Source organism: Staurois parvus, unplaced genomic scaffold (assembly GCF_062004578.1).
Source record: "Staurois parvus isolate SC_StPar_1 unplaced genomic scaffold, SC_StPar_1.0 ptg000283l, whole genome shotgun sequence".
NCBI classification, from domain to species: domain Eukaryota; kingdom Metazoa; phylum Chordata; class Amphibia; order Anura; family Ranidae; genus Staurois; species Staurois parvus.
The window spans coordinates 7,996,792-8,140,970 of NW_028318079.1; the positions used below are offsets into that span (position 1 = coordinate 7,996,792).

The window sequence follows — 144,179 nt, forward strand, 5'->3', positions numbered from 1 at the left end:
GTATTTACACCTGTGATGACTTTGATTAGTTCACAGTGATCACAAGGTACTGAGCCACTCTGATTGGCTCTGTACATTGTGCATGTGATCTGAGCTGTTCAATGGCAGCCATTTATGGAAGCGCTGGCCACCCATGTGTGTTTTTTGAAGAGCCATTTTTTCCGGCCCATTAGAAAATAGCGTCCATCTCCCCACCATTTTTTTTTTTTACAATACGGCAGGGTATTGAGCCGATTAAAGTGACCTGTCACCACAGGTTAGCTTGCAAAAAATTTAACAGCACTGTAATAGGACAGGCACTATACTTACCTTTGCAGTGTCCTGTATATTGAAACGCACTTCTGGGTGTTTGCCAAAATACAGACCACAGTGTTTCTGTAAACATTTACACAGGAAACGTGACCTCCACTTCCTTGAGTTGTGTCTATTGGTTGTTTTTTATATTAAGCACTTTTCCGCCACCCTATAGTAGAAATACAGCTACAGGGCGGCAGGGCTGTGCAAACTCACGTATATATACATGATTTTGCACTTCCGGGTAGGGGGCACACGTGCATTGACAGCTGTTGATCATCGGGTCCCAGCCAGTGATTCCCTGGCGGGACCCAGCGATCGCTGAGGAACACTGACTGGGGAGAGACCTGTATGTAAACGCTAGAACTTTCACATAAACCAATTAATTTACACGTAATGGGATTTTTTTTCCAGCAAAGATATGGAGCAGAATACATTTTGGCCTAAATTTATGACAAAATTTGATTTTTAAATTTGTTTTTCTAGATATGTTTAACCGCCTCCCGCCTGCCATATAGTACAATGACGGGCGCAAGGCGGTTCTCTCGTTCTGGGAGGACGTCATATGACGTCCTCCCATTCTAACCGTGCATGTGCGGCTCTGGGAGCGCGCACCGCGGCGATCGGTGGTGCGCTGTGTCCCTCGGACACAGCGGATCACCGATCAATGGAAAGAGCCGAATATGTCGGCTTGGTCATGTGATCAGCTGTGTCCAATCACAGCTGATCGCATGTAAATAGGGAAATGCCGGTTATCGGCATTCCTCACGACCTGTCATGCTGACAGCTCCAGAGGAGAGCAGAGCCGGTAATCGGCATTCCTCGGAGGGGAGATGTGCACTGATCATCAAGGCACTGATGAGCAGTGTGCTCTGATGATCTGTGTAGCCCCAGCAGTGCCACCTGTCAGTGTCCATCAATGTCAGCTGTCAGTGCTCATCCATGCCACCTGCCAGTGCCCGTCAGTGCCACATCAATGCCACATATCAGTGCCCATCTGAGCTGCTTTTCAGTGTCACCCATCAGTGCGTCAGTGCCACTTATCAGTGCCAATCAGTGCCACTTATCAGTGCCAGTCAGTGCCACCTAACAGTGCCAGTCAGTGCCGCCTATCAGTGCCAGTCAGTGCCGCCTATCAGTGCCATATATGAGTGCTGTCTTTCAGTGCCCATCAGTGATGCCTGTCAATGCCAATCAGTGCCACCTACCAGTGCCTCCTCATCAGTGCCCATCAGTGCCACCTATCAGTGCCCATCACTGCAGCCTCATTAGCGCACATTAGTAAAGGAGAAAAATCACTTATTTACAACATTTTATTACAAAAAATAAGAAAAAACTTTTTTTTTTTTAATTTTCAGTGGTTTTTGGTTTAAGAAAAAATAAAAACCCCAGAGGTGATTAAATGCCACCAAAATAAAGCTCTCTCTGTCACAAAAAAATGATAAAAATTTCATATGGGTACAGTGTTGCATGACCGCGCAATTGACATTCAAAGTGTGACAGCGCTGAAAGCTGAAAATTGGCCTGGGCAGGAAGGGGGTGTTAGTGCTAGTGGTTAATAACAAAAGTTAAAAATATTGCTTTTTTCTCAAAATTCTCAGTCTTTCTTTGTTTATAGCGCAAAAAAATAAAAAACACCGAGGAGATCAAATACCACCGAAAGAAAGCTCTATTTGTGGGAAAAAAAGGACGTAAATTTAGTTTGGGTACAGCGTTGCATGACCGCGCAATTGTCAGTTAAAGCAATGCAGCGCCGTAGCGCCGTATCGCAATAAATGGCCTGGTCAGGAAAGGGGGCAAATCATCTGGAGGGCAAGTGGGTAAAGTTCATTAAATAAAGAATAAAGGTGGAGTCCACTAAAAAGTTGGAGTGGAGGTCACGTTTCCTGTCCAGAGTGGAACTCCAGTCTGCAGCTACGCCCCTTTGAAAAATATACACAGGCAATATGTGACAGGAAACACGTGACCTCCACTTCCTTGCCTTGTGTCTATGAGTTGTTTGTTACATTAAAGTTCAATTAATTCAAAAAAAGTTGTAGCGGAGGACACGGGTTCTGTCGAGTGGAGCTCCACTCTGTAGACTTTGCCAGTGTTTTACATTAAAGTTCATTTAAAAAAAAAAAAGTGGAGGTCACGTGTTTCCTGTAGAAAACAGAGTTCCGTTCTGCAGCCATCCACCTCGGCATGGGTAGGGCTGTGCTGACATCTGATGGGTAGAGGGAGGTGATGGCTCTGCCCTGGAAGAGGACCTGTCTGCCTGTGTGTGGGCTGATCCGTCACATTACTGGCCTCCACATCCCCTCTGCAAGGAGGAGGCACTCAGTGCCCTGGTGAGTCCTTTATGTAGATAATTATGGGGACATGAGAGGACAGATGGAGTGCACCGCCTGTAACTCCTGCATGGATAGCAGGTGAAGCATGTGTCCTTCCACCCTAAACTGAGAGTTCAGAGTTTGGTAGACATTAGTGAGATCTCTACGTTGAGTTCCTGGGTCTGTACACTCGCTGTGCCCATTATGAGGGGTTCCCACCATCCCTGTGCTGAGTTCCTGGGTCTGTACACTCGCTGTGCCCATTATGAGGGGTTCCCACCATCCCTGTGCTGAGTTCCCAGGTCTGTACACCTGCTGTGCCCATTATGAGGGGTTCCCACCGTCTCTGTGCTGAGTTCTCGGGTCTGTACACCTGCTGTGCCCATTATGAGGGGTTCCAGGTTGGCGGGGACAAAGCTAGGCACTCTTAACAGGGAGATCTCAATGCAGGAGGTAAAAGGCTAGCCATGCACTGTGCAATCTGATTGTATGACCTCATTTAGGGCCATCATACAGGTTACAATGTGACTATACAGTCATTAGACTTCCCAACACCATGAATAATGTGCACTCACTGAATGAAACCAATCGCTTTGTATCCAGGCAGGCCATTGCACTACATAAGTGATGGCAGATGTAAAGGAGATTGTACAATTAGATTGTGCAGTGTATGGTCAGCTTCAGGAAAAAATTGGATGACTCTGAGCGCCAGGCTCCACCTACAACTGGAAAATCACATTAACGTGAACTGACCCTATTGGAAACTGGAAGTGTACAAGAAACTATAAATGGATGATTGTTCTGGAATCCCTGTCATGCCCTGGGGGTCTCATCGGGCCCTCCGACTCCATCACTCCATAGGACGTCTATAGGTCAGGTAGGTTCTATTGACACACCGATACACTTTTTTTTTTTTTTTATTGGTAGATACCGATACTTTGTGCTGCGATTTGCATCATAAATATAAATGGGCGCAAATCACACTGCAAAGAACCGCATGTGATTTGAACAGGAATGTGGTGCGATTCCTTGTCCAAACTGCATGCGGTTTCCCACACAGCCAGGCTTGTCATAGTTACTTTGAGGCTGAGTTCACATAGGAGGGGTGGGGGAAACCTCCCTGCACCGATCCCCGCTATCACTCAACGAAAAGCTGCTTCACAGGTCTGGGGATTTGCAATCCTTGGGGGTTTCTCTCCTCCCTTTGCAGGGATAACAGTACAGGCTAGACAGCTACTGATTGGTCAGCACTGTCCATGTGACAGTGCTGACCAATCAGTAGCCACCTAGCCCATACAGTCATCCCTGCAAGGAGAGGCGAGAAAGCCGCAGGGATTGCAAATCCCCAGACCTGTGAAGCGGCTTTTCGTTGCGTGACAACGGGGATGGGTGCAGGGAGGTTTCCCGCACCGCTCCTGACAGCAGGGATCGGCAATCTGGTACAGCGGGACCAGGGGGGGATGAGGCAGAGGTCCATTGGATGGCTGGAACTGTTGGAGGCTGGGGAGAGAGAGCCATGGGAGAGGCAGGAGAAGCCAAAGCCGCAGCCACTGATGTCAACAGTCAGATCAGGAGCTGGTGGAACCCGCCATGCAGGGAGGTTTCCCCCACCCCTCCTATGTGAACTCAGGCTCAAAGTTACGATAACAAGCTTGGCTTCACACAGGAGCAGTGGGGAAACCGCATGTGATTTGGACAGGAATCGCATTGCATTCCTGTTCAAATCACATATGGTTCTTTGCAGTGGGATTTGCGCTCAGTAATTTTGCGCCACAAAGTATTGGTGTCTGGTATTGGGAGCATTTTCACAAGTATAAGTTCTCTCCATTGGCACTGACACCTGTATCGGCACTGGTGCATCCCTGTTGGGTTCCAGGGTTACGTTGGGAAATATGTATCACGGTGTTGTTTCCCTTGCGGTAGGTACCAGGAGATTCTGAAAACACAGGATAAAACAAAGAAGGTTAAGAAGGAAGACCGAGACCGGCAAAGCATCCTGAGGAACCCGGGGGTCGTCACCGTCAGTAGACTCAGCAAGGAGGAGCTGTGCCAGCATCTGGCTCAGAATGTTGTCTACAAGGAAGGTAAACCAAACCACAAAGAACGGCGCTCTACCGGACCTGGGAGCACCCACTGACATCCATGTGCAGGCTGCTGGATTCCTTCGAAGTCTTCAGTGCAGGGCTGCCCTGTCCTCTTCCTGCTGCTGAACTTCCAGCACTGTGGGAGGATAACCGCTTTAAAGCGGAGCTCCACCCAAAAGGGGAAGTTCCGCTTTAAGGACTGCTCCCCCGCTCCCCATTAAGGATTGGCACCTTTGGGGGGCAGGGGGGGAGCGGGTACCCGAATTTGACAGGTACCTGCTCCCATTTCCGGTCCAATCACCAGTTTTTGTAGCTGCAACCACACAATCTTTTTCCAGAGCAGCCTGTTTTTCTTTTGAGGTTTCCTGTGGGTTTTTCTTTGTATCCCGAAGAATTCTTCTGGCAGTTATGGCTGCAATCTTTCTTGGTCTACCTGACCTTGGCTTGGTATCAAGAGATTCTCGAACTTTCCCCTTCTTAATAGGTGATTTAACAGTACTGATTGGCATAGTCAAGGCTTTGGACATCTTTATATGTCTTTTTCCATCTTTATAAAGTTCCATTACCTTGTTACGCAGGACTTTTTACAGTTCTTTTCTGATCCTCATGGATCAGCCTAGTCAGTGCTTCCACATAAGAGCTAACAAACTCATTGACTATTTATACACTGACACTAATTGCAATTTGAAAAGCCACAAATGTGGGACATTAACTTCTAATAGGCATTTTAGCCCGTGTGTGTCACCTTGTGTGTCTGTACCAAGGCCAAACATTCCAGGGGAGGGAAACTTCTGATCCATTTGGGTGATTTCTGTTATCATTATGATTTAAAAAGGAGCCAAACAACTATGTGATAATAAATGGCGTCATATGATCATCATCCTTCAGTAAAAGGGCATTTTTGGCATGATCAGTCATATTTTCAATGTCAATGCCAAAATTTCACAATTTCTGCCAGGGTATGCAAACTTTTGAGCACAACTGTGTGTGTGTGTGTGTGTGTGTGTGTGTGTGTATGTATGTATGTATATGTATGTATATATATATATATATATATATATATATATATATATATATAATTTATTATAAATTTTTTTTTTTTTTTTTAAATGTCTGTCTTTTTTCGTTTATATAATCAAAAATCCCAGTGATGATCAAATACCACCAAAAGAAAGCCCTATTTGTGTGAACAAAAATGATATAAATTTTATCTGTGTACAGTGTTGCATGATGACACAATTGCCAGTTTAAATTAGCACAGTGCTGAATAGCAAAAAAAAAAAAAAAAATGACCCGGTCATGAAAGGGGTAAAATCTTCCGGTGCTCAAATGATTAACTAAACTTCGACTTTAGGACCGGTTCCCATGGTTCTGCATGTTTCCATGCAAAAAAAAAAAGTATGGCAGGTGCGACTTTTAACCCATTCACGCCGGCCGCACACAAATGTGCGGCCTCCCGGCGTCTGGGCCGAGACGCTGAGCGGCCGCACATTTGCGTTCATGTAAGAAAAATCATATGTGCTGAGAGCACGCGCCCTGCTCGCTCTCAGCACCCATGTCTGGTACTCACGGAAAGGTCCCGGTCTGCTCTTTCGATCAGAACCTTTCCTACTCATGTGACCACCGTGCCGACGCGTCACGGCAGTCACATGATCCCTAAAACACGCCCTGCCTCCCGGCGTCTGAAACTCTTAAAGGGCCAGGAGGCTCCGGCGGGAAGGGGTTAAGATCGCTTCGCACCAAATCACTGTGGTACCATGTGTTTTGGTGGCTGTGAATACACCCACGTTTCCAAGATGCACGGGGGCACCATTAAGAATTAGTGGCACCCGCAAATCTGTAGCCAGCAGCACGCCCCTGTGCAGTGTGGGAAAACACGCACTTCCACGTATGTTCCCACGCCGTGATTGGTGTGATCCAGCAGCCCTTAATGTTCTCCTATTTAGATCTAGAATAAAGATGTAGAATGATTAGGAGAGTATTAATAAAGAGTAATCGGGGAGGTAACCCTCCGACCCCCCCTGCTATTTTTACAATTGGCATCTTGTGTGTTACTCCTTGGGGCACCTTCTTGAAAGTCCAGGTGTTGAGTTTCTCTCTTTTGAATGTTTTAGATCTAGAATACCTTTTTTATTTTACTGACTACAGCATTGTTCTGTTTTTTTTTAGGTCCGATCCTTGCCATTAACAAACCACAAGGACTGTCGATCACAGGTACACACCCATTGTATACAACAGTAATGACAGCCTGTCCCCACTCCACATTGATGTAAGCCAGAGATCGGATCATGAACCTTGAAAGCTGAACTCCAGGATTAGCAAATATGGTCTAAATACATTCACCCTGTGCATTCTTCCTGGAATCTTGCTGTGCTTTGTTGTATTTTTTTTCACATCTCTGCAGTATTCCAGAGTGAAACTTTGGCTTCCTGTAATAAAGACCAGTCACTGCTGCTCTCTCTCCTTGTGCAGGGTGACTGGTCTCGTCTCTGCCCCCAACTGTTTTCTGCAGGCAGCCTGTAGTGGGTGGGGCTTGTTGGGTCCCTCCCACAGCTCTGCTCTCTGCACAGCACACTGATGATGTCACCACTACGTTTCCACAGTAATATCCCGGTTTTTAAAGGCGTTTGGTGCACACAAATGGATTTTTATTCAATTTGGCTATTGAGGAATATATTAAATTTTTTTATTTTTTTTTTGCTGCCAACTTTAAGGCTTCGTTCACGCCTGGGAGTTTTTGCAATTTCAAAGCGCCCTGCTAAAATGACAGATCGCACAACACAAATTTCAGATGCCATTCATTTTAAAGGCACCTAAAAACGCAGTGGGGTTCTGCGACGATTGTCATGCAATAAATCGTGCTGCAATTGCATCACGTGAAGCTCGTTGCCCAAAAAGGAGCTTCTTTTGGGCGACAAGCTTCGCACGATGCGGTTTGCTGTGATTGTAGCGCAAATTTTTGCTCTACGTTTATGGCAGAACCGCACCACGCTTTAGGGTGCCATTAAAATGAATGGCATCTAAAAGATCGCATCACAAAGAAAGATCGCATCACAAAGTGAAGTGCAACGTTTCGGAGCCTCACAGGACCCCTTCATCAGGCATTTGAAGGGGTGACGAAGGGGTCCTGAACGACTCCGAAATGCTGCACTTTTCTTTGCGATGTGATCTTTTTGGAATGAAAACCTTTTTGGACCATATCGAGATCCGTGCTGTGCTGACGAATATGTACGTTTAACACAACAAACACTTTACTCCTGCGCTAGGAAAGGACTCAGTAGACCCAATAGGAATGTTCTGGAATTTTCTGGAATATGCACTGCTTGCTGCCCTCAACAGACCGGGGTGGTCCGAATACACTGGATACAAATGGAGAAACAGAAAAAGAACGCACCGACCTAGTGCATTATCGTTTAAAATAATTTATTGAAGAAACAAAATAGGTATCATACTCACAATAGACATAATAACACAGGCATGTCAAACTGAACAAGATGTATGATCCAAACAACATCTGAGTCCATACGATGGAACCCTGGATGACCAACTGGCTAACGCGTTTCGAGGACGCAACCTCTTCCTCAGAGCCAACCTTTGTGAGTATGATACCTATTTTTGTTTCTTTAATAAATTATTTTAAACAATAATGCACTGAATATGTACGTTTTTCCTATGGTGTTTCCAGTCCCAGCTGGCAGTCAGTACAGCGCCCTCTATTGATGAGCCGTACTGCCAGGAATGTGTGCGAAGGGAATATAGTTATTGTCAGTATAGCAGAGCGCTATGAAAATCATGGGCAGAATCACGCTGATTCTGCCCGCGACTCAAAACTCCCAGTGTGAACGGAGCTTAAAGTGTAAGTTCAACCTTTAAGAGACAATGAAAAGGTGAACTTACACCGTACAGCCTCCCCACCTTCCCCCTGGTCCCCTCTGTACTTACCTCTTTGTGTGATGAGCCGTCAGTGCCCAGGCAGCCAGTATAGCAGTCTGGTGATTTGAAATCTCTGCTCTTCTCTGTGCATCACTTCCAGGATGGATCAGAATGGTTCTGATTGGTCAGCACCAGCACAAATCATCCATCCCGGAAGCCCTGCAGAGAGAAGAGGGAGAATCTCTGGAACACTACACCGCCTGTGTGTGTACTGACAGCTCATCAGTACAACGGGGAACGGGAGGTAGGCAGGGTGTTCGGTCACCTTTTTTTTCTTTTTTTTTTTTTTTCTTTCTGAGAAGTTGAACTAAACCTTTAAAGTATCTAAAGCCAATTGTTTGTTTTTTTTTCTTTTTTTTTTTTCTTTTTTTTAGATGGAGTGCAGAATACTGGGGAGATTCACCCTCTCTATTTGTCCTGATGACCATCCACACTTGGACAGAAAGTAATGGGAAATTTTTACAGCTGTCACCAAAACAGGAATAGTGAAGACCTCTTCCAATGGGGACACCAGGTGATTTCCTCTTACTTCCTTTGTCTCCTCGGGACAGGAAGTGAAGAGAAATCTCCCCAAAGGGACATGTGTGTGATGTCAGCTGTCATCCAGCATGTAGCAATATATTAGATTGGGGTTAGAGCAGTGTCTGTATTAGCCAATCAGATCCTTCCCTGTATGGCGGTGGTGTCATCTATTCTCATTTCCTGTTAACAATGTTTCCTTTTATCTGTAGGAACTTCAGAGGAGATCTCTCTGGTGTCTCTACTACCGGATCTACAGCAGTTGTTGGAGGTCGAACCTGAACTGCATGTTGTGAAAGCAGCACCTAAGTACATATGTGATATTATTATTATTTATTTTCTGTGTATGGTAGTCACATTCTTACAGCCTCCAGCCAGAACTCCGGCTTTCCATTCAGTCTTGCACAGTTGTATACAGGGCCGGGACAAGGGGTGGGCAGGAGGGGCAGCTGCCCTGGGCGCTGTGGTCATGCATAGCTAGTAAGCATGCAAATTAGTGCTCAGTTTTTGTTTTTGTTTTTTTGTTTGTTTTTTTACTTTTTTTTGGGGGGGGGGGATTTTTGCTGACACATAATGGTTATACATCTTGGGGGGCGGGGGGACAGTTTGGCATGTTTCTCCTAGGCCACGGGTGTCAAACTGGTGGCCCTCCAGCTGTTGCCAAACTACAAGTCCCAGGAGGCATTGCAATATTGACAATTACAAGAATAACTCCCAAAGGCAGAGGCATGGTGGGACTTGTAGTTTCTCAACAGCTGGAGGGCTGCCAGTTTGACACCCCTGCCCTAGGCTCCAGATTACGTCCTCGCCTGGACTGAAATTGCTTCCTCTGATTTCACTGCACACTGTGAGCTTCTCACGATGTGCATTAGAAGCTGCAGCAGTTCAAATAGAGCCTGCCTCATTTTCTGAGTGGAGGACATCCAGCATCATCTAGCACTTTTCTCCCTGGCCCACCTTTTCAATCTCTGGAATTCAGTTTTTACAATCATGGAGCCTCAGCATTACATGTAGGCATTACCTAGGACGATCTGCATGCAAACACAGCCCACCTAGCAACACCCATCAAGGTATTTTGATATTTGCATAACTCCTCCCAAGAGCTTCCTTCAAATTTTCTCATCAGTAATGTCACAAACGAACATCGACTTGACTCCACTAACCATTAGAAAATGAAACAAATGTGCCAAAGAAATAACATTTTCAAAAGGCATTCTAGTGATGTATGGCCATCTTTATGTCCCACCCCACCAGACATGTAACCCATATGAGTGCACTTCTGTAGGATGGCTGTCATCTGTTCTCCTTGTCTCTCCTGTAGGGAGAGCTCCGGGCTCGTCCTCCTCTCCACCTGCCATGTGACAACCAAGCACTTTGAAGATTTTTATTCTCGGTGTCGGAAAGCAAAGAAACCGTTTACAACGTTCTGGTGAGTTTGTGTCTTCAAGTCCTGTAAGTTATACCCAAGATGTGTGAGCATTATGTACGATGCCAAAAGAATCCAAGTGAGCCTGTATAGGGCAAAGCAACAACTGAACTCGGGCATAAGTAAATATTGCCTAAATACATTCGTCATGTTTATTTTTTCTTGTATTTTGGTGCGCTTTGTGCATTTCTTCAAGATCTGTGCAGTATTCCAGTGTGAAATGTTGGCTTCCTGTAATAAAGACCGGTCACTGCTGCTCTCTCCTTGTGCAGGGTGACTGGTCTTGTCTCCGCCTCCTCCTGTAGTTTATTGCAGGCAGCCTGTAATGGGTGGAGCTTGCTGGACCTTTCCCACATCTCTGCTCTATGCATAGGATTTGTACAGCACAGTGATGTCACTGCTGCTTTTACAAAGTAATATCTGGCATTTAGTACACATAGTGGTTTTATATAGTCGATTGCTACTGAGGAATATATTTGAATGAAGGTTTTTGTGCCAGTCTACTCAGCATCTTGTACTGCCGTTCTGTGAAGAAACATAAATAACACATACGTCTTAGATAGTAGAGTACTAGGCAGGGGCGGACTGACAACTCATGGGGCCCCTGTGTCCTTGCCCAAACTGAAAAAAGACTATGACAAAGGTACCAGGGGCATCTCATGGGGCCCCCTACTGACCCTGGGCCCTTGGGCAGTGCCCGAGGTTCAAATGGTCAGTCCGCCCCTGCTCCCAGGATCAGGCCCTCCTAACCCTCTTGTATTGAACTGTATTGTCTCCCGTTATATTGTAAAGCGCTGAGCAAACTGATGGCGCTATATAAATCCTGTATTATAATAATAAAACTTCCAAATACAGGGAGCATGTGACCTGCAGCAATGGTGATTGGTCGCACAGCCACCAATGATGTCACATGGAGGCAGACAGAGTCCTAAGCCCTGTGTAAGCTCTAGACTCAAACACAGGGCTTCATTTCTTTGTTTCTGGCAGCCAAATAGAACAGTTGAGGGGGCAGGTAGACGAAGCTGTTGCTTTGCTTTGCAAGGGATCTCTTTAAGGTTTTAGATTTTTTTTTATTTTTTTTTGGTTCCTCAAAGTTAGCAGACGCATTGTCAGCATGCTGTGTACTCTTGTTAGCCCGGATTCTGTTGAAGACAGCAATACACGTGTGCTGAAAGTTGACCGGTTCCTGCTGAACTGGCCAACTTTTGGTACATGTGTACTGGGCTTTAGTTGGCCATTAGGCTGCTTATCTGATAGAACTGTTAGACAACCCAATGACCATCTGAAGGAGTGAACACAGCAGGCTGACAACGCTGCTGTTAATGGCAAGGGTGAGCCTTAAGGTGGGAATACACGATTAGAAAATCAACTGATCGGTCATCCGACGACCAAGAGGCGTTCGTTCGCTGGTCGAAATCGTGGGCCACATTAACCAATCTAAAAAAAATTGTTGGGCAATACGTAGTGTTGACGTCTTCCGTACAAGTGAAAGTGATGCGGTGTGCGTGTGACCTCGTAGCCACGCCCTTCCGGACAGAACGAGCGATATACACGATTACCAGCAATGAGTATAATATCGTTTATTACATGACTTATATACATAAATAGTGATACATAAAATATAATCTGCAGAATTCTGGTTTCATCATCTCATTAGCACAATCTACTTTTAACATTTGGATTTTTCCTTCATGTTTACGAAGATTCCTTGGATATAAACATCCGGGTTATCTTCTGTTTCCGCTCATGCGTGATAGCGCTTGATTGATTTTTTTTGTACGACTGTCATACCACCGCATAGAAAATCGATCGTTCGTATGCAAAACGACAATTTTTCGTTCACAATATCGTTATCGTTTAACACATCCTACTCATTATATATTTCAGGTACTTATAGAGCGCCATCAATTTATGCAGCAATATATATATATATATGTATATATATTTTTGTACATTCACATCAGTCCCTAACCCTCAAGGGGTGTACAATCTAAGGTTCCTAACTTACATTCATACATACACATACTAGGGCCAATTTAGACAGGAGCCAATTAACCTACCAGCATGTCTTTGGAGTTTGGGAGGAAACCAGAGTACCTGGAGGAAACCCACGCAGGCACAGGGAGAACATGCATACTCCATGTAATTAGTGTCGTGGCTGGGATTTGAATAAAGACTTCTTATAAATAATGGCCACTTATTTTTCAGTGTTATCACTTTAGGAGTGCCAGACCCAGCGGAAGGGGATGTAAAAGTATCTCTGAAGGAGGAAAGTATTAAAGATCTAAGGCTGGTAAGTTGATTTGATGTCTCATTGGATTTGAGCAGCTTGTGGCCCTTCGGGGATTGAAGCTGAACTCCAGCCTTCCCTTCAGTCTTGTTGTTGTACAGCTCCTCTCCTGTACTGTAATTGCTTACTCTGATTTCACTGCACACTGTGAGCTTCTCCCAGTGGCGTCCCGAGGCAGGTGCGGGGGGTGCGGTTCGCACCGGGTGACACCGACCGCAAGGGGTGACACTGGACCCGCTCCACAAAAAGGTAAGTTGTAAAGCAAGCCAACGATTGTCAGCTTTCTTTACAACTTACCTTTTCTTGGAGCGGGTCCGGTCTCGCCCCGTATAGGTTGCATGCGGACGATCCTGCGGGGTGACACCAGTGTATCGGCAAGATGTGTCTCCCATGTAGATATGTCCCCCTAAAGCAACTGCACATGTCCTGGTTTCAGGCACGATCATTCGATCTATTGATCGTGCCTGAAACCAGGACATGCGCAGTTGTCCCGGACCCGCTCCAAGAAAAGATAAGTTGTAAAGAAAGCTGACGATCCCCGCAGGATGGATTGGATCTGCGGATTGAGCATAATGGATTGTAGTCTGATCCATTATGCTCAATCTGCAGATCCGATCTATTCTGCGGGGATCGTCGGAGGGGGTGTCACCAAGTGTGATCGCACCTAGGGACGCCTCTGGCTTCTCCCATTGTTCGTTAGAAGCAGGTCACATGGGGCCTGTCTCGTTTTCTGGCTGGAGGACATTCAGCACCCTTTAGGCCTTTCCTCCCCAGCCTGAATGTCCCTGGCCCAACCCTTTCATTCATTGGATTTCAGTTTTTTCCAATCATGCAGGCTCAGGAACACTTGGGGGTGTTACCTAGGGGGGGGGGGTCTGCATACAAATAAAGCCTGACTCAGAATGCCCACTGCTCCCAATAATTAAGACGCTTTAATATTTGCATAACTCCTCCCAAGAACCAGCTCATTGTTTTCTTAGGGACTGAGGGCTCTTGAGAGGAGTACTGAAGCAGGGGGCTGTGGTGTATTCAGGGAACTACTGTATGTACAGCACCTTGTTGGCCCCTCACAATAGCTATGACCTGCCTGCACTGCATAGAGAAGCACAGACACCCAGTGATAATGTCACTGGGTCTAAAATAAGGTATGCAATGAAAAGATTTTATTTACAAATGTCATTAACATGTTGCTCGGGGAAGGAGGTATGAAATAAGCAGATGTGTTGAAATATTTTTCTGTGTAGATGCAGTTTATGATTTTTGTACAGGTCATTCCAGTGACTGATCCATCCAGAGGGAGCCTGGAGAGGAGAGAGTTGAAGGAGACCTGTACATTCTATAAGGTTCTGGACTCTGTGGATGGTTGTTCTTTGTTACAGCTGCAGCCCATGAAAGGTACATCAGAAATGCTCTGTAGGCTCAATGATAGTCAGTGGTGAGACGTTTGCATGTCCTAGAACCCCTGTACTGCTCTATGTAACAAGGCCAGAGGGCAAAGGCAGCGCACCTGTGGTTGAAGGCCATGTACAGTATATTTTCAATGAGTGCGTAGTGCTCTAACCTCTTGGTGCTGGCGCCTCCCGGCCCTTTATAAGGGTTTCAGAAGCTGGGAGGGGTTTTAGGATCATGTGACTGCCGTGACACGCAGTCACATGATCGGGAAAGGTCTCGATCAAAAGTGGAGATCGGGACCTTTCCGTGAGTACCAGACATGTGTCCTGGGAGCGCGCAGGGCGTGCACTCTCAGCACATATGTTCTTTTTTAATAGAACGCAAATGTGCAGCCGCTCAGCGTCTAGGCCCAGACGCCGGGAGGCCGCACTTTTGCGTTCGGCCGGCGTGAAGAGGTTAAATGTCAATCCAATTGCTAAAATCACATACAAGCTTTTCATATCTGCAACTTTCATTCTAATCATTCCTGCTGATCCTGCCATGAATGTACAGTACTTGTGCAGGCACTTCCTGTTAGAGGGCGACAACGCTCTGTCTTTGTCTACCAGTTGTGCTCCTGTGTTGTCACACTGTAACACGACCTCTTACAGAGATTACAAGTGGCTGTTTGAACCCACATCACACAGGCATGGTCTACTGCTGTCATCGGGAAACCCACCCTGAGAAATGTCATGCAGCCATCACTGGAGTGCATGTAGACAGGAAGAAGCTGCAGGAGATCAGAAGTAACAAAGGATACATAAAGATTGTTTTATCCAGTTTACTACCGTTTACAAAAAAATAATAAATGCACATTATTTAGCAGGTAAAAGATGTGCATTTCATTTTTCTTTTTTTGTTTATCCCCCCCCCCCCCCTCCAATGTGTTGAACATTATCTACAGCAGCGGTGTCCAATATTTCTAAATAAAGGGCAAGATTACTGTCCTTCAGACTTTAGGGGGGCTAGACTGTAGCCGGTAATAGTGGTCCTTCATTGGTGTCAGTTGAAGCAATAGTGCCTCATTATTCGTGAGAGAAATAGTGCCCCATCGGAGGTATCAGTGAGAGGAATGGTGCCCCATCATTATTATTGGGGGAGGAATAGTGCTCCATCGTTATTACTGGGGGAGGAATAGTGCCCCATCATTGGTGTCAATGGGAGGAATAGTGTCCATCTTTGGTGTCGGCAGGAGGAGCAGTGCCCCATCATTGGTATCAGTGGGAGGAATAGTGCCCCATCATTGGTGTCAGCGGGAGGAATAGTGCCCCATCATTGGTGTCAATGGGAGGAATAGTGTCCATCTTTGGTGTCGGCAGGAGGAGCAGTGCCCCGTCATTGGTGTCAGCGGGAGGAGCAGTGCCCCGTCATTGGTGTCAGCGGGAGGAGCAGTGCCCCGTCATTGGTGTCAGCGGGAGGAGCAGTGCCCCGTCATTGGTGTCAGCGGGAGGAGCAGTGCCCCGTCATTGGTGTCAGCGGGAGGAGCAGTGCCCCGTCATTGGTGTCAGCGGGAGGAGCAGTGCCCCGTCCTTGTTAGTGAGAGGAATAGTGTCCCATCATTGGTGTCAGTGGGGAGAATGTGGGTGTCCCGTTGTCTGTCAGGAATTACAGTATCCCCCACTGTTCCTGACAGTGGGGGAAATAGTGTCCCAAGGGCTGGATAAAGCCAAGAAAAAGGCCACATCTGGCCCCCGGGCCGCAGTTGGGAGACCACTGTCTTACAGTCACGTAAAAATGGAATAGCTCCTTTTGGGGAGGATTATTTGCATTTATCATTATTTTATATTTTTTTACTACTTTTTATTTTCAGTCTTTAAAGACCAGCTGCTGGTTCAATGCACCCTGAAGTTTTGTCCAGTACTTGGCGATCACACGTACAGCATGCGGGTAGCAAAGATTTTGGGAAAGGACATCTACATCCCCTTTGATGTGGCTCTTCCACAAACTCAGGTAGATGCTTGGCTGATTTTCTTAAAGAGTACCTGTCACATTTCCAGTATAAATAATGTTCTAGAGCCAGTATACAAAATGTTACAATGTGAAGCGTTGCTGCTCTTTGCCGAAATGTGAACTCCATGCAGATATAAGACACAATTGAATGCAGCTCTGTTATCATTCCGTGTATTTTGTAACCCCTTCCAGCCCAGCCCAGGGTCTCTGTATCAGGGTCTTTATGCCTGGTGGGTGGGAAAGACCAGCCGATCGTGTGACCATTGCAATTGCCTATCAGTGGTTGTGTGATTGTGAGCCAGTCCTGCCAGCTTCCAATCATTAAGGGCTCATGTACACTGCAGCTGATAAACTGACTCAGGAGCCATTCAGCATTTTTTTCAGCAGCCCATGAACTCTCCTTCATGTTTTCCTATGTGTCCATGTACACAGAGTCGTTTACAGGCAGTTGAGTTTCCAGTTGTTTTTTTGAACGCGGCAAACTGGAGTAGATTTTACCAGCGTTTCAAACGCTTGTAAACGCGGTTAACTGCGTTTATAAGCATTTGCGTTTAGAAGCATTTTTTTTAACTGTTCCATGTCCAGATGCTGTCCAGAGCCTTTTTTCATCATCAGAAATGCATGCAAAGCGTTTTCCATGTATTCAAATGGACCCGGCACACCAGCGCAGTCAGTTCCAGGTTTCGCGTGAAGGAAACAATGGTAGAACGCACCTCATTATGCTCATGATGGGATCCATAGTGAATACAACCAGAAAAGACAGGTCATCTCAACAAATACTGCTCTCTCTGCTTCTGCTCTCTATTCTTCTCAAAATGTCTGAAATAGTTAATTTTTTACTATTTTTCAGTGCATTCTGGGCGTTTGGGAAGGTCTCCTGAGGTTATCTTTTAAAAATGCTTCTAAACACAAACGTGCATAAATGCGGTATGCAAATGCAGCTAAACTGACGTTTTTTTAACCTACGTTTTCCAGCAGTCAGTTTCCATCGTTCAGAAGAGTTTTCCAAACACCCTGTGTACATGAGCCCTTATAGAGACCAAAGGCTATCTTTGATAGCTTGGTCACTGTGCTGGGTATACGAAGTGAGCACGCCTTCAATTCATAAAGCTCTGCCTCCCACGGACGCATATATGAGATGCGTGGGTTCTAAAGCCCACTCATTTTGCATTACGTGAACGGTAAGAGGTTAATGTAAGCCGTGTAAGTGCCTGAATGTGACTCAGTGTTCCCCGAACAGCAGAGCTCAGACTGGGAGTAAGAGAAACAGCATAAAGATGGCAGTAATGTTTGCTGCATTTCCTTTTGCTGTGGCGTATCCCGATAGGAGGAGAGAGTGAAGTGCCAGAGTTCAGCCTATCAAACCTACTGCTTTTCTATTCACTTTTCAGTCACAGGGGGTGTAGGGGAATAAGGTCTGTAAGTGTTAACTACTGCAATAAAAAAAACAAAAAACAAGGGCAAACGTGAAATTCTGTTTGAAACTGGACAAATCTGCTACAGAGACATTTGACATGATTCAGAAAGTTTATGGCGATGCTGCAATGAGTTGTTTGAAGTGTTTCGAGTAGCACACGAGAGCAGAGCAGAAGAACATCACTGGAAGACGAGGAGAGATCAGGAAGACCTTCAACAAGCTCAACCCTCGAAAATGTCGAAACCAATCGGCAATTTGTGCATGATGATCATTGGAGAACAATCCACAACATTGCTGCCATTGTCGGTATATCCTACGGCAGTGTTTCTCAACCTTTTTTTCAGTTTAGGCACCCTTAAAAATGACGGACAGTCCCGCGGCACCCTTAAAAATGACGGACAGTCCCGCGGCACCCTTAAAAATGACGGACAGTCCCGCGGCACCCTTAAAAATGACGGACAGTCCCGCGGCACCCTTAAAAATGACGGACAGTCCCGCGGCACCCTTAAAAATGACGGACAGTCCCGCGGCACCCTTAAAAATGGACAGTTCCGAGGCACCCTTTTAAAATGATGGACAGTCTTGAGGCACCCCATTCTAAAAGTGAAAAGTTTTATATAACGCAGCAACATCCACACATGTAGGACACCCAACATTAGAGGGGATTCATTCTTCCAAAGCAAATACACTTTTGCACACTGGTACTGACTAGTATTCCCATGTTTCTCCTCTCCCTCAGTTTTTCTCCATCACTGAGCTAATATGACCCCAGCACTGATGGAGGTGGGCAGGGAAGGGTCAAACTAGGATGCTGTGCAGGCAGCTGACATCCTGCTTTTCAACTGATGGTTGTCAGGACGCCGGCACCTAAGAAGGTCATAATGTTGCACAATGAAAACCCTGTGGCTTTGTGTAACTAAAAGGCAAGCTTGTGTACAGGTTTTGGGCAATTTTTAGGCATTTGGCCAAGGCACCCCTGAAGAAACATCAAGGCAGTCCAGGCTATTCTTGTGTAATTTGAACATGTGGCATGTTGCTGCCAAGTTCGACCCCAGGCTGCAATGATCTCACTTCTGCACTCACCAGATCTGGCTCCTGCAGACTTCACCCTCTTCGTAAAGAAGAGATCCAAGAATAGCAGAAGGTGCTTGATGCGCTTTGAAAAGACCTCCAGGACACATTCCAGAAGTGACCGGAACGCTGGGAGCGCTGTATTGCTTTGCAAGGGGACTATGTTGAAGGTGGAAGTGTGTGAACGTAGACAAAGTACTTTCTTGTAAACAGTGGTAGTCCCCAAACCTTTTGATACCATCTCCTCTGTATTGTAGTTGTAGGTATATGCCTAGAGTTCTGTTTTGTTTAAAATGATGTTTATGACGAGACCTATAATAAAAAATAAACACAAGAAAATATATTTTTATTTAATAACATACTACGGCATTGAAGAGGAAAAAGTGATGATAATCATTTGGGCCCCGTTGGCATTCCAGACTCATTGGGAGACATAATTTCACTTCAGACAGCCAAAATGAAAGCTCAACTCTAGGCAAATGGTCACCCAGTCAGGGCAAAAGTAAACAAAACAACTCGGGCTGCAGGGGTGAGCCTGGGCTTTAAACTCAACCAAAATGTTTCTCTAGCTTTAGATGGCTTGAGGAAGAATTACATTTCTGTCAGGCTTTTATTGCTGCCTGTGAATCTGTTTGATAGACTTCCCCCTTAATTCCTGTTCTCCAAATAAAAGGGATTATCACCGTGACAGAAAGGCGCAGATAGTAAACCATTTCAGATGTTCTAACCCCTCTTCACTGCTTAAATTGTATTGTTGTTTGTGTCCCTAGTGGAGACATTTCCCATCTTAATAAATCATCTCAATAGGAAAACCTATCCATTGTATTTATCCAACACCAGAGAAGTTTACTGAACATTGTGGTAACAAATGGATTCATTTTTGTCTTGGTTTTCTCCAGCGGGTAGAAGAGAGGATTCTTCGTAAGATGCATTTTTCAAGCCAGCTGATGCATCGGATGCCTCTTCACCTCCACCTTCACCAACTGTTAATGCCAAAGGATCCTCGAGGGAGGTATCCTGCACATATCCAGGCTCCACCCCTGCCCTTCTTCCAGCGGACAATGGAACTCTTGGGACTTAGGATGCAAAATTAACCTGCTTGCATCAAGCATGGTTTCATCTGCACATGGATTTCAGGATTGTCTAAGCCATTTCCAACTGTATCATGATTTCACTGTGGACTTTTAACTGTAGCTCCCTGCAGAATATATTTTTTGGGACAATTTGAGTGATCCCAAAACACATACAATCAGTAGCCTCGTTTCTGGATTTACAAAATATGTTTTTTTTTTGTTTTGTTTTTTTTAACTGTAATGCAACTTAAAATGACAGTGTCACTTCATGCTCTTAATTATTATGACTTTGTATTTTTAACACATAAACACATTTGATGTTTTATCATTACCTTTTCTAATGTTGGCCTCCAAGCATAGGTTGATGTGACTGTGGGCAAAATAAAATAAAAAGATGTGCAATACCATATAGAAAAAGTAATAGAAGTACCACTCCTCCACTAAAAGTTCAGAATGGGATTTTATTTAAAAATCTTCATAGGAAAGTCAAAGTGTTTCAGGTGCTGTAGGAGTCCCCCTTTGTCAGGGCTGAGAAGGACCTAAAATCTGAACCGTGGACCATGCAATAACAGAGGCATGGACAATATCCATCCCCTGTCTACATGTGTGATTTCACTGCAGAATGAACAGTGTTGTCACCTTTTTAACCACTTCTCGTCCAGCACATGTCCGTAAACGGCCGGGCGGGAGCAGTGCAGGAGCGGGTTGCCGTTCATAAATGGCGCCTGCATTTTGAGCCTGTGTGTGCTCCATGGGAGTGCGCAGTACCGCGATCCGGTGTCTGCTTTGTCCTCCGGACACAGCGGAACACCGATCGCTGTACGGGACCTCAGTGATCACATGAATAGTAGTAAGCAAGATGTCACTTCCTGACATCATTGCTTACTACTAGTGAAATCTGTGAATGATCACAGAGATCACACGCTACAAGGCTATTCACAACAGCCTTGTACCATGTGACAAGCTGTGACCAACTGCAGCTCTCGTAGTAGGAGAAATGATTGCTTTTACAGCCTTTATGGTGTATTAAAAAAAAATCTTCAGGCAGTATATTTAAAAAAAAAACTAATAATATTAAAAAATAAATTATACATAATTAAAATAAATGATAATTTTTGGTTATACAGTGAAGGAAATAGATATTTGATCCCCTGCTGATTTTGAATGTTTGTCCACTCACAAAGAAATGATCAGTCTAAAAATCAAATGGTGTATTGTAACACTGAGAGAGAGAATAGCAACAACAAATTCAGCAGAAATGCATGTCTAACAAATGATGCACTGATTTGCATGTTCACAAGGGAAATAAGTATTTGATCCCCTTCACAAAACATGACTTAGTACTTGGTGGCAAATACTTTGTTGGCAATTACAGAGGTCAGATGTTTCCTGTAGTTGGCCACCAGGTTTGCACACATCTCAGGAGGGATTTTGGCCCACTCCTCCTGGCAGATCCTCTCCAAGTCCTTAAGGTTTGGTGGCTGACTTTTGGCAACTCAAACTTTCAGCTCCCTCTACAGATTTTCAATCGGATTAAGGGGTGGAGAATGGCTAAACCACTCTTCTTGAGCCACTCCTTTGTTGCCTTGGCTGTGTGTTTTGGGTCATTGTCATGCTGGAACACCAATCCAAGACCCATTTTCAATGCCCTGGCTGAGGGAAGAAGGTTCTCACCCAAGATTTGATGGTACATTGCCCCGTCCATCGTCCCTTTGATGCAGTGCAGTTATCCTGTCCCCTTAGCAAAAAAACACCCCCAAAGCAGAATGTTTCCACCACCATGTTTGACAGTTGGGATGGTGTTCTTGGGGTCATAGGCAGCATTCCTCTTCCTCCAAACTTGTTGAGTTGATGCCAAAGAGCTCGATTTTGGTCTCATCTGACCACAAAAATTTCAACCAGTCCTCCTCTGCATCATTCAGATGTTTAGTGGCAAACTTCAGACATTTGCTTTCTTGAGCAGAGGGACCTTGTGGGCACTTCAGGATTTCAATCCTTGTCGGCATAGTGTGTTACCAATTGTTTTCTTGGTGGCTGAAGATCATTGACAAGATCCTCACATGTAGTTCTGGGATGATTCCTCACTGTTCTCATGATCATTGACACTCCACGAGGTGAGATCTTGCATGGTGCACCAGGCCTAGGGAGACTGACAGTTGTTTTGCGGTTTTTCTATTTCACGAATGATTACACCAACTGCTTGGCCATAGTTTGGTAGCCCAGTCCAGCCTTGTGTAGGTCTACAATCTTGTCCCTGACATCCTTTGACAGCTCTTTGATCTTTGCCATGGTGGAGAGTTTGGAATCTGATTGTTTGATTGCTCCTGTGGACAGGTGTCTTTTATACAGGTAATTAAATGAGATTAGCAGCACTCCCTTTAAGAGACTGCTTCTAATTTCAATTTGTTACCTGTATAAAAGACATCTGGTAGCCAGAAATCCTGCTGAACACATTTCCTTCACTGTATCTGGTTTATCCACTTGCCTACTGGGCACTTTTACCCCCTTCCTGTCCAGACCAATTTTCAGCTTTCAGTAGTCTTATACTTTGAATGACAATTGTGCGGTCATGCAACATTGTACCCAAACTAAACTTTTATCTTTTTTTTTAGATAAATAGAGCTTTCTTTTGGTGGTATTTAATCACCAGTGGGGTTTTTATTTTTTGCTAAACAAACCAAAAAAGACCAAACTTTTTTTAGTTTTTAGCTTTTTTAGTTCTGTTATAAAGTTTTTAAAAAAGTAATTTGTCTCCTTCACTGATTGGCACAGATAGGCTGCACTGATGAGGAGTCACTGATATGTGACACTGATGAGGCTGCACTGTTAGGTGGCACTGATTCAACTGATGGGCAAAATGAACAGCCTCTTTACCTTTAGTAAATCAACCCCATGATGTTTCCTGATCTGACTGTAACCAGCTGGATCAAGAATCCCGATCCAGGACTCTAAGGCCTGGTTCAAACAAGTGCAATGCGTTTTTGAGGAGATTGTGGCTAAATTGTTAGCACTTCCACCTGGCAGTACTAGGGTCATTGGTTCATATGCCAACCTCGGCACCACCTGCCTGGGGTTTGCATGTTCTCCTTGTGCCTGCGTGGATTTCTCCGGGTACTCCGGTTTCCTCCCACACTCCAAAGACATGCTGATAGGTTAATTGGCTCCTGTCTAAATTGTCGCTAGTATGTGTATGTATGAATGTGAGTTAGGGACCTTAGATTGTACACCCCTTGAGGGTTAGGGACTGATGTGAATGTACAATATATATGTAAAGCGCTGCGTAAGTTGACAGTGTACCTGTAATAAATAAATTTGAAGTGCGACTTGTGAGTGATTTTGACATGATTTCATGCAGTTTCATCCCTAGTAGTCAAGGTGTTGCTGCTTTACCTGGATAAAGAGTTGAAGGTTAAAAAACATGAAATCACTTTCCAGATCGCATCAGAATCGAATATACGTGCAATTTCTGTGTGATTCCTTTGAACTCTATGGGGCCAAAATTGTTCTGGAATAGCATCAAAGTTCCAAAATTGCTCCATACTGAGTTGCATTCATGTGAATGGACATCATTGAGAACAATGTGATTTCCATCATCATGCAATTCTGTGCGACTCAAGTCTGAACCAGGACAGAGGCCTTACAGGGAATATGAATGAAATGGCCAGAAGAAAACACATGATAAGCAGTTATAAAACTTTATTTGCACAGAGCTGGGACAACCAGCACCATCACATTTCTCCAGGGAGGTAAAGGTAGATAGTGAGAGAAGAGTGCATTTTTCTGCAGTGATTGTTCATTTTCCAAACCGTTTTACATCAATCAGTACAGAAAAAGTATATATCACAGTCTCATGTATGCAATAGTAAAGCACAGTGTATGCACCATTTTTAGCCTGTAGGGGGCCTCACAAACAGCACGGGTCATATAGTCTCTGAGGGCGTATGTCTGGTCAAAGTTACAAAAAAAAAAAAAGTATTAAGTACATCTCTTCAATATGTGCACAGTTCCCTATATTTTATTTCTCATTAAAAAAGTACCAAAAAATACCTGTTGACCGTGTCCGAAATCCAGTGTGCTCATGACCTCTTTTAGTGAACTGACACCACTGCCTCTGCTGCACTGAAATCCCAAGGAAAGAGAAAATAGGTCCAATCTAAGTGCAGCATTAGAAGGAATTTATTGCAAGGTTAAAAATATTAGCAACTCACTAGACATAAGTTGATAAAAGACATGTCACCCTCGTACGGGGTCCTGAAGGATCCAGGAGCCGATATGCGGCACAGCGAGTCTGGGCATCCCGTTGATAGCTGAGAGCAGGTTCCCTGAGGCTGAGGAAGCGGCCGGCCGCGATGAAAGAACCAGCCTGGAGCACAAATGGCGCTGGAGCGGACGTGACGTCAGACGTCGGTGCGAGATGGCGTGAAACGGGTGGTAACGCGTTTCCAAGCACAGCTTATTCTTCAGGCCTTTAGGAGGTCTGAAGAAGAAGCTACGCTTCGAAACGCATTACCGCCCCCTGTTTCACGCCATCACGCTCTGACATCATGTCTACTCCAGCGCCATCTCCGCTCCAGGCTGGTTCCTTCATCGTGGCCGGATGCTTCCTGTGCCTCAGAGAACCTGCTCTCAACTACCAATGGGACGCCCAGACTCGCTGTGCCGGATTCTCGATCCTTCAGGACCCCGTACGAAGGTGACATGCCTTTTATCAACTTATGTCTAGTGAGTTGCTAATATTTTTAACCTTGCAATAAATGACTTTTAATGCTGCACTTAGATTGGCGCCCCTATTTTCTCTTTCCCTGTTTACAGAGTTCAGCTTTACTCTAAGGGAGCTGCCGCTGATGCTACCATTTATTGCCCACTGCCCCCCTTGAGTAACCACAGCCTGTCCAACAATCCCTCTCCCTTTAATTCCCCTGGCTATAAGTTGGACTTTATTTACGGACTTGTTATTGAACTTTTCACTGGATTTTTATTGGAATTTTAAGTTACTTTGGCTATACCCCTCCAACACCAAAATACCGATATATTTTACTGAAATCCCAGGCAGTGTTGTCAGTCCTGTCTGAGTTCTCTACTTGACTACAGTACACTTTTCCCTTGGGTTATGGAGAGGGGAAGGTGTTCTGTAATCCAGCAGAGAAGAGCTTGGAAGGGCTGACAACACTGTTTGGGAGTTCAGTGCAGCAGAAGCAGCGTTGTCACCTCACTACAGGAAGTTGGGAGCTCATTGGATTTCTGGCAGATTTGATTGGTCTTTTTCTGTACTTGCAGCATTTTTAAAGGGATAAAACAGTAAAATTTGCATTTATGGCAGAAATATGTTGAATATGTTTTTAAAGAGGGAAACTCGGAGAAGGTAGCACCAGTGAAGACTGTGGAATGGCCCACGCACCCAGGGTCCTGGGCTTCTTAGAGGCTGATTGTAAAGACAGCAACAGCAGCAGTATTAGAAGACATTGGATGACAGTTTAAAGTGCTAATTTTTTTTGGTGCAGAGAAGCTACTAGTTCAATACTTTGAGTCACCCCTTGGATCAAGAATGTAGAGAAAGTCACAGAAGAGTCAAATCCTGAGTGCTTTTTCCAGGTCACAAGTTATTGAAGCAAGAAACAGCCAGGCAGCCAACATTTACAGATAGACCCGTCAACAATGGCAGCCTCCATGTTTCTCTAAAACAAACCTGCCACTCCCCCAACTGATATGGCTAAGTTTACCAATGAAGATAAGACAGCACCGGGTTCTGATTGGTTACATGAGTCTTCCACTGCAGGGCCCCCGAGGAGCCTCCACAACTCTGTGGCCTACAATATTCAAACGTTCTGTCTTTGGAGATGTCGAGGCTGAAAATGTTCCCAATCATCCCACAATGCAATGTGTATATAGGGAGGTGCAGGAAGCGATTCCAGCTGCTGACTTTTGAAAAAGTCAGTGTTTGCATATTGCAGGTTTTACAGTATCATGCCGCAGCAACAGATTCTAATGCAAGAGATACCTTTCAATACTGTCTAGTCTGCATTGGTAAGGTCTCTGAGTTGGTGATAGGTTGACTTTAGAGAGACTCTGTCACCTTGAAAAAAATAAAAATATAGGCACTGTATACCTGCAGCGTTCATGTTTTTAAGGTGACAGAGTCTCTTTAAAACCAAAGGTCAATGCATGGACTGACAGATGAGATTCACAGCAGCAAGGATGTGATGATGGCGGTTCCTCGTGCCGAGAGCTGTTGTGCTCCTCCGTGGAACCTGCTGAGATGCGTCCCTTTGGATAGCTGGAAGCGGATTGGTTTAGGGGGGAGTTTGGTGCTTTTACAACAGCTGCATGTGGCTTGCAGAGACGAGATTCCCTTACAGAACAGGCAGGGCATCCGATGGGAGTCAAGTCCTGCATGATAAAGAAGGTTAGTTTAGTAACAAGGTCTATTTTACACATAGGGGATACCAGCATCATTTTCTATATGTTCTATTAGGGACACGTCTCTAAATTCCATGTTATGGCTATACTACCACCTACAGGAGGATCTGGACACTAACATTCAAGATGTCAGTACATTATAGGTAGATCAGGGGTGTCAAACTGGCGGCCCTCCAGCTGTTGCGAAACTACAAGTCCCATCATGCCTCTGCCTTTGGGAGTCATGCTTGTAACTGTCAATCTTGCAATGCCTCATGGGACTTGTAGTTTGGCAACAGCTGGACGGCCACCAGTTTGACACCCGTGAGGTAGATAATCAACCTCACCTAGCATGCTCAGTTTAGTGTAGAGTACTCAGAAGAAAGGAATTTTTTCTTTTATTTTGTTTCATGTTGGATTCATTCATTATATACCGTATTTTTAGCTAAAAAAGAAAAAGGAGGGAAATGTCTGTGCAGAGCCACACTTGAAAGCACCCACACAGCACATAATGTGAAACAACACACAGTTAACCCTTTGATCGCCCCATATATTGACCCCTTCCTGCCCAGTGCCTTTAGTGCAGTATCAGTGCTTTTTTTTTATTAGCACTGACCACTGTATTAGTGTCACTGGGGATATCAGTGGCAGTTAGTCAGTTCACCCCCAGAAAGCTCGCTGCAGTCCCGCTATAAGTCGCTGATCACCACCCAGACATGGAGCAGAATACATTTTGGCTTAAATTTATGACAAAATTTGATTTTTTAAATTTTTTTACTGGACATGTTTAATAGCAAAAAGTCAAAAATATTGTTTTTTTTTCTCAAAATTGTTGGTCTTTTTTTTGTTTATAGCACAAAAAATTAAAACCGCACAGGTGATCAAATACCACTGGAAAAAAGCTCTAATTGTGGGAAAAAAGGACAAAAATTTCATTTGGGTGCAGCGTTGAATGACCGCGCAATTGTCAGTTAAAGTAATGCAGCGCCGTATCGCAAAAAATGGCCTGGTCAGGAAGGGGGGGGGGGGTAAATCCTCTGGAGGGCAAGTGGTTAAACAAATGAATACGAAAGCATTCGTTGTTTTCATTATAATTCTTTCACATTTGTTGAAATTTGTTATTGTGATTCAGAAATTCTGATACATCCGAATCTCTGAATAACAAATTTTGTCCAAATTTCAATTTGTAATGAAACGATTCATACATGTCTAGTTGGAGATATTGGCTTTACCACAGCCCTTGGGTAGCCCTTATACGTCAAATGGAAAAGCGATCGCCATTAAAAGTGTACTATGCAGTTAAAGCTCACCCTGTCAAAAAATAAAAGTCAGCAGCTACGAAAACTGTACCTCCTGACTTTTAATAAAAAACAGCCACTTACCTGTTCCTCGGTCCCGTGGTGTGTCCCCCGTTTCACCGGCTGTCCTGTATTCCAGGAGGCCGGCATCTTCAGTGTGGGCACCCGGCTGTGACAGCTTGCGGCTTCACAGCCGGGTACCCACTGCGCATGCGCGAGTAGCGCTGTGCTTCCTGAATGGTCCTGTAGTCTTCTGGGACCTGTCACGTGTCCCAAAAGACTACAGGGAGGGAGGGAGGACACCTTCCGTTTCTGATCGCCTAGGCAGTCGGACCGGAAATGGGAGCGGGTACCTGTCAAATTCGGGTACCCGCTCCCCCCCACCCCCCAAAGGTACTAATCCTTAATAGGGAGCGAGGAAGCAGTCCTTAAAGCGGAACTTACCTTTTGGGTGGAGCTCCGCTTTAAAAACTAGAAGCAATCAACCAATTAAACTCCTTCTTGGACAAATTATGAGTGTATGCTTTATAAATGACAGATGTCTTTACCTGCCCTCGTCACCCTCTTAAGAAGCTGCATTTCTCCTGAGTCAAGGCTTGTAATCTTCAGATCCAGACGTGATGCATCTTTCTGCCCAATCAGGTGTTTTGTTAAAGAAGGCTTTTCCGAAAGACACAGCTTAGGAGTGGCAAGCAAACGTTGGTGAAGCTGTATGACTTTTGCCGTGCTTACTCCATGCATGAGCGATTTTGTGTTCTTATGATCAACACCAAACTTCTCAGAAAGCCTGACCAACTCTACGCTCTCTGATCCGCACCGAACTTCGGACGTTGCTTTGTTTTCTTTATCTAGGACTGTGGTTTTTGCCCTGTTCAAGGTGTGCAGTGTTTTGGTACGATGATTTGCTTTGAATGTTGAATATGGGATGGCAGGTGGGTGTCTGGTGGTATCATGAGGCCCAGCAAAGCTTGTTGCTGTTGACACCTTGGCTTGCACCATGGAGAGAGATCTTTGGTGGTTGATCAGGTGAGTCATGCCTGGGTTGACAAGGTTAGTGGGTTGTCTTGGAAGAGGGACACGTGGCTTTTTCACCATGGCTCCTTCAACCAGCAAATTTATTCCAATGTATTGAGGGATGTCTACTGCAGCCTGTAACACAATCAAGATGTTACCACAGTTCTCCATTGCTGGTCTTTTATAGTGCAAGAAGTGAAAAGTAACTGATGTTATTGACAGCTTTCAGAAGCAGTGGTCCACTTATACACAGTGCCTTGAAAAAGTATTCATACCTCTCGAAATTTTCCACATTTTGTCATGTTCTAACCAAAAATGTAAATGTGTCTTATTGGTATTTTATGTGATAGACCAACACAAAGTGGCACATAATTGTGAAGTGGAAGGAAAATGAGAAATGGTTTTCCAAATTTTTTACAAATAAATATGTGAAAAGTGCAGCATGCATTTGTATTCAGCCCCTCAGAGTCAATACTTTGTAGGACCACCTATCACTGCAATTACAGCTGCAAGTCTTTTTGGGGATGTCTCTACCAGCTTTGCACATTCAGAGAGGAACATTTTTGCCCGTTCTTCTTTGCAAAATAGCTCAAGCTCTGTCAGATTGGATGGAGAGTGTCTGTGAACAGCAATTTTCAAGTCTTGCCACAGATTCTCCATTGAATTTAGGTCTAGACTTTGACTGGGCCATTCTAACACATCTGTTTCCCTCTTGTACAAAATTGTATTGTAACTATAATGTCTACCTTCATTTTGTAAAGCACTGTGCAAACTATTGGCACTATAGAAATCATGTATTATAATAATAATAAATATGCTTTGATCGGAACAATTCCATTGTAGCTCTGGCTGGTTGTTTCGGGTCGTTGTCCTGCTGGAAGGTGAACCTCCGCCCCAGTCACAAGTCTTTTGCAGACTCTAACAGGTTTTCTTCCAAGATTGCTCTGCATTTAGCTTCATCCATCTTCCCATCAACTCTGACCAGCTTCCCTGTCCCTGATGAAGAAAAGCATCCTCACAACAAAAATACATTACCATTTTTGGTTGTAACATGACAAAATGTGGAAAATTTCAAGGGGTATGAATACTTTTTCAAGGCACTGTAGGTGGGAGGTTTCTCTTGGAACTAGATCAGGTAACTACTAGTCAACTCCACTGGGGATGACATCCTGAGGAAGACCAAAAACTCACGTATGTGACTGAATCTCCTAGATGGCCTGAAAACTTTCTGGAATTTAGCAGGGTGGGAGTGGTGCCATCTCATTATGTATATCTAAAATTACACGTCAAGGCCTCATGCACACAGTACGTTTTAAAAAAGCTCCTCCTCTTGGCAGCTGCGTTTTGGCAGAAATAACGCCTGAGTCTTATCAAAGCGTCTAACAGTTTTACAAGCATTTAGGCGCGTTTACAGGTGTCAAGTGCTTTGGCGATAATCCATTTAATTGGCGAGAATAATAAGCGCCTATCATTAATACGCGTTTAGACACATCAAGCATTTTTCTGACAAAACGCTGCTGCTCCTGGATGCACTGGCCATGGGTTTTTTCTTCCTGCTGGTAAACACTACTGCTACTAAAAGCTCCTAATGTTTGTGTGCATGGATACATAGGATAACATGGAGGGCTGAAAACGCCCCTAAAAGTAGCTGCAAAAAGCCCCTGTGTGCATGAGGCCTAATTATATAATAATGGTCTAAAAAAAAAGAGTGACTTTGAGTTGATGGTTTATTGATCTACGAAAGCTTTTTCATATGAATGGGTTATTTTGGATATACACCCCAAGAAAATAAAATTGTTAGGCTATTTTCTGTCTAGTTATCATGATAATGAAAGAGTCTCCATAGTTTCCAAAATTATAATTCAAAAACAATAATGAAGCTCACTTTACCTGAATAAAAATTTCCTTTTTTCAGATGCCTCTGTTATAAACTGGAGGATTTTGGCCTACCCAAATGAACGCTATCCCCACTCCAGTCGATCCTACACTCAGCGGCTAGACTCATCCACCTCACCAACCGCTCCACATCTGGCTCCCCCCTCTGCCAATCCCTTCATTGGCTCCTGGTTGCCCAACGCATCAAATTCAAACTGCTAACCCTGACCTACGAAGCCATTCACAATGCCGCCCCAAACTACATAACTGACCTGATACCCAAATACCTCCCTACCCGTGCCCTCCGCTCCTCACAGGACCTCCTACTCTCTAGCTCCCTGGTCTCCTCCTCCCACGCCCGATTGCAGCACTTCTCCAGGACTTCCCCCATCCTCTGGAACTCCCTACCCCAATCCATCAGACTGTCACCTACCCTCCTCACCTTCAGGCGCACCCTGAAAACCCTCCTCTTCAGGGAAGCCTACCCCAACCTCACCTAACGCCTGACCTCACCTAGCAACTAACCTCCTCCACTCCTCCCACCACTCCATCCCCCACAGCCATCTCCTCCTGTACTACCTTCCCCTCCCTCCTAGATTGTAAGCTCGAAAGAGCAGGGCCCTCGAACCCCTCGTGTATTGTATTGTTACTGTCTCGTCTCATGTTCTGTCCCCCTTGATACCGTACAGCGCTGAGCATACCCTTTGGCGCTACATAAATACTGTATAATAATAATAATAGTTTTGCATAATGCTATGAATACAGATCCCTTCCTTATGTTAGCAACTGATGGATTCTGGCCATTTGGTTTTATTGAGGTAGAGTAACCTTCATTATTTTTAATGCATTATCATTTTGGAAACTATGGAGACTCTTTCACTGCCATTGTCCCTCCTCTGGACCCTGTTCCATGGCTGCTTTTTCTTTCTCTGTCATAGCATGCGGTGGGTTCCTGGCCCTTAGGTCAAGATGGTATTTCATAATTATGACACATATATGTATACTCCTTTTTTCTTCAGATCAATTTTGATACAATACTAGACTGACGGCTCCTGAAGAAGTAGAGTATTCCATGAAACGTGTCGGCCCACATAAGCCCAGCATATCTGTATACCAATTTTATAAAATGTTTTGGTGAAACCGATGAATAAGATTGTATTATGGATTGATTTTACAAAACATTGTATATTATATTAGCAGGTTTTATATTTAATTGAATAAATAAAGTATATTTTTTAATAGTTCTGCCTAAAAAATCCCATGTTTCACAATACGCTGCTAGAAATTTGCAAAATGACGTCTTGTTGCTATTTTCAAAGGCTTGACTACAGCAATAGAGACAGCTTTCTGAAGCAAGTGGCCTTCCTGTATACGTCACCAAGCTAGAACATTTCCAGGAAACTGTAATCTTTTATATTGCTTTGGCCCCCTGAACAGTGGAATCTCAACATTTAGTTTTAAGGGTTTCTCGTGTTCATGGATTATCTGTACCTGTTTATAGATGAGTTCAAAACTGCCAACATCACAGTTGCGATCGTGCTTCCTATCTATGATGATGCGTATGGTGTCCTCCTGAACGCTGGCACACATTCTGGTGGTCACTGCCGTTGAAGGGGCCATGGTTGGACTGGCATTGATCTCAATCAGCCAGGGTTTGAAGTCCTCTCCGAACATGAAGTCGGCCCCATATAATTCAAAGCTGCTTTTTCTGAACTCCACAACATCCTGAGCACTCTGCATGGCATGTATGATGGCAGCTTTCATCCCTGGGACAATGATGTCAGTCCAGGCATGTCTTTCTCCTAGCCTCTGAAGATGGGCCTGGAACTGGTCACTGGACCACATATTGTCCAATGGCACCTGAGGGTGGCGATGGCGGGAGTTCTCAAAATTCTTCTGGATGGAGTTGTTGCATAAATGAATAGAGCTAAGGGAATAAAGTTTGACTGTGTTATGTTATGTTCTTAATACAATTCAAACAGAACTTCCTTTTTCTGAGATTCCCAGGCAAGGTCATCAAAACAAATACTGTACAGGAATGTCAGAAAGTCTTAAATCATTAAATGTAGTCTTGTTTTGCAGACTTCCTACTTGCATTTTGTTCGGTACTGCAGTATCTGTCACATGATTCTGCTTATCATCCACATTATTATCCAGTGTACATTAAAACCTACACTGGGGAGGGGGAGGGAAGTACTGGAAACATGGAACACATTGACCAGGCCCAGACTTACAATTATTCCTAAGATGAACTAACAGGAATACATATTTAGCAAGGGGAAAGTCAACTACACAAGATAAATATCAGAACCATTGAGCTGCTAAGTCGAGTTGGTTGGAAAGAAAAATCTCTATGTTTTACTGGAGACTTGGCTTGTGGGTAAACGTAGCTTGTTTTCTCCATTTGTTGTTATAGTTGGGATTACACAGCTGGCTACGGCTCTTTTCTGCCTGGCAGGCCCTCTCCTAATGCCACCTGGGGGAGGGTTTTTTCCAGATGGGCCTGGAATTGGTCACTGGACCACATATTTTCCAATGGCACCTGAGGGTGGCGATGGCGGGAGATCTCAAAATTCTTCTGGATGGAGTTGTGGCATAAATGGATAGAGCTAAGGGAATACAATTCGACTGAGTTCTGTTCTGTTCTGTACAGTATTACACCTTAATACTATTCAAACAGCACTTCCTTTTTCTGAAATTCCCAATGATCAGGCAAGGTCATCAAAACAAATACTACAGGAATGTCAGAAAGTCTTAAATCATCAAATGTAGTCTGGTTTTGCAGACTTCTTACTTGCGTTTTGTTAGGTACTGCAGTATCTGTCACATGATTCTGCTCATCCTCCACCTTATTATCCAGTGTATGTTAAAAGCTACATTGGGGAGGGAAGTACTGGAAACATGGAACACTTTGACCAGCCCCAGACTTACAATTATTCTTAAGCGGAACCAACAGGAATAAGTATTTAGCAAGGGGAAAGTCAACTACACAAGATAAATATCAGAACGATTGAGCTGCTAAGTCGTGTTCTCTGAGTTGGTTGGAAAGAAAAATCTCCCATGTTTCACTGGAGCCTTGGCTTGTGGGTATACATAGTTTGTTTTCTCCATTTTTTTTTTTGTAATAGTTGGGATTACACAGCTGGCTACGGCTCTATTCTGCCTCCCCTTTATCTATCCCAGTGTCCTGCAGGCACTCCCCTATTGCCACCTGGGGTAGGATTTCTTAAACCACGTATATATAGCACCCTCTCAGAATTAGCGGCAGTTAGGTTATTAACTGACGCTGTGGAAAGCTGTAAATAAAATTTTTGTTGATATATGAAATGTTGTTAATGGAAATGTTATTGGTACTATGAAATAATGCTTTAAATCTTTAAATAGTCCCATGATGTCCTTGATGAAGTAGCTGTAAACTGAGAAATGTGTTGGCATAAAACGGGACACAATACCAGCCATGACTTTGTATGGTTTATGAAGGTTGATGTGTATATAAAATGTATGAATTTTACATGGTGGTTATGTAATATTCCACTATTTTTATATTTATGTTAATTAATAAATATATATTTTAACCAAATTATGCTATGCATTAGTATGGTGCCTTTATTGTCCCCTTCATTCTGAGAGAATCTCCCTCTTCTTCTCTTTTTGGTCTCAACATTTTGGATGTGGCACCATACACCCATTCCCTGTGATGTGGTAATTTTGATTGTTATGCTGAACCAACAGGAATACATATTTAGCAAGGGGAAAGTCAACTACACAAGATAAATATCAGGACCATTGAGCTGCAAAGTTGTGTGCTATTGGTTGGTTAAAAAGAAAAATCTCCATGTTTCACTGGAGTCTATCTATCGACGTATACCTGTAAAATATATTGGGTAAAGTTTGGGTCAACTGTACAATGTGAGTGCAGAACTGTGGCTGCATATATAGGGTGGGCCCAAAGTAGGTATGTTACCTCTACATTATACATTGATGTACAATATACATGATAATGCGGCCCCTCATCATTTTGCTTTGTCAGTATGGAGTTATCTTGACAACACTTTCCACAGCGGGTGACATGGCAGCACGTATATGGTCCTAGCCGGTTGGTATCTGTGAAACTGTGCAAACCAAACCTTGTAGCCTAGCCTGCATGTTTAACATATAAAAGTGTTTTTTAAACAGCTAGTTTCTGTACAGTCCCAACCTAACCTACGTGTCTAGATTTTCCAGGGAGAACGGCTGGGTTGAAAAGCGGACGTAACATTCTCGGTAAAACCAAATCGTCAGCGGATTCCAGTCCGTAACAAGGAACCACTGGCGGACATCAAACTTTGTGCCATGGATGAGCAGTGGTCTCTCAATGTATTTCTGCACCACCCATTTGCCATCCTTAACGATCATGGGATCGCAATCCACCAACTTCAGAATTTCCTCCAAACGATCCATACAGATTATTCCTGGAAAAAAGGAATTTCAACCATGTTAGAGATTCCGCCAACCACATCCATCTGCCTGTAACTTGGATGATCTCAACACATATGGAACAACTAGAACTATTTTGTTGTACAGTATTGCAATGCTGGGGTCTTGGGTGCAGTTCTTATCAGGTCCCAATCATCTGCATGGAGTCTGTATCTGCTCTCTTTGTTTGCACAGTTTTCTTCCATGTGCTCCTGTGTCCTTTATACACTCACCAGCCTCTTTATTAGGAACACCCGTTCAATTGTGTGGTAACACAAACTACTATTCAGCCAATCACATGGCAGTAACTCAATGCATTTAGGCATCTAGATGTGGTGAAGACGATTTGCTGAAGTTCAAACCGAGCATCAGAATAGGGAAGAAAGGGGATTTAAGTGACTCTGGATGTGGCCTGGTTGTTGGTGTCAGACAAGCTGGTCTGAGAATTTCATAACTGCTGATCTACTGGGATTATCACGCACAACCATCTCTAGGGTTTACAGAGAATGGTCCGAAAAAGAGAAAATATCCAGTGAGCAGATGTGTGGACGAAAATGCCTTGTTGATGTTAGAGGTCTGAGGAGAATGGGTAGACTGGGGTTTGAGATCATAGAAAGGCAACAGTAACTAAGATAACCACTCGTTACAACCAAAGTATGCAGAAGACCATCTCTGAATGCACAATACGTTGAACCTTAAAACGGATGCGCTACAGCAGCAGGCGACCACACCGGGTGCCACTCCTGTCAACTAAGAACAGGAAACGGAGGTTACAATTCGCACAGGCTCACCAAAATTGGACAAACGAAGATTGGAAAAATGTTGTCTGTTCTGATGAGTCTTGATTTCAGTTGCGACATTCAGATGGTAGGGTCAGAATTTGGTGTACATAACATGAAAGTATGGATCCATCCTGCCTTGTATCAACAGTTCAGGCTGTTGGTGGTGGTGTAATGGTGTGAGGGATATATTCTTTGCACACTTTGGGCCCCTTAGTACCAACTGTGCATCGTTTAAAAGCCGTGGCCTACCCGAGTATTGCTGCTGACCATGTCCACCCTTTATGACTACAGTGTCCCCATCTTCTGATGGCTATCTCTAGCAGGACAATGCACCGTGTCACAAAGCTCAATTCATCTCAAACTGGTTTCTTGAACATGAAAATGAGTTCACTGTACTCCAATGGCCTCCACAATCACCAGATCTCAATCCAATAGAGCACCTTTGGGGATGTGGTGGACCGGGAGATTCGCATCATGGAAGGGCAGCCGCCAAATCTGCAGCAACTGCGTAATGCTATCATGTCAATATGGGCCAAAATCTCTGAGGAATGTTTCCAACATCTTGTTGAATCTATGCCACAAAGAATGGAGGTAGTTCTGAAGGCAAAAGGGAGTCCAACCTGGTTCTAGCAAGGTGTACGTAATAAAGTAGCTGGTGAGTGTATCTCCAAAGTAGATTCATAGGCGTTTGACACATGGGGGTTTATTTACTAAAGCTGGAGAGTCCAAAATCAGACTCACTTCTGCATAGAAACCAATCAGCTTCAAGGTTTCATTGCCAAAGCTTCATTGAACAAGCTGAGGTTAGAAGCTGATTGGTTTCTATGCAGAAGGGAGTCTGATTTTGCACTCTCCAGCTTTAGTAAATAAACCCCATGTTGACTACTAGCTCTTCAGGGTCTGTGAGGTGCTAGATAATAATTGGCTGCATATAATACTCCAACATCAACCACTCTCCATTCCTAACCGATAAATTAGTCTTAGGTGGGCTGACTCTTTTGATGTAATGAATTATGGCAGAGAAAACAAAACTTCCAGACAAAATGGATTGGGTACGCCAGTATGGCAAGGTATGGTAGGACATAAGGCCATGTGATTCTTGTTCTCTCACCTCTACCTCTGGATTTGGCACCCGGTTTAACAATCCAGATGTTTCTGTCACCTTCAATGTCCAGCTGTGGGTTCACGTCTGCCAATTGTCTTAAAACATGATCACACTGGTCCACATAGGAGGACGATTGGTCTATCACAGCTCCATCACTAAAATAAGATAGGAAGTGATTATTTAACAGCCAGAACATACTGTACTATTATAATGTTACGGTAGGTATTTCTGGTTCCATGAGTCTATTCACCCATCCCCCCAAGCTACACATTCCAGTCATGACCCAACATTGGGGCTTGTTACCTCGTTCTGCTAGCATATTCTACGAGGCAAGACAACATACTGCAAACCTTCATCTCCTAAACAACTTTATTTAGTCAAGAAACACTTTAACCTGCTCTTCCCCTCTGATGCATTTTTATTATCTGTCTGTCCAGTCCAAAGATTGACACAGCCCCATCATACATCACACCCAAGTGAATATGCCACTTACAGTTCAGAAATACAGTGATGTCCTCTTTCTACTCCTATCCCACTGATTGGATAAAGATAGCAGCAGACTGTTGAGATCATCCTTCTGCTCGCTCTTCCTCTCATCTTGTTCCCTTTTAGTATATTTACATGCAGCACACCTGAAGTGTTCCTACGGCTACTCCTACCTCTAGGTTTGAACAAGGACCGCAAGACGCCGCTACCAATTCATATTCAGGTTGTTACACTAGTTGCATTTTAAAAAATGTATTAAATTATTAATGAATACCTCCCAGAATTAAACAATGTTTTTTTTATAAAAATCAAGTGATATGTTTTTTTTGGTGAAGTTACTCAGCTCCATTTCAGTACTACAGAAGTCATGCTATGGTGGCACCTTACACTTAGCTCCAGTGATCAGAATATTCTGGAGGGGATATAGAGACAAATAGAGCCCTGGAGGTGCGAGTGAGGAATCCTTCCATATCCATCTTATTAAGCAGCATTGTGGAGAGACACCAGGTGGATCATTAGCATACAACAACGTGCAACCAGCTGAGGTGTCCGTTTATGAACCAGCGGTAATAGATCGCTGTTCAGTTCTCCGGCATTCTCGGAGAACACAGTTCTCCTGTGAATGCAGTTTATGAAGCAGTTCTCCGAACGAAGGGAGAACGGTCTCCAAACGCTGGAAAACGGCTCATTTTACTATAATCTCGCGAGATTACAGTAAAAGATCAGTTTACTAAACAGAGGTAAATTATCTCTGCTTAGTTTTCGGTCCCTCTGATTCTCCAGCTCTGGGCTGGAGAATCTGGAGGGAGAACACAGATCTCCAGTGAAGGGCTGACATGATCTCCTGAGTGTCATAAACTGTGAATGACCAGAGAATAGCTGAGATCTGTTGAATCGCAGCTATTCTCTGTGTCATAAACGGACACCTATGTGAGAGATCTGGAGCAGGAGTAGTTTTCATCTGTCCTGTCAGGACAAAAAGTGTTTTTTTGCCTATTTATATATTAGGCAAAAATTGGAGGTGAGCGCAATATATATTAATATTCATCGGTGTTTTTCCCCATTTGGTGACACGAGTTTTTGGATTTATCAAGAGGACTGTTCATTTAACACACAAATTGTTTGCATCAAGGCTATTATATTATATTGTTTTTGTTATTTTAATATGTTTTTGAGTATATAATTTGATTATGAACTGATAATCACTGTTGAAAGTTTTTTTATATAATTAATTTAGCACGGGAGCGCAGCACTAAATATTATTATTCATTAATAATATAATTTTTATTTTGAATGTTTTTTTTATATCTGCCTGGAATTTTGAGTTCACGGCAGATGTCCGATAATATAAAAATGACATCATGTTTGGATGTAAAAAAAAAAATTACATCATAAATGATTCCTTGGGTGTTCACTTACTGGATGACCTGATAATAATGACGCAGAAATTCTTCCCACGCTGCATCTGTCATGATGGAAGCTGAGCATGTTTCCATATCAATGTCATCGTGTTCCAGGCTATTCAGGTAGGCCTCACAGGCCTGGATGGCGGTACTGATCACCTGAGCTGACACACGTCCTCCATGTTTATTTGTTCTTTTGGCATCTGCAGACAAAAAGAAAACAAGAAAAATACAAGTAGAGCTTGGCCAGTGGTGTGAATGATAATAACCAATCAAGTTCCTTCTTTCATTTTCTAGAGGGTATCTTTCAGCAATCTCCCTAATAGCATGAATCTCAATGGACCTAGCTTACCTAAAGCACGTCAATGGGGTCCACAGAAACTGCAGAAAGATACTGCGGAGTTACATAGGTTCCTTATAGTGGGCCCAGTGGCCTAATAGAGCCTCCAGAGCTCATGCTTTCTCCATTAGAGAAAAATACAAGTAGAGCTTGGGCAGTGGTGTGAACGATAATAACCAATCAAGTTCCCCTTTTCATTTTCTTATCTACGATAAAAGACATGAAACCTCTCTGGCTGCTATGGGCGAAAGAACATTTTTTTTCCATTTGATCCAATTTTTTTAGAGGGTATCTTTCAGCAATCTCCCTAATAGTAAGAATCTCAATGGACCTAGCTTACCTATAGCACGTCAAGGGGTCCACAGAAACTGCAGAAAGATACTGCGGAGTTACATAGGTTCCTTATAGTGGGCCCAGTGGCCTAATGGAGAAGGCAGTGGTGTATGTAGGTTTTGTACTGCCCTAGGCAACACAAAAATCGCCCCCCCCCCCCGTATAGAGAGCCTGACACCAACCAACCTGCCCCCCCCCCACCTGAAAGAGCCTTCTACTACCATTGCCCCCCATACACCGCCTTCCCCACCCGGCAAGAGAGAGAAAGACGCTCGCCTTCACAGCTCTGGACATCCTTGAGAATGAGAGTTGGGCTTTGCATATACTGTCAACCAGCCCGCAGCCTCTCTCAGATCCCACCTGATCCCCATGCCGCATGTGTCCCTTCCTCAGTCCCTTCTTCCAGGGGACAGTGCTGCCCCCCTGAAAAATGCTGCCCCAGGCAAATGCCTTGTTTGCCTTGTGGTATATACGCCCCTGGGAGAAGGCATCAGCCTCCAGAGCTGGAGATTGTGGGTTCAAGTCCCACTTGGGTCATCACATGGTTTATAGTACAATTCAATTACCTTATTCAGAATGGCAACATAATAGAAATATGCAGTGTTTAGGTCAATTGTGAGTTTGAACTGCAAGTGAATCTAAAGTGACCTTGTTAGGAGAAAAGTATGGGGGCTCCCTTTGTTGACTATCTCCTTGAGAATAGTTGTTTTGTTGATACTTTATCTTTAAAGTGGTTGTAAACCAGTGGTTCTCAACCTTTCTAATGCCGCGACCCCTTAATACAGTTCCTCATGTTGTGGTGACCCCCAACCATAAAATTATTTTCGTTGCTACTTCATAACTGTAATTTTGCAGTGGGAGGACTAGCGCCCCATCACTGATGTCAGTCGGATGAATAGTGTCCCATCAATGGTATCAGTGGGATGAATAGTGCCCCATCGTTGGTGTCAGTGGGAGGAATAGTGTCCCATCGTTGGTATAAGTGGGTGGAATAGTGCCCCATCATTGGTATCAGTGGGTGGAATAGTGCCCCATCATTGGTATCAGTGGGAGGAATAGTGCCCCATCATTGGTATCAGTGGGAGGAATAGTGCCCCATCATTGGTGTCAGTGGAAGGAATAGTGCCCCATCATTGGTGTCAGTGGGAGGAATAGTGCCCCATCATTGGTGTCAGTGGGAGGAATAGTGCTCCATCATTGGTGTCAGTGGGGGGAATAGTGCCCCATCATTGGTGTCAGTGGGGGGAATAGTGCCCCATCATTGGTGTCAGTGGGAGGAATAGTGCCCCACCATTGGTGTCAGTGGGAGGAATAGTGCCCCATCATTGATGTCAGTGGAAGGAATAGTGCCCCATCATCGGTATCAGTGGAAGGAATAGTGCCCCATCATCGGTGTCAGTGGGAGGAATAGTGCCCTATCATTGGTGTCAGTGGGAGGAATAGTGCTCCATCATTGGTGTCAGTGGGAGGAATAGTGCCCCATCATTGGTGTCAGTGGGGGGAATAGTGCCCCATCATTGGTGTCAGTGGGAGGAATAGTGCCCCATCATTGGTGTCAGTGGGAGGAATAGTGCCCCATCATTGGTGTCAGTGGGAGGAATAGTGCCCCAACATTGGTGTCAGTGGGAGGAATAGTGCCCCATCATTGGTGTCAGTGGGGGGAATAGTGCCCCATCATTGGTGTCAGTGGGAGGAATAGTGCCCCACCATTGGTGTCAGTGGGAGGAATAGTGCCCCATCATTGATGTCAGTGGAAGGAATAGTGCCCCATCATCGGTATCAGTGGAAGGAATAGTGCCCCATCATCGGTGTCAGTGGGAGGAATAGTGCCCTATCATTGGTGTCAGTGGGAGGAATAGTGCTCCATCATTGGTGTCAGTGGGAGGAATAGTGCCCCATCATTGGTGTCAGTGGGGGGAATAGTGCCCCATCATTGGTGTCAGTGGGAGGAATAGTGCCCCATCATTGGTGTCAGTGGGAGGAATAGTGCCCCATCATTGGTGTCAGTGGGAGGAATAGTGCCCCAACATTGGTGTCAGTGGGAGGAATAGTGCCCCATCATTGGTGTCAGTGGGAGGAATAGTGCCCCATCATTGGTGTCAGTGGGAGGAATAGTGCCCCATCATTGGCATCAGTGGGAGGAATAGTGCACAATCATTGGCGTCAGTGGGAGGAATAGTGCCCAATCATTGGCGTCAGTGGGAGGAATAGTGCCCCATCATTGGCGTCAGTGGGAGGAATAGTGCCCCATCATTGGCGTCAGTGGGAGGAATAGTGTACAATCATTGGCATCAGTGGGAGGAATAGTGTACAATCATTGGCATCAGTGGGAGGAATAGTGCCCAATCATTGGCGTCAGTGGGAGGAATAGTGCCCAATCATTGGTGTCAGTGGGAGGAATAGTGCCCCATCGTGGGTGTCAGTGGGAGGAATAGTGCCCCATTGTGGGTGTCAGTGGGAGAAATAGTGCCCCATTGTGGGTGTCAGTGGGAGGAATAGTGCCCCATTGTGGGTGTCATTGGGAGGAATAGTGCCTCATCATTGGTTTCAGTGGGAGGAATAGTGCCCCATCATTGGTGTCAGTGGGAGGAATAGTGCCCCATCATTGGTATCAGTGGGAGGAATAGTGCCCCATCATTGGTGTCAGTGGGAGGAATAGTGCCCCATCATTGGTGTCAGTGGGAGGAATAGTGCCCATTCATTGGTGTCAGTGGGAGGAATAGTGCCCCATTGTGGGTGTCAGTGGCAGGAATAGTGCCCCATTGTGGGTGTCAATGGGAGGAATAGTGCCCCATTGTGGGTGTCATTGGGAGGAATAGTGCCTCATCATTGGTGTCAGTGGGAGGAATAGTGCCCCATCATTGGTGTCAGTGGGAGGAATAGTGCCCCATCATTGGTATCAGTGGGAGGAATTGTGCCCCATCGTTGGTGTCAGTGGGAGGAATAGTGCCCCATCGTTGGTGTCAGTGGGAGGAATAGTGCCCCATCGTTGGTGTCAGTGGGGGAGGAATAGTGCCCCATCGTTGGTGTCAGTGGGGGGAGGAATAGTGCCCCATCGTTGGTATTAGTGACACAAATGATGGGGCACTATCCCTCCCACTGACACCAATGATACTTACCTTGCTGACTCCTGCTCCAGCCTGGGCTCGCTCTCTCCCTCTCCCATCTACAGCCTGCATACCTGGCTGCAGCAGCAAAATTTGCACTTACCTGTCAGCTGTCTTCCTTCTCTGGCCTCTCTCTTCACTCGCTCCTGCAGCTCCCTTGATCTTCTTCGATCTCCGCGCGCTGCCGCTCGGCTCCTCCTCTCCAAGCTCCACCTCCTCGCCGGCGATTGGCCGCCTGTGTGCCTCTCCTGAGCTACAGTTCCGGTGGCCAATCAGCGGCGAGGAGGCGGAGCTGTTGAGTGATCCCGGAGGTGTGGCCAGGTTACAGGGGCAGCATATCATCCCGCCCACAGATCGCCTGAGACAGGAGCGGTGTCTAGGTTCCTAAGACCATCGGAAATATGTGTTTTCCGATGGTCTTAGGCAACCCCTGTGAAATGGTCGCTCGACCCCCAAAGGGGTCGCGACCCCCCGGTTGAGAACCGCTGTTGTAAACCCTTCCATGTACCCAATGAAGTGACTGGCCTCAGGTGATACACAGAGATGAAACAAATCCTACTACATACGTTGTATCTGGTTATCTGCAGTCTTCTCTTCTCTGTTTCAGTTCAAAGTCCAGTTTTTTTTAAAGCCTGAGTAAAAAAAAATAAAAAAGGGGGTGGAGAGCTGAAGTTACACTCTGCAGAGCTCAGTGAGGAGAGCTCTGAGAGCTGATTGGTACGGAAAAGTCACAACCCTCCAGACAACTCAAAGGAACAGAGCTGAGGCTGTCAACTGAAGGTCCCTCCCCTGTCACCATTTTTCTCTTGGTGTCAGGAAAACTTGTCAGAAGTGATTCAGGCTAATAGCAGAAAAACAAAGCAGCAGACAGAAATGACACTTAGTGCTCTGGCTTGAGACAAGTACACACTATAGAGGGATATGCTTTGTTCATAGTTCATGTCTGAGGTTTACAACCATTTTAATACTTTCTGAATCACTGATCTGTAACAAGTGTAGAGATAAGGAATTCCAACATTATACAGCAGGTCAGTGACTCAACGGTATTAGAGCCAGGTACAGCCAGGGAACTACAACTAGTAGCAGTAAGTCATATTCAGCTGAACTTCAATGTTCAAGACATTTCGTAGCGTCTACAAGCCACTTCTTCAGCTCCAATGGTTATCAGGAAGATACCCCAACATTTAAACCTACATCAGTAGCACAGACACCTTAATCCAATTACCAAGAAATGTGTAGATGTTGATTGTCCAAGAACTGGATCGGAGATGGGAAAGTGGTACCACCAAGTTCTAGTTAAGTATCACATCTTTTCTCACCTCCCATCCTGTTCTTGGACAATCAACATCTACACATTTCATGGTAACTGGCTCTGATGAGGGGAGTTCATCTCCTGAAATGCGTTAGCTTACCTCACTAAGGATCTATCGTCACTTTGGACTGTTATTATGGACACTTCTTGTCTGTTTTTATCCCCCATTGGTTTGTGAGTATGCATTTTTATGCTTTATATTAAATTCGTGGTCTACTACGTCAATGGATGAAGAGAGTGCGTCCTGTTTTGATTTTGTTAAGTGGATTAATATGTCTGGGCATATGGATGCTGGGTTATCTTCCTAACATCCGGTAGAACTGAAGAAGTGGCTTGTAGAAGCTACAAATGTCTTCAACATTACAGAACAATTCAGGTGCAATGTGACTACTACTAGTTATACCATGGCCTGGATAAATGAGACCCTTCAATGACACCAGGAACCAATATTTTCAAAACAGGCCCAGCAGTTCCCATACTCGAGATAAACACGTCTATTCTCAGGCAATGTACGGAAAAACACTTGTTTTTGGCCACCATCCTCTTTATTTTTATATGTTCTTCTGTTTTTATTTATCTGGTGACAGGTACGTTTTACATCAGTCAAATGCCAACATGTCGGGATCTGTTTTTACCTTGTTCATTCTTTGGATTAGTTGCATTCTCCGGGGTCAATGCGATGAACTCTGTATCTGTAGCCGAAATGCTTCTTCTTCCCGACACTCTCTTGAGAATACTCCGAGCAGCCGTCAGCCAGAAATCTTCTAAAGGTTAAAATTCCCACGGAAATGGATATATTTATTGTGCAAAGTGAAATTTTATAAAGAATGTGTTGTGATTTTATAATCATTTTATTTGTAATTTGGTAGTTATAAAATCTTACACATAAATATTTCCCATATACTGTAGTATTGTGCTGTAGAACAGACCATTACGTCTACAGATCCTGACTTTGGACCAAACAGAGTGACAGCTGAAGAAGAAAGAAGGACTATACATAAGGGGCCTTGATGGTCACCCATTTAGGGTTTGTCTCAGAGTTTACTGACTGATGGTGTCCATCCCAGAGGACAATGGATATCACAGCAGCTAGACCTTATGCTGGACTCAAGAACCCCTCAACACTTGTGTGGCTTGAGGAAATATTCCACCTGGCTTTCTATCACTCTCTTAAAGTGTTACTAAACCCAGGACCTGCATTCACTTTATCTGGTCTCCCCGGACCCTGCATTCACTATATCTGGTCTCCCTGGAACCTGCATTCACTATATCTGGTCTCCCCGGACCCTGCATTCACTATATCTGGTCTCCCAGGACCCTGCATTCACTATATCCGGTCTCCCCAGACCCTGCATTCACTATATCTGATCTCCCCGGACCCTGCATTCACTATATCTGGTCTCCCCGGACCCCGCATTCACTAGATCCGCTCTCCCCGGACCCTGCATTTACTAGATCCGCTCCCCGGACCCTGCATTTACTATATCTGGTCTCCCCGGACCCTGCATTCACTATATCTGGTCTCCCAGGACCCTACATTCACTATATCTGGTCTCCCCGGAACCTGCATTCACTATATCTGGTTTCCCCAGACCCTGCATTCACTATATCTGTTGTCCCCGGACCCTGCATTCACTATATCTGGTCTCCCAGGACCCTACATTCACTATATCTGGTCTCCCCGGACCCTGCATTCACTATATCTGGTCTCCCCAGTGCCTGCATTCACTATATCTGGTCTCCCTGGACCCTGTATTCACTATATCTGGTCTCCCAGGACCCTACATTCACTATATCTGGTCTCCCCGGACCCTGCATTCACTATATCTGGTCTCCCACAGTACACACAACATAGAAATGCAATTATTTTAATAAATATAAACTGCTAAATACCTTTTCTCATCAGTAGTTAGAGCAGTCTTGTGACTTCTATCAGTGTCCTGCTGAGCACTGGTTAAAGCTTGTAGGAAGAGTTTTAATTCTCCCCTGATTGTCCTATGAGGCTGCCTGACCCCTATCCCTCTGTCTGGACAGTGCTGACTGGCCCTGTGCTAATCACATGCACTCTCCCAGAGAAAATAAAACTCACCAAACTGAGCATGTGCAGCTTGCCCCCAAGGCTCTGTACTATCAGCAGATGGATTGGGGACAGTAGAAGAAGGGGAGGATCAGAGAACACAGGAGCAAACATCCTTTGTAATCATTGCGGAGGATTAACCCCTTAGGCTCCACAGTGAGTATAACAATCATGCTTTACTGCATATACAGACTGATTTTACTGTTGTGGGTTTAGTAACACTTTAATAGGGTAGACATGATATTTAAGGGACTTCTCTCTCTGTCCACATATTACAGGTAACATTGAAGACAGCAAAATGTAACACTCTACTAAGAATTGCTGAGATCCATCCTTTCGACATGGAGAAGTGGAAGGGGCGCTCAAAGGGCATAGAGAATGGAATTTGGGCACCCCTTTTATTGATAAATAGCAATAGGTCCAGCGCTATGGTGTACAAACTCCTAACATGTGGCTGCCAGCACCTCAATCATATCCAAAAAGAGATACAACCAATCAAAGTTATGTACACATGGATGTGCTACAAAACACCTCCCCCATATGTGATATATGATGGGTATGCAAAAATTCTAAGCTATAAAATAAGCCCCCAAAAACAGATCAACATAACAAACGTGTCACTAGCAAGCACTTTATTGGACTTTTAATTAAAACCATATAAGACTTTTATAATGTCATATATTGTAATGGGGGAGGTGTGTCGTAGTACCACACAAAATTGTGTTTATTAACTGTTTGTTGTCGCATGACTAATGATATTTGGTTGGATTTACACTGAATAGATATGTTCTGAGGATGGTGAAACATTGGTAGCAGGAGGGAGGATTTAATAGTACATATATTTTGGTAATTTTAACACCATGTGGATTTTTATCTTTATTTGTTTTGTTTTTGTGGGTTAATTTTAAAGTTTATAATTGTTTTGCATACCCATCACATATCACATATGGGAGAGGTGTTTTGTAGCACTGCATCCACATGTATATAACCTCCTTGTTTTTCCCGTGTAAACAAAGTCTTACAGGTGATAAAAGGCCTTACCAATGAAAGTCCTCTTCTCATCTTCAGCCCCCAGTCTGTAGCAACGAGGAAAAAAGGAATCAGGGTCGGCTTCATCAAACCAGTGCAAGTTTCTAAGATTGACACACAGCCCCACCTGCGAATAAAACATTTGATCTTAGTTAAAGTGTTACTAAACCCCGGACCCTGCATTCACTATATCTGGCCTCCCCGGACCCTGCATTCACTATATCCAGTCTCCCCGGACCCTGCATTCACTATATCCGGTCTCCCCAGACCCTGCATTCACTATATCTGGTCTCCCCGGACCCCGCATTTACTATATCCGATCTCCACGGACCCCGCATTCACTATGTCCGGTCTCCCTGGACCCTGCATTCACTATATCTGGTCTCCCTGGACCCTGCATTCACTATATCCGGTCTCCCAGGACCCTGCATTCACTATATCCGGTCTCCCAGGACCCTGCATTTACTATATCCGATCTCCACGGACCCTGCATTTACTATGTCCGGTCTCCCTGGACCCTGCATTCACTATATCTGGTCTCCCCGGACCCTGCATTCACTATATCTGGTCTCCCCAGACCCTGCATTCACTATATCCGGTCTCCCCGGACCCTGCATTCACTATATCCGGTGTCCCCGGACCCTGCATTCACTATCTGATCTCCCTGGACCCTGCATTCACTATATCCGGTCTCCCCGGACCCTGCATTCACTATCTGATCTCCCTGGACCCTGCATTCACTATATCCGGTCTCCCAGGACCCTGCATTCACTATCTGATCTCCCTGGACCCTGCATTCACTATATCCGGTCTCCCGGACCCTGCATTCACTATCTGATTTCCCTGGACCCTGCATTCACTATATCCGGTCTCCCAGGACCCTGCATTCACTATCTGATCTCCCTGGACCCTGCATTCACTATATCCGGTCTCCCAGGACCCTGCATTTACTATATCCGATCTCCACGGACCCTGCATTCACTATGTCCGGTCTCCCTGGACCCTGCATTCACTATATCTGGTCTCCCCGGACCCTGCATTCACTATATCTGGTCTCCCCAGACCCTGCATTCACTATATCCGGTCTCCCCGGACCCTGCATTCACTATCTGATCTCCCTGGACCCTGCATTCACTATATCCGGTCTCCCCGGACCCTGCATTCACTATCTGATCTCCCTGGACCCTGCATTCACTATGTCCGGTCTCCCTGGACCCTGCATTCACTATATCTGGTCTCCCCGGACCCTGCATTCACTATATCTGGTCTCCCCAGACCCTGCATTCACTATATCCGGTCTCCCCGGACCCTGCATTCACTATCTGATCTCCCTGGACCCTGCATTCACTATATCCGGTCTCCCCGGACCCTGCATTCACTATCTGATCTCCCTGGACCCTGCATTCACTATATCCGGTCTCCCAGGACCCTGCATTCACTATCTGATCTCCCTGGACCCCGCATTCACTATATCTGATCTCCCCGGACCCCGCATTCCCTATATCCGGTCTCCCCGGACCCCGCATTCACTATATCTGGTCTCCCCGGACCCTGAATTCACTATATCTGGTCTCCCCAGATCCCGCATTCACTATATCTGTTCTCCCCGGACCCTGCATTCACTATATCTGGTCTCCCCGGACCCGGTATTCACTATATCTGGTCTCCCCGGACCCGGCATTCACTATATCTGGTCTCCCCGGACCTTGCATTCACTATATCTGGTCTGCCCGGACCCTGCATTCACTATATCTGGTCTCCCAGGACCCTGCATTCACTATATCCGCTCTCCCCGAACCCTGTATTCACTATATCTGGTCTCCCCGGACCCTGCAGTCACTATATCTGGTCCCCCGGACCCTGCATTCACTATATCTGGTCTCCCACAGTACACACAACATGGAAATGCAATTATGTTAGGAAATATAAACTGCTAAATCCCTTTTCTCATCAGCAGTTAGAGCAGTCTTATGACTTCTATCAGTGTCCAGCAGAGCACTTGTTAAAGCTTGTAGGAGGAGTTTATTTCTGCTCTAGGAGGATGCAGGACCCCTGACCTCTGTCTGGACAGTGCTGATTGGCTCTGTGCTGATCACATGCACTCTCCCAAACTGAGCATGTGCAGAGTGTCTCCGTATGTCTTATCAGGAGATAAGATGGGGGCACTGGAAGAAGGCGGCACAGTGGCTAAGTGGTTAGCACGTCTGCCTGGCAGTACTAGGGTCGCCGTTTCAAATCCCAACCATGGCACTATCTGCCTGGAGTTTGCATGTTCTCCCTGTGCCTGCGTGGGTTTCCTCTGGGTACTCCGGTTTCCTCCCACACTCCAAAGACATGCTTGTAGGTTAATTAGATCCTGTTAAATTGTCCCTAGTATGTGTATGTATGAATGTGAGTTAGGGACTTTAGATTGTACCCCCCTTGAGGGTTAGGGACTGATGTGAATGTACAATATATATGTAAAAGCGCTGCGTAAATTGACAGCGATATACAAGTACCTGAAATAAATAAATAAGAAGGGGAGGATCAGATAAGTCAGGATCAAACAGCATTTTTACACATGATTAACCCCTTAGGTTCCACAGTGAGTATAACAAGCATGCTTCGCTGCATATACAGACTGATTGTACTGTTGTGGGTTTAGTAACACCTTAATAAGTGAATGCAGTGTGCAATGATGGTGCCACCCTTGGAGGTACATCCTCTGTTTTGGAACCAAATTAATCTGTCTTTCATTCTCTTTGTAGTCTGATATACAGACCTCTATCATTTAAAATACATTTAAGTGTAAATCAAATCACCGAGCTTTTAACATGTTAAAGAGACCCTGTCATCAGACCTCGCTTTTTGTGTGTACCCCAGCTTTTGCACCTAGTTCACATCCACTTTATCTAACAAAAAGGTCACACTATACGAAACTTTTTGCCTGCTGAAGCGAAGGAAAGTAGTTGTTAAAAAGGTAGCATTGCGCTTAAAGGATAAGTTCACCTTTGGGAACATATTACTTGTTACATGTTCCACCTGTTTTTAGGGTGAAACATGTAACATGTTCCTATGGCTGTAGCTGCGCCCGCTGCCCCTCCATCTCTCTGACAGATAATATGGGGAGAAGTCCCCCCTGTACTATCTGTCAGATTTTAAAACCTCTGCACACTGTATTACTTCCTATTGACCTCTGCACACTGCATTACTTCCTATTGACCTCTGCACACTGCATTACTTCCTATTGACCGCTGCACTTTGTATTACTTCCTACTGAGCTCTGCACACTGCATTACTTCCTACTGACCTCTGCACTTTGTATTACTTCCTACTGACCTCTGCACACTGCATTACTTCCTACTGACCTCTGCACTTTGTATTACTTCCTACTGACCTATGCACACTGCATTACTTCCTACTGACCTCTGCACTTTGTATTACTTCCTACTGACCTCTGCACTTTGTATTACTTCCTACTGACCTCTGCGCACTGCATTATTTCCTACTGACCTCTGCACTTTGTATTACTTCCTACTGACCTCTGCACTTTGTATTACTTCCTACTGACCTCTGCGCACTGCATTATTTCCTACTGACCTCTGCACTTTGTATTATATCCTACTGACCTCTGCACACTGCATTGCTTCCTATTGACCCCTGCACACTGCATTACTTCCTACTGACCTCTGCACACTGCATTACTTCCTATTGACCTCTGCACACTGCATTACTTCCTACTGACCTCTGCACACTGCATTACTTCCTATTGACCTCTGCACACTGCATTACTTCCTATTGACCGCTGCACTTTGTATTACTTCCTACTGAGCTCTGCACACTGCATTACTTCCTACTGACCTCTGCACTTTGTATTACTTCCTACTGACCTCTGCACACTGCATTACTTCCTACTGACCTCTGCACTTTGTATTACTTCCTACTGACCTCTGCACACTGCATTACTTCCTACTGACCTCTGCACTTTGTATTACTTCCTACAGACCTCTGCACACTGCATTACTTCCTACTGAGCTCTGCACTTTGTATTACTTCCTACTGACCTCTTCACACTGCATTACTTCCTACTGACCTCTGCACTCTGCATTACGTGTTACATAACTCTGCACCAGGGGCGGACTGACCATTCAAGCACTTGGGCACTGCCCAAGAAATTCCCCTGGTACCTTTTATAGGCTTTTTTTGAGTGTGGGCAAGGACACAGGGGCCCCATGATCCCCTATTGCCCGGGGGCCCCGTGAGTTGTCAGTCCGCCCCTGCTCTGCACTCTGCATTACTTACTCCTGACCGCTGTGCTATCCTAACTAAATTACATATTGCTCTGATGGGCCGATCCTAGCCAACCAGAGCAAATCTCAGCCCAACCAGTCAGGCCAGAACTCAAGGCAGCCAGGACAGAGCCAAATGTACCTAGCTTATAAGCAAGGACCGGATTCGCCACCAGCAACAATCATGTTGGCTCAGGGCACCTCTCATCATACTCCTGCAACATGAACGAAATGGGGTATCGTTCACCTGTACAACAAATGTGTTCAGCCATTTTGATTAACTACATGCTCCCAGCCAAAATACCCTCCTCCAGGAATAGAAGAATGTCCACACAATCAGCCTTTTGAATGCTTTACTATGCTCAGTTCTTCCCCATACACACGTACATCTCTTCCTCTATTCATCAGACATTAGCATTACTGTTCAGTTCAAACTCAAAGTTAACAATGCTTCCATTTATCTCATCCTTAGGTTTCCTGAGATGGGTTCTCATTGGGGCCTATATTAGGCCTACCCTGAGGGGCATGCTCCACTCAGACTGTGTACCTACATGGTGTTGTTTTGCAGACTTCCAGTCAACCCACTATGGTTCTTCCGGGACCCTGCTTATAAAGAGATAAGCTGGCCCAATCCACAGTACCCACCCAGGGGTGGTGTCTCGCTAAAAGAGGTACTAATCCTTGCTTACAAGCCAAGCCAAAATTCAACGTAGCCCGCCAGACCGGAACTCAACTCAGACAGCCAGGCCAGAACTCAATGTAGCCCACCAGACCGGAACTCAACTCGGACAGCCAGGCCAAAACTCAACATAGCCCGCCAGACAGGAACTCAACTCAGACAGCCAGGCCAGAACTCAATGTAGCCCACCAGACCGGAACTCAACACGGACAGCCAGGCCAAAACTCAACGTAGCCCGCCAGACAGGAACTCAACTCAGACAGCCAGGCCAGAACTCAACAAAGTCGGCTGGCCCAAGCTCAAATGGAAGGATTAGTTTATTCTTACAGAGACATTTGTATTACTATATCTTCTTCAAGCATTCTTTTTAATGGGGCCTTGCTGTGTAAAGTCCTTATAAAAAAGGGCTCCACAACCCTGGTAATCTTCGATCTCTTCCATGTTGTTCAGGTAGACCTCCACTTCTCCAAGGATGCCCACCTCTGATTTTATCTATACTCTGAAAGTTAGTCCCAGTTCTTGTTCTTGTTATGATACATTCAGATGCCTGCACACGTATTATGGCTGTCTGAACTTGTTTATAAAGCACTCTATAACACTTTGTTTCCCAGTTAATAAAATAACCCAGTTAATGCTCTAAATTCTCCAGCCATGGGTGTCTCAGGTGCCGGTCAAGCTGCTTTTGCACACCCTAGCTTCAAACATGGAGCTGTGAAAATGTGGAATAGACTCCCTCAAGAGTTGGCTCTGGCCAGCTCAATAGATTGCTTTAAAAAAAGTCCTGGGTTCTTTATTGGATACAAAGAATATTACTGGATACTAACATTTATAGGTAAGGTTGATCCAGGGAATATCCGATTACCTCTCTGGAGATCAGGAAGGAATATTTTCTGCTGCAGGAGCAAATTTGGATCATGCTTTGCTGGGTTTTTTTGCCTTCCCCTGGATCAACTATGGGTGTAGGATTATAACTGTTTTTTTTTTATTTTTTTTATGGTTTAGCTGGATGGACTTTTGTCTTTTTTCAGCCAGACTAAGTTACTATGTAGCTCAAGTGAATTAACAGCCAGGCATCAAAGTTGTCACTTCTTTATAAAAACTTTATTGAACTAGTCAAGAACACACTGACACCTCCACTGAAAGACCGCTCATCTCTGACACCAGCAGAGGCTCAGTCTTCAGCTCCTTCTTGGCTGATTCAATAAAGTTTTTATAAAGAAAAATGGTGACACCAGTGTGCGGCCATTTGTTTCCTTGTACTCTGCCACCCAGATTAAAGGACAAAAGATTTGTGGTCCACTCAGCTGGGGACATGGCAGGGGTGTGTCCTGTGCCAACATTATAAAAGGTGTCCCTCTTTTCCATTTCTGAAAGAAATGTATTTAACAAAAGAGCAAAGTGCAGCCGATCAGATTTCAGGACATTGCTGTCAGATGATGAGAAGGATAAAGACTTACATGTGCACACAATCATCACACTTTGCTCTTGTTTATAACATAAGGCCAGTCTTCATTGGTCTTCATCGGGATAATGTAGGCATTAAGATACAAAGTGGAGGGACCCACCTTGGTGGTGAAGGAACCAGCTCTGGCGTAGTGATTCATCATTTGGTCTTTTTTCAGGAAGCGACAGTCCACGGCATCACGTCTGGTCGTCCAGATAAAATAGGGGATCTCATTGCGAACTAGCCTGGACTGAGCAGGACATACAATGGACACTAGAAGTTATTTTTTTTTTAAGCATAATTTAAAATAAACTTAAAATGAAAGCAGACATGGGAAGTGATATTCAAACATACGGATGTCAACCAACGCTTCCATTTACCTCAGCCTTAGCTTTCCTGAGATGGGTTCTCATTGGGGCCTATATTAGGCCTACCCTGAGGGGCATGCTCCACTCAGACTGTGTACCTACATGGTGTTGTTTTACAGACTTCAAGTCAACCCACTATGGTTCTTCCGGGACCCTGCTTATAAAGAAATAAGCTGACCCAATCCACAGTACCCACCCAGGGGTGGTGTCTCGCTAAAAGAGCTACTAATCCTTGCTTACAAGCTAGGCCAAAATTCAACGTAGCCCGCCAGACCGGAACTCAACTCAGACAGCCAGGCCAGAACTCAACGTAGCTTGCCAGACAGGAACTCAACTCAGACAGCCAGGCCAGAACTCAATGTAGCCCACCAGACCGGAACTCAACTCAGACAGCCAGGCCAGAACTCAATGTAGCCCACCAGACCGGAACTCAACTCAGACAGCCAGGCCAGAACTCAATGTAGCCCACCAGACCGGAACTCAACTCGGACAGCCAGGCCAAAACTCAACGTAGCTCGCCAGACAGGAACTCAACTCAGACAGCCAGGCCAGAACTCAATGTAGCCCACCAGACCGGAACTCAACTCAGACAGCCAGGCCAGAACTCCACTCAGACAGCCAGGCCAGAACTCAACAAAGTCGGCTGGGCAAAGCTGAAATGGAAGGATTAGTTTATACTCTTACAGTGACATTTGTATTACTATATCTTCTTCAAGAATTCCTTTTAATGGGGCCTTGCTGTGTAAAGTCCTTATAAAAAAAGGGATCCACAACCCTTGTAATCAAAAATAAACTAAAAATTAAAGCAGACTACGTGGGAAGTGTTATTCAAACTAACGTAAATGTGTTTCCATAGATTAGGGATAGAAGATCCTGTGTAATGCCTTCAAAACATCATCTGTGTTACAGATTTGTCCTGTGTCCTGTAAAGTTGGCCATACACTTAACAAACTTCAACGAAGAAATCAAAGGAGCACTGCCGAGTCTTCTTCATCTTGGGCATACACTCCATGGCCCCATTCGTTTCTTTGGATATCTGTATTCATTGTGGCCTCCAGCAGTCCTATGGAGTACTTCTTTCCCTATAGGAACTAATGGAACCATGGCATGTATGCGCAGGATGAAGAGGACCCAGAGGGACAGTTTTGGAAGAAAGCCTGTACCGGTGTGAACAGGGCCATACAGTAAAAATTGCTGGAAGCAGGATGAAGGCAAGTATTGGACTGGGTCAGCTCAGAGGAATGGGGGCCACTTGTTCCAAAGCTATACATATAAAAAAGTGCAGCGCTTATATATTAAAACATGCAAAATATCAAAGTGCAAGAGTATATAACTGCAAAACGCAGGCAGGGTGTAATTTTTATACTGCCCCTTATAGTCTCAATTGACACACAAATCTATAGTTCACAATCTCCCAGTGAGTAGGGTGAGGTGAAGGATCAAATGGATCCCTGTTGACACACGGTGATAGCCAAACAGGAGAAGTCAGCAGAGGTCCGGATCAGGCAGGGTCAGCAACGAATCAGACAGAGACAGGAACAGGGATGCAGGAACAAGATACAGGGCCCAGGAAAACCACACACCAAGGCTGCTTGTTCCAAAGCTATACTTGGCCTTCAAAGTCCAGCTACCCTTCTGGTTTCCAATATACCCAACTGTTGAAAAATATGCACATGCAAGAAATGAAGTGATCAGCTGAGAGCCAAGAGAAGTGCGTTTGCATAGTCGTGTTCCCTATCCACCTCATGAACAATGACTTAGTGTTTGCTGAAGGTCTTCAGATAAAGGTCCATCACCAACGTAACACTGGAACAGTCTTTATACCACAGTTGGGGGGCAGTAACAGTGAGAGGCAGTGATTAAATGATGGTGGAGAAGGCTCAGAGATGTAGAAATCTCAAGGCTAGGTTCACATTTGAGCTTCTTTAGACATTTTTGGAATGTTTTTTATGTGCGGTTGCACATGCATTTTTCATGCGTTTTTATTTTAGCCAATGAAAAAACAGTTACCAGGAGAAGGAGAGGCAAATAGATGTGTGCGATTCATTTGATTACGAATTGTAATTCGGACAAAATTTTCTTTATTTGGTGACTCAGATGTATCTGAAATTCTGAATCACAATAGTAACGAATTTCAACAAATCCGAAATCAATTGTAACAAACAAATTATCCAAATTAAAATTTGTAACAGTACTAATTCAAATCTATCCAAATTCCGTACTATCCAAATTCAAATTAGAAAATGAATTTGAATTTGGAAATGAATTTGAATTTACATTTGAAAATGAATTTGAATTTGTAATGGAAACATATTGCAATAAATACAGTAAAGTCTAAAAGTGAAATAAGATGATGAATCCTACTTAGGTTGCTTTATAGAGTAGAATAGAATAAAACAAAACAGAATAGAATAGAAAATAATATAATATAATATAATAGATCAAAACAGAAAAGAATATAATATAGAATAAAAAATTAGAATAGAAAAAAAAGAATAAAATAGAATAAAAAAATAATAGAATAGGATATAAAGGAATATAATAGAATGGAATACAACAGAATAGTAAATAAAAGAATACAATAAAATAGAAGAATAGAAGAGATATAGAAAAGAATATAATAGAATTAACAAAATATGATAGAAAATAAAAACTAGAATATAATAGCATAGAATGAAATAGAATTAATATAGCTATCTTCTGAAATTCACATTTCGAATAGATTTGAAAATAATGAAAATATGAAACGAATCCAAATATACGAATTCCGAAAGCAAATCATTCTAACATAACCTATCTTAACGAATTAATACAAAACGAATGGAATAGAATAGAATAAAACAGAATAGAACAGAATATAGAATAAAAGAAAACAGAATAGAATGTAAAGGAATAAAATAGAATAGAAAAAACAGAATGGAATATAAAAGAAATTGTGCGACTTCTCAGTTAGTTGCATGATTTCAAAGTCGGGCTTGATGTGACCGGGGTGTCAATGAATGAATCCGAAACTAAACAGATTTTTCCATTATGCACATTTCTAGAGGCAAGAAAGTGCACATTTTTAGGCCTTTTTTTTCAGGCACTCCCATTAACGCCTATAGGGGAAAAAAATATGCACCTCTTGCCCAAAGAAGCTCATGTTTTTTTTTTCAAGCTTTGGAGGACAAGCTTCAAGCAAAACACTGCTCAGATGTTAAAGGGTACTGTAGGATACTATACATGGGGAATCCTCATGCAAAGCATTGATGTGCTTCAAATTGCTCAGGTGTGAACTGCAGATAAAGCAAACACAGTCCTTGTTGGACAAACGAAACTAATCCAAATATACGAATTCCGAAAGCGAATCATTCTAACATAACCTAACAAATGAATACAAAATGAATAGAATAGAACAGAACAGAATAAAATATAGAATAAAAGAATAAAATAAAACAGAATGGAATGTAAAGGAATGGGTTATTGACTGATTAGATACTTGCCATAAGGTCATAGGTGCCATCAGGATCATCATCTTTTTCGTCCTCCTCTTCACCATCATCATCTGATCAGGAAATAAAACATGATTTCACCATTACATTTACCAGCCATTCAGCATTGCTCATCTGGGAGTTTTGTGGAAATGACATTAACTTTCATAACTTTTTTACCATTTTTTCCAAATGACTTTATTGTAAGTTCCTGGCCATTCCCAAAGATCTCCTACCTTCACCTTCATGGTGTGTGGTGGTGTGTCGCAGGCTTCCACCCAGGGGCGGACTGACAACTCATGGGGCCCCCAGGCAATAGGGGATTATGGGGCTCCTGTGTCCTTGCCCACACCCAAAAAAGCCTATGAAAAAGCCAAAGAAAGGTACCAGGGGTATCTCATTGGGCCCCCTACTGACCCCGGACCCTCAGGCAGTGCCGAGTGCTCGAATGGTCAGTCCGCCCCTACTTCCACCTTAGCAGATGTATGCCTGCTCACTGAATGGTAATAGAAGAAGAACCAACTAAAGTGTGTCTGTGGGTAACACTGGATTTTCCCGGGAAATGACCCTCTGTCTCCATGCCTGACTTTGATACTGGTGTCCGACTATTGCTAACCCAAAGTGGTTGTAAACCTCAGACATGAAATATGAACAAAGCAAATCCCTCTATAGTGTGTACGTGTCTCAATCCAGAGCACTAAGTGTCATTTCTGTCTGCTGCCTCATTCCTCTGCTGTCAGCATGAATCACTTCTGACAATTTTTCCTGACACCAAGAGAAAAATGGTGATGGGGGAGGGACCTCCAGCTGATTGACAGCCTCAGCTCTGTTCCTGTGAGCTATGTGAAGGGGGGGGGGGTGTCTCTTCCCTCCAATCAGCTCTCTGAGATCTCCTCACTGAGCTCTGCATAGTGTAACTTCCGCTGCATGCCCCTTGCTTTCTGAACTCTCAGACAAGCTTTATAACGGATGTAGAGAATGACTGTAGAGAGGAGAGTGGTACAGATAAACAGGTACAACTTATGTAGGACAACTTATGTTTCATCTCTGTGTATTACCTGAGGCCAGACACTTCACTGGGTATATAAGAGTTTACAACCACTTTAAATTTATTTTTTAAATGCAAGTACCTGACTGTGACTTGGCATCAGCTTCTTGCAGTCCCTGTACAGCAGGACTGAAGTATGAGAGGAAGAACCAGCACAAGCAGCCAATCAGTTCATGAGCTGACAAGAAGCATGCTGATAGGGTATATGTAAAGGTTTACAACCCAAAAACAAACATAATATATTGCAGCTTACAGGTCCTTAGATGTGGTGACTGCATTAGTTTTCTTTTTTTAAGGCTAAGAACATTTTCAGCAAGTACAGAAAATACCTGTTGATCCTGCCATAAATGCAGTGTTCTTATCACTTTCTGTGAGCTGAACGGACAACAAAACAATCATATCTTTGTTTTGTAAACCAATCACCCCTCCCCATGTAGTGGAGAGGTGCAAAAGTAGACCTAAAGTCCAGCCTGGGGCTCCCTGCATAGATACAATGGAGAAGTGAGTGTAGCCATGGAGGGGCAAGAAGTGTGTTAGTCTCAGGATCACAAGGTGAAAATAACGGGAGAAAAGACATTAGACAAAGAAAACAAATGCAGCCACCATATATAAGGACTGTTTATGCATCATAAAGAAGGCGTCATTGTAGTGAGTCTTAGATAGAAGCGCAGCTTATGCCATGCTGGTAAATATTCTTTTCCTCTTCCTTACATTACCAGGAAATCGGTTTAGTTCCATTTGCAGCAAGGAGCAGAAAAGCATACAGCTCTGGCATGGAGACGTCCTAGTCATGTCTATACGGAGCCCATGTTCTGCCATTTGTATTACCGTCATCATCATGGCCGCTTCCATCGCCATCATCCTCCTCTGTCTCCTCATCTGATGACTTCTCTTTTTTCCGCACTGCCTTGGCCACCTTGGGCAGTTTCTTCTCCACCCATCCGCGATTCCGCAGACATCTGCGTATGACGGGGTATGGACCATGGATGCTGAATATCTTTTTTTGCTGTGTAACAGGGATGGGGAGAAAACAGTATTATCAAAGTGTTACTAAACCCCAGACCGTGCATTCAGTATATCTGGTCTCCCCGGACCCTGCATTCAGTATATCTGGTCTCCCCGGACCCTGCATTCAGTATATCTGGTCTGCCCGGACCCTGCATTCACTATATCCGGTCTCCCCGGACCCTGCATTCAGTATATCTGGTCTCCCCGGACCCTGCATTCAGTATATCTGGTCTCCCTGGACCCTGCATTCAGTATATCTGGTCTCCCCGGACCCTGCATTCAGTATATCTGGTCTCCCCGGACCCTGCATTCAGTATATCCGGTCTCCCTGGACCCTGCATTCACTATATCTGGTCTCCCCAGACCCTGCATTCACTATATCTGGTCTCCCCGGACCCCGCATTCACTATATCTGGTCTCCCCAGACCCTGCATTCACTATATCTGGTCTCCCCGGACCCCGCATTCACTATATCTGGTCTCCCCAGACCCTGCATTCACTATATCTGGTCTCCCCAGACCCTGCATTCACTATATCTGGTCTCCCCAGACCCCGCATTCACTATATCCGGTCTCCCCGGACCCTGCATTCACTATATCCGCTCTCCCCGGACCCTGCATTCACTATATCTGGTCTCCCAGGACCCTGCATTCACTATATCTGGCTCCCTACCTGCGCCGCTATTGGCTCCTCGGCATGTCAATCACCGGGTCCCGGCCGCCGATTCTCGACCAGGACTTGGTGATCGTTGGGGGAGCTGACAGTGGAGAGGTCTGTATGTGAACAACACAGATCTCTCCCCTGTCAGCAATGGCATTCTGCTTTGTATTGCTCTGCGCAGTCTCCCTAGTAGAATACACACAGCACATAGTTAACCCTTTGATCGCCCCTCATGTTAACCCCTTCCTGCCCAGTGTCATTAGTACAGTGTCAGTGCTTTTTATTAGCACTGATCACTGTATTGGTGTCACTGGGGACGTTAGTGGCAGTTAGTTCCCTCCAGTGCCAGAATGCATGCCGCAGTCCCACTATAAGTCGCTGATCACCGCCATCACTAGTAATAAATAAATAAATATTCCAGTGTATATACCGCCATTTTTAGATGCTATAACTTTCACGTAAACCAATTAATTTACACGTATTGGGATTTTTTTTTAGCAGAGACTTGGAGCAGAATACATTTTGGCCTAAATTTATGACAAAATTTTATTTTTTTTTCTTTATTTTTTGTTTAATAGCTAAAAGTCAAAAATATTGTTTCGTTTTTCAAAATTGTCGTTTTTTTTATTTATAGCGCAAAAAAAATGCACAGGTGATTAAATACCACTGAAAGAAATCTCTATTTGTGGGAAAAAAGGACGTAAATTTCATTTGAGTGCAGCGTTGCATGACTGCGCAATTGTCAGTTAAAGTAACACAGCGACGTATCGCAAAAAATGGCCTGGTCAGCAAGGGGAGTAAATCCTCTGGAGGGCAAGGGGTTAAGCCAGAGTGCATGGACCCTGAATTGATACCTGAACAAAGATGGTCCTGAATTTAAAAAAAAAATACAGATGAAGGCATTTTCAGGGGGAGTGCTGTGACCTTTGTGAGAAGTCACATACTGGCGGGATCAAAAGGTAACAAAACTACGCTACATGGGAATCTGAGAAAAACAAAAACTGCTTTGTTATTAATAGAACCAGACTATTATTGTTATTGCTAGAACATAGCATCCTTCTCTATGGCATGCTGCAGGAGACACGCTGTTTCTGCTTTAGAAAGAAGACAAACTCTAAGGCGTGTATTTATTAAGAAAAAAAAATTACAGGCCTCTTTGTCCTGAGAAACTACATGTACGTCCTGTGTGAACCAAGGCAAAAACAAACGCTAATAGGCTTTTTTCTGTCATCAGAAAAATGTGGATCAGGAAAATACTGCATTATGGCCACTAGATGGGGTTGATAATTAGAGATGAGCGAATTATTCAAAAATTCGATTCGGCTGATTCGGCGAATTCGCAGAATAAATTCGATTCGAGTCGAATATATTCGCTGCGAATTTAACTTATAAAAAGGGTGTTTCTAGGCTTCAGAGAGCCTTTATATTAGTGCAGAACACTGTACCTTTAATTTAAATGCCCTTGGAGTCTGCTGGGGAAGAGAAATAATACTGTCAGTCAGTATGACATGCAGATGAGTGCCGTCGATCTTAGAATCACCGCACACTTCACTCATTTGGGCAGTCACGGGGCCAAAACCAGAGTGTGGAGCCACAGTGTGGCGGTGGAGGCAGCAGCAATGGGAGGCCATACAGCACCCTATGAAAAAATGGAACCCACCAGCAGTGTGAGGAGACCTGAAAGTGGCACATGGCAGAGTGTGGCGATGGAGACAGCAGCAATGGGAGGCCGTACAGGGACCCATGACACACTCTGGACCTGGCAGCAGCATGAGGAGGCGGTACAGGGGCCCATGACAGATTACGGGCCTGGCAGCAGCATGAGGAGTCGGTACGGGGGCCCATGGCAGATTACGGGCCTGGCAGCAGCAATGGGAGGGCCGTAATCTGCCAGCACCCTATGACAAAATGGAACCCACCAGCAGTGTGAGGAGACCTGAAAGTGGCACATGGCAGAGTGTGGCGATGGAGACAGCAGCAATGGGAGGCCGTACAGGGACCCATGACACACTCTGGACCTGGCAGCAGCATGAGGAGGCGGTACAGGGGCCCATGACAGATTACGGGCCTGGCAGCAGCATGAGGAGTCGGTACGGGGGCCCATGGCAGATTACGGGCCTGGCAGCAGCAATGGGAGGCCATACAGCACCCTATGACAAAATGGAACCCACCAGCAGTGTGAGGAGACCTGAAAGTGGCACATGGCAGAGTGTGGCGATGGAGACAGCAGCAATGAGAGGCCGTACAGGGACCCATGACACACTCTGGACCTGGCAGCAGCATGAGGAGGCGGTACAGGGGCCCATGACAGATTACGGGCCTGGCAGCAGCATGAGGAGTCGGTACGGGGGCCCATGGCAGATTACGGGCCTGGCAGCAGCAATGGGAGGCCCGTAATCTGCCAGCACCCTATGACAAAATGGAACCCACCAGCAGTGTGAGGAGACCTGAAAGTGGCACATGGCAGAGTGTGGCGATGGAGACAGCAGCAATGGGAGGCCGTACAGGGACCCATGACACACTCTGGACCTGGCGGATTTAGTCAGTTGTGTCAGGAACTGGTGGTTTGAAATCCAGACTAATCCACGCCTGATTCATTTTCACAAACGTGAGTCTCTGAACACTTTGGGTGGACAGTCGTGTCCTCCGCGGAGTTACAATACCTCCTGCCGCACTAAACACGCGCTCCGATGCCACGCTACTGGCCGGGCATGACAGCCTTTCAAGGGCAAATTCAGCTAGTTGGGGCCAAAGGTCAAGTTTCGTTGCCCAGTAGTCAAGGGGATTGTCTACCTCGGTTGGCAGGGTGCTGTCCAAGTAGGCCCAAGCCTGTTGTTTGAGGTCCTGCTCCAGGTCCACCTGATGCTGCTGCTGCTGCGGCTGGTTAGTAGTTTCCTCACTGCGCTGGTGAAGAAAGCTACTCATCATCGACTGCAGACTGAGGCAGCCGCTGCTGGTGGAGCTGCCACTGCTCCTACCACCCCACCCCTCCCCTGCTGCCATGGCAGCGGAACGCGAGCGCACAGGGCCCACAGTGTCTGAGGATGGACGTTGGCGCAGAAAGGCAGAGACCAACTGACTACATAGGTGGTTTTTATAGTACGTTATTTTGGCCTCCCTCTCAGCAGGTGTGAAAAAGGCCACCATTTTTGAACGGTAGCGAGGGTCCAACAAGGTGGACAGCCAAAAGTCATCCCTCTGTCTGATGGTTATTATTCGGCTGTCGCTACGCAAGCAACCGAGCATGCTATGGGCCATTTGTGCCAAGGAATGCGAGGGACTCCCTGCCTCCATCTCCACAGCATACTGCCACGGTGCGTCTGGGTCCTCTGTCTCCTCCTCCTCCTCTACCAGATGCTCCTGCTCCTCCACTCCTGTCCGCTGAGTGGAAAAACCACCCATTTCACTCAATAATTCCTGAGCACCAATGTCCTCCTCTACCTCCTCCTCTTCTTCCTGTCCTGCCCCCACAGGGGTCATGTGGCGTTGAGATCTGTGCGCCACGTCTACCGCACCCTGACCAGCCATTGTTAACAGCATTTGTTCCAGGACGTGCAACAGAGGAATGACGTCGTTCATCCCATAGTCCTGCCGACTCACGAATAGCGTGGCCTCCTCAAAGGGCCTGAGCAAGCGGCAGGTGTCACGCATGAGCTGCCAATGGCTGACATCTAAGTTACACAGGGGAGTACCTTTATCCGCTTGTAACATCAGGAAATCGGTGATGGCCTTTCGCTGTTCGTAAAGGCGGTCTAACATATGTAGGGTTGAATTCCACCTTGTTGCAACGTCGCAGATCAGGCGATGCTGTGGAATTCCGTTCTGCCGCTACAGCTCAAGGAGGGTGTGCTTTGCAGTGTAGGAATGGCTGAAATGCATGAAAAGTTTACGTGACATTTTAAGGATGTCTTGCAGTGGGATGGTGGATTTTAGGAACCGCTTGACAACCAGATTGAACACGTGAGCCATGCATGGCGCATGGCACAACCTTCCTTGACGCAGAGCAGACACCATGTTCTTTCCGTTGTCGGTCAACATGGTTCCGATTTTCAGTTTGCGCGTAGACAGCCATCTGTCAATTTCTCTGTTCATTACACTAAGAAGTTCCTCCCCTGTGTGACTACGTTCGCCAAGGCATACCAGGTGCAGCACAGCGTGACACCGTTGCGCCCTGCACATGTGATATGCCGGTCGGGTAATGGGACTTGGCACGGGGGTGGCGGCTGAGGACACGGCGGAAGAAGAGGTGGTAGAGGCGGACATCTTTGCTGGACCAAGGACGTGCAAACGTGGAGGCAAAAGCGGTGTGACGTGTCCAAGTTGCTGGTGCGGCTGTGCCGGCACCACGTTCACCCAGTGGGCCGTAAATGACATGTACTGTCCCTGACCGTAGTTACAGCTCCACACGTCGGTGCTGCCGTGCACTTTGGCAGAGACCGACATGCTCAAAGACTGGCCCACCATCTCTTCTACATGTGAATGCAGGGCTGGCACTGCCTTTTTGGCGAAGAAATGCCGGCTTGGCACTCTCCACCGCGGCTCGACACAAGCCATCATTTCTCGGAAAGGTGCTGAGTCCACCACTTGGAAAGGGAGGGACTGCACCACCAGCAACTTGGACAGGAGGACGTTCAGCTTCTGCACCGTCGGGTGCGTGCTCGCAAACTGTTGTCTCTTGGAAACGGATTCCAAGAAAGACTGCTGACGGAATCCGTGAAGAGGAGTAGCAGGAGAAGGAGCATCTGAACGAGCGGAAGATGCCAACGAGCGACAACTCCCCTCAGCAGAGGTGTTGGAGCCTTGACTGGCTGATAGAGGGCGATTGACGACGTCGGGTGACGGAGCAAGTAACGGAGCGGGTGATGGAGCGGGGGCTGGGGCAGGCAGAACCGCCGTATCTTTATCACGGTTTTCCCAGGCCACCGAATGGCGACGCTGCATATGCTGACGCAACGCTGTAGTCCCAACATGGGCCCCCTGGCCACGCTTGACTTTCTGGCCACATAGTCGACATACGGCTACGTTTACTTCCTCGGGCGGCTTGACGAAAAATTGCCACACCGCCGAGTAGGAAACTTTGCCTCCGCTACTCCTCACTGGCTGACTGCTACTTCCTCCGTGCACACCGGCACCACTACTGGCCGTGGTGGTAGGCTGCAGTGGAGCTGGTGCTCTACTCCGTGGCCGTTTGCCTCCACTGACACTGCTGCGACCCTGCTGCCTCCTGGGCAACCCACCGACTGTTTTGCTCGCTGCCAAGCTGGCACCCTCTTCTCCTGATGATGCGGAAGCAATAGCTTGATGACGACGAGGCTGCCAAGTGCGATCAGCCTCATCATCATCAATTAGGGTCTCCGCCTCACTACTAGCCCCCTCGGCTGCGTGTGGGTCAGGAGACAGACCTGTCCCTAGACCGGCTACCGAGCCACTCTCCTCGCCAGTACTTCTTCGCCTGGCTGCTGAAGAGGCGGATGTCTCCCCCCGTTCCTGACCGCCCTCTGTTAGCTCTTCCTCACTGTACAGTGGGGCTGAGCCCACAGCATGCGATACTTCGCTTGGTGAGGGAACACCTAAGGACAGGGGCAGGTAGAGGACACGTGATTTCAGTGGGCTTGCTCCCGGGCCATGCCAACTAACGGTTGTGTCTGACGTACCCACCGACCGTTGGCTGTAGGTGTCAGAGGTGACCTGGGAAGAGGAAGACGACCGAGCCAACCAATCGATGACGGCAGGGTTGTCGGTGGAGACACGACCGCTGGATGACACCGGGAGCACTGGCCTCTGGCTGCGACTAGAGCTGCCTCGACCCCTTCCTCTGCTGCCACGTCTGCTCGCTCCTAAAACATTGCCTCCTCTGCCACTCCTCTGCGTGTTGTCTGACATACTCTTTAATTCAACGATTCTGTGTCCCTGAGTAACGATTCTGTGTCCCTGAGTAACGATTCTGTGTCCCTCAGTAACGATTCTGTCTCCCTCAGTAACAATTCTGTGTCCCTGAGTAACAATTCTGTGTCCCTGAGTAACGATTCTGTGTCCCTGAGTAACGATTCTGTGTCCCTCAGTAACAATTCTGTGTTCCTGAGTAACAATTCTGTGTCCCTGAGTAACAATTCTGTGTCCCTGAGTAACGATTCTGTGTCCCTCAGTAACGATTCTGTGTCCCTGAGTATCAATTCTGTGTCCCTGAGTAACAATTCTGGGTCTGTCCCTGAGTAACAATTCTGTGTCCCTGAGTAACAATTCTGTGTCCCTGAGTAACAATTCTGTGTCCCTCAGTAACGATTCTGTGTCCCTCAGTAACGATTCTGTGTCCCTGAGTAACAATTCTGTGTCCCTGAGTAACAATTCTGTGTCCCTCAGTAACGATTCTGTGTCCCTCAGTAACGATTCTGTGTTCCTGAGTAACAATTCTGTGTCCCTGAGGAACAATTCTGTGTCCCTGAGTAACAATTCTGTGTACCTGAGTAACGATTCTGTGTCCCTCAGTAATGATTCTGTGTCCCTGAGTAACGATTCTGTGTCCCTGAGTAACAATTCTGTGTCCCTGAGTAACAATTCTGTGTCCCTGAGTAACAATTCTGTGTCTGTCCCTGAGTAACAATTCTGTGTCCCTGAGTAACAATTCTGTGTCCCTGAGTAACGATTCTGTGTCCCTCAGTAACGATTCTGTGTCCCTGAGTAACAATTCTGTGTCCCTGAGTAACAATTCTGTGTCTGTCCCTGAGTAACAATTCTGTGTCCCTGAGTAACAATTCTGTGTCCCTGAGTAACAATTCTGTGTCCCTGAGTAACGATTCTGTGTCCCTCAGTAACGATTCTGTGTCCCTGAGTAACAATTCTGTGTCCCTGAGTAACAATTCTGTGTCCCTCAGTAACGATTCTGTGTCCCTCAGTAACGATTCTGTGTCCCTCAGTAACGATTCTGTGTCCCTGAGTAACAATTCTGTGTCCCTGAGTAACAATTCTGTGTCCCTGAGTAACGATTCTGTGTCCCTGAGTAACGATTCTGTATCCCTCAGTAACGATTCTGTGTCCCTGAGTAACAATTCTGTGTCCCTGAGTAACAATTCTGTGTCCCTGAGTAACGATTCTGTGTCCCTCAGTAACGATTCTGTGTCCCTGAGTAACAATTCTGTGTCCCTGAGTAACAATTCTGTGTCTGTCCCTGAGTAACAATTCTGTGTCCCTGAGTAACAATTCTGTGTCTCTGAGTAACAATTCTGTGTCCCTCAGTAACGATTCTGTGTCCCTCAGTAACGATTCTGTGTCCCTGAGTAACGATTCTGTGTCCCTGAGTAACAATTCTGTGTCTGTCCCTGAGTAACAATTCTGTGTCCCTGAGTAACAATTCTGTGTCCCTGAGTATCAATTCTGTGTCCCTCAGTAACGATTCTGTGTCCCTCAGTAATGATTCTGTGTCCCTGAGTAACGATTCTGTGTCCCTGAGTAACGATTCTGTGTCCCTCAGTAACGATTCTGTGTCCCTCAGTAACGATTCTGTGTCCCTGAGTAACGATTCTGTGTCCCTGAGGAACGATTCTGTGTCCCTGAGTAACGATTCTGTGTCCCTGAGTAACAATTCTGTGTCCCTGAGTAACAATTCTGTGTCCCTGAGTAACAATTCTGTGTCTGTCCCTGAGTAACAATTCTGTGTCCCTGAGTAACGATTCTGTGTCCCTCAGTAACGATTCTGTGTCCCTGAGTAACAATTCTGTGTCCCTGAGTAACAATTCTGTGTCTGTCCCTGAGTAACAATTCTGTGTCCCTGAGTAACAATTCTGTGTCTCTGAGTAACAATTCTGTGTCCCTCAGTAACGATTCTGTGTCCCTCAGTAACAATTCTGTGTCCCTGAGTAACAATTCTGTGTCCCTGAGTAACAATTCTGTGTCCCTGAGTAACGATTCTGTGTCCCTCAGTAACAATTCTGTGTCCCTGAATAACAATTCTGTGTCCCTCAGTAACAATTCTGTGTCCCTCAGTAACGATTCTGTGTCCCTGAGTAACGATTCTGTGTCCCTGAGCAACAATTCTGTGTCCCTGAGTAACAATTCTGTGTCTGTCCCTGAGTAACAATTCTGTGTCCCTGAGTAACAATTCTGTGTCCCTGAGTAACAATTCTGTGTCCCTCAGTAACGATTCTGTGTCCCTGAGTAACAATTCTGTGTCCCTGAGTAACAATTCTGTGTCCCAATTCTGTGTCCCTGAGTAACAATTCTGTGTCCCTGAGTAACAATTCTGTGTCCCTCAGTAACCATTCTGTGTCCCTGAGTAACGATTCTGTGTCCCTGAGTAACAATTCTGTGTCCCTGAGTAACAATTCTGTGTCTGTCCCTGAGTAACAATTCTGTGTCCCTGAGTAACAATTCTGTGTCCCTGAGTAACGATTCTGTGTCCCTCAGTAACAATTCTGTGTCCCTGAGTAACAATTCTGTGTCCCTGAGTAACAATTCTGTTTCTGTCCCTGAGTAACAATTCTGTGTCCCTGAGTAACAATTCTGTGTCCCTGAGTAACAATTCTGTGTCCCTCAGTAACGATTCTGTGTCCCTCAGTAACAATTCTGTGTCCCTGAGTAACAATTCTGTGTCTGTCCCTGAGTAACAATTCTGTGTCCCTGAGTAACAATTCTGTGTCCCTGAGTAACGATTCTGTGTCCCTCAGTAACGATTCTGTGTCCTTGAGTAACAATTCTGTGTCCCTGAGTAACGATTCTGTGTCCCTGAGTAACGATTCTGTGTCCCTGAGTAACGATTCTGTGTCCCTGAGTAACAATTCTGTGTCCCTCAGTAACAATTCTGTGTCCCTGAGTAACAATTCTGTGTCCCTGAGTAACAATTCTGTGTCCCTGAGTAACGATTCTGTGTCCCTCAGTAACAATTCTGTGTCCCTGAGTAACAATTCTGTGTCCCTGAGTAACAATTCTGTGTCTTTCCCTGAGTAACAATTCTGTGTCCCTGAGTAAAAATTCTGTGTCCTTGAGTAACAATTCTGTGTCCCTCAGTAACAATTCTGTGTCTGTCCCTGAGTAACAATTCTGTGTCCCTGAGTAACAATTCTGTGTCCCTGAGTAACGATTCTGTGTCCCTAAGTAACGATTCTGTGTCCCTAAGTAACGATTCTGTGGCCCTAAAGTCTCTCTGGCCCTAACTCTGTCCCTAATACAGACAGGTCTGTCTCTCTTGAATGACCGGAGGCTAATGGAGAATTGTAAGATGGCCGCAATTTATAGCTCCACCATTACACAGTGCTGACTGGCTGGCTGCTGATTGGCTAATGCGATCACGTCATGAATGAATGCATTATGGGTCAGCGCGCCTTGTCTGCGCGCCTTCCCAGAGATCCCCGCCCCGTCGCCACACATGTCGCCGCCATTTTTGGGAAAATTTGATTCGTGCATCCGAAGTTTGCTAATTTTCAGATTCGGCGCGAATCGAATTTTTCCTGAACTTCGAAACGAATTCCACTTCGCCAAGTTCGATTCGCTCATCTCTATTGATAATCATAGGAAATAAACACTTAGCTCCATCTAGTTGCCATAATGCAGTATATTCCGTCAATCTATTCTGTATGAAGAGTAACTCAACCTGGAGAAAAAATAGCCTAATTACATGAATTTTTGCCCCAATTTGCACAGAAGGAATGTACATGCTCTTTCACACGAAGAAGAGATCTACATTTTTTTTTTTATAACACACCCCATAGCCTTTGCTTGGAATATATTTAACTGATTTACAATGACAGTTCATTTGGGCTCCCAGCTTGGCCCTTGTGTCACGTCTCATATATATTAAACCCTAAAGATTTAATTACTTCATTAACGGGGGATGAATAATTATCGTGCCGCACTTTAGAGTATGCTGAACTAGTTTTACTGACCTTAATTGCTTTCTCCACTAGGAGCTTGGCTAGCTTCAGTCTCTCTGGGTTGATCATGGTAGAATTCATTGTTTTTCTTATCCGTCCTTCGGCTGCCATAGCATGTGTACATAAAGATTAGATTGCGATGTTAATAGAGGCGGTTACGCCTGCCCTGTCTGCATGATATTATTGTATCTATACCCAAGAACATTTTATATCCATCTCAGCACACCAGTTCTTGGTGGCGGCTGCGTTAGTTCTCTTTTCTTTCTGGCTTTTTCTTTATTTTCACCTAACGATCCTGCCAGAAACACACTTCCTGAGTGACAACGCTCACTCATTGTACTGTATAGAGGAGCAGTGTTGTCACCCTAGGCTGATCCCCTGATTTGGACTATAAACATCTACTCCTCTACCAGAGGCGTCCCTAGGGTTGGTGTCACCCGGTGCAGTAACACATGGTGTCCCCCCTCCAGAGAGGAGTGGTGCCGGTGTAGCGGTAAAATGAGTATCCCTTGAAGATATGTAACCCCTGAAACAACTGCACATGTGGCGGTTTCAGGCCGAAGAAGCCGATCTCTTACTTTAGCACAGAGCCAGCGATCGGCTTCTTTGGCCTGAAACTGACACATGTGCAATTGCTTCAGAGGATACTTATTTTACCGCTACACCGGGGCGGGGGCAGCTGTCACTATGCCGGCATCCTGCTCCTGCACCCCCTGTGATTGTGGCACCCAGTGCGGCCCGCACTCCACGCACCCCTATAGGGACGCCACTGCCCTCTATATGTCTCTTACATATGGAGGAGGGAGCTGGGTAATTTACAGAAGATAGCTTGGAAAGCTGATAACCTTGATGAGATCAGTGCACAAGGAGATACTAGATTTCTGGCAGGATCAACAGGAATTTTTCTATAGTTGTAGAAAATGTACTTAGCCTGAAAAAATAGTGTATCTAAGGACTGCAATACATTACATTTTTATTCTTGAGTTTAGCTATACTTGAAGACTAACGTTTCTGATTCTTTCAAGATAAGATCCACACACAAAAATGTACATTTCTCCTGGCACAATCCCTTTTAGTAGAATTGCAGTGATAGAAGGTGTTAAAGTGTCTGCATACCAATTTTTTAGCACTTGCATATGATCATAAAGATAAGGGCTGTAATTATTAGAAAAATAAAAAGTTGGATGAATGTGACAAGAATTCATCCAGCCTTTCTCCAGCCTGGACCTGCTGAGCGACGTCAGCCGACAGCGAGCTTCAGCCCGCTGTCACCTGAAAACGGGTCACAGAAGTGAAGAATGAACTGCACTCCTGTGATCCACAGGAAAAGTACAGCCAGAAGAGCTTTGGCTGTACTTCTCCTTTAATACAGTGATTTTTTTTATGATTGTCAGCTCCATCTAGTGGCTTTAATGTGGTATTTTTCCTGAAATACTTCAATCAAAAACAATACCTTATTATGGCCACTAGATGAAGCTGATGATCACAGAAAATCAATGTATTAAATATAATATGGTCAGAACTAGTCAAAGATGGGCAAATGCTTGTCACACTGGTCCAACAAATATTTTTTAGAAATAGTCCTCTATTTGTCAAATGTTGTTTATATATATAAATATATACAGTTGTGCTCAAAAGTTTGCATCCCCTGGCAGAAATTGTGAAATTTTGGTATTGATATTGAAAATATGACTGATCATTGCATAAAATGCTCTTTTATTGAAGGATGATATGCATTATTATGAGTCATAGCTAGCGTGACATCACTGCAGGACTCTCTCTTCCTTTGCCTGGGGTTCCATTCTGACAGTGAGGATCCCTGGAGGAGCAGCTGTCAATCATGCTGTCCTGCAAGCTGATGAAGAATGTCACCTGTGGTGGCTAAAAGGGGAAACGTTTGGGAGTGCACAGCTTCATCCCCAGCGGAAACTGGAGCATGAGCAGAAAAAGTGGTACACAGAGCATTGGCTGGAATAGGGTTGTCACTCTCAATAAGGAAATACAGAGCTGGGTGGATGGTGGACCATCCAAGCATTGCCTTCAGTCTATATTTAATTTTCCAGTACTGGTTAGGGGATTAAATAGGGAATGTGATTAGTAGCTGTGAGAAGATGCTGTGAGCAGATGTTCATCGTGCATACCCATTGGGCCCCATACATTAAGGTCGCTGAGAGATGAACAGTTCTGGTTTTCCATAGCAACTAACCTTTGCTGGAAACTTAAGAATAGAGAGCCTGACTGGTTCGTAAAGCCTAACTGCATGAACTATTTTTCCTCCTTAAACTATTATGCATGAGGCCCTCCCATACGCATCAATAGCGAGTCTTTGATTGTTTTCCTACCATCCTGCTTGTGCTTTTCCACAGCAGACCGAGGATTCTTTTTGAGGTTCCCAGTAGGAGATGGTGCTCGATGGCCTTCATGTTGACTTTGAAGATTCAAGGAGGTGCCTGGAAAGTATATAATATTTTTTTAAATGTGCCCCAGCTGCTCATTCAGTGTTCATTTTTTTAAACAAGAGCACAAATATCATGGCCAAGTCATATAACCAGCAGTGACATTCAGAAAGTCTACTCTACAACTTCTAGATTGGGAGGAACCTATATTCAGAAATGATGAACCAACCTATTTTATATAACATGGCCACACCAGGTTTCTGTAGATGACTTGATGCAGTAGTGGCTATAGATAGGACGGGTGTCTTCTTGAGTAAAAAATCCAGTGAGATTCCTGCCCGCCCCTGATGGTACTGTGACCCACAACTATACTCACCCAACCTGTCCATCAAGTGGAGCTTATATGGTTTTTCTACTACCTTTTGGCCAACTGGCTAAGAGATGTTCCAAGGAGGTAAAACTAAAATCTTCTGATTAAAAGTTACTTTTTTTCACTTTTGATGTGTACCTATGGATGGCCAAGGTGCAGTGGGCAGAGGACTGGAGACAGAACCAAGATAAACAAAAATGGCAGCCACCTGAATTTATAACTAGCTTTTTTAAGTAAGATCCACATAAAAGAACTTTGCTATGCAAAGGCTTTTTATGTGCACCATACTTTAAAAGCATGTTATATGTATGTTCGGGTGATTGCCATTTTTATTTAGTTAAATTGGTTAAATTGAAGCAGGGACACGTTGGACGCCTTCAGCTGTCATTGTGCTTTGCTGGACTTCTTGTGTGTCCCTGCACCTTTAGGAAGGAATGAGACGCCTCAAGGTATACCTGCCCCTAATGTACAGTACACAATGCTATACAAGCTCCAACATGGAGACTCTCACAGATTAGAACAGCCTTTTACAACCTTTATAGACCAGAGGAACCCCTAAAAAAGTGTGGAGATCTCAAAGGAACCTTACTAAAACCAGTTAATCAGGAGGCAAAGGTTCCTTACGTTGGTGGTCAGTAGGAATGATGATAAAAAAGAAAATTGGAAATAAAAGTAGCAATAATGCTAAAAAAAAAGATAACTGATGTCACCCTGCTGACTCTGCCAAGTGTTGTTGGTCCTAGAACAATACAGGCACCATTAAAAGGAAGGTCAACCAGCCACGGCTCAAGGAACCCCTAGCAACTCCTGGAGAACCCTTGGGTTCCATGGAACCCTGGTTGAGAATGGCTGGACTAGAATTAGCACTGTACTATACAGGGGGGCACAGATTTGGATAAATAGAGACTACTAATATTTGAGACTATAAAAAACTTGGGAAGATAAAGTTTCCTAGTTGTTGGTGTTGTTGATGAAGTGTCAGGAATGGACTGGCCAGCAATAGTGGGACTCACCTGCCTTATGAGCTGCAGTACCAGGGCTGGCCAGCGGGTGCTCCCAGCAATCAGAGACTCAACCTTGCAGCCAGTCAAACACCTGGAACTAATTATACTGGTGTATTTAAGGGACATTCAGACCTGCAGACTCTGCCTTGGTGGTGTGTTTCTCCTGGGCCCTGTTTCCTGTTCCTGTTCCTGTCTGATTCTCTGCTGACCCTGCTCTGATCCCTGGCTTGTCTGACCATTCTCCTGCTCCTGATCCCTGGCTTGTCTGACCATTCTCCTCTGCCTGACCCTCTGTACCACGCTGCCCGCTACCTGCTGAACCTGGCTTGTGACCCCGACCATTCTCCGCTTGCTCCCCCTGTACCTACCTGCCCGATTGATATTGACCCGGCCTGCCTGACGACGCTTGCATTGTATGTACTGTTATCTGTGGGTGGTTGGTTTGGTTTGTTTGCACTGTGTTATGTTTTAGTATTGCACTGCGTTTATGTTTGTATTGTTAGTGTTAATAAATTACATTGTTTATAACATATCTGAAGTCTGCGTTTCCCTGCGTCAGTCACACACCTCTGGTCACACCCGGGAGCCCTGACATTACACCAAGGCCAATCCTGACCAGAAGTGGCTGCACAGGGAAGCCATCTTGGCTTGTTGATGGGAAGGATGGATCTTGATGAGGTTGTGTATTTATATCTGCTAGTGTTTGATGACAGAGAGTATGCTTATCAAACTCTGAAGGAGTATCCCCGGGATGAACTGCTAGAATGTATACGGCTCGCTCATGTTCTAGTAGATCAGGGCACAGAGTTCTCTGAGGTGCAGCCATTGATTCAGGTTTGTGCGGAGTTGGTTTCATCTGGTACCCCCGAATGCAGGGATGAATTTTTGCCGCCATTTAGTGCTGACCAGGTAGAGTCCCTGGTGTGGTTATTAGAGGATGATGTGGATTGCTTCTTGGAGCATTATGCTGCATGTTCACCACAGACACTAAGAGATTGTATAAACGCAGTGCAGTCATTGGTCAGACAGGCTTTGTGTAAGCTGAGCTTTGTTCAACCCATACTGCAGACATGGACAGATTTGTTGCACCCAGCCTCAGTCAGCTTACAAAAACCCAGTCCTGCTTCTAATCTATTTCCTCAAAGCTCTATTCCTGCATTCCCAACAGCTCCTCCTGCCCTGCTATCTACCGCATGTCAGTACCCTGTTCCCGCTCGCTGCACCTATCCTGCCTTTAACCCTGTAAAAAAGCCCTTTGTAGCAACTGCTCCCTACTCTGTTCCATCCTCCAGCTCTTCTCTGTCTCCAGCTGCTCCATTTGTTTGCAGACCTGCGTTTACTTGCAGTGCTCCAGTAGTTAAAACCAGAAAAAAGCGAAAATTCTTTACAACCAGTACCATCCTGCCAGTATCCAAACCGGTGAGCCTGCCGTCTGAGAACCTGCCTTCCGTGGTTCAGCCTGATGCCTCTCTTCAGCCTGATGCCTCTCTTCAGCCTGAAGCCTCTACTCAGCCTGAAGCCTCTACTCAGCCTGAAGCCTCTACTCAGCCGGAAGCCTCTACTCAGCCGGATGCCTCTACTCAGCCGGATGCCTCTACCCAGCATAATGAACTGATCCAGCCTGATGATCCTATTAGGCCAGTTGACTCGATGCCCGCTGTTGATCCAGATGATCCGGTACCTGATCCGGTGCCCGCTGTCGTGCCAATTGACTCAGAGCCCGCTGTCGTACCTGGTGACTCGGTGCCCACTGCCTTGCCAGATGACGCGGTGCCCGCTGGCGAGCCAAATGACCTGATGCCTGGTGACCCAGTGCCCGCTGTCATACCTGGTGACCCGATGCCCGCTGTCGAGCCAGACGATCCAATGCCTGGTGACCCGGTGCCCATTGCCTTGCCAGATGACGCGGTGCCCGCTGGCAAGCCAAATGGCCTGGTGACCCAGTGCCCGCTGTCATACCTGGTGACCCGATGCCCGCTGTCGAGCCAGACGATCCAATGCCTGGTGACCCGGTGCCCACTGCCTTGCCAGATGACGCGGTGCCCGCTGGCAAGCCAAATGGCCTGGTGACCCAGTGCCCGCTGTCATACCTGGTGACCCGATGCCCGCTGTCGAGCCAGCCAATCCGGTACCTGATGACCCGGTGCCCGCTGTCGTGCCAATTGAGTCAGAGCCCACTGTCGTGCCTGGTGACTTGGTGCCCACTGTCTTGCCAGATGACGCGGTGCCCGCGGTTGAACCAAATGACCTGATGCCTGGTGACCCGATGCCCGCAGTCTTGCCAGACGACTCGGTGCCCGCAGTCTTGCCAGATGACTCGGTGCCCGCAGTCTTGCCAGACGACTCGGTGCCCACAGTCTTGCCAGATGACTCGGTGCCCGCAGTCTTGCCAGACGCCTCGGTGCCCACAGTCTTGCCAGATGACTCGAAGCCCGCTGTTCCGCCAGTTGACTCGGTGCCCGCAGTCTTGCCAGACGACTCGGTGCCCGCAGTCTTGCCAGACGACTCGGTGCCCGCAGTCTTGCCAGACGACTCGGTGCCCACAGTCTTGCCAGACGACTCGAAGCCCGCTGTTCTGCCAGTTGACTCAATGCCCGCTGTTCCGCCAGTTGACTCGGTGCCCGCAGTCTTGCCAGACGACTAGGTGCCCGCAGTCTTGCCAGTTGAGTCAGAGCCCACTGTCGTGCCTGGTGACTTGGTGCCCACTGTCTTGCCAGATGACGCGGTGCCCGCGGTTGAGCCAAATGACCTGATGCCTGGTGACCCGATGCCCGCAGTCTTGCCAGACGACTCGGTGCCCGCAGTCTTGCCAGATGACTCGGTGCCCGCAGTCTTGCCAGACGACTCGGTGCCCACAGTCTTGCCAGACGACTCGGTGCCCACAGTCTTGCCAGACGACTCGAAGCCCGCTGTTCCGCCAGTTGACTCGGTGCCCGCAGTCTTGCCAGACGACTCGGTGCCCGCAGTCTTGCCAGACGACTCAATGCCCGCAGTCTTGCCAGACGACTCGGTGCCCACAGTCTTGCCAGACGACTCGAAGCCCGCTGTTCCGCCAGTTGACTCAATGCCCGCTGTTCCGCCAGTTGACTCGGTGCCCGCAGTCTTGCCAGACGACTCGGTGCCCGCAGTCTTGCCAGTTGACTCGGAGCCCACTGTTGTGCCTGGTGACTCGGTGCCCGCCGCTCCGCCTGGGGGCCCGAGACCTGTCGCTCCGCCTGGGGGTCCGGCGCCCGCCACTCCGCCTGGGGGCCTGAGACCTGTCGCTCCGCCTGGGGGCCCGAGACCTGTCGCTCCGCCTGGGGGCCCGAGACCTGTCACTCCGCCTGGGGGTCCGGCGCCCGCCGCTCCGCCTGGGGGCCCGAGACCTGTCGCTCCACCTTGGGGTCCGGCGCCCGCCGCCCCGCCTGGGGGCCCGAGACCTGTCGCTTCGCCTGGGGGTCCGATGCCTGTCGCCCCGTCTGGGGGCCCGATGCCTGTCGCCCCTCCTGGGGGCCCGGCGCCCGCCGCTCCGCCTGGGGGCCCGATGCCTGTCGCCCCGTCTGGGGGCCTGATGCCTGTCGCCCCATCTGGGGGCCTGATGCCTGTCGCCCCGTCTGGGGGCCCGATGCCTGCCGCCCCTCCTGGGGGCCCGGCGCCCGCCGCTCCACCTGGGGGCCCGATGCCTGTTGCCCCGCCTGGGGGCCCGGTGCCTGCTGCTCCGCCTGGGGGCCCGGTGCCTGTTGCTCCGCCTGGGGGTCCGGTGCCTGTTGCTCCGCCGGGGGGCCCGGTGCCTGTTGCTCCGCCTGGGGGCCCGGGGCCTGCTGCTCCGCCTGGTGGCCGCTGCCTGCTGCTTCGCCTGGTGATCCGATGTGCCTCCGCCCGGAGTCCAGCCCGATGTGCCTCTGCCCGGAGTCCTGCCCGATGTGCCTCTGCCCGGAGTCCTGCCCGATGTGCCTCTGCCCGGAGTCCTGCCCGATGTGCCTCTGCCCGGAGTCCTGCCCGATGTGCCTCTGCCCGGAGTCCAGCCCGATGTGCCTCTGCCCGGAGTCCTGCCCGATGTGCCGCTGCCCGATGTGCCTCTGCCCGAAGTTCTGCCCGATGTGCCTCTGCCCGGTGTGCCGCTGCCCGGAGTCCTGCCCGGTGTGCCGCTGCCCGGAGTCCTGCCCGGTGTGCCAGTCTTTGATATCCCGCCAGTTACCAGACCCAGGCGGTGGAACATTTTGCCCAGCTAGGACTGTTTGGAGCATCCTGAGGCCGCTCCTTGAGGGGGGGGGGTACTGTCAGGAATGGACTGGCCAGCAATGGTGGGACTCGCCTGCCTTATGCGCTGCAGTACCAGGGCTGGCCAGCGGGTGCTCCCAGCAATCAGAGACTCAACCTTGCAGCCAGCTAAAACAGCTGAAACTGCTTACACTGGTGTATTTAAGGGATGGCCAGACCTGCAGACTCTGCCTTGGTGTGTGTTTTCCTGGGCCCTGTATCTTGTAAACCTGCGTTCCTGTTCCTGTTCCTGTCTTGTTGCTGACCCTGCTTGATTCTGACCTCTGCTGACTTCTCCTGTTCTGATCCCTGGCTTGTGACCCTGACCAACCCTCTGCCTGACCCTCTGTACCACGCTGCCCGCTACCTGCTGAACCTGGCCTGTGACCCCGACCATTCTCCGCTTGCTCCCCCTGTACCTACCTGCCCGATTGATATTGACCCGGCCTGCCTGACGACGCTTGCATTGTATGTACTGTTATCTGTGGGTGGTTTGGTTTGGTTTGTTTGCTCTGTGTTATGTTTTAGTATTGCACTGCGTTTATGTTTGTATTGTTAGTGTGAATAAATTACATTGTTTATAACATATCTGAAGTCTGCGTTTCCCTGCGTCAGTCACACACCTCTGGTCATACCCGGTAGCCCTGACAAGGGGTTAATAAAGAAGAAAGAGGAACTAGAGAATGTAATGGAGAAAGAAAAAAGAAAAGTCTTTAATAAAATAACATGTGAAAGGTATAGATGGGGAGATAGGCCGGGAAAGTATTTAATGAGAACTTTAAGAAAGAAGAAAAATAGAAATTATATTGAGAAAATAAGAAACCCCAAGGGTGAATTTCTACACTCAACTAAGGATATTGCCAGAATATTTAAAGAGTATTACAATGAGTTGTATAATATTATACCCCAGGATAAGTTTAAGAAAATGGAAATAGTAAATAGGGGGAAAAGAAAGATATACCTAGAGGAAGCAGGTCTACCGAAATTAAGAGAAATACAACTGAACTCTTTAGAGGAAGAAATAACTTCAGAGGAAATAAAAATAGCGTTAAAAAGCATGGCGGGAGGGAAAAGTCCGGGTCCAGACGGATACACAGTTAAATACTATAAAAAATATATAGAGCTTTTAATACCCAAGATGAAGAGTTATATGAACGCCTTGGGGAATGGGATGGAGATGAGGGGAGAATCGTTACAGGCTAATATAGTACTGATTCAGAAGGAAGATAAAGATCCCACGCAATGTGCGAGTTATCGACCAATAGCGCTATTGAATGTAGACACTAAAATATTTGCAAAGGTGTTGGCAAATAGATTAAAAGAACTGATGCCGGAGTGGATACATAGAGATCAAGTGGGGTTTGTTCCAGGAAGAGAGGGTAGAGAAAACGCTCTGAGATCACTGCTGCTTACACAAGAGGGCAAGAAAGGGAAAACCCCAATGATACTGATGTCGATAGATGCCGAGAAGGCATTCGACAGAGTAAGTTGGGGTTTTATGATGGACACCCTGGAAGCATTAGGAATGGGAGATAGAATAAGAGGGTGGATTGGAGAGTTAGATAGAGGGCCTACCGCCACCATAATGGAAAATGGAGGAAGATCAGAGTATTTTAAGATGTCAAATGGTACAAGACAGGGATGTCTATTGTCCCCACTGTTATATGTATTATCACTGGAGCCCTTGCTGTCTAGGATTAGGAAGAATATAGATATAAAAGGAATAAAGATAAAAGATAGAGAAAATAAGGTAGCGGCGTATACGGACGATTTGATGTTCTATGTAGGAAATCCCAGAACATCACTTCCAAATTTAATGAAATCATTGAGAGAGTATGGAGAACTGTCGAATCTGAAAATAAACCCGACAAAGACTGAAATTTTAAATATCAACCTTAAAAATGAAGAAAAGGAAAAACTAAAAGAGGAATTCCCTTTCCTTTGGAGAGATAAAGATTTAGAGTAAACAGTTAGTGTTTGTCGGTCTTAAGTTTGTTACTTTGATTGTGAATAAGCAATGAAAAATATGTCAGCAAGAAACATGTTGAGCGTGGGGCGTCTAATGTTCTTGTCAGTATTGTGTCCTTTTTAAATGTGTTGTGCTCTGGCCAGAGTGGATTACTTTTCTGGAACATTATTTGGTCTGAGTTTACTCTGTGGTAAAAGCGGATGCCCGGTTGGTATCTATCTATCTATCTATCTATCTATCTATCTATCTATCTATCTATCTATATATTTGTCTGTCTACTTTTCTATGCATCAAAGATAAAAGGGCTGATTGGATGTAAAGCTGATATTCAGGGCAAAAAGGTCCTGCTCTCTATCCTCCGTAAAGGGGTATACCTTCTTCCCCCTTTTACAGTCGAGACTGGGCACGCCGACGGGACAGCAGTGCAGAGTTCCAACTCTTCGTTTCCAAACTCTAAGAAGCGATCTACCTCTTTGCAGATCCCTCTCCTAGGTCGATCACAGTGTTAGGAGGGATCAGCCTCTAAAAGACGTACTTGCGAACAGTATAGAAGCTCCATAAGCCCTTCATATCAAAGAATCAGAATATGTTGAGAAGAGGTCTAAAAGCGGATGGCCGGTTGGTATCTATCTATCTATATATTTGTCTGTCTACTTTTCTATGCATCAAAGATAAAAGGGCTGATTGGATGTAAAGCTGATATTCAGGGCAAAAAGGTCCTGCTGTCTATCCTCCGTAAAAGGGTATACCTTCTTCCCACTTTTACAGTCGAGACTGGGCACGCAGACGGGACAGCAGTGCAGAGTTCCAACTCTTCGTTTCCGAACTCTAAGATGCGATTTACCTCTTTACACAGTGATCGACCTAGGAGAGATATCTGCAAAGAGGGATCAGCCTCTAAGAGACGTACTTGCGAACAGTATAGAAGCTCCATAAAGAAGGGGGTGGAGGGGAGAGAGGGTTTTTTTTTTTTTTTTTTTTTTTCTCTCTGCCCCTCCGTGTCCCTAATTTGCCTCCTGTTTCCTCCTTCACTCCTCTAGCTTTGCTCCAATTCTCGCCCTTTTTGTTAAGAAGTACAAGTAGAAAGGGGTCAATAGAGAGATCTGGACGGAGGGGAGGCTAGCCATGGGAGGAGTGTAGCCCTAAGGACCAAATCAAAGGTGGATGTTAGTTCCACAAATGATGAATAGGCAAAGTGAAGGCCTAAAAAGAGGGGGGAGGGGGGGGGATGGTGGTGAGGTTGGGGGGGGGGGATGGAGGGGAGGGAGAGGGGAGGGATTGTGGGAAGGGGGGGAGGGATAAGGGGAGAGAAAAGGTTAGCGGGATAAATACGCTCTACAGGTATCAGAAAGAGGAAAGTAAGGAGGAAAAGGAGTCAGGAGGAAAAGAGTAAGATGGAAGAAATCCAATATATAACCTATAATGTAAAAGGGCTAAATTGTCCAGGAAAGAGATTTAGGTTATTTAAAGAACTACAACATAGAAAATCTTCAGTGATATTCTTGCAAGAAACACACTTAGAGATAGAGTCGAAGGTTAGACTGAGAACCAGATACTTTCCGACATGGTTTTATGCGCATTCACCAATTAAAAGAGCAAAAGGAGTTGCTATAGGCTTTGCTAAAAATATAAGGTTTGAGGTTGAGGAGAGATTGACGGACCCGGAGGGAAGGTTCCTATTTTTGAGAGGTAAATTACAGGGAATTGAGTGCACAACAGCAAATATATATAGTCCAAATAAGAAGCCAGTGACATTTGTGAGAGAAGTGTTGAAGAGACTGATGGACTTTAAAAAAGGGTGTATGTTAGTGGCGGGTGATTTTAACCTCTGTATAGACCTGAAGATGGATACCACTTCCTGTGTGAGGAGAGAGGAAAGCAAGTCCTTGAGAAGGTTAAAAAAAATGATGCATGAGTGTCAACTGGTGGACATCTGGAGAATTAGGAATATGAAAGAGAGAGATTATACTTTCTTTTCGCAAGTACATGAGACTTATTCTAGACTAGATTACATATTAGTAGAACACCAAATGATAGAATGGGTGGGGGAAGTAAAAATAGGAGAAAGCACCCTATCGGATCATGCCCCGGTAGAAATGAGGTTAAGATGGGGTAGAGAAGAGAGAGAGGGATATGTGTGGCGGATGAATGAGGCACTCCTCATGGATGAAGAGATTAGTCGAAGAATTGAGAGGGAAATTGAGTGGTTTTTTGAAGAGAACGAGACAGAGGATGTATTGGTAGCAACGGTGTGGGAAGCTCATAAAGCTTACATCAGAGGTCTGCTCATTGCAATGGGGGCAAAAAAGAAAAAAGAAAGGAAAGAAAAGATAAACAAATTATTAAATGAAATAAATGATCTTGAACAGGTGCATAAAAGGGAAAGATCTAAGGAGATAATGCAGGGGTTAATAAAGAAGAAAGAAGAACTAGAGAATGTAATGGAGGAAGAAAAAAGAAAAGTCTTTAATAAAATAACATGTGAAAGGTATAGATGGGGACATAGGCCGCGAAAGTATTTAATGAGAACTTTAAGAAAGAAGAAAAATAGAAATTATATTGAGAAAATAAGAAACCCCAAGGGTGAATTTCTACACTCAACTAAGGATATTGCCAGAATATTTAAAGAGTATTACAATGAGTTGTATAATATTATACCCCAGGATAAGTTTAAGAAAATGGAAATAGTAAATAGGGGGAAAAGAAAGATATACCTAGAGGAAGCAGGTCTACCGAAATTAAGAGAAATACAACTGAACTCTTTAGAGGAAGAAATAACTTCAGAGGAAATAAAAATAGCGTTAAAAAGCATGGCGGGAGGGAAAAGTCCGGGTCCAGACGGATACACAGTTAAATACTATAAAAAATATATAGAGCTTTTAATACCCAAGATGAAGAGTTATATGAACGCCTTGGGGAATGGGATGGAGATGAGGGGAGAATCGTTACAGGCTAATATAGTACTGATTCAGAAGGAAGATAAAGATCCCACGCAATGTGCGAGTTATCGACCAATAGCGCTATTGAATGTAGACACTAAAATATTTGCAAAGGTGTTGGCAAATAGATTAAAAGAACTGATGCCGGAGTGGATACATAGAGATCAAGTGGGGTTTGTTCCAGGAAGAGAGGGTAGAGAAATCGCTCTGAGATCACTGCTGCTTACACAAGAGGGCAAGAAAGGGAAAACCCCAATAATACTGATGTCGATAGATGCCGAGAAGGCATTCGACAGAGTAAGTTGGGGTTTTATGATGGACACCCTGGAAGCATTAGGAATGGGAGATAGAATAAGAGGGTGGATTGGAGAGTTAGATAGAGGGCCTACCGCCACCATAATGGAAAATGGAGGAAGATCAGAGTATTTTAAGATGTCAAATGGTACAAGACAGGGATGTCTATTGTCCCCACTGTTATATGTATTATCACTGGAGCCCTTGCTGTCTAGGATTAGGAAGAATATAGATATAAAAGGAATAAAGATAAAAGATAGAGAAAATAAGGTAGCGGCGTATACGGACGATTTGATGTTCTATGTAGGAAATCCCAGAACATCACTTCCAAATTTAATGAAATCATTGAGAGAGTATGGAGAACTGTCGAATCTGAAAATAAACCCGACAAAGACTGAAATTTTAAATATCAACCTTAAAAATGAAGAAAAGGAAAAACTAAAAGAGGAATTCCCTTTCCTTTGGAGAGATAAAGATTTAGAGTAAACAGTTAGTGTTTGTCGGTCTTAAGTTTGTTACTTTGATTGTGAATAAGCAATGAAAAATATGTCAGCAAGAAACATGTTGAGCGTGGGGCGTCTAATGTTCTTGTCAGTATTGTGTCCTTTTTAAATGTGTTGTGCTCTGGCCAGAGTGGATTACTTTTCTGGAACATTATTTGGTCTGAGTTTACTCTGTGGTAAAAGCGGATGCCCGGTTGGTATCTATCTATCTATCTATCTATCTATCTATCTATCTATCTATATATTTGTCTGTCTACTTTTCTATGCATCAAAGATAAAAGGGCTGATTGGATGTAAAGCTGATATTCAGGGCAAAAAGGTCCTGCTGTCTATCCTCCGTAAAAGGGTATACCTTCTTCCCACTTTTACAGTCGAGACTGGGCACGCAGACGGGACAGCAGTGCAGAGTTCCAACTCTTCGTTTCCGAACTCTAAGATGCGATTTACCTCTTTACACAGTGATCGACCTAGGAGAGGGATCTGCAAAGAGGGATCAGCCTCTAAGAGACGTACTTGCGAACAGTATAGAAGCTCCATAAAGAAGGGGGTGGAGGGGAGAGAGGGTTTTTTTTTTTTTTTTTTTTTTTTCTCTCTGCCCCTCCGTGTCCCTAATTTGCCTCCTGTTTCCTCCTTCACTCCTCTAGCTTTGCTCCAATTCTCGCCCTTTTTGTTAAGAAGTACAAGTAGAAAGGGGTCAATAGAGAGATCTGGACGGAGGGGAGGCTAGCCATGGGAGGAGTGTAGCCCTAAGGACCAAATCAAAGGTGGATGTTAGTTCCACAAATGATGAATAGGCAAAGTGAAGGCCTAAAAAGAGGGGGGAGGGGGGGGGGAGGGATGGTGGTGAGGTTGGGGGGAAGGGATGGAGGGGAGGGAGAGGGGAGGGATTGTGGGAAGGGGGGGAGGGATAAGGGGAGAGAAAAGGTTAGCGGGATAAATACGCTCTACAGGTATAAGAAAGAGGAAAGTAAGGAGGAAAAGGAGTCAGGAGGAAAAGAGTAAGATGGAAGAAATCCAATATATAACCTATAATATAAAAGGGCTAAATTGTCCAGGAAAGAGATTTAGGTTATTTAAAGAACTACAACATAGAAAATCTTCAGTGATATTCTTGCAAGAAACACACTTAGAGATAGAGTCGAAGGTTAGACTGAGAACCAGATACTTTCCGACATGGTTTTATGCGCATTCACCAATTAAAAGAGCAAAAGGAGTTGCTATAGGCTTTGCTAAAAATATAAGGTTTGAGGTTGAGGAGAGATTGACGGACCCGGAGGGAAGGTTCCTATTTTTGAGAGGTAAATTACAGGGAATTGAGTGCACAACAGCAAATATATATAGTCCAAATAAGAAGCCAGTGACATTTGTGAGAGAAGTGTTGAAGAGACTGATGGACTTTAAAAAAGGGTGTATGTTAGTGGCGGGTGATTTTAACCTCTGTATAGACCTGAAGATGGATACCACTTCCTGTGTGAGGAGAGAGGAAAGCAAGTCCTTGAGAAGGTTAAAAAAAATGATGCATGAGTGTCAACTGGTGGACATCTGGAGAATTAGGAATATGAAAGAGAGAGATTATACTTTCTTTTCGCAAGTACATGAGACTTATTCTAGACTAGATTACATATTAGTAGAACACCAAATGATAGAATGGGTGGGGGAAGTAAAAATAGGAGAAAGCACCCTATCGGATCATGCCCCGGTAGAAATGAGGTTAAGATGGGGTAGAGAAGAGAGAGAGGGATATGTGTGGCGGATGAATGAGGCACTCCTCATGGATGAAGAGATTAGTCGAAGAATTGAGAGGGAAATTGAGTGGTTTTTTGAAGAGAACGAGACAGAGGATGTATTGGTAGCAACGGTGTGGGAATCTCATAAAGCTTACATCAGAGGTCTGCTCATTGCAATGGGGGCAAAAAAGAAAAAAGAAAGGAAAGAAAAGATAAACAGATTATTAAATGAAATAAATGATCTTGAACAGGTGCATAAAAGGGAAAGATCTAAGGAGATAATGCAGGGGTTAATAAAGAAGAAAGAAGAACTAGAGAATGTAATGGAGGAAGAAAAAAGAAAAGTCTTTAATAAAATAACATGTGAAAGGTATAGATGGGGACATAGGCCGCGAAAGTATTTAATGAGAACTTTAAGAAAGAAGAAAAATAGAAATTATATTGAGAAAATAAGAAACCCCAAGGGTGAATTTCTACACTCAACTAAGGATATTGCCAGAATATTTAAAGAGTATTACAATGAGTTGTATAATATTATACCCCAGGATAAGTTTAAGAAAATGGAAATAGTAAATAGGGGGAAAAGAAAGATATACCTAGAGGAAGCAGGTCTACCGAAATTAAGAGAAATACAACTGAACTCTTTAGAGGAAGAAATAACTTCAGAGGAAATAAAAATAGCGTTAAAAAGCATGGCGGGAGGGAAAAGTCCGGGTCCAGACGGATACACAGTTAAATACTATAAAAAATATATAGAGCTTTTAATACCCAAGATGAAGAGTTATATGAACGCCTTGGGGAATGGGATGGAGATGAGGGGAGAATCGTTACAGGCTAATATAGTACTGATTCAGAAGGAAGATAAAGATCCCACGCAATGTGCGAGTTATCGACCAATAGCGCTATTGAATGTAGACACTAAAATATTTGCAAAGGTGTTGGCAAATAGATTAAAAGAACTGATGCCGGAGTGGATACATAGAGATCAAGTGGGGTTTGTTCCAGGAAGAGAGGGTAGAGAAAACGCTCTGAGATCACTGCTGCTTACACAAGAGGGCAAGAAAGGGAAAACCCCAATGATACTGATGTCGATAGATGCCGAGAAGGCATTCGACAGAGTAAGTTGGGGTTTTATGATGGACACCCTGGAAGCATTAGGAATGGGAGATAGAATAAGAGGGTGGATTGGAGAGTTAGATAGAGGGCCTACCGCCACCATAATGGAAAATGGAGGAAGATCAGAGTATTTTAAGATGTCAAATGGTACAAGACAGGGATGTCTATTGTCCCCACTGTTATATGTATTATCACTGGAGCCCTTGCTGTCTAGGATTAGGAAGAATATAGATATAAAAGGAATAAAGATAAAAGATAGAGAAAATAAGGTAGCGGCGTATACGGACGATTTGATGTTCTATGTAGGAAATCCCAGAACATCACTTCCAAATTTAATGAAATCATTGAGAGAGTATGGAGAACTGTTGAATCTGAAAATAAACCCGACAAAGACTGAAATTTTAAATATCAACCTTAAAAATGAAGAAAAGGAAAAACTAAAAGAGGAATTCCCTTTCCTTTGGAGAGATAAAGATTTAAAATATCTAGGAATAAAATTATCAGCCTCAACTACGAACTTATATATAGCCAATTATATAGCACTATTAAATGAGATAAAGGCGGAGCTGAGAAGGGTGGGAAATGGAAACCCATCGTGGATGGCACGCATAAACCTGATAAAGATGATAATTGTCCCTAAAGTATTATACAAATTTCAAATGATCCCAATTAAGCTCCCAGAGACATATTTTAAAGAACTTAGGAAAATGATGATAAAATATATATGGAGAAATAAAAAACCTAGAATAGGCTATGAGATATTGACTAGAAGTAAAGAGAGAGGAGGATTGGGAGTACCAGATTTCAGGAGATATTATAGAGCGGGGATTATTGCGAGAATTTTTGACTGGATCCATAATCCGGAGAAAAGTTGGGTTAAAATTGAGAAATCACTGAGTGGAATAAGTTTAAGTAAAAGTATTTGGGTACCAGCACAATATAGGGAATTAGAGGAGAGCACTAGTAAGTATACTTTGAATGTTCTAAAAGAATGGGATTTATTACACAGACAAAAAGGGTGGGTTTTTAATTCACAATTAATACCACTTAGGAACACAAAATATTTTATCCCGGGTATGGATAGTATAGCAGGGAAATGGATTATAAAACAAGAGGCGCAATTGAGAGATATATTGGTAGGGGAGGAAATTGGGTCATATAAGGATATGGAAGACAGAAAGGGAGAAGTTTTTAATAAGATGGATAGATTAAGATATTACCAACTGAAGTAATTTTTTGAGAGTCTCCCTAAGCCCATAAGAACTAGAAAGGATTGGAACCCATTTGAGAGACTATTTGAGACACGGGGAAATGGTAGACACGGAATGGCAAAAATACACAAGATATCATTGGAGATTGACACTGACACAAAGTTAATGCACATAGAGAAATGGGAAAGAGATATAGGAAGGAAAATAGAGGAGGAGGAGGAGGAGGAGGAGAGGAAAATGTTCACATTCATTCATGAAAATATTAGTATGAGGGAAGTAGAAGTAAATTATAAGTGTTTGAATAGATGGCACATTACCCCTAATGTAGAGCACAAGATGAATACAGAGATGTCACGGATGTGTTGGAGAGGATGTGGTGAGGTTGGCACGTGGTATCACATGTGGTGGGAGTGTTCAGAAATACAGGTGTTTTGGCGGAAGATAGTTTATTTAATAGGGAAAATTACTAAAATCAATATAGGATTGGATCCAGAACTATGTCTCCTCCATATCTCGAAGCTCTCTACGAAAGTATACAAGAGTCTCGGGATATGGCAATACTTGACCGCAGCAAAGAGTCTGATCCCCAGGTTCTGGAAGAAAAGAGAGGTGCCAACTGAGGAGGATTGGATAAGTAGAGTAAATCAGCTATCCAGGACAGAAAGATTGTATTATACATATGAGGACAAGTTGGAGTTGTATAATAAAAAATGGAAAGTCTGGGAAGAATATAAAGTAAAGATGAAATATATGAGGAGATAATATTCCTGGAAGTGGAATTAGAATAGGGTTTAGGAAGAATAGAAAGATATGGAGTTAATGAGAGAAAAAGGAAAGTGGAGCGTGGGTGGGAGAGGGAAGGGGGGGAGGGGAGGGGGAGTTTTGGCAGGGGGGATGGTAAGAAAAGGAAGATTATATATATGGTCAAATAAATCATATAAATTACTGTTTTGATAATTATAATAATAGAAATGTTGAAATGACATGTATAAGACTTGAAAATAGATAAATATTTATAAAAAAAAAAAAAAGAAGCTCCATAAGCCCTTCATGTCAAAGAATCAGAATATGCTGAGAAGAGGTCAGAAGTGTAATGTGAAAAATAGCTTTTTAATGTACAATAAAGACTATACAGAAAAAAGGTCAGGAGTACAACATACACTACCCAGAGAATGGGTCAAAAGTATAATGTACAGTGTAACACAGACTATAGAAAGATAAGAGCTGAGTTTATTGCAAAGACAATAGACAGTGCAGAGAAGGAGCCAGGAGTAACATATACTGTTTAGAGCAGTGGTTCTCAACCTATCTAATGCCGCGACCCCTTAATACAGTTCCTCATGTTGTGCTGACCCCCAACCATAAAATTATTTTCGTTGCTACTTCATAACTGTAATTTTGCAGTGGGAGGAATAGTGTCCCATCACTGATGTCAATGGGAGGAATAGTGCCCCATCATTGGTGTCAGTGGAAGGAATAGTGCCCCATCATTGGTGTCAGTGGGAGGAATAGTGCCCCATCATAGGTGTCAGTGGGGGGAATAGTGCCCCATCATTGGTGTCAGTGGGAGTAATAGTGCCCCATCATTGGTGTCAGTGGGGGGAAGAGTGCCCCATCGTTGGTATCAGTGGGAGGAATAGTGCCCCATCGTTGTTGTCAGTGGGGGGAGGAATAGTGCCCCATCGTTGGTGTCAGTGGGGGGAGGAATAGTGCCCCATCGTTGGTGTCAGTGGGGGGAGGAATAGTGCCCCATCGTTGGTGTCAGTGGGGGGAGGAATAGTGCCCCATGATTGGTGTCAGTGGGAGGAATAGTGCCCCATCACTGGTGTCAGTGGGAGGAATAGTGTCCCATCACTGATGTCAGTGGGAGGAAAAGTGCCCCATCATTGGTATCAGTGGGAGGAATAGTGCCCCCATCATTGGTGTCAGTGGGAGGAATAGTGCCCCATCATTGGTGTCAGTGGGAGGAATAGTGCCCCATCATTGTTATCAGTGGGAGGAATAGTGCCCCATCATTGGTATCAGTGGGAGGAATAGTGCCCCATCGTTGGTGTCAGTGGGGGGAGGAATAGTGCCCCATCGTTGGTGTCAGTGGGGGGAGGAATAGTGCCCCATCGTTGGTGTCAGTGGGGGGAGGAATAGTGCCCCATCGTTGGTGTCAGTGGGGGGAGGAATAGTGCCCCATCGTTGGTGTCAGTGGGGGGAGGAATAGTGCCCTATCGTTGGTGTCAGTGGGGGGAGGAATAGTGCCCCATCGTTGGTGTCAGTGGGGGAGGTATAGTGCCCCATCGTTGGTGTCAGTGGGGGGAGGAATAGTGCCCCATCATTGGTATTAGTGACACCAATGATGGGGCACTATTCCTCCCACTGACACCAATGATACTTACCTTGCTGACCCCTGCTCCAGCCTGGGCTCGCTCGCTCCCTCCCTCTCCCATGGTAAAGACACTTACCGGTCAGATGTCTTCCTTCTCCGGCCGCTCTCCTCCTCTTCACTCGCTCGATCTTTGCCTTGTTCCTCGGCTCCTCCTCTCCAAGCTCCACCTCCTCACCGGTGATTGGTCGCCTGTGTGCCTCTCCTGAGCTACAGTTCCGGCGGCCAATCACCGGCGAAGGATTGATCCCAGGGGTGTGTCCAGATGACAGGGATGGCATGTCATCCCGCCCACACCTGGAGACGGATAGAGGAGCGGTGTCTCGGTTCCTAAGGCCATCGGAAATATGTGTTTTCCGATGGTCTTAGGCGACCCCTGTGAAAGTGTCGTTCGACCCCCAAAGGGGTCGCGACCCCCAGGTTGAGAACCGCTGGTTTAGAGTAAACAGTTAGTGTTTGTCGGTCTCAAGTTTTTTACTTTGATTGTGAATAAGCAATGAAAAATATGTCAGCCAGAAAAATGTTGAGCGTGTTCTTGTCAGTATTGTGTCCTTTTTACATGTGTTGTGCTCTGGCCAGAGTGGATTACTTTTCTGGAACATTATTTGGTCTGAGTTTACTCTGTGGTAAAAGCGGATGCCCGGTTGGTATCTATCTATCTATCTATCTATCTATTTGTCTGTCTACTTTTCTATGCATCAAAGATAAAAGGGCTGATTGGATGTAAAGCTGATATTCAGGGCAAAAAGGTCCTGCTCTCTATCTTCCGTAAAGGGGTATACCTTCTTCCCCCTTTTACAGTCGAGACTGGGCACGCCGACGGGACAGCAGTGCAGAGTTCCAACTCTTCGTTTCCAAACTCTAAGAAGCGATCTACCTCTTTGCAGATCCCTCTCCTAGGTCGACCACAGTGTTAGGAGGGATCAGCCTCTAAAAGACGTACTTACGAACAGTATTGAAGCTCCATAAGCCTTTCATATCAAAGAATCAGAATATGTTGAGAAGAGGTCTAAAAGCGGATGCCCGGTTGGTATCTATCTATCTATCTATCTATCTATCTATATATCTATCTATCTATCTATATATTTGACTGTCTACTTTTCTATGCATTGAAGATAAAAGGGCTGATTGGATGTAAAGCTTATATTCAGGGCAAAAAGGTCCTGCTGTCTATCCTCCGTAAAAGGGTATACCTTCTTCCCACTTTTACAGTCGAGACTGGGCACGCAGACGGGACAGCAGTGCAGAGTTCCAACTCTTCGTTTCCGAACTCTAAGATGCGATTTACCTCTTTACACAGTGATCGACCTAGGAGAGGGATCTGCAAAGAGGGATCAGCCTCTAAGAGACGTACTTGCGAACAGTATAGAAGCTCCATAAAGAAGGGGGTGGAGGGGAGAGAGGGTTTTTTTTTTTTTTTTTTTTCTCTCTGCCCCTCCGTGTCCCTAATTTGCCTCCTGTTTCCTCCTTCGCTCATCTAGCTTTGCTCCAATTCTTCCCCTTTTTGTTAAGAAGTACAAGTAGAAAGGGGTCAATAAGGAGATCTGGACGGAGGGGAGGCTAGCCATGGGAGGAGTGTAGCCCTAAGGACCAAATCAAAGGTGGATGTTAGTTCCACAAATGATGAACAGGCAAAGTGAAGGCCTAAAAAGAGGGGGGAAGGGGGGGGAGGGATGGTGGTGAGGTTGTGGGGAGGGGATGGAGGGGAGGGAGAGGGGAGGGATTGTGGGAAGGGGGGGAGGGATAAGGGGAGAGAAAAGGTTAGCGGGATAAATATGCTCTACAGCAGCGGTTCTCAACCTGTGGGTCGCGACCCCTTTGGGGGTCAAACGACGCTTTCACAGGGGTCGCCTAAGACAATCGGAAAACACATATTTCCGATGGTCTTAGGAACCGAGACACCACTCCTCTATCTGTCTCCAGGTGTGGGCGGGATGACATGCCACCTCTGTCATCTGGACACACCCCCGGCATCAATCCTCGCCGGTGATTGGACGCCGGAACTGTAGCTCGGGAGAGGCACAAAGGCGGCAAATCACCGGCGAGGTGGTGGAGCTCAGAGAGGTGGAGCCGAGCGGCACCGCGAAGATCGAGCGAGTGAAGAGGAGCAGAGCGGCCGGAGAAGGAAGACAGCTGACCGGTAAGTGTCTGTACCATGTGAGAGGGAGGGAGCGAGCGAGGCCAGGCTGGAGCAGGGGTCAGCAAGGTAAGTATCATTGGTGTCAGTGGGAGGAATAGTGCCCAATCATTGGTGTCACTAATACCAATGATGGGGCACTATTCCTCCCACTGACACCAACGATGGGGCATGATTCCTCCCCCAAATGACACCAACAATGGGGCACTATTCCTCCCCCCACTGACACCAACGATGGGGCACGATTTCTCCCCCCACTGACACCAACGATGGGGCACTATTCCTCCCCCCACTGACACCAACGATGGGGCACTATTCCTCCCCCCACTGACACCAATGATGGGGCACTATTCCTCCCCCCACTGACACCAACAATGGGGCACGATTCCTCCCCCCACTGACACCAACGATGGGGCACTATTCCTCCCCCTGATACCAATGTTGGGGCACTATTCCTCCCACTGACACCAATGATGGGGCACTATTCCTCCCCCCACTGACACCAATGATGGGGCACTATTCCTCCCCCCACTGACACCAACGATGGGGCACTATTCCTCCCCCCACTGACACCAATGTTGGGGCACTATTCCTCCCCCCACTGACACCAATGTTGGGGCACTATTCCTCCACCTGATACCAATGTTGGGGAACTATTCCTCCCACTGACACCAATGATGGGGCACTATTCCTTCCACTGACACCAATGTTGGGACACTATTCCTCCCACTGATACCAATGATGGGGCACTATTCCTCCCACTGACACCAATGTTGGGGCACTATTCCTCCCACTGACACCAGTGATGGGGCACTATTCCTCCCACTGATACCAGTGATGGGGCACTATTCCTCAAACTGACACCAATGATACTTTCCTTGCTGACCCCTGCTCCAACCTGGGCTCGCTCGCTGCCTCCCTCTCCCATGGTACAGACACTTACTGGTCAGATGTCTTCCTTCTCCGGCCGCTCTCCTCCTCTTCACTCGCTCGATCTTTGCGTTGCCCCTCAGCTCCTCCTCTCCAAGCTCCACCTCCTCGCCGGTGATTGGTCGCCTGTGTGCCTCTCCTGAGCTACAGTTCCGGCGGCCAATCACCGGCGAAGGATTGATCCCGGGGGTGTGTCCAGATGACAGGGAAGGGATGTCATCCCGCCCACACCTGGAGACGGATAGAGGAGCGGTGTCTCGGTTCCTAAGGCCATCGGAAATATGTGTTTTCCGATGGTCTTAGGCGACCCCTGTGAAAGTGTCGTTCGACCCCCAAAGGGGTCGCGACCCCCAGGTTGAGAACCGCTGGTTTAGAGTAAACAGTTAGTGTTTGTCGGTCTTAAGTTTGTTACTTTGATTGTGAATAAGCAATGAAAAATATGTCAGCAAGAAACATGTTGAGCGTGGGGCGTCTAATGTTCTTGTCAGTATTGTGTCCTTTTTAAATGTGTTGTGCTCTGGCCAGAGTGGATTACTTTTCTGGAACATTATTTGGTCTGAGTTTACTCTGTGGTAAAAGCGGATGCCCGGTTGGTATCTATCTATCTATCTATCTATCTATCTATCTATCTATCTATCTATATATTTGTCTGTCTACTTTTCTATGCATCAAAGATAAAAGGGCTGATTGGATGTAAAGCTGATATTCAGGGCAAAAAGGTCCTGCTCTCTATCCTCCGTAAAGGGGTATACCTTCTTCCCCCTTTTACAGTCGAGACTGGGCACGCCGACGGGACAGCAGTGCAGAGTTCCAACTCTTCGTTTCCAAACTCTAAGAAGCGATCTACCTCTTTGCAGATCCCTCTCCTAGGTCGATCACAGTGTTAGGAGGGATCAGCCTCTAAAAGACGTACTTGCGAACAGTATAGAAGCTCCATAAGCCCTTCATATCAAAGAATCAGAATATGTTGAGAAGAGGTCTAAAAGCGGATGGCCGGTTGGTATCTATCTATCTATATATTTGTCTGTCTACTTTTCTATGCATCAAAGATAAAAGGGCTGATTGGATGTAAAGCTGATATTCAGGGCAAAAAGGTCCTGCTGTCTATCCTCCGTAAAAGGGTATACCTTCTTCCCACTTTTACAGTCGAGACTGGGCACGCAGACGGGACAGCAGTGCAGAGTTCCAACTCTTCGTTTCCGAACTCTAAGATGCGATTTACCTCTTTACACAGTGATCGACCTAGGAGAGGGATCTGCAAAGAGGGATCAGCCTCTAAGAGACGTACTTGCGAACAGTATAGAAGCTCCATAAAGAAGGGGGTGGAGGGGAGAGAGGGTTTTTTTTTTTTTTTTTTTTTTTTCTCTCTGCCCCTCCGTGTCCCTAATTTGCCTCCTGTTTCCTCCTTCACTCCTCTAGCTTTGCTCCAATTCTCGCCCTTTTTGTTAAGAAGTACAAGTAGAAAGGGGTCAATAGAGAGATCTGGACGGAGGGGAGGCTAGCCATGGGAGGAGTGTAGCCCTAAGGACCAAATCAAAGGTGGATGTTAGTTCCACAAATGATGAATAGGCAAAGTGAAGGCCTAAAAAGAGGGGGGAGGGGGGGGGGGTGGTGGTGAGGTTGGGGGGAGGGGATGGAGGGGAGGGAGAGGGGAGGGATTGTGGGAAGGGGGGGAGGGATAAGGGGAGAGAAAAGGTTAGCGGGATAAATACGCTCTACAGGTATCAGAAAGAGGAAAGTAAGGAGGAAAAGGAGTCAGGAGGAAAAGAGTAAGATGGAAGAAATCCAATATATAACCTATAATGTAAAAGGGCTAAATTGTCCAGGAAAGAGATTTAGGTTATTTAAAGAACTACAACATAGAAAATCTTCAGTGATATTCTTGCAAGAAACACACTTAGAGATAGAGTCGAAGGTTAGACTGAGAACCAGATACTTTCCGACATGGTTTTATGCGCATTCACCAATTAAAAGAGCAAAAGGAGTTGCTATAGGCTTTGCTAAAAATATAAGGTTTGAGGTTGAGGAGAGATTGACGGACCCGGAGGGAAGGTTCCTATTTTTGAGAGGTAAATTACAGGGAATTGAGTGCACAACAGCAAATATATATAGTCCAAATAAGAAGCCAGTGACATTTGTGAGAGAAGTGTTGAAGAGACTGATGGACTTTAAAAAAGGGTGTATGTTAGTGGCGGGTGATTTTAACCTCTGTATAGACCTGAAGATGGATACCACTTCCTGTGTGAGGAGAGAGGAAAGCAAGTCCTTGAGAAGGTTAAAAAAAATGATGCATGAGTGTCAACTGGTGGACATCTGGAGAATTAGGAATATGAAAGAGAGAGATTATACTTTCTTTTCGCAAGTACATGAGACTTATTCTAGACTAGATTACATATTAGTAGAACACCAAATGATAGAATGGGTGGGGGAAGTAAAAATAGGAGAAAGCACCCTATCGGATCATGCCCCGGTAGAAATGAGGTTAAGATGGGGTAGAGAAGAGAGAGAGGGATATGTGTGGCGGATGAATGAGGCACTCCTCATGGATGAAGAGATTAGTCGAAGAATTGAGAGGGAAATTGAGTGGTTTTTTGAAGAGAACGAGACAGAGGATGTATTGGTAGCAACGGTGTGGGAAGCTCATAAAGCTTACATCAGAGGTCTGCTCATTGCAATGGGGGCAAAAAAGAAAAAAGAAAGGAAAGAAAAGATAAACAGATTATTAAATGAAATAAATGATCTTGAACAGGTGCATAAAAGGGAAAGATCTAAGGAGATAATGCAGGGGTTAATAAAGAAGAAAGAAGAACTAGAGAATGTAATGGAGGAAGAAAAAAGAAAAGTCTTTAATAAAATAACATGTGAAAGGTATAGATGGGGACATAGGCCGCGAAAGTATTTAATGAGAACTTTAAGAAAGAAGAAAAATAGAAATTATATTGAGAAAATAAGAAACCCCAAGGGTGAATTTCTACACTCAACTAAGGATATTGCCAGAATATTTAAAGAGTATTACAATGAGTTGTATAATATTATACCCCAGGATAAGTTTAAGAAAATGGAAATAGTAAATAGGGGGAAAAGAAAGATATACCTAGAGGAAGCAGGTCTACCGAAATTAAGAGAAATACAACTGAACTCTTTAGAGGAAGAAATAACTTCAGAGGAAATAAAAATAGCGTTAAAAAGCATGGCGGGAGGGAAAAGTCCGGGTCCAGACGGATACACAGTTAAATACTATAAAAAATATATAGAGCTTTTAATACCCAAGATGAAGAGTTATATGAACGCCTTGGGGAATGGGATGGAGATGAGGGGAGAATCGTTACAGGCTAATATAGTACTGATTCAGAAGGAAGATAAAGATCCCACGCAATGTGCGAGTTATCGACCAATAGCGCTATTGAATGTAGACACTAAAATATTTGCAAAGGTGTTGGCAAATAGATTAAAAGAACTGATGCCGGAGTGGATACATAGAGATCAAGTGGGGTTTGTTCCAGGAAGAGAGGGTAGAGAAAACGCTCTGAGATCACTGCTGCTTACACAAGAGGGCAAGAAAGGGAAAACCCCAATAATACTGATGTCGATAGATGCCGAGAAGGCATTCGACAGAGTAAGTTGGGGTTTTATGATGGACACCCTGGAAGCATTAGGAATGGGAGATAGAATAAGAGGGTGGATTGGAGAGTTAGATAGAGGGCCTACCGCCACCATAATGGAAAATGGAGGAAGATCAGAGTATTTTAAGATGTCAAATGGTACAAGACAGGGATGTCTATTGTCCCCACTGTTATATGTATTATCACTGGAGCCCTTGCTGTCTAGGATTAGGAAGAATATAGATATAAAAGGAATAAAGATAAAAGATAGAGAAAATAAGGTAGCGGCGTATACGGACGATTTGATGTTCTATGTAGGAAATCCCAGAACATCACTTCCAAATTTAATGAAATCATTGAGAGAGTATGGAGAACTGTCGAATCTGAAAATAAACCCGACAAAGACTGAAATTTTAAATATCAACCTTAAAAATGAAGAAAAGGAAAAACTAAAAGAGGAATTCCCTTTCCTTTGGAGAGATAAAGATTTAGAGTAAACAGTTAGTGTTTGTCGGTCTTAAGTTTGTTACTTTGATTGTGAATAAGCAATGAAAAATATGTCAGCAAGAAACATGTTGAGCGTGGGGCGTCTAATGTTCTTGTCAGTATTGTGTCCTTTTTAAATGTGTTGTGCTCTGGCCAGAGTGGATTACTTTTCTGGAACATTATTTGGTCTGAGTTTACTCTGTGGTAAAAGCGGATGCCCGGTTGGTATCTATCTATCTATCTATCTATCTATCTATCTATCTATCTATATATTTGTCTGTCTACTTTTCTATGCATCAAAGATAAAAGGGCTGATTGGATGTAAAGCTGATATTCAGGGCAAAAAGGTCCTGCTCTCTATCCTCCGTAAAGGGGTATACCTTCTTCCCCCTTTTACAGTCGAGACTGGGCACGCCGACGGGACAGCAGTGCAGAGTTCCAACTCTTCGTTTCCAAACTCTAAGAAGCGATCTACCTCTTTGCAGATCCCTCTCCTAGGTCGATCACAGTGTTAGGAGGGATCAGCCTCTAAAAGACGTACTTGCGAACAGTATAGAAGCTCCATAAGCCCTTCATATCAAAGAATCAGAATATGTTGAGAAGAGGTCTAAAAGCGGATGGCCGGTTGGTATCTATCTATCTATATATTTGTCTGTCTACTTTTCTATGCATCAAAGATAAAAGGGCTGATTGGATGTAAAGCTGATATTCAGGGCAAAAAGGTCCTGCTGTCTATCCTCCGTAAAAGGGTATACCTTCTTCCCACTTTTACAGTCGAGACTGGGCACGCAGACGGGACAGCAGTGCAGAGTTCCAACTCTTCGTTTCCGAACTCTAAGATGCGATTTACCTCTTTACACAGTGATCGACCTAGGAGAGGGATCTGCAAAGAGGGATCAGCCTCTAAGAGACGTACTTGCGAACAGTATAGAAGCTCCATAAAGAAGGGGGTGGAGGGGAGAGAGGGTTTTTTTTTTTTTTTTTTTTTTTTTCTCTCTGCCCCTCCGTGTCCCTAATTTGCCTCCTGTTTCCTCCTTCACTCCTCTAGCTTTGCTCCAATTCTCGCCCTTTTTGTTAAGAAGTACAAGTAGAAAGGGGTCAATAGAGAGATCTGGACGGAGGGGAGGCTAGCCATGGGAGGAGTGTAGCCCTAAGGACCAAATCAAAGGTGGATGTTAGTTCCACAAATGATGAATAGGCAAAGTGAAGGCCTAAAAAGAGGGGGGAGGGGGGGGGGATGGTGGTGAGGTTGGGGGGAGGGGATGGAGGGGAGGGAGAGGGGAGGGATTGTGGGAAGGGGGGGAGGGATAAGGGGAGAGAAAAGGTTAGCGGGATAAATACGCTCTACAGGTATCAGAAAGAGGAAAGTAAGGAGGAAAAGGAGTCAGGAGGAAAAGAGTAAGATGGAAGAAATCCAATATATAACCTATAATGTAAAAGGGCTAAATTGTCCAGGAAAGAGATTTAGGTTATTTAAAGAACTACAACATAGAAAATCTTCAGTGATATTCTTGCAAGAAACACACTTAGAGATAGAGTCGAAGGTTAGACTGAGAACCAGATACTTTCCGACATGGTTTTATGCGCATTCACCAATTAAAAGAGCAAAAGGAGTTGCTATAGGCTTTGCTAAAAATATAAGGTTTGAGGTTGAGGAGAGATTGACGGACCCGGAGGGAAGGTTCCTATTTTTGAGAGGTAAATTACAGGGAATTGAGTGCACAACAGCAAATATATATAGTCCAAATAAGAAGCCAGTGACATTTGTGAGAGAAGTGTTGAAGAGACTGATGGACTTTAAAAAAGGGTGTATGTTAGTGGCGGGTGATTTTAACCTCTGTATAGACCTGAAGATGGATACCACTTCCTGTGTGAGGAGAGAGGAAAGCAAGTCCTTGAGAAGGTTAAAAAAAATGATGCATGAGTGTCAACTGGTGGACATCTGGAGAATTAGGAATATGAAAGAGAGAGATTATACTTTCTTTTCGCAAGTACATGAGACTTATTCTAGACTAGATTACATATTAGTAGAACACCAAATGATAGAATGGGTGGGGGAAGTAAAAATAGGAGAAAGCACCCTATCGGATCATGCCCCGGTAGAAATGAGGTTAAGATGGGGTAGAGAAGAGAGAGAGGGATATGTGTGGCGGATGAATGAGGCACTCCTCATGGATGAAGAGATTAGTCGAAGAATTGAGAGGGAAATTGAGTGGTTTTTTGAAGAGAACGAGACAGAGGATGTATTGGTAGCAACGGTGTGGGAAGCTCATAAAGCTTACATCAGAGGTCTGCTCATTGCAATGGGGGCAAAAAAGAAAAAAGAAAGGAAAGAAAAGATAAACAGATTATTAAATGAAATAAATGATCTTGAACAGGTGCATAAAAGGGAAAGATCTAAGGAGATAATGCAGGGGTTAATAAAGAAGAAAGAAGAACTAGAGAATGTAATGGAGGAAGAAAAAAGAAAAGTCTTTAATAAAATAACATGTGAAAGGTATAGATGGGGACATAGGCCGCGAAAGTATTTAATGAGAACTTTAAGAAAGAAGAAAAATAGAAATTATATTGAGAAAATAAGAAACCCCAAGGGTGAATTTCTACACTCAACTAAGGATATTGCCAGAATATTTAAAGAGTATTACAATGAGTTGTATAATATTATACCCCAGGATAAGTTTAAGAAAATGGAAATAGTAAATAGGGGGAAAAGAAAGATATACCTAGAGGAAGCAGGTCTACCGAAATTAAGAGAAATACAACTGAACTCTTTAGAGGAAGAAATAACTTCAGAGGAAATAAAAATAGCGTTAAAAAGCATGGCGGGAGGGAAAAGTCCGGGTCCAGACGGATACACAGTTAAATACTATAAAAAATATATAGAGCTTTTAATACCCAAGATGAAGAGTTATATGAACGCCTTGGGGAATGGGATGGAGATGAGGGGAGAATCGTTACAGGCTAATATAGTACTGATTCAGAAGGAAGATAAAGATCCCACGCAATGTGCGAGTTATCGACCAATAGCGCTATTGAATGTAGACACTAAAATATTTGCAAAGGTGTTGGCAAATAGATTAAAAGAACTGATGCCGGAGTGGATACATAGAGATCAAGTGGGGTTTGTTCCAGGAAGAGAGGGTAGAGAAAACGCTCTGAGATCACTGCTGCTTACACAAGAGGGCAAGAAAGGGAAAACCCCAATAATACTGATGTCGATAGATGCCGAGAAGGCATTCGACAGAGTAAGTTGGGGTTTTATGATGGACACCCTGGAAGCATTAGGAATGGGAGATAGAATAAGAGGGTGGATTGGAGAGTTAGATAGAGGGCCTACCGCCACCATAATGGAAAATGGAGGAAGATCAGAGTATTTTAAGATGTCAAATGGTACAAGACAGGGATGTCTATTGTCCCCACTGTTATATGTATTATCACTGGAGCCCTTGCTGTCTAGGATTAGGAAGAATATAGATATAAAAGGAATAAAGATAAAAGATAGAGAAAATAAGGTAGCGGCGTATACGGACGATTTGATGTTCTATGTAGGAAATCCCAGAACATCACTTCCAAATTTAATGAAATCATTGAGAGAGTATGGAGAACTGTCGAATCTGAAAATAAACCCGACAAAGACTGAAATTTTAAATATCAACCTTAAAAATGAAGAAAAGGAAAAACTAAAAGAGGAATTCCCTTTCCTTTGGAGAGATAAAGATTTAGAGTAAACAGTTAGTGTTTGTCGGTCTTAAGTTTGTTACTTTGATTGTGAATAAGCAATGAAAAATATGTCAGCAAGAAACATGTTGAGCGTGGGGCGTCTAATGTTCTTGTCAGTATTGTGTCCTTTTTAAATGTGTTGTGCTCTGGCCAGAGTGGATTACTTTTCTGGAACATTATTTGGTCTGAGTTTACTCTGTGGTAAAAGCGGATGCCCGGTTGGTATCTATCTATCTATCTATCTATCTATCTATCTATCTATCTATCTATATATTTGTCTGTCTACTTTTCTATGCATCAAAGATAAAAGGGCTGATTGGATGTAAAGCTGATATTCAGGGCAAAAAGGTCCTGCTCTCTATCCTCCGTAAAGGGGTATACCTTCTTCCCCCTTTTACAGTCGAGACTGGGCACGCCGACGGGACAGCAGTGCAGAGTTCCAACTCTTCGTTTCCAAACTCTAAGAAGCGATCTACCTCTTTGCAGATCCCTCTCCTAGGTCGATCACAGTGTTAGGAGGGATCAGCCTCTAAAAGACGTACTTGCGAACAGTATAGAAGCTCCATAAGCCCTTCATATCAAAGAATCAGAATATGTTGAGAAGAGGTCTAAAAGCGGATGGCCGGTTGGTATCTATCTATCTATATATTTGTCTGTCTACTTTTCTATGCATCAAAGATAAAAGGGCTGATTGGATGTAAAGCTGATATTCAGGGCAAAAAGGTCCTGCTGTCTATCCTCCGTAAAAGGGTATACCTTCTTCCCACTTTTACAGTCGAGACTGGGCACGCAGACGGGACAGCAGTGCAGAGTTCCAACTCTTCGTTTCCGAACTCTAAGATGCGATTTACCTCTTTACACAGTGATCGACCTAGGAGAGGGATCTGCAAAGAGGGATCAGCCTCTAAGAGACGTACTTGCGAACAGTATAGAAGCTCCATAAAGAAGGGGGTGGAGGGGAGAGAGGGTTTTTTTTTTTTTTTTTTTTTTCTCTCTGCCCCTCCGTGTCCCTAATTTGCCTCCTGTTTCCTCCTTCACTCCTCTAGCTTTGCTCCAATTCTCGCCCTTTTTGTTAAGAAGTACAAGTAGAAAGGGGTCAATAGAGAGATCTGGACGGAGGGGAGGCTAGCCATGGGAGGAGTGTAGCCCTAAGGACCAAATCAAAGGTGGATGTTAGTTCCACAAATGATGAATAGGCAAAGTGAAGGCCTAAAAAGAGGGGGGGGGGGGGGGGGATGGTGGTGAGGTTGGGGGGAGGGGATGGAGGGGAGGGAGAGGGGAGGGATTGTGGGAAGGGGGGGAGGGATAAGGGGAGAGAAAAGGTTAGCGGGATAAATACGCTCTACAGGTATCAGAAAGAGGAAAGTAAGGAGGAAAAGGAGTCAGGAGGAAAAGAGTAAGATGGAAGAAATCCAATATATAACCTATAATGTAAAAGGGCTAAATTGTCCAGGAAAGAGATTTAGGTTATTTAAAGAACTACAACATAGAAAATCTTCAGTGATATTCTTGCAAGAAACACACTTAGAGATAGAGTCGAAGGTTAGACTGAGAACCAGATACTTTCCGACATGGTTTTATGCGCATTCACCAATTAAAAGAGCAAAAGGAGTTGCTATAGGCTTTGCTAAAAATATAAGGTTTGAGGTTGAGGAGAGATTGACGGACCCGGAGGGAAGGTTCCTATTTTTGAGAGGTAAATTACAGGGAATTGAGTGCACAACAGCAAATATATATAGTCCAAATAAGAAGCCAGTGACATTTGTGAGAGAAGTGTTGAAGAGACTGATGGACTTTAAAAAAGGGTGTATGTTAGTGGCGGGTGATTTTAACCTCTGTATAGACCTGAAGATGGATACCACTTCCTGTGTGAGGAGAGAGGAAAGCAAGTCCTTGAGAAGGTTAAAAAAAATGATGCATGAGTGTCAACTGGTGGACATCTGGAGAATTAGGAATATGAAAGAGAGAGATTATACTTTCTTTTCGCAAGTACATGAGACTTATTCTAGACTAGATTACATATTAGTAGAACACCAAATGATAGAATGGGTGGGGGAAGTAAAAATAGGAGAAAGCACCCTATCGGATCATGCCCCGGTAGAAATGAGGTTAAGATGGGGTAGAGAAGAGAGAGAGGGATATGTGTGGCGGATGAATGAGGCACTCCTCATGGATGAAGAGATTAGTCGAAGAATTGAGAGGGAAATTGAGTGGTTTTTTGAAGAGAACGAGACAGAGGATGTATTGGTAGCAACGGTGTGGGAAGCTCATAAAGCTTACATCAGAGGTCTGCTCATTGCAATGGGGGCAAAAAAGAAAAAAGAAAGGAAAGAAAAGATAAACAGATTATTAAATGAAATAAATGATCTTGAACAGGTGCATAAAAGGGAAAGATCTAAGGAGATAATGCAGGGGTTAATAAAGAAGAAAGAAGAACTAGAGAATGTAATGGAGGAAGAAAAAAGAAAAGTCTTTAATAAAATAACATGTGAAAGGTATAGATGGGGACATAGGCCGCGAAAGTATTTAATGAGAACTTTAAGAAAGAAGAAAAATAGAAATTATATTGAGAAAATAAGAAACCCCAAGGGTGAATTTCTACACTCAACTAAGGATATTGCCAGAATATTTAAAGAGTATTACAATGAGTTGTATAATATTATACCCCAGGATAAGTTTAAGAAAATGGAAATAGTAAATAGGGGGAAAAGAAAGATATACCTAGAGGAAGCAGGTCTACCGAAATTAAGAGAAATACAACTGAACTCTTTAGAGGAAGAAATAACTTCAGAGGAAATAAAAATAGCGTTAAAAAGCATGGCGGGAGGGAAAAGTCCGGGTCCAGACGGATACACAGTTAAATACTATAAAAAATATATAGAGCTTTTAATACCCAAGATGAAGAGTTATATGAACGCCTTGGGGAATGGGATGGAGATGAGGGGAGAATCGTTACAGGCTAATATAGTACTGATTCAGAAGGAAGATAAAGATCCCACGCAATGTGCGAGTTATCGACCAATAGCGCTATTGAATGTAGACACTAAAATATTTGCAAAGGTGTTGGCAAATAGATTAAAAGAACTGATGCCGGAGTGGATACATAGAGATCAAGTGGGGTTTGTTCCAGGAAGAGAGGGTAGAGAAAACGCTCTGAGATCACTGCTGCTTACACAAGAGGGCAAGAAAGGGAAAACCCCAATAATACTGATGTCGATAGATGCCGAGAAGGCATTCGACAGAGTAAGTTGGGGTTTTATGATGGACACCCTGGAAGCATTAGGAATGGGAGATAGAATAAGAGGGTGGATTGGAGAGTTAGATAGAGGGCCTACCGCCACCATAATGGAAAATGGAGGAAGATCAGAGTATTTTAAGATGTCAAATGGTACAAGACAGGGATGTCTATTGTCCCCACTGTTATATGTATTATCACTGGAGCCCTTGCTGTCTAGGATTAGGAATAATATAGATATAAAAGGAATAAAGATAAAAGATAGAGAAAATAAGGTAGCGGCGTATACGGACGATTTGATGTTCTATGTAGGAAATCCCAGAACATCACTTCCAAATTTAATGAAATCATTGAGAGAGTATGGAGAACTGTCGAATCTGAAAATAAACCCGACAAAGACTGAAATTTTAAATATCAACCTTAAAAATGAAGAAAAGGAAAAACTAAAAGAGGAATTCCCTTTCCTTTGGAGAGATAAAGATTTAGAGTAAACAGTTAGTGTTTGTCGGTCTTAAGTTTGTTACTTTGATTGTGAATAAGCAATGAAAAATATGTCAGCAAGAAACATGTTGAGCGTGGGGCGTCTAATGTTCTTGTCAGTATTGTGTCCTTTTTAAATGTGTTGTGCTCTGGCCAGAGTGGATTACTTTTCTGGAACATTATTTGGTCTGAGTTTACTCTGTGGTAAAAGCGGATGCCCGGTTGGTATCTATCTATCTATCTATCTATCTATCTATCTATCTATCTATCTATCTATATATTTGTCTGTCTACTTTTCTATGCATCAAAGATAAAAGGGCTGATTGGATGTAAAGCTGATATTCAGGGCAAAAAGGTCCTGCTCTCTATCCTCCGTAAAGGGGTATACCTTCTTCCCCCTTTTACAGTCGAGACTGGGCACGCCGACGGGACAGCAGTGCAGAGTTCCAACTCTTCGTTTCCAAACTCTAAGAAGCGATCTACCTCTTTGCAGATCCCTCTCCTAGGTCGATCACAGTGTTAGGAGGGATCAGCCTCTAAAAGACGTACTTGCGAACAGTATAGAAGCTCCATAAGCCCTTCATATCAAAGAATCAGAATATGTTGAGAAGAGGTCTAAAAGCGGATGGCCGGTTGGTATCTATCTATCTATATATTTGTCTGTCTACTTTTCTATGCATCAAAGATAAAAGGGCTGATTGGATGTAAAGCTGATATTCAGGGCAAAAAGGTCCTGCTGTCTATCCTCCGTAAAAGGGTATACCTTCTTCCCACTTTTACAGTCGAGACTGGGCACGCAGACGGGACAGCAGTGCAGAGTTCCAACTCTTCGTTTCCGAACTCTAAGATGCGATTTACCTCTTTACACAGTGATCGACCTAGGAGAGGGATCTGCAAAGAGGGATCAGCCTCTAAGAGACGTACTTGCGAACAGTATAGAAGCTCCATAAAGAAGGGGGTGGAGGGGAGAGAGGGTTTTTTTTTTTTTTTTTTTTTTCTCTCTGCCCCTCCGTGTCCCTAATTTGCCTCCTGTTTCCTCCTTCGCTCATCTAGCTTTGCTCCAATTCTTCCCCTTTTTGTTAAGAAGTACAAGTAGAAAGGGGTCAATAAGGAGATCTGGACGGAGGGGAGGCTAGCCATGGGAGGAGTGTAGCCCTAAGGACCAAATCAAAGGTGGATGTTAGTTCCACAAATGATGAACAGGCAAAGTGAAGGCCTAAAAAGAGGGGGGAAGGGGGGGGAGGGATGGTGGTGAGGTTGTGGGGAGGGGATGGAGGGGAGGGAGAGGGGAGGGATTGTGGGAAGGGGGGGAGGGATAAGGGGAGAGAAAAGGTTAGCGGGATAAATACGCTCTACAGCAGCGGTTCTCAACCTGTGGGTCGCGACCCCTTTGGGGGTCAAACGACGCTTTCACAGGGGTCGCCTAAGACAATCGGAAAACACATATTTCCGATGGTCTTAGGAACCGAGACACCACTCCTCTATCTGTCTCCAGGTGTGGGCGGGATGACATGCCACCTCTGTCATCTGGACACACCCCCGGCATCAATCCTCGCCGGTGATTGGACGCCGGAACTGTAGCTCGGGAGAGGCACAAAGGCGGCAAATCACCGGCGAGGTGGTGGAGCTCAGAGAGGTGGAGCCGAGCGGCACCGCGAAGATCGAGCGAGTGAAGAGGAGCAGAGCGGCCGGAGAAGGAAGACAGCTGACCGCTAAGTGTCTGTACCATGTGAGAGGGAGGGAGCGAGCGAGGCCAGGCTGGAGCAGGGGTCAGCAAGGTAAGTATCATTGGTGTCAGTGGGAGGAATAGTGCCCAATCATTGGTGTCACTAATACCAATGATGGGGCACTATTCCTCCCACTGACACCAACGATGGGGCATGATTCCTCCCCCAAATGACACCAACAATGGGGCACTATTCCTCCCCCCACTGACACCAACGATGGGGCACGATTTCTCCCCCCACTGACACCAACGATGGGGCACTATTCCTCCCCCCACTGACACCAACGATGGGGCACTATTCCTCCCCCCACTGACACCAATGATGGGGCACTATTCCTCCCCCCACTGACACCAACAATGGGGCACGATTCCTCCCCCCACTGACACCAACGATGGGGCACTATTCCTCCCCCTGATACCAATGTTGGGGCACTATTCCTCCCACTGACACCAATGATGGGGCACTATTCCTCCCCCCACTGACACCAATGATGGGGCACTATTCCTCCCCCCACTGACACCAACGATGGGGCACTATTCCTCCCCCCACTGACACCAATGTTGGGGCACTATTCCTCCCCCCACTGACACCAATGTTGGGGCACTATTCCTCCACCTGATACCAATGTTGGGGAGCTATTCCTCCCACTGACACCAATGATGGGGCACTATTCCTCCCACTGACACCAATGTTGGGACACTATTCCTCCCACTGATACCAATGATGGGGCACTATTCCTCCCACTGACACTAATGTTGGGGCACTATTCCTCCCACTGACACCAGTGATGGGGCACTATTCCTCCCACTGATACCAGTGATGGGGCACTATTCCTCAAACTGACACCAATGATACTTTCCTTGCTGACCCCTGCTCCAACCTGGGCTCGCTCGCTGCCTCCCTCTCCCATGGTACAGACACTTACTGGTCAGATGTCTTCCTTCTCCGGCCGCTCTCCTCCTCTTCACTCGCTCGATCTTTGCGTTGCCCCTCAGCTCCTCCTCTCCAAGCTCCACCTCCTCGCCGGTGATTGGTCGCCTGTGTGCCTCTCCTGAGCTACAGTTCCGGCGGCCAATCACCGGCGAAGGATTGATCCCGGGGGTGTGTCCAGATGACAGGGAAGGGATGTCATCCCGCCCACACCTGGAGACGGATAGAGGAGCGGTGTCTCGGTTCCTAAGGCCATCGGAAATATGTGTTTTCCGATGGTCTTAGGCGACCCCTGTGAAAGTGTCGTTCGACCCCCAAAGGGGTCGCGACCCCCAGGTTGAGAACCGCTGGTTTAGAGTAAACAGTAAGTGTTTGTCGGTCTTAAGTTTGTTACTTTGATTGTGAATAAGCAATGAAAAATATGTCAGCAAGAAACATGTTGAGCGTGGGGCGTCTAATGTTCTTGTCAGTATTGTGTCCTTTTTAAATGTGTTGTGCTCTGGCCAGAGTGGATTACTTTTCTGGAACATTATTTGGTCTGAGTTTACTCTGTGGTAAAAGCGGATGCCCGGTTGGTATCTATCTATCTATCTATCTATCTATCTATCTATCTATATATTTGTCTGTCTACTTTTCTATGCATCAAAGATAAAAGGGCTGATTGGATGTAAAGCTGATATTCAGGGCAAAAAGGTCCTGCTCTCTATCCTCCGTAAAGGGGTATACCTTCTTCCCCCTTTTACAGTCGAGACTGGGCACGCCGACGGGACAGCAGTGCAGAGTTCCAACTCTTCGTTTCCAAACTCTAAGAAGCGATCTACCTCTTTGCAGATCCCTCTCCTAGGTCGATCACAGTGTTAGGAGGGATCAGCCTCTAAAAGACGTACTTGCGAACAGTATAGAAGCTCCATAAGCCCTTCATATCAAAGAATCAGAATATGTTGAGAAGAGGTCTAAAAGCGGATGGCCGGTTGGTATCTATCTATCTATATATTTGTCTGTCTACTTTTCTATGCATCAAAGATAAAAGGGCTGATTGGATGTAAAGCTGATATTCAGGGCAAAAAGGTCCTGCTGTCTATCCTCCGTAAAAGGGTATACCTTCTTCCCACTTTTACAGTCGAGACTGGGCACGCAGACGGGACAGCAGTGCAGAGTTCCAACTCTTCGTTTCCGAACTCTAAGATGCGATTTACCTCTTTACACAGTGATCGACCTAGGAGAGGGATCTGCAAAGAGGGATCAGCCTCTAAGAGACGTACTTGCGAACAGTATAGAAGCTCCATAAAGAAGGGGGTGGAGGGGAGAGAGGGTTTTTTTTTTTTTTTTTTTTTTTTTCTCTCTGCCCCTCCGTGTCCCTAATTTGCCTCCTGTTTCCTCCTTCACTCCTCTAGCTTTGCTCCAATTCTCGCCCTTTTTGTTAAGAAGTACAAGTAGAAAGGGGTCAATAGAGAGATCTGGACGGAGGGGAGGCTAGCCATGGGAGGAGTGTAGCCCTAAGGACCAAATCAAAGGTGGATGTTAGTTCCACAAATGATGAATAGGCAAAGTGAAGGCCTAAAAAGAGGGGGGAGGGGGGGGGGATGGTGGTGAGGTTGGGGGGAGGGGATGGAGGGGAGGGAGAGGGGAGGGATTGTGGGAAGGGGGGGAGGGATAAGGGGAGAGAAAAGGTTAGCGGGATAAATACGCTCTACAGGTATCAGAAAGAGGAAAGTAAGGAGGAAAAGGAGTCAGGAGGAAAAGAGTAAGATGGAAGAAATCCAATATATAACCTATAATGTAAAAGGGCTAAATTGTCCAGGAAAGAGATTTAGGTTATTTAAAGAACTACAACATAGAAAATCTTCAGTGATATTCTTGCAAGAAACACACTTAGAGATAGAGTCGAAGGTTAGACTGAGAACCAGATACTTTCCGACATGGTTTTATGCGCATTCACCAATTAAAAGAGCAAAAGGAGTTGCTATAGGCTTTGCTAAAAATATAAGGTTTGAGGTTGAGGAGAGATTGACGGACCCGGAGGGAAGGTTCCTATTTTTGAGAGGTAAATTACAGGGAATTGAGTGCACAACAGCAAATATATATAGTCCAAATAAGAAGCCAGTGACATTTGTGAGAGAAGTGTTGAAGAGACTGATGGACTTTAAAAAAGGGTGTATGTTAGTGGCGGGTGATTTTAACCTCTGTATAGACCTGAAGATGGATACCACTTCCTGTGTGAGGAGAGAGGAAAGCAAGTCCTTGAGAAGGTTAAAAAAAATGATGCATGAGTGTCAACTGGTGGACATCTGGAGAATTAGGAATATGAAAGAGAGAGATTATACTTTCTTTTCGCAAGTACATGAGACTTATTCTAGACTAGATTACATATTAGTAGAACACCAAATGATAGAATGGGTGGGGGAAGTAAAAATAGGAGAAAGCACCCTATCGGATCATGCCCCGGTAGAAATGAGGTTAAGATGGGGTAGAGAAGAGAGAGAGGGATATGTGTGGCGGATGAATGAGGCACTCCTCATGGATGAAGAGATTAGTCGAAGAATTGAGAGGGAAATTGAGTGGTTTTTTGAAGAGAACGAGACAGAGGATGTATTGGTAGCAACGGTGTGGGAAGCTCATAAAGCTTACATCAGAGGTCTGCTCATTGCAATGGGGGCAAAAAAGAAAAAAGAAAGGAAAGAAAAGATAAACAGATTATTAAATGAAATAAATGATCTTGAACAGGTGCATAAAAGGGAAAGATCTAAGGAGATAATGCAGGGGTTAATAAAGAAGAAAGAAGAACTAGAGAATGTAATGGAGGAAGAAAAAAGAAAAGTCTTTAATAAAATAACATGTGAAAGGTATAGATGGGGACATAGGCCGCGAAAGTATTTAATGAGAACTTTAAGAAAGAAGAAAAATAGAAATTATATTGAGAAAATAAGAAACCCCAAGGGTGAATTTCTACACTCAACTAAGGATATTGCCAGAATATTTAAAGAGTATTACAATGAGTTGTATAATATTATACCCCAGGATAAGTTTAAGAAAATGGAAATAGTAAATAGGGGGAAAAGAAAGATATACCTAGAGGAAGCAGGTCTACCGAAATTAAGAGAAATACAACTGAACTCTTTAGAGGAAGAAATAACTTCAGAGGAAATAAAAATAGCGTTAAAAAGCATGGCGGGAGGGAAAAGTCCGGGTCCAGACGGATACACAGTTAAATACTATAAAAAATATATAGAGCTTTTAATACCCAAGATGAAGAGTTATATGAACGCCTTGGGGAATGGGATGGAGATGAGGGGAGAATCGTTACAGGCTAATATAGTACTGATTCAGAAGGAAGATAAAGATCCCACGCAATGTGCGAGTTATCGACCAATAGCGCTATTGAATGTAGACACTAAAATATTTGCAAAGGTGTTGGCAAATAGATTAAAAGAACTGATGCCGGAGTGGATACATAGAGATCAAGTGGGGTTTGTTCCAGGAAGAGAGGGTAGAGAAAACGCTCTGAGATCACTGCTGCTTACACAAGAGGGCAAGAAAGGGAAAACCCCAATAATACTGATGTCGATAGATGCCGAGAAGGCATTCGACAGAGTAAGTTGGGGTTTTATGATGGACACCCTGGAAGCATTAGGAATGGGAGATAGAATAAGAGGGTGGATTGGAGAGTTAGATAGAGGGCCTACCGCCACCATAATGGAAAATGGAGGAAGATCAGAGTATTTTAAGATGTCAAATGGTACAAGACAGGGATGTCTATTGTCCCCACTGTTATATGTATTATCACTGGAGCCCTTGCTGTCTAGGATTAGGAAGAATATAGATATAAAAGGAATAAAGATAAAAGATAGAGAAAATAAGGTAGCGGCGTATACGGACGATTTGATGTTCTATGTAGGAAATCCCAGAACATCACTTCCAAATTTAATGAAATCATTGAGAGAGTATGGAGAACTGTCGAATCTGAAAATAAACCCGACAAAGACTGAAATTTTAAATATCAACCTTAAAAATGAAGAAAAGGAAAAACTAAAAGAGGAATTCCCTTTCCTTTGGAGAGATAAAGATTTAGAGTAAACAGTTAGTGTTTGTCGGTCTTAAGTTTGTTACTTTGATTGTGAATAAGCAATGAAAAATATGTCAGCAAGAAACATGTTGAGCGTGGGGCGTCTAATGTTCTTGTCAGTATTGTGTCCTTTTTAAATGTGTTGTGCTCTGGCCAGAGTGGATTACTTTTCTGGAACATTATTTGGTCTGAGTTTACTCTGTGGTAAAAGCGGATGCCCGGTTGGTATCTATCTATCTATCTATCTATCTATCTATCTATCTATCTATCTATATATTTGTCTGTCTACTTTTCTATGCATCAAAGATAAAAGGGCTGATTGGATGTAAAGCTGATATTCAGGGCAAAAAGGTCCTGCTCTCTATCCTCCGTAAAGGGGTATACCTTCTTCCCCCTTTTACAGTCGAGACTGGGCACGCCGACGGGACAGCAGTGCAGAGTTCCAACTCTTCGTTTCCAAACTCTAAGAAGCGATCTACCTCTTTGCAGATCCCTCTCCTAGGTCGATCACAGTGTTAGGAGGGATCAGCCTCTAAAAGACGTACTTGCGAACAGTATAGAAGCTCCATAAGCCCTTCATATCAAAGAATCAGAATATGTTGAGAAGAGGTCTAAAAGCGGATGGCCGGTTGGTATCTATCTATCTATATATTTGTCTGTCTACTTTTCTATGCATCAAAGATAAAAGGGCTGATTGGATGTAAAGCTGATATTCAGGGCAAAAAGGTCCTGCTGTCTATCCTCCGTAAAAGGGTATACCTTCTTCCCACTTTTACAGTCGAGACTGGGCACGCAGACGGGACAGCAGTGCAGAGTTCCAACTCTTCGTTTCCGAACTCTAAGATGCGATTTACCTCTTTACACAGTGATCGACCTAGGAGAGGGATCTGCAAAGAGGGATCAGCCTCTAAGAGACGTACTTGCGAACAGTATAGAAGCTCCATAAAGAAGGGGGTGGAGGGGAGAGAGGGTTTTTTTTTTTTTTTTTTTCTCTCTGCCCCTCCGTGTCCCTAATTTGCCTCCTGTTTCCTCCTTCACTCCTCTAGCTTTGCTCCAATTCTCGCCCTTTTTGTTAAGAAGTACAAGTAGAAAGGGGTCAATAGAGAGATCTGGACGGAGGGGAGGCTAGCCATGGGAGGAGTGTAGCCCTAAGGACCAAATCAAAGGTGGATGTTAGTTCCACAAATGATGAATAGGCAAAGTGAAGGCCTAAAAAGAGGGGGGAGGGGGGGGGATGGTGGTGAGGTTGGGGGGAGGGGATGGAGGGGAGGGAGAGGGGAGGGATTGTGGGAAGGGGGGGAGGGATAAGGGGAGAGAAAAGGTTAGCGGGATAAATACGCTCTACAGGTATCAGAAAGAGGAAAGTAAGGAGGAAAAGGAGTCAGGAGGAAAAGAGTAAGATGGAAGAAATCCAATATATAACCTATAATGTAAAAGGGCTAAATTGTCCAGGAAAGAGATTTAGGTTATTTAAAGAACTACAACATAGAAAATCTTCAGTGATATTCTTGCAAGAAACACACTTAGAGATAGAGTCGAAGGTTAGACTGAGAACCAGATACTTTCCGACATGGTTTTATGCGCATTCACCAATTAAAAGAGCAAAAGGAGTTGCTATAGGCTTTGCTAAAAATATAAGGTTTGAGGTTGAGGAGAGATTGACGGACCCGGAGGGAAGGTTCCTATTTTTGAGAGGTAAATTACAGGGAATTGAGTGCACAACAGCAAATATATATAGTCCAAATAAGAAGCCAGTGACATTTGTGAGAGAAGTGTTGAAGAGACTGATGGACTTTAAAAAAGGGTGTATGTTAGTGGCGGGTGATTTTAACCTCTGTATAGACCTGAAGATGGATACCACTTCCTGTGTGAGGAGAGAGGAAAGCAAGTCCTTGAGAAGGTTAAAAAAAAAGATGCATGAGTGTCAACTGGTGGACATCTGGAGAATTAGGAATATGAAAGAGAGAGATTATACTTTCTTTTCGCAAGTACATGAGACTTATTCTAGACTAGATTACATATTAGTAGAACACCAAATGATAGAATGGGTGGGGGAAGTAAAAATAGGAGAAAGCACCCTATCGGATCATGCCCCGGTAGAAATGAGGTTAAGATGGGGTAGAGAAGAGAGAGAGGGATATGTGTGGCGGATGAATGAGGCACTCCTCATGGATGAAGAGATTAGTCGAAGAATTGAGAGGGAAATTGAGTGGTTTTTTGAAGAGAACGAGACAGAGGATGTATTGGTAGCAACGGTGTGGGAAGCTCATAAAGCTTACATCAGAGGTCTGCTCATTGCAATGGGGGCAAAAAAGAAAAAAGAAAGGAAAGAAAAGATAAACAGATTATTAAATGAAATAAATGATCTTGAACAGGTGCATAAAAGGGAAAGATCTAAGGAGATAATGCAGGGGTTAATAAAGAAGAAAGAAGAACTAGAGAATGTAATGGAGGAAGAAAAAAGAAAAGTCTTTAATAAAATAACATGTGAAAGGTATAGATGGGGACATAGGCCGCGAAAGTATTTAATGAGAACTTTAAGAAAGAAGAAAAATAGAAATTATATTGAGAAAATAAGAAACCCCAAGGGTGAATTTCTACACTCAACTAAGGATATTGCCAGAATATTTAAAGAGTATTACAATGAGTTGTATAATATTATACCCCAGGATAAGTTTAAGAAAATGGAAATAGTAAATAGGGGGAAAAGAAAGATATACCTAGAGGAAGCAGGTCTACCGAAATTAAGAGAAATACAACTGAACTCTTTAGAGGAAGAAATAACTTCAGAGGAAATAAAAATAGCGTTAAAAAGCATGGCGGGAGGGAAAAGTCCGGGTCCAGACGGATACACAGTTAAATACTATAAAAAATATATAGAGCTTTTAATACCCAAGATGAAGAGTTATATGAACGCCTTGGGGAATGGGATGGAGATGAGGGGAGAATCGTTACAGGCTAATATAGTACTGATTCAGAAGGAAGATAAAGATCCCACGCAATGTGCGAGTTATCGACCAATAGCGCTATTGAATGTAGACACTAAAATATTTGCAAAGGTGTTGGCAAATAGATTAAAAGAACTGATGCCGGAGTGGATACATAGAGATCAAGTGGGGTTTGTTCCAGGAAGAGAGGGTAGAGAAAACGCTCTGAGATCACTGCTGCTTACACAAGAGGGCAAGAAAGGGAAAACCCCAATAATACTGATGTCGATAGATGCCGAGAAGGCATTCGACAGAGTAAGTTGGGGTTTTATGATGGACACCCTGGAAGCATTAGGAATGGGAGATAGAATAAGAGGGTGGATTGGAGAGTTAGATAGAGGGCCTACCGCCACCATAATGGAAAATGGAGGAAGATCAGAGTATTTTAAGATGTCAAATGGTACAAGACAGGGATGTCTATTGTCCCCACTGTTATATGTATTATCACTGGAGCCCTTGCTGTCTAGGATTAGGAAGAATATAGATATAAAAGGAATAAAGATAAAAGATAGAGAAAATAAGGTAGCGGCGTATACGGACGATTTGATGTTCTATGTAGGAAATCCCAGAACATCACTTCCAAATTTAATGAAATCATTGAGAGAGTATGGAGAACTGTCGAATCTGAAAATAAACCCGACAAAGACTGAAATTTTAAATATCAACCTTAAAAATGAAGAAAAGGAAAAACTAAAAGAGGAATTCCCTTTCCTTTGGAGAGATAAAGATTTAGAGTAAACAGTTAGTGTTTGTCGGTCTTAAGTTTGTTACTTTGATTGTGAATAAGCAATGAAAAATATGTCAGCAAGAAACATGTTGAGCGTGGGGCGTCTAATGTTCTTGTTAGTATTGTGTCCTTTTTAAATGTGTTGTGCTCTGGCCAGAGTGGATTACTTTTCTGGAACATTATTTGGTCTGAGTTTACTCTGTGGTAAAAGCGGATGCCCGGTTGGTATCTATCTATCTATCTATCTATCTATCTATCTATCTATCTATATATTTGTCTGTCTACTTTTCTATGCATCAAAGATAAAAGGGCTGATTGGATGTAAAGCTGATATTCAGGGCAAAAAGGTCCTGCTCTCTATCCTCCGTAAAGGGGTATACCTTCTTCCCCCTTTTACAGTCGAGACTGGGCACGCCGACGGGACAGCAGTGCAGAGTTCCAACTCTTCGTTTCCAAACTCTAAGAAGCGATCTACCTCTTTGCAGATCCCTCTCCTAGGTCGATCACAGTGTTAGGAGGGATCAGCCTCTAAAAGACGTACTTGCGAACAGTATAGAAGCTCCATAAGCCCTTCATATCAAAGAATCAGAATATGTTGAGAAGAGGTCTAAAAGCGGATGGCCGGTTGGTATCTATCTATCTATATATTTGTCTGTCTACTTTTCTATGCATCAAAGATAAAAGGGCTGATTGGATGTAAAGCTGATATTCAGGGCAAAAAGGTCCTGCTGTCTATCCTCCGTAAAAGGGTATACCTTCTTCCCACTTTTACAGTCGAGACTGGGCACGCAGACGGGACAGCAGTGCAGAGTTCCAACTCTTCGTTTCCGAACTCTAAGATGCGATTTACCTCTTTACACAGTGATCGACCTAGGAGAGGGATCTGCAAAGAGGGATCAGCCTCTAAGAGACGTACTTGCGAACAGTATAGAAGCTCCATAAAGAAGGGGGTGGAGGGGAGAGAGGGTTTTTTTTTTTTTTTTTTTTTTCTCTCTGCCCCTCCGTGTCCCTAATTTGCCTCCTGTTTCCTCCTTCACTCCTCTAGCTTTGCTCCAATTCTCGCCCTTTTTGTTAAGAAGTACAAGTAGAAAGGGGTCAATAGAGAGATCTGGACGGAGGGGAGGCTAGCCATGGGAGGAGTGTAGCCCTAAGGACCAAATCAAAGGTGGATGTTAGTTCCACAAATGATGAATAGGCAAAGTGAAGGCCTAAAAAGAGGGGGGGGGGGGATGGTGGTGAGGTTGGGGGGAGGGGATGGAGGGGAGGGAGAGGGGAGGGATTGTGGGAAGGGGGGGAGGGATAAGGGGAGAGAAAAGGTTAGCGGGATAAATACGCTCTACAGGTATCAGAAAGAGGAAAGTAAGGAGGAAAAGGAGTCAGGAGGAAAAGAGTAAGATGGAAGAAATCCAATATATAACCTATAATGTAAAAGGGCTAAATTGTCCAGGAAAGAGATTTAGGTTATTTAAAGAACTACAACATAGAAAATCTTCAGTGATATTCTTGCAAGAAACACACTTAGAGATAGAGTCGAAGGTTAGACTGAGAACCAGATACTTTCCGACATGGTTTTATGCGCATTCACCAATTAAAAGAGCAAAAGGAGTTGCTATAGGCTTTGCTAAAAATATAAGGTTTGAGGTTGAGGAGAGATTGACGGACCCGGAGGGAAGGTTCCTATTTTTGAGAGGTAAATTACAGGGAATTGAGTGCACAACAGCAAATATATATAGTCCAAATAAGAAGCCAGTGACATTTGTGAGAGAAGTGTTGAAGAGACTGATGGACTTTAAAAAAGGGTGTATGTTAGTGGCGGGTGATTTTAACCTCTGTATAGACCTGAAGATGGATACCACTTCCTGTGTGAGGAGAGAGGAAAGCAAGTCCTTGAGAAGGTTAAAAAAAATGATGCATGAGTGTCAACTGGTGGACATCTGGAGAATTAGGAATATGAAAGAGAGAGATTATACTTTCTTTTCGCAAGTACATGAGACTTATTCTAGACTAGATTACATATTAGTAGAACACCAAATGATAGAATGGGTGGGGGAAGTAAAAATAGGAGAAAGCACCCTATCGGATCATGCCCCGGTAGAAATGAGGTTAAGATGGGGTAGAGAAGAGAGAGAGGGATATGTGTGGCGGATGAATGAGGCACTCCTCATGGATGAAGAGATTAGTCGAAGAATTGAGAGGGAAATTGAGTGGTTTTTTGAAGAGAACGAGACAGAGGATGTATTGGTAGCAACGGTGTGGGAAGCTCATAAAGCTTACATCAGAGGTCTGCTCATTGCAATGGGGGCAAAAAAGAAAAAAGAAAGGAAAGAAAAGATAAACAGATTATTAAATGAAATAAATGATCTTGAACAGGTGCATAAAAGGGAAAGATCTAAGGAGATAATGCAGGGGTTAATAAAGAAGAAAGAAGAACTAGAGAATGTAATGGAGGAAGAAAAAAGAAAAGTCTTTAATAAAATAACATGTGAAAGGTATAGATGGGGACATAGGCCGCGAAAGTATTTAATGAGAACTTTAAGAAAGAAGAAAAATAGAAATTATATTGAGAAAATAAGAAACCCCAAGGGTGAATTTCTACACTCAACTAAGGATATTGCCAGAATATTTAAAGAGTATTACAATGAGTTGTATAATATTATACCCCAGGATAAGTTTAAGAAAATGGAAATAGTAAATAGGGGGAAAAGAAAGATATACCTAGAGGAAGCAGGTCTACCGAAATTAAGAGAAATACAACTGAACTCTTTAGAGGAAGAAATAACTTCAGAGGAAATAAAAATAGCGTTAAAAAGCATGGCGGGAGGGAAAAGTCCGGGTCCAGACGGATACACAGTTAAATACTATAAAAAATATATAGAGCTTTTAATACCCAAGATGAAGAGTTATATGAACGCCTTGGGGAATGGGATGGAGATGAGGGGAGAATCGTTACAGGCTAATATAGTACTGATTCAGAAGGAAGATAAAGATCCCACGCAATGTGCGAGTTATCGACCAATAGCGCTATTGAATGTAGACACTAAAATATTTGCAAAGGTGTTGGCAAATAGATTAAAAGAACTGATGCCGGAGTGGATACATAGAGATCAAGTGGGGTTTGTTCCAGGAAGAGAGGGTAGAGAAAACGCTCTGAGATCACTGCTGCTTACACAAGAGGGCAAGAAAGGGAAAACCCCAATAATACTGATGTCGATAGATGCCGAGAAGGCATTCGACAGAGTAAGTTGGGGTTTTATGATGGACACCCTGGAAGCATTAGGAATGGGAGATAGAATAAGAGGGTGGATTGGAGAGTTAGATAGAGGGCCTACCGCCACCATAATGGAAAATGGAGGAAGATCAGAGTATTTTAAGATGTCAAATGGTACAAGACAGGGATGTCTATTGTCCCCACTGTTATATGTATTATCACTGGAGCCCTTGCTGTCTAGGATTAGGAAGAATATAGATATAAAAGGAATAAAGATAAAAGATAGAGAAAATAAGGTAGCGGCGTATACGGACGATTTGATGTTCTATGTAGGAAATCCCAGAACATCACTTCCAAATTTAATGAAATCATTGAGAGAGTATGGAGAACTGTCGAATCTGAAAATAAACCCGACAAAGACTGAAATTTTAAATATCAACCTTAAAAATGAAGAAAAGGAAAAACTAAAAGAGGAATTCCCTTTCCTTTGGAGAGATAAAGATTTAGAGTAAACAGTTAGTGTTTGTCGGTCTTAAGTTTGTTACTTTGATTGTGAATAAGCAATGAAAAATATGTCAGCAAGAAACATGTTGAGCGTGGGGCGTCTAATGTTCTTGTCAGTATTGTGTCCTTTTTAAATGTGTTGTGCTCTGGCCAGAGTGGATTACTTTTCTGGAACATTATTTGGTCTGAGTTTACTCTGTGGTAAAAGCGGATGCCCGGTTGGTATCTATCTATCTATCTATCTATCTATCTATCTATCTATCTATCTATCTATATATTTGTCTGTCTACTTTTCTATGCATCAAAGATAAAAGGGCTGATTGGATGTAAAGCTGATATTCAGGGCAAAAAGGTCCTGCTCTCTATCCTCCGTAAAGGGGTATACCTTCTTCCCCCTTTTACAGTCGAGACTGGGCACGCCGACGGGACAGCAGTGCAGAGTTCCAACTCTTCGTTTCCAAACTCTAAGAAGCGATCTACCTCTTTGCAGATCCCTTTCCTAGGTCGATCACAGTGTTAGGAGGGATCAGCCTCTAAAAGACGTACTTGCGAACAGTATAGAAGCTCCATAAGCCCTTCATATCAAAGAATCAGAATATGTTGAGAAGAGGTCTAAAAGCGGATGGCCGGTTGGTATCTATCTATCTATATATTTGTCTGTCTACTTTTCTATGCATCAAAGATAAAAGGGCTGATTGGATGTAAAGCTGATATTCAGGGCAAAAAGGTCCTGCTGTCTATCCTCCGTAAAAGGGTATACCTTCTTCCCACTTTTACAGTCGAGACTGGGCACGCAGACGGGACAGCAGTGCAGAGTTCCAACTCTTCGTTTCCGAACTCTAAGATGCGATTTACCTCTTTACACAGTGATCGACCTAGGAGAGGGATCAGCCTCTAAGAGACGTACTTGCGAACAGTATAGAAGCTCCATAAAGAAGGGGGTGGAGGGGAGAGAGGGTTTTTTTTTTTTTTTTTTTTTTCTCTCTGCCCCTCCGTGTCCCTAATTTGCCTCCTGTTTCCTCCTTCGCTCATCTAGCTTTGCTCCAATTCTTCCCCTTTTTGTTAAGAAGTACAAGTAGAAAGGGGTCAATAAGGAGATCTGGACGGAGGGGAGGCTAGCCATGGGAGGAGTGTAGCCCTAAGGACCAAATCAAAGGTGGATGTTAGTTCCACAAATGATGAACAGGCAAAGTGAAGGCCTAAAAAGAGGGAGGAAGGGGGGGGAGGGATGGTGGTGAGGTTGTGGGGAGGGGATGGAGGGGAGGGAGAGGGGAGGGATTGTGGGAAGGGGGGGAGGGATAAGGGGAGAGAAAAGGTTAGCGGGATAAATACGCTCTACAGCAGCGGTTCTCAACCTGTGGGTCGCGACCCCTTTGGGGGTCAAACGACGCTTTCACAGGGGTCGCCTAAGACAATCGGAAAACACATATTTCCGATGGTCTTAGGAACCGAGACACCACTCCTCTATCTGTCTCCAGGTGTGGGCGGGATGACATGCCACCTCTGTCATCTGGACACACCCCCGGCATCAATCCTCGCCGGTGATTGGACGCCGGAACTGTAGCTCGGGAGAGGCACAAAGGCGGCAAATCACCGGCGAGGTGGTGGAGCTCAGAGAGGTGGAGCCGAGCGGCACCGCGAAGATCGAGCGAGTGAAGAGGAGCAGAGCGGCCGGAGAAGGAAGACAGCTGACCGCTAAGTGTCTGTACCATGTGAGAGGGAGGGAGCGAGCGAGGCCAGGCTGGAGCAGGGGTCAGCAAGGTAAGTATCATTGGTGTCAGTGGGAGGAATAGTGCCCAATCATTGGTGTCACTAATACCAATGATGGGGCACTATTCCTCCCACTGACACCAACGATGGGGCATGATTCCTCCCCCAAATGACACCAACAATGGGGCACTATTCCTCCCCCCACTGACACCAACGATGGGGCACGATTTCTCCCCCCACTGACACCAACGATGGGGCACTATTCCTCCCCCCACTGACACCAACGATGGGGCACTATTCCTCCCCCCACTGACACCAATGATGGGGCACTATTCCTCCCCCCACTGACACCAACAATGGGGCACGATTCCTCCCCCCACTGACACCAACGATGGGGCACTATTCCTCCCCCTGATACCAATGTTGGGGCACTATTCCTCCCACTGACACCAATGATGGGGCACTATTCCTCCCCCCACTGACACCAATGATGGGGCACTATTCCTCCCCCCACTGACACCAACGATGGGGCACTATTCCTCCCCCCACTGACACCAATGTTGGGGCACTATTCCTCCCCCCACTGACACCAATGTTGGGGCACTATTCCTCCACCTGATACCAATGTTGGGGAACTATTCCTCCCACTGACACCAATGATGGGGCACTATTCCTCCCACTGACACCAATGTTGGGACACTATTCCTCCCACTGATACCAATGATGGGGCACTATTCCTCCCACTGACACCAATGTTGGGGCACTATTCCTCCCACTGACACCAGTGATGGGGCACTATTCCTCCCACTGATACCAGTGATGGGGCACTATTCCTCAAACTGACACCAATGATACTTTCCTTGCTGACCCCTGCTCCAACCTGGGCTCGCTCGCTGCCTCCCTCTCCCATGGTACAGACACTTACTGGTCAGATGTCTTCCTTCTCCGGCCGCTCTCCTCCTCTTCACTCGCTCGATCTTTGCGTTGCCCCTCAGCTCCTCCTCTCCAAGCTCCACCTCCTCGCCGGTGATTGGTCGCCTGTGTGCCTCTCCTGAGCTACAGTTCCGGCGGCCAATCACCGGCGAAGGATTGATCCCGGGGGTGTGTCCAGATGACAGGGAAGGGATGTCATCCCGCCCACACCTGGAGACGGATAGAGGAGCGGTGTCTCGGTTCCTAAGGCCATCGGAAATATGTGTTTTCCGATGGTCTTAGGCGACCCCTGTGAAAGTGTCGTTCGACCCCCAAAGGGGTCGCGACCCCCAGGTTGAGAACCGCTGGTTTAGAGTAAACAGTTAGTGTTTGTCGGTCTTAAGTTTGTTACTTTGATTGTGAATAAGCAATGAAAAATATGTCAGCAAGAAACATGTTGAGCGTGGGGCGTCTAATGTTCTTGTCAGTATTGTGTCCTTTTTAAATGTGTTGTGCTCTGGCCAGAGTGGATTACTTTTCTGGAACATTATTTGGTCTGAGTTTACTCTGTGGTAAAAGCGGATGCCCGGTTGGTATCTATCTATCTATCTATCTATCTATCTATCTATCTATCTATCTATATATTTGTCTGTCTACTTTTCTATGCATCAAAGATAAAAGGGCTGATTGGATGTAAAGCTGATATTCAGGGCAAAAAGGTCCTGCTCTCTATCCTCCGTAAAGGGGTATACCTTCTTCCCCCTTTTACAGTCGAGACTGGGCACGCCGACGGGACAGCAGTGCAGAGTTCCAACTCTTCGTTTCCAAACTCTAAGAAGCGATCTACCTCTTTGCAGATCCCTCTCCTAGGTCGATCACAGTGTTAGGAGGGATCAGCCTCTAAAAGACGTACTTGCGAACAGTATAGAAGCTCCATAAGCCCTTCATATCAAAGAATCAGAATATGTTGAGAAGAGGTCTAAAAGCGGATGGCCGGTTGGTATCTATCTATCTATATATTTGTCTGTCTACTTTTCTATGCATCAAAGATAAAAGGGCTGATTGGATGTAAAGCTGATATTCAGGGCAAAAAGGTCCTGCTGTCTATCCTCCGTAAAAGGGTATACCTTCTTCCCACTTTTACAGTCGAGACTGGGCACGCAGACGGGACAGCAGTGCAGAGTTCCAACTCTTCGTTTCCGAACTCTAAGATGCGATTTACCTCTTTACACAGTGATCGACCTAGGAGAGGGATCTGCAAAGAGGGATCAGCCTCTAAGAGACGTACTTGCGAACAGTATAGAAGCTCCATAAAGAAGGGGGTGGAGGGGAGAGAGGGTTTTTTTTTTTTTTTTTTTTTTTTCTCTCTGCCCCTCCGTGTCCCTAATTTGCCTCCTGTTTCCTCCTTCACTCCTCTAGCTTTGCTCCAATTCTCGCCCTTTTTGTTAAGAAGTACAAGTAGAAAGGGGTCAATAGAGAGATCTGGACGGAGGGGAGGCTAGCCATGGGAGGAGTGTAGCCCTAAGGACCAAATCAAAGGTGGATGTTAGTTCCACAAATGATGAATAGGCAAAGTGAAGGCCTAAAAAGAGGGGGGAGGGGGGGGGGATGGTGGTGAGGTTGGGGGGAGGGGATGGAGGGGAGGGAGAGGGGAGGGATTGTGGGAAGGGGGGGAGGGATAAGGGGAGAGAAAAGGTTAGCGGGATAAATACGCTCTACAGGTATCAGAAAGAGGAAAGTAAGGAGGAAAAGGAGTCAGGAGGAAAAGAGTAAGATGGAAGAAATCCAATATATAACCTATAATGTAAAAGGGCTAAATTGTCCAGGAAAGAGATTTAGGTTATTTAAAGAACTACAACATAGAAAATCTTCAGTGATATTCTTGCAAGAAACACACTTAGAGATAGAGTCGAAGGTTAGACTGAGAACCAGATACTTTCCGACATGGTTTTATGCGCATTCACCAATTAAAAGAGCAAAAGGAGTTGCTATAGGCTTTGCTAAAAATATAAGGTTTGAGGTTGAGGAGAGATTGACGGACCCGGAGGGAAGGTTCCTATTTTTGAGAGGTAAATTACAGGGAATTGAGTGCACAACAGCAAATATATATAGTCCAAATAAGAAGCCAGTGACATTTGTGAGAGAAGTGTTGAAGAGACTGATGGACTTTAAAAAAGGGTGTATGTTAGTGGCGGGTGATTTTAACCTCTGTATAGACCTGAAGATGGATACCACTTCCTGTGTGAGGAGAGAGGAAAGCAAGTCCTTGAGAAGGTTAAAAAAAATGATGCATGAGTGTCAACTGGTGGACATCTGGAGAATTAGGAATATGAAAGAGAGAGATTATACTTTCTTTTCGCAAGTACATGAGACTTATTCTAGACTAGATTACATATTAGTAGAACACCAAATGATAGAATGGGTGGGGGAAGTAAAAATAGGAGAAAGCACCCTATCGGATCATGCCCCGGTAGAAATGAGGTTAAGATGGGGTAGAGAAGAGAGAGAGGGATATGTGTGGCGGATGAATGAGGCACTCCTCATGGATGAAGAGATTAGTCGAAGAATTGAGAGGGAAATTGAGTGGTTTTTTGAAGAGAACGAGACAGAGGATGTATTGGTAGCAACGGTGTGGGAAGCTCATAAAGCTTACATCAGAGGTCTGCTCATTGCAATGGGGGCAAAAAAGAAAAAAGAAAGGAAAGAAAAGATAAACAGATTATTAAATGAAATAAATGATCTTGAACAGGTGCATAAAAGGGAAAGATCTAAGGAGATAATGCAGGGGTTAATAAAGAAGAAAGAAGAACTAGAGAATGTAATGGAGGAAGAAAAAAGAAAAGTCTTTAATAAAATAACATGTGAAAGGTATAGATGGGGACATAGGCCGCGAAAGTATTTAATGAGAACTTTAAGAAAGAAGAAAAATAGAAATTATATTGAGAAAATAAGAAACCCCAAGGGTGAATTTCTACACTCAACTAAGGATATTGCCAGAATATTTAAAGAGTATTACAATGAGTTGTATAATATTATACCCCAGGATAAGTTTAAGAAAATGGAAATAGTAAATAGGGGGAAAAGAAAGATATACCTAGAGGAAGCAGGTCTACCGAAATTAAGAGAAATACAACTGAACTCTTTAGAGGAAGAAATAACTTCAGAGGAAATAAAAATAGCGTTAAAAAGCATGGCGGGAGGGAAAAGTCCGGGTCCAGACGGATACACAGTTAAATACTATAAAAAATATATAGAGCTTTTAATACCCAAGATGAAGAGTTATATGAACGCCTTGGGGAATGGGATGGAGATGAGGGGAGAATCGTTACAGGCTAATATAGTACTGATTCAGAAGGAAGATAAAGATCCCACGCAATGTGCGAGTTATCGACCAATAGCGCTATTGAATGTAGACACTAAAATATTTGCAAAGGTGTTGGCAAATAGATTAAAAGAACTGATGCCGGAGTGGATACATAGAGATCAAGTGGGGTTTGTTCCAGGAAGAGAGGGTAGAGAAAACGCTCTGAGATCACTGCTGCTTACACAAGAGGGCAAGAAAGGGAAAACCCCAATAATACTGATGTCGATAGATGCCGAGAAGGCATTCGACAGAGTAAGTTGGGGTTTTATGATGGACACCCTGGAAGCATTAGGAATGGGAGATAGAATAAGAGGGTGGATTGGAGAGTTAGATAGAGGGCCTACCGCCACCATAATGGAAAATGGAGGAAGATCAGAGTATTTTAAGATGTCAAATGGTACAAGACAGGGATGTCTATTGTCCCCACTGTTATATGTATTATCACTGGAGCCCTTGCTGTCTAGGATTAGGAAGAATATAGATATAAAAGGAATAAAGATAAAAGATAGAGAAAATAAGGTAGCGGCGTATACGGACGATTTGATGTTCTATGTAGGAAATCCCAGAACATCACTTCCAAATTTAATGAAATCATTGAGAGAGTATGGAGAACTGTCGAATCTGAAAATAAACCCGACAAAGACTGAAATTTTAAATATCAACCTTAAAAATGAAGAAAAGGAAAAACTAAAAGAGGAATTCCCTTTCCTTTGGAGAGATAAAGATTTAGAGTAAACAGTTAGTGTTTGTCGGTCTTAAGTTTGTTACTTTGATTGTGAATAAGCAATGAAAAATATGTCAGCAAGAAACATGTTGAGCGTGGGGCGTCTAATGTTCTTGTCAGTATTGTGTCCTTTTTAAATGTGTTGTGCTCTGGCCAGAGTGGATTACTTTTCTGGAACATTATTTGGTCTGAGTTTACTCTGTGGTAAAAGCGGATGCCCGGTTGGTATCTATCTATCTATCTATCTATCTATCTATCTATCTATATATTTGTCTGTCTACTTTTCTATGCATCAAAGATAAAAGGGCTGATTGGATGTAAAGCTGATATTCAGGGCAAAAAGGTCCTGCTCTCTATCCTCCGTAAAGGGGTATACCTTCTTCCCCCTTTTACAGTCGAGACTGGGCACGCCGACGGGACAGCAGTGCAGAGTTCCAACTCTTCGTTTCCAAACTCTAAGAAGCGATCTACCTCTTTGCAGATCCCTCTCCTAGGTCGATCACAGTGTTAGGAGGGATCAGCCTCTAAAAGACGTACTTGCGAACAGTATAGAAGCTCCATAAGCCCTTCATATCAAAGAATCAGAATATGTTGAGAAGAGGTCTAAAAGCGGATGGCCGGTTGGTATCTATCTATCTATATATTTGTCTGTCTACTTTTCTATGCATCAAAGATAAAAGGGCTGATTGGATGTAAAGCTGATATTCAGGGCAAAAAGGTCCTGCTGTCTATCCTCCGTAAAAGGGTATACCTTCTTCCCACTTTTACAGTCGAGACTGGGCACGCAGACGGGACAGCAGTGCAGAGTTCCAACTCTTCGTTTCCGAACTCTAAGATGCGATTTACCTCTTTACACAGTGATCGACCTAGGAGAGGGATCTGCAAAGAGGGATCAGCCTCTAAGAGACGTACTTGCGAACAGTATAGAAGCTCCATAAAGAAGGGGGTGGAGGGGAGAGAGGGTTTTTTTTTTTTTTTTCTCTCTGCCCCTCCGTGTCCCTAATTTGCCTCCTGTTTCCTCCTTCACTCCTCTAGCTTTGCTCCAATTCTCGCCCTTTTTGTTAAGAAGTACAAGTAGAAAGTGGTCAATAGAGAGATCTGGACGGAGGGGAGGCTAGCCATGGGAGGAGTGTAGCCCTAAGGACCAAATCAAAGGTGGATGTTAGTTCCACAAATGATGAATAGGCAAAGTGAAGGCCTAAAAAGAGGGGGGAGGGGGGGGGATGGTGGTGAGGTTGGGGGGAGGGGATGGAGGGGAGGGAGAGGGGAGGGATTGTGGGAAGGGGGGGAGGGATAAGGGGAGAGAAAAGGTTAGCGGGATAAATACGCTCTACAGGTATCAGAAAGAGGAAAGTAAGGAGGAAAAGGAGTCAGGAGGAAAAGAGTAAGATGGAAGAAATCCAATATATAACCTATAATGTAAAAGGGCTAAATTGTCCAGGAAAGAGATTTAGGTTATTTAAAGAACTACAACATAGAAAATCTTCAGTGATATTCTTGCAAGAAACACACTTAGAGATAGAGTCAAAGGTTAGACTGAGAACCAGATACTTTCCGACATGGTTTTATGCGCATTCACCAATTAAAAGAGCAAAAGGAGTTGCTATAGGCTTTGCTAAAAATATAAGGTTTGAGGTTGAGGAGAGATTGACGGACCCGGAGGGAAGGTTCCTATTTTTGAGAGGTAAATTACAGGGAATTGAGTGCACAACAGCAAATATATATAGTCCAAATAAGAAGCCAGTGACATTTGTGAGAGAAGTGTTGAAGAGACTGATGGACTTTAAAAAAGGGTGTATGTTAGTGGCGGGTGATTTTAACCTCTGTATAGACCTGAAGATGGATACCACTTCCTGTGTGAGGAGAGAGGAAAGCAAGTCCTTGAGAAGGTTAAAAAAAATGATGCATGAGTGTCAACTGGTGGACATCTGGAGAATTAGGAATATGAAAGAGAGAGATTATACTTTCTTTTCGCAAGTACATGAGACTTATTCTAGACTAGATTACATATTAGTAGAACACCAAATGATAGAATGGGTGGGGGAAGTAAAAATAGGAGAAAGCACCCTATCGGATCATGCCCCGGTAGAAATGAGGTTAAGATGGGGTAGAGAAGAGAGAGAGGGATATGTGTGGCGGATGAATGAGGCACTCCTCATGGATGAAGAGATTAGTCGAAGAATTGAGAGGGAAATTGAGTGGTTTTTTGAAGAGAACGAGACAGAGGATGTATTGGTAGCAACGGTGTGGGAAGCTCATAAAGCTTACATCAGAGGTCTGCTCATTGCAATGGGGGCAAAAAAGAAAAAAGAAAGGAAAGAAAAGATAAACAGATTATTAAATGAAATAAATGATCTTGAACAGGTGCATAAAAGGGAAAGATCTAAGGAGATAATGCAGGGGTTAATAAAGAAGAAAGAAGAACTAGAGAATGTAATGGAGGAAGAAAAAAGAAAAGTCTTTAATAAAATAACATGTGAAAGGTATAGATGGGGACATAGGCCGCGAAAGTATTTAATGAGAACTTTAAGAAAGAAGAAAAATAGAAATTATATTGAGAAAATAAGAAACCCCAAGGGTGAATTTCTACACTCAACTAAGGATATTGCCAGAATATTTAAAGAGTATTACAATGAGTTGTATAATATTATACCCCAGGATAAGTTTAAGAAAATGGAAATAGTAAATAGGGGGAAAAGAAAGATATACCTAGAGGAAGCAGGTCTACCGAAATTAAGAGAAATACAACTGAACTCTTTAGAGGAAGAAATAACTTCAGAGGAAATAAAAATAGCGTTAAAAAGCATGGCGGGAGGGAAAAGTCCGGGTCCAGACGGATACACAGTTAAATACTATAAAAAATATATAGAGCTTTTAATACCCAAGATGAAGAGTTATATGAACGCCTTGGGGAATGGGATGGAGATGAGGGGAGAATCGTTACAGGCTAATATAGTACTGATTCAGAAGGAAGATAAAGATCCCACGCAATGTGCGAGTTATCGACCAATAGCGCTATTGAATGTAGACACTAAAATATTTGCAAAGGTGTTGGCAAATAGATTAAAAGAACTGATGCCGGAGTGGATACATAGAGATCAAGTGGGGTTTGTTCCAGGAAGAGAGGGTAGAGAAAACGCTCTGAGATCACTGCTGCTTACACAAGAGGGCAAGAAAGGGAAAACCCCAATAATACTGATGTCGATAGATGCCGAGAAGGCATTCGACAGAGTAAGTTGGGGTTTTATGATGGACACCCTGGAAGCATTAGGAATGGGAGATAGAATAAGAGGGTGGATTGGAGAGTTAGATAGAGGGCCTACCGCCACCATAATGGAAAATGGAGGAAGATCAGAGTATTTTAAGATGTCAAATGGTACAAGACAGGGATGTCTATTGTCCCCACTGTTATATGTATTATCACTGGAGCCCTTGCTGTCTAGGATTAGGAAGAATATAGATATAAAAGGAATAAAGATAAAAGATAGAGAAAATAAGGTAGCGGCGTATACGGACGATTTGATGTTCTATGTAGGAAATCCCAGAACATCACTTCCAAATTTAATGAAATCATTGAGAGAGTATGGAGAACTGTCGAATCTGAAAATAAACCCGACAAAGACTGAAATTTTAAATATCAACCTTAAAAATGAAGAAAAGGAAAAACTAAAAGAGGAATTCCCTTTCCTTTGGAGAGATAAAGATTTAGAGTAAACAGTTAGTGTTTGTCGGTCTTAAGTTTGTTACTTTGATTGTGAATAAGCAATGAAAAATATGTCAGCAAGAAACATGTTGAGCGTGGGGCGTCTAATGTTCTTGTCAGTATTGTGTCCTTTTTAAATGTGTTGTGCTCTGGCCAGAGTGGATTACTTTTCTGGAACATTATTTGGTCTGAGTTTACTCTGTGGTAAAAGCGGATGCCCGGTTGGTATCTATCTATCTATCTATCTATCTATCTATCTATCTATATATTTGTCTGTCTACTTTTCTATGCATCAAAGATAAAAGGGCTGATTGGATGTAAAGCTGATATTCAGGGCAAAAAGGTCCTGCTCTCTATCCTCCGTAAAGGGGTATACCTTCTTCCCCCTTTTACAGTCGAGACTGGGCACGCCGACGGGACAGCAGTGCAGAGTTCCAACTCTTCGTTTCCAAACTCTAAGAAGCGATCTACCTCTTTGCAGATCCCTCTCCTAGGTCGATCACAGTGTTAGGAGGGATCAGCCTCTAAAAGACGTACTTGCGAACAGTATAGAAGCTCCATAAGCCCTTCATATCAAAGAATCAGAATATGTTGAGAAGAGGTCTAAAAGCGGATGGCCGGTTGGTATCTATCTATCTATATATTTGTCTGTCTACTTTTCTATGCATCAAAGATAAAAGGGCTGATTGGATGTAAAGCTGATATTCAGGGCAAAAAGGTCCTGCTGTCTATCCTCCGTAAAAGGGTATACCTTCTTCCCACTTTTACAGTCGAGACTGGGCACGCAGACGGGACAGCAGTGCAGAGTTCCAACTCTTCGTTTCCGAACTCTAAGATGCGATTTACCTCTTTACACAGTGATCGACCTAGGAGAGGGATCTGCAAAGAGGGATCAGCCTCTAAGAGACGTACTTGCGAACAGTATAGAAGCTCCATAAAGAAGGGGGTGGAGGGGAGAGAGGGTTTTTTTTTTTTTTTTCTCTCTGCCCCTCCGTGTCCCTAATTTGCCTCCTGTTTCCTCCTTCACTCCTCTAGCTTTGCTCCAATTCTCGCCCTTTTTGTTAAGAAGTACAAGTAGAAAGTGGTCAATAGAGAGATCTGGACGGAGGGGAGGCTAGCCATGGGAGGAGTGTAGCCCTAAGGACCAAATCAAAGGTGGATGTTAGTTCCACAAATGATGAATAGGCAAAGTGAAGGCCTAAAAAGAGGGGGGAGGGGGGGGGATGGTGGTGAGGTTGGGGGGAGGGGATGGAGGGGAGGGAGAGGGGAGGGATTGTGGGAAGGGGGGGAGGGATAAGGGGAGAGAAAAGGTTAGCGGGATAAATACGCTCTACAGGTATCAGAAAGAGGAAAGTAAGGAGGAAAAGGAGTCAGGAGGAAAAGAGTAAGATGGAAGAAATCCAATATATAACCTATAATGTAAAAGGGCTAAATTGTCCAGGAAAGAGATTTAGGTTATTTAAAGAACTACAACATAGAAAATCTTCAGTGATATTCTTGCAAGAAACACACTTAGAGATAGAGTCAAAGGTTAGACTGAGAACCAGATACTTTCCGACATGGTTTTATGCGCATTCACCAATTAAAAGAGCAAAAGGAGTTGCTATAGGCTTTGCTAAAAATATAAGGTTTGAGGTTGAGGAGAGATTGATGGACCCGGAGGGAAGGTTCCTATTTTTGAGAGGTAAATTACAGGGAATTGAGTGCACAACAGCAAATATATATAGTCCAAATAAGAAGCCAGTGACATTTGTGAGAGAAGTGTTGAAGAGACTGATGGACTTTAAAAAAGGGTGTATGTTAGTGGCGGGTGATTTTAACCTCTGTATAGACCTGAAGATGGATACCACTTCCTGTGTGAGGAGAGAGGAAAGCAAGTCCTTGAGAAGGTTAAAAAAAAAGATGCATGAGTGTCAACTGGTGGACATCTGGAGAATTAGGAATATGAAAGAGAGAGATTATACTTTCTTTTCGCAAGTACATGAGACTTATTCTAGACTAGATTACATATTAGTAGAACACCAAATGATAGAATGGGTGGGGGAAGTAAAAATAGGAGAAAGCACCCTATCGGATCATGCCCCGGTAGAAATGAGGTTAAGATGGGGTAGAGAAGAGAGAGAGGGATATGTGTGGCGGATGAATGAGGCACTCCTCATGGATGAAGAGATTAGTCGAAGAATTGAGAGGGAAATTGAGTGGTTTTTTGAAGAGAACGAGACAGAGGATGTATTGGTAGCAACGGTGTGGGAAGCTCATAAAGCTTACATCAGAGGTCTGCTCATTGCAATGGGGGCAAAAAAGAAAAAAGAAAGGAAAGAAAAGATAAACAGATTATTAAATGAAATAAATGATCTTGAACAGGTGCATAAAAGGGAAAGATCTAAGGAGATAATGCAGGGGTTAATAAAGAAGAAAGAAGAACTAGAGAATGTAATGGAGGAAGAAAAAAGAAAAGTCTTTAATAAAATAACATGTGAAAGGTATAGATGGGGACATAGGCCGCGAAAGTATTTAATGAGAACTTTAAGAAAGAAGAAAAATAGAAATTATATTGAGAAAATAAGAAACCCCAAGGGTGAATTTCTACACTCAACTAAGGATATTGCCAGAATATTTAAAGAGTATTACAATGAGTTGTATAATATTATACCCCAGGATAAGTTTAAGAAAATGGAAATAGTAAATAGGGGGAAAAGAAAGATATACCTAGAGGAAGCAGGTCTACCGAAATTAAGAGAAATACAACTGAACTCTTTAGAGGAAGAAATAACTTCAGAGGAAATAAAAATAGCGTTAAAAAGCATGGCGGGAGGGAAAAGTCCGGGTCCAGACGGATACACAGTTAAATACTATAAAAAATATATAGAGCTTTTAATACCCAAGATGAAGAGTTATATGAACGCCTTGGGGAATGGGATGGAGATGAGGGGAGAATCGTTACAGGCTAATATAGTACTGATTCAGAAGGAAGATAAAGATCCCACGCAATGTGCGAGTTATCGACCAATAGCGCTATTGAATGTAGACACTAAAATATTTGCAAAGGTGTTGGCAAATAGATTAAAAGAACTGATGCCGGAGTGGATACATAGAGATCAAGTGGGGTTTGTTCCAGGAAGAGAGGGTAGAGAAAACGCTCTGAGATCACTGCTGCTTACACAAGAGGGCAAGAAAGGGAAAACCCCAATAATACTGATGTCGATAGATGCCGAGAAGGCATTCGACAGAGTAAGTTGGGGTTTTATGATGGACACCCTGGAAGCATTAGGAATGGGAGATAGAATAAGAGGGTGGATTGGAGAGTTAGATAGAGGGCCTACCGCCACCATAATGGAAAATGGAGGAAGATCAGAGTATTTTAAGATGTCAAATGGTACAAGACAGGGATGTCTATTGTCCCCACTGTTATATGTATTATCACTGGAGCCCTTGCTGTCTAGGATTAGGAAGAATATAGATATAAAAGGAATAAAGATAAAAGATAGAGAAAATAAGGTAGCGGCGTATACGGACGATTTGATGTTCTATGTAGGAAATCCCAGAACATCACTTCCAAATTTAATGAAATCATTGAGAGAGTATGGAGAACTGTCGAATCTGAAAATAAACCCGACAAAGACTGAAATTTTAAATATCAACCTTAAAAATGAAGAAAAGGAAAAACTAAAAGAGGAATTCCCTTTCCTTTGGAGAGATAAAGATTTAGAGTAAACAGTTAGTGTTTGTCGGTCTTAAGTTTGTTACTTTGATTGTGAATAAGCAATGAAAAATATGTCAGCAAGAAACATGTTGAGCGTGGGGCGTCTAATGTTCTTGTCAGTATTGTGTCCTTTTTAAATGTGTTGTGCTCTGGCCAGAGTGGATTACTTTTCTGGAACATTATTTGGTCTGAGTTTACTCTGTGGTAAAAGCGGATGCCCGGTTGGTATCTATCTATCTATCTATCTATCTATCTATCTATCTATCTATCTATATATTTGTCTGTCTACTTTTCTATGCATCAAAGATAAAAGGGCTGATTGGATGTAAAGCTGATATTCAGGGCAAAAAGGTCCTGCTCTCTATCCTCCGTAAAGGGGTATACCTTCTTCCCCCTTTTACAGTCGAGACTGGGCACGCCGACGGGACAGCAGTGCAGAGTTCCAACTCTTCGTTTCCAAACTCTAAGAAGCGATCTACCTCTTTGCAGATCCCTCTCCTAGGTCGATCACAGTGTTAGGAGGGATCAGCCTCTAAAAGACGTACTTGCGAACAGTATAGAAGCTCCATAAGCCCTTCATATCAAAGAATCAGAATATGTTGAGAAGAGGTCTAAAAGCGGATGGCCGGTTGGTATCTATCTATCTATATATTTGTCTGTCTACTTTTCTATGCATCAAAGATAAAAGGGCTGATTGGATGTAAAGCTGATATTCAGGGCAAAAAGGTCCTGCTGTCTATCCTCCGTAAAAGGGTATACCTTCTTCCCACTTTTACAGTCGAGACTGGGCACGCAGACGGGACAGCAGTGCAGAGTTCCAACTCTTCGTTTCCGAACTCTAAGATGCGATTTACCTCTTTACACAGTGATCGACCTAGGAGAGGGATCTGCAAAGAGGGATCAGCCTCTAAGAGACGTACTTGCGAACAGTATAGAAGCTCCATAAAGAAGGGGGTGGAGGGGAGAGAGGGTTTTTTTTTTTTTTTTTTTTTCTCTCTGCCCCTCCGTGTCCCTAATTTGCCTCCTGTTTCCTCCTTCACTCCTCTAGCTTTGCTCCAATTCTCGCCCTTTTTGTTAAGAAGTACAAGTAGAAAGGGGTCAATAGAGAGATCTGGACGGAGGGGAGGCTAGCCATGGGAGGAGTGTAGCCCTAAGGACCAAATCAAAGGTGGATGTTAGTTCCACAAATGATGAATAGGCAAAGTGAAGGCCTAAAAAGAGGGGGGAGGGGGGGGGATGGTGGTGAGGTTGGGGGGAGGGGATGGAGGGGAGGGAGAGGGGAGGGATTGTGGGAAGGGGGGGAGGGATAAGGGGAGAGAAAAGGTTAGCGGGATAAATACGCTCTACAGGTATCAGAAAGAGGAAAGTAAGGAGGAAAAGGAGTCAGGAGGAAAAGAGTAAGATGGAAGAAATCCAATATATAACCTATAATGTAAAAGGGCTAAATTGTCCAGGAAAGAGATTTAGGTTATTTAAAGAACTACAACATAGAAAATCTTCAGTGATATTCTTGCAAGAAACACACTTAGAGATAGAGTCGAAGGTTAGACTGAGAACCAGATACTTTCCGACATGGTTTTATGCGCATTCACCAATTAAAAGAGCAAAAGGAGTTGCTATAGGCTTTGCTAAAAATATAAGGTTTGAGGTTGAGGAGAGATTGACGGACCCGGAGGGAAGGTTCCTATTTTTGAGAGGTAAATTACAGGGAATTGAGTGCACAACAGCAAATATATATAGTCCAAATAAGAAGCCAGTGACATTTGTGAGAGAAGTGTTGAAGAGACTGATGGACTTTAAAAAAGGGTGTATGTTAGTGGCGGGTGATTTTAACCTCTGTATAGACCTGAAGATGGATACCACTTCCTGTGTGAGGAGAGAGGAAAGCAAGTCCTTGAGAAGGTTAAAAAAAAAGATGCATGAGTGTCAACTGGTGGACATCTGGAGAATTAGGAATATGAAAGAGAGAGATTATACTTTCTTTTCGCAAGTACATGAGACTTATTCTAGACTAGATTACATATTAGTAGAACACCAAATGATAGAATGGGTGGGGGAAGTAAAAATAGGAGAAAGCACCCTATCGGATCATGCCCCGGTAGAAATGAGGTTAAGATGGGGTAGAGAAGAGAGAGAGGGATATGTGTGGCGGATGAATGAGGCACTCCTCATGGATGAAGAGATTAGTCGAAGAATTGAGAGGGAAATTGAGTGGTTTTTTGAAGAGAACGAGACAGAGGATGTATTTGTAGCAACGGTGTGGGAAGCTCATAAAGCTTACATCAGAGGTCTGCTCATTGCAATGGGGGCAAAAAAGAAAAAAGAAAGGAAAGAAAAGATAAACAGATTATTAAATGAAATAAATGATCTTGAACAGGTGCATAAAAGGGAAAGATCTAAGGAGATAATGCAGGGGTTAATAAAGAAGAAAGAAGAACTAGAGAATGTAATGGAGGAAGAAAAAAGAAAAGTCTTTAATAAAATAACATGTGAAAGGTATAGATGGGGACATAGGCCGCGAAAGTATTTAATGAGAACTTTAAGAAAGAAGAAAAATAGAAATTATATTGAGAAAATAAGAAACCCCAAGGGTGAATTTCTACACTCAACTAAGGATATTGCCAGAATATTTAAAGAGTATTACAATGAGTTGTATAATATTATACCCCAGGATAAGTTTAAGAAAATGGAAATAGTAAATAGGGGGAAAAGAAAGATATACCTAGAGGAAGCAGGTCTACCGAAATTAAGAGAAATACAACTGAACTCTTTAGAGGAAGAAATAACTTCAGAGGAAATAAAAATAGCGTTAAAAAGCATGGCGGGAGGGAAAAGTCCGGGTCCAGACGGATACACAGTTAAATACTATAAAAAATATATAGAGCTTTTAATACCCAAGATGAAGAGTTATATGAACGCCTTGGGGAATGGGATGGAGATGAGGGGAGAATCGTTACAGGCTAATATAGTACTGATTCAGAAGGAAGATAAAGATCCCACGCAATGTGCGAGTTATCGACCAATAGCGCTATTGAATGTAGACACTAAAATATTTGCAAAGGTGTTGGCAAATAGATTAAAAGAACTGATGCCGGAGTGGATACATAGAGATCAAGTGGGGTTTGTTCCAGGAAGAGAGGGTAGAGAAAACGCTCTGAGATCACTGCTGCTTACACAAGAGGGCAAGAAAGGGAAAACCCCAATAATACTGATGTCGATAGATGCCGAGAAGGCATTCGACAGAGTAAGTTGGGGTTTTATGATGGACACCCTGGAAGCATTAGGAATGGGAGATAGAATAAGAGGGTGGATTGGAGAGTTAGATAGAGGGCCTACCGCCACCATAATGGAAAATGGAGGAAGATCAGAGTATTTTAAGATGTCAAATGGTACAAGACAGGGATGTCTATTGTCCCCACTGTTATATGTATTATCACTGGAGCCCTTGCTGTCTAGGATTAGGAAGAATATAGATATAAAAGGAATAAAGATAAAAGATAGAGAAAATAAGGTAGCGGCGTATACGGACGATTTGATGTTCTATGTAGGAAATCCCAGAACATCACTTCCAAATTTAATGAAATCATTGAGAGAGTATGGAGAACTGTCGAATCTGAAAATAAACCCGACAAAGACTGAAATTTTAAATATCAACCTTAAAAATGAAGAAAAGGAAAAACTAAAAGAGGAATTCCCTTTCCTTTGGAGAGATAAAGATTTAGAGTAAACAGTTAGTGTTTGTCGGTCTTAAGTTTGTTACTTTGATTGTGAATAAGCAATGAAAAATATGTCAGCAAGAAACATGTTGAGCGTGGGGCGTCTAATGTTCTTGTCAGTATTGTGTCCTTTTTAAATGTGTTGTGCTCTGGCCAGAGTGGATTACTTTTCTGGAACATTATTTGGTCTGAGTTTACTCTGTGGTAAAAGCGGATGCCCGGTTGGTATCTATCTATCTATCTATCTATCTATCTATCTATATATTTGTCTGTCTACTTTTCTATGCATCAAAGATAAAAGGGCTGATTGGATGTAAAGCTGATATTCAGGGCAAAAAGGTCCTGCTCTCTATCCTCCGTAAAGGGGTATACCTTCTTCCCCCTTTTACAGTCGAGACTGGGCACGCCGACGGGACAGCAGTGCAGAGTTCCAACTCTTCGTTTCCAAACTCTAAGAAGCGATCTACCTCTTTGCAGATCCCTCTCCTAGGTCGATCACAGTGTTAGGAGGGATCAGCCTCTAAAAGACGTACTTGCGAACAGTATAGAAGCTCCATAAGCCCTTCATATCAAAGAATCAGAATATGTTGAGAAGAGGTCTAAAAGCGGATGGCCGGTTGGTATCTATCTATCTATATATTTGTCTGTCTACTTTTCTATGCATCAAAGATAAAAGGGCTGATTGGATGTAAAGCTGATATTCAGGGCAAAAAGGTCCTGCTGTCTATCCTCCGTAAAAGGGTATACCTTCTTCCCACTTTTACAGTCGAGACTGGGCACGCAGACGGGACAGCAGTGCAGAGTTCCAACTCTTCGTTTCCGAACTCTAAGATGCGATTTACCTCTTTACACAGTGATCGACCTAGGAGAGGGATCTGCAAAGAGGGATCAGCCTCTAAGAGACGTACTTGCGAACAGTATAGAAGCTCCATAAAGAAGGGGGTGGAGGGGAGAGAGGGTTTTTTTTTTTTTTTTTCTCTCTGCCCCTCCGTGTCCCTAATTTGCCTCCTGTTTCCTCCTTCGCTCATCTAGCTTTGCTCCAATTCTTCCCCTTTTTGTTAAGAAGTACAAGTAGAAAGGGGTCAATAAGGAGATCTGGACGGAGGGGAGGCTAGCCATGGGAGGAGTGTAGCCCTAAGGACCAAATCAAAGGTGGATGTTAGTTCCACAAATGATGAACAGGCAAAGTGAAGGCCTAAAAAGAGGGGGGAAGGGGGGGGAGGGATGGTGGTGAGGTTGTGGGGAGGGGATGGAGGGGAGGGAGAGGGGAGGGATTGTGGGAAGGGGGGGAGGGATAAGGGGAGAGAAAAGGTTAGCGGGATAAATACGCTCTACAGCAGTGGTTCTCAACCTGTGGGTCGCGACCCCTTTGGGGGTCAAACGACGCTTTCACAGGGGTCGCCTAAGACAATCGGAAAACACATATTTCCGATGGTCTTAGGAACCGAGACACCACTCCTCTATCTGTCTCCAGGTGTGGGCGGGATGACATGCCACCTCTGTCATCTGGACACACCCCCGGCATCAATCCTCGCCGGTGATTGGACGCCGGAACTGTAGCTCGGGAGAGGCACAAAGGCGGCAAATCACCGGCGAGGTGGTGGAGCTCAGAGAGGTGGAGCCGAGCGGCACCGCGAAGATCGAGCGAGTGAAGAGGAGCAGAGCGGCCGGAGAAGGAAGACAGCTGACCGCTAAGTGTCTGTACCATGTGAGAGGGAGGGAGCGAGCGAGGCCAGGCTGGAGCAGGGGTCAGCAAGGTAAGTATCATTGGTGTCAGTGGGAGGAATAGTGCCCAATCATTGGTGTCACTAATACCAATGATGGGGCACTATTCCTCCCACTGACACCAACGATGGGGCATGATTCCTCCCCCAAATGACACCAACAATGGGGCACTATTCCTCCCCCCACTGACACCAACGATGGGGCACGATTTCTCCCCCCACTGACACCAACGATGGGGCACTATTCCTCCCCCCACTGACACCAACGATGGGGCACTATTCCTCCCCCCACTGACACCAATGATGGGGCACTATTCCTCCCCCCACTGACACCAACAATGGGGCACGATTCCTCCCCCCACTGACACCAACGATGGGGCACTATTCCTCCCCCTGATACCAATGTTGGGGCACTATTCCTCCCACTGACACCAATGATGGGGCACTATTCCTCCCCCCACTAACACCAATGATGGGGCACTATTCCTCCCCCCACTGACACCAACGATGGGGCACTATTCCTCCCCCCACTGACACCAATGTTGGGGCACTATTCCTCCCCCCACTGACACCAATGTTGGGGCACTATTCCTCCACCTGATACCAATGTTGGGGAACTATTCCTCCCACTGACACCAATGATGGGGCACTATTCCTCCCACTGACACCAATGTTGGGACACTATTCCTCCCACTGATACCAATGATGGGGCACTATTCCTCCCACTGACACCAATGTTGGGGCACTATTCCTCCCACTGACACCAGTGATGGGGCACTATTCCTCCCACTGATACCAGTGATGGGGCACTATTCCTCAAACTGACACCAATGATACTTTCCTTGCTGACCCCTGCTCCAACCTGGGCTCGCTCGCTGCCTCCCTCTCCCATGGTACAGACACTTACTGGTCAGATGTCTTCCTTCTCCGGCCGCTCTCCTCCTCTTCACTCGCTCGATCTTTGCGTTGCCCCTCAGCTCCTCCTCTCCAAGCTCCACCTCCTCGCCGGTGATTGGTCGCCTGTGTGCCTCTCCTGAGCTACAGTTCCGGCGGCCAATCACCGGCGAAGGATTGATCCCGGGGGTGTGTCCAGATGACAGGGAAGGGATGTCATCCCGCCCACACCTGGAGACGGATAGAGGAGCGGTGTCTCGGTTCCTAAGGCCATCGGAAATATGTGTTTTCCGATGGTCTTAGGTGACCTCTGTGAAAGTGTCGTTCGACCCCCAAAGGGGTCGCGACCCCCAGGTTGAGAACCGCTGGTTTAGAGTAAACAGTTAGTGTTTGTCGGTCTTAAGTTTGTTACTTTGATTGTGAATAAGCAATGAAAAATATGTCAGCAAGAAACATGTTGAGCGTGGGGCGTCTAATGTTCTTGTCAGTATTGTGTCCTTTTTAAATGTGTTGTGCTCTGGCCAGAGTGGATTACTTTTCTGGAACATTATTTGGTCTGAGTTTACTCTGTGGTAAAAGCGGATGCCCGGTTGGTATCTATCTATCTATCTATCTATCTATCTATCTATCTATCTATCTATATATTTGTCTGTCTACTTTTCTATGCATCAAAGATAAAAGGGCTGATTGGATGTAAAGCTGATATTCAGGGCAAAAAGGTCCTGCTCTCTATCCTCCGTAAAGGGGTATACCTTCTTCCCCCTTTTACAGTCGAGACTGGGCACGCCGACGGGACAGCAGTGCAGAGTTCCAACTCTTCGTTTCCAAACTCTAAGAAGCGATCTACCTCTTTGCAGATCCCTCTCCTAGGTCGATCACAGTGTTAGGAGGGATCAGCCTCTAAAAGACGTACTTGCGAACAGTATAGAAGCTCCATAAGCCCTTCATATCAAAGAATCAGAATATGTTGAGAAGAGGTCTAAAAGCGGATGGCCGGTTGGTATCTATCTATCTATATATTTGTCTGTCTACTTTTCTATGCATCAAAGATAAAAGGGCTGATTGGATGTAAAGCTGATATTCAGGGCAAAAAGGTCCTGCTGTCTATCCTCCGTAAAAGGGTATACCTTCTTCCCACTTTTACAGTCGAGACTGGGCACGCAGACGGGACAGCAGTGCAGAGTTCCAACTCTTCGTTTCCGAACTCTAAGATGCGATTTACCTCTTTACACAGTGATCGACCTAGGAGAGGGATCTGCAAAGAGGGATCAGCCTCTAAGAGACGTACTTGCGAACAGTATAGAAGCTCCATAAAGAAGGGGGTGGAGGGGAGAGAGGGTTTTTTTTTTTTTTTTTTTTTTTTCTCTCTGCCCCTCCGTGTCCCTAATTTGCCTCCTGTTTCCTCCTTCACTCCTCTAGCTTTGCTCCAATTCTCGCCCTTTTTGTTAAGAAGTACAAGTAGAAAGGGGTCAATAGAGAGATCTGGACGGAGGGGAGGCTAGCCATGGGAGGAGTGTAGCCCTAAGGACCAAATCAAAGGTGGATGTTAGTTCCACAAATGATGAATAGGCAAAGTGAAGGCCTAAAAAGAGGGGGGAGGGGGGGGGGATGGTGGTGAGGTTGGGGGGAGGGGATGGAGGGGAGGGAGAGGGGAGGGATTGTGGGAAGGGGGGGAGGGATAAGGGGAGAGAAAAGGTTAGCGGGATAAATACGCTCTACAGGTATCAGAAAGAGGAAAGTAAGGAGGAAAAGGAGTCAGGAGGAAAAGAGTAAGATGGAAGAAATCCAATATATAACCTATAATGTAAAAGGGCTAAATTGTCCAGGAAAGAGATTTAGGTTATTTAAAGAACTACAACATAGAAAATCTTCAGTGATATTCTTGCAAGAAACACACTTAGAGATAGAGTCGAAGGTTAGATTGAGAACCAGATACTTTCCGACATGGTTTTATGCGCATTCACCAATTAAAAGAGCAAAAGGAGTTGCTATAGGCTTTGCTAAAAATATAAGGTTTGAGGTTGAGGAGAGATTGACGGACCCGGAGGGAAGGTTCCTATTTTTGAGAGGTAAATTACAGGGAATTGAGTGCACAACAGCAAATATATATAGTCCAAATAAGAAGCCAGTGACATTTGTGAGAGAAGTGTTGAAGAGACTGATGGACTTTAAAAAAGGGTGTATGTTAGTGGCGGGTGATTTTAACCTCTGTATAGACCTGAAGATGGATACCACTTCCTGTGTGAGGAGAGAGGAAAGCAAGTCCTTGAGAAGGTTAAAAAAAAAGATGCATGAGTGTCAACTGGTGGACATCTGGAGAATTAGGAATATGAAAGAGAGAGATTATACTTTCTTTTCGCAAGTACATGAGACTTATTCTAGACTAGATTACATATTAGTAGAACACCAAATGATAGAATGGGTGGGGGAAGTAAAAATAGGAGAAAGCACCCTATCGGATCATGCCCCGGTAGAAATGAGGTTAAGATGGGGTAGAGAAGAGAGAGAGGGATATGTGTGGCGGATGAATGAGGCACTCCTCATGGATGAAGAGATTAGTCGAAGAATTGAGAGGGAAATTGAGTGGTTTTTTGAAGAGAACGAGACAGAGGATGTATTGGTAGCAACGGTGTGGGAAGCTCATAAAGCTTACATCAGAGGTCTGCTCATTGCAATGGGGGCAAAAAAGAAAAAAGAAAGGAAAGAAAAGATAAACAGATTATTAAATGAAATAAATGATCTTGAACAGGTGCATAAAAGGGAAAGATCTAAGGAGATAATGCAGGGGTTAATAAAGAAGAAAGAAGAACTAGAGAATGTAATGGAGGAAGAAAAAAGAAAAGTCTTTAATAAAATAACATGTGAAAGGTATAGATGGGGACATAGGCCGCGAAAGTATTTAATGAGAACTTTAAGAAAGAAGAAAAATAGAAATTATATTGAGAAAATAAGAAACCCCAAGGGTGAATTTCTACACTCAACTAAGGATATTGCCAGAATATTTAAAGAGTATTACAATGAGTTGTATAATATTATACCCCAGGATAAGTTTAAGAAAATGGAAATAGTAAATAGGGGGAAAAGAAAGATATACCTAGAGGAAGCAGGTCTACCGAAATTAAGAGAAATACAACTGAACTCTTTAGAGGAAGAAATAACTTCAGAGGAAATAAAAATAGCGTTAAAAAGCATGGCGGGAGGGAAAAGTCCGGGTCCAGACGGATACACAGTTAAATACTATAAAAAATATATAGAGCTTTTAATACCCAAGATGAAGAGTTATATGAACGCCTTGGGGAATGGGATGGAGATGAGGGGAGAATCGTTACAGGCTAATATAGTACTGATTCAGAAGGAAGATAAAGATCCCACGCAATGTGCGAGTTATCGACCAATAGCGCTATTGAATGTAGACACTAAAATATTTGCAAAGGTGTTGGCAAATAGATTAAAAGAACTGATGCCGGAGTGGATACATAGAGATCAAGTGGGGTTTGTTCCAGGAAGAGAGGGTAGAGAAAACGCTCTGAGATCACTGCTGCTTACACAAGAGGGCAAGAAAGGGAAAACCCCAATAATACTGATGTCGATAGATGCCGAGAAGGCATTCGACAGAGTAAGTTGGGGTTTTATGATGGACACCCTGGAAGCATTAGGAATGGGAGATAGAATAAGAGGGTGGATTGGAGAGTTAGATAGAGGGCCTACCGCCACCATAATGGAAAATGGAGGAAGATCAGAGTATTTTAAGATGTCAAATGGTACAAGACAGGGATGTCTATTGTCCCCACTGTTATATGTATTATCACTGGAGCCCTTGCTGTCTAGGATTAGGAAGAATATAGATATAAAAGGAATAAAGATAAAAGATAGAGAAAATAAGGTAGCGGCGTATACGGACGATTTGATGTTCTATGTAGGAAATCCCAGAACATCACTTCCAAATTTAATGAAATCATTGAGAGAGTATGGAGAACTGTCGAATCTGAAAATAAACCCGACAAAGACTGAAATTTTAAATATCAACCTTAAAAATGAAGAAAAGGAAAAACTAAAAGAGGAATTCCCTTTCCTTTGGAGAGATAAAGATTTAGAGTAAACAGTTAGTGTTTGTCGGTCTTAAGTTTGTTACTTTGATTGTGAATAAGCAATGAAAAATATGTCAGCAAGAAACATGTTGAGCGTGGGGCGTCTAATGTTCTTGTCAGTATTGTGTCCTTTTTAAATGTGTTGTGCTCTGGCCAGAGTGGATTACTTTTCTGGAACATTATTTGGTCTGAGTTTACTCTGTGGTAAAAGCGGATGCCCGGTTGGTATCTATCTATCTATCTATCTATCTATCTATCTATCTATCTATCTATTTGTCTGTCTACTTTTCTATGCATCAAAGATAAAAGGGCTGATTGGATGTAAAGCTGATATTCAGGGCAAAAAGGTCCTGCTCTCTATCCTCCGTAAAGGGGTATACCTTCTTCCCCCTTTTACAGTCGAGACTGGGCACGCCGACGGGACAGCAGTGCAGAGTTCCAACTCTTCGTTTCCAAACTCTAAGAAGCGATCTACCTCTTTGCAGATCCCTCTCCTAGGTCGATCACAGTGTTAGGAGGGATCAGCCTCTAAAAGACGTACTTGCGAACAGTATAGAAGCTCCATAAGCCCTTCATATCAAAGAATCAGAATATGTTGAGAAGAGGTCTAAAAGCGGATGGCCGGTTGGTATCTATCTATCTATATATTTGTCTGTCTACTTTTCTATGCATCAAAGATAAAAGGGCTGATTGGATGTAAAGCTGATATTCAGGGCAAAAAGGTCCTGCTGTCTATCCTCCGTAAAAGGGTATACCTTCTTCCCACTTTTACAGTCGAGACTGGGCACGCAGACGGGACAGCAGTGCAGAGTTCCAACTCTTCGTTTCCGAACTCTAAGATGCGATTTACCTCTTTACACAGTGATCGACCTAGGAGAGGGATCTGCAAAGAGGGATCAGCCTCTAAGAGACGTACTTGCGAACAGTATAGAAGCTCCATAAAGAAGGGGGTGGAGGGGAGAGAGGGTTTTTTTTTTTTTTTTTTTTTTTCTCTCTGCCCCTCCGTGTCCCTAATTTGCCTCCTGTTTCCTCCTTCGCTCATCTAGCTTTGCTCCAATTCTTCCCCTTTTTGTTAAGAAGTACAAGTAGAAAGGGGTCAATAAGGAGATCTGGACGGAGGGGAGGCTAGCCATGGGAGGAGTG

General features: G+C 44.4%; 2 protein-coding genes across 2 annotated transcripts; one reads left to right on the top strand and one right to left on the bottom strand.

Annotated features, from left to right (window-relative positions):
* Nucleotides 1-2,418: 2,418 nt before the first annotated feature.
* On the top strand, nucleotides 2,419-23,123 carry LOC149458590 (mitochondrial mRNA pseudouridine synthase Rpusd3-like). The gene is made up of 9 exons (XM_089682071.1): nucleotides 2,419-2,624; nucleotides 4,530-4,690; nucleotides 6,860-6,904; nucleotides 9,355-9,451; nucleotides 10,464-10,571; nucleotides 12,777-12,861; nucleotides 14,127-14,253; nucleotides 16,100-16,239; nucleotides 19,627-23,123. Exons 1-9 carry the CDS (start codon nucleotides 2,521-2,523, stop codon nucleotides 19,819-19,821), a joined length of 1,062 nt encoding a protein of 353 aa, XP_089538197.1. The 5' UTR covers nucleotides 2,419-2,520; the 3' UTR covers nucleotides 19,822-23,123.
* A 1,427-nt stretch (nucleotides 23,124-24,550) lies between these two features.
* LOC149458591 (tubulin tyrosine ligase 3-like) lies at nucleotides 24,551-72,043 on the bottom strand. Its single transcript, XM_089682008.1, has 12 exons — nucleotides 71,963-72,043; nucleotides 58,918-59,095; nucleotides 57,054-57,115; nucleotides 53,325-53,453; nucleotides 46,825-46,939; nucleotides 44,342-44,470; nucleotides 38,631-38,817; nucleotides 36,732-36,880; nucleotides 34,591-34,834; nucleotides 31,875-32,310; nucleotides 28,043-28,643; nucleotides 24,551-26,187 (listed from the first exon to the last, which is right to left on the bottom strand). The coding sequence occupies exons 1-12, from the start codon at nucleotides 72,041-72,043 to the stop codon at nucleotides 25,982-25,984; spliced, it is 2,517 nt and encodes an 838-aa protein (XP_089538134.1). The 3' UTR covers nucleotides 24,551-25,981.
* Between the last annotated feature and the right edge of the window lie 72,136 nt (nucleotides 72,044-144,179).

Excerpts from the sequence above, each read along its gene's own strand:
- LOC149458590 (XM_089682071.1), top strand. The coding sequence starts at position 2,521 with ATGGCTCTGCCCTGGAAGAGGACCTGTCTGCCTGTGTGTGGGCTGATC. Across the intron at positions 12,862-14,126 it reads GTATTAAAGATCTAAGGCTG|GTCATTCCAGTGACTGATCC; the intron begins GTAAGTTGATTT and ends ATTTTTGTACAG. Across the intron at positions 14,254-16,099 it reads ACAGCTGCAGCCCATGAAAG|TCTTTAAAGACCAGCTGCTG; the intron begins GTACATCAGAAA and ends TTTTATTTTCAG.
- LOC149458591 (XM_089682008.1), bottom strand. The coding sequence starts at position 72,043 with ATGAAGGCCATCGAGCACCATCTCCTACTGGGAACCTCAAAAAGAATC. Across the intron at positions 53,454-57,053 it reads ATGGCACCTATGACCTTATG|TCCAGGCTAGTTCGCAATGA; the intron begins GCAAGTATCTAA and ends TGTCCTGCTCAG. Across the intron at positions 32,311-34,590 it reads TCCCTGGAAAATCTAGACAC|CTCTATTCATTTATGCAACA; the intron begins GTAGGTTAGGTT and ends TTATTCCCTTAG.